This window comes from Marmota monax, unplaced genomic scaffold (assembly GCF_021218885.2).
Source record: "Marmota monax isolate L192 unplaced genomic scaffold, Marmota_monax_Labrador192_F-V1.1 WCK01_AAM20220418_F8-fsc00106, whole genome shotgun sequence".
In the NCBI taxonomy this organism is placed as follows: Eukaryota; Metazoa; Chordata; class Mammalia; order Rodentia; family Sciuridae; genus Marmota; species Marmota monax.
Genome location: NW_026695218.1, coordinates 4,832,836 through 4,977,014, shown reverse-complemented (window position 1 = coordinate 4,977,014; position 144,179 = coordinate 4,832,836). Strand labels below are relative to the sequence as shown.

General features: G+C 41.5%; 3 protein-coding genes across 7 annotated transcripts; all 3 read right to left on the bottom strand.

Moving 5' to 3' along the window:
* Positions 1 to 19,224: 19,224 nt before the first annotated feature.
* On the bottom strand, positions 19,225 to 20,772 carry LOC131423739 (uncharacterized). The gene is made up of 2 exons (XM_058575107.1): positions 20,430 to 20,772; positions 19,225 to 20,391 (listed from the first exon to the last, which is right to left on the bottom strand). The coding sequence occupies exon 2, from the start codon at positions 20,206 to 20,208 to the stop codon at positions 19,348 to 19,350; it is 861 nt and encodes a 286-aa protein (XP_058431090.1). The 5' UTR covers positions 20,209 to 20,391; positions 20,430 to 20,772; the 3' UTR covers positions 19,225 to 19,347.
* Positions 20,773 to 43,650: 22,878 nt separating this feature from the next.
* LOC131423741 (uncharacterized) lies at positions 43,651 to 45,239 on the bottom strand. The gene is made up of 2 exons (XM_058575122.1): positions 44,645 to 45,239; positions 43,651 to 44,236 (listed from the first exon to the last, which is right to left on the bottom strand). The coding sequence occupies exons 1-2, from the start codon at positions 45,237 to 45,239 to the stop codon at positions 44,124 to 44,126; spliced, it is 708 nt and encodes a 235-aa protein (XP_058431105.1). The 3' UTR covers positions 43,651 to 44,123.
* Positions 45,240 to 62,169: 16,930 nt separating this feature from the next.
* Positions 62,170 to 122,790, bottom strand: Eva1a (eva-1 homolog A, regulator of programmed cell death). 5 transcript variants are annotated; one of them, XM_046432314.2, is made up of 5 exons: positions 122,770 to 122,790; positions 97,834 to 97,919; positions 97,317 to 97,379; positions 90,696 to 90,866; positions 62,170 to 63,442 (listed from the first exon to the last, which is right to left on the bottom strand). In XM_046432314.2, the coding sequence occupies exons 4-5, from the start codon at positions 90,793 to 90,795 to the stop codon at positions 63,069 to 63,071; spliced, it is 474 nt and encodes a 157-aa protein (XP_046288270.1). In that variant the 5' UTR covers positions 90,796 to 90,866; positions 97,317 to 97,379; positions 97,834 to 97,919; positions 122,770 to 122,790; the 3' UTR covers positions 62,170 to 63,068. The 5 variants fall into 5 exon arrangements, with proteins under 5 accessions (XP_046288270.1, XP_046288269.1, XP_046288271.1 ...); XM_046432313.2 differs by lacking the exon at positions 122,770 to 122,790 and adding an exon at positions 122,194 to 122,492; XM_046432315.2 differs by lacking the exon at positions 122,770 to 122,790 and adding an exon at positions 122,048 to 122,066.
* Positions 122,791 to 144,179: the final 21,389 nt, after the last annotated feature.

Sequence of the window (144,179 nt, the reverse complement as noted above, 5' to 3'; positions counted from 1 at the left end):
GAAAAACAATCCCAAAAGGTTATATATTCCATGTTTCCATTTATACAACATTATTAAAAAAACAAAATGATAGAAATGAGTAACAAATTAGGGGTCATCCAGAGTTAAAGAGAGACTGTGACTCTTACAGGGCCTCACGAAGGATCCTAGTGGGGATCAGAGTATTTGGTATCTTGATTGTCAACTTCATTATCCTGGTAATGCTAGTGTACCATAGCCTGCATGATATTACCATTGGGGAGAAACCAATTAAAAAATACATGAGATCCCTGTAGTGTTTTTTACAACTGCATGCGAATCTACCATTACCTCTAAATAAAAACTTTAATTAAAAAAAATAAACCTCACTGCATTCATGACATCAAAAAAGGGGTTGGAGCTGGGGTTGTGGCTCAGTGGTAGAGCTTTTGCCTAGCACATGTGAGACCCTGGGTTCGATCCTCAGCATCACATATAAATAAATAAAATAAAGGCATTGTGTCCAACTACAAGTAAAAACTAAATATTTTATTTAAGAAAAGTCTCCAGATGTCTCCAGATTGTCAGATGTCTCCCTGGGAAGCAAAATCTCCCCAGTTAAGAACCACTGTTCTAGACTATAGATGGTATCATTGTTAACATCTTGGCTATTTAGTGCTGGATATTATGCTTTTACAAGGATTTTAAATTCTGTGCTCAATTCAGGTACCTGCCTTTCTTCCACAACAGCATATACGGAATGTCTCTAAAGTTCTTATGGATACATAATAGCTTATTGAGCCATCTGCCACTGTTGGGCACTAAGATTGTCCCCAATTTTTACACCATTAAAAATAATGTCATGATGACCACCTTGTGTATAAATCACTTTCTGGAACTCTGATGGTTTCTGTAGGATAGAGATCTCATAATGGAATTAATGAACCAAACAACACTGAGGTGTCTTTGCCTAAGCAGAAGATGCAAGTTAGACCACATGGGTGAGAACTCCATGTCTGGTAGATGAATCACTACCTCTCAAAATGTGCTCTTCAAGACAAACAGCATTCTTGGAGTTAAATTAAAAAAAAAAGTTTTCTCCCAGTTAATCAAAAATTAAATGGATAGAATTTCTCGATTTAAATTTTTCATCAAGATAATATTTCCTTATCCTAGGCATCTGCCTCTGCTTGCCAACAACGAGCCCTGGCAAATGTCAAATGAACAATTAGGCAGTCAGTATTCATAGGGGGATATACAAACCATGTTTTCAATAAATTTATACACACACATCTTGTGGAACTTGACCTTAAATTGATCAAACCTAGGTATTCTGAAAAGGGCATCATGACTTTCAACTGCTCCTGACATTGGAACAAATTTGAAATTACCCCTACAAATCTTTCTATTTGACATTCATTTCATTGGCATTTTGGTATATCCTCATCCAAGCACAGTTTGGAAAGATACCAATATGAAACAACAGGTCTTGGGGAAGGTCACCACAATGCAAGGAGTCTCTTAAACTGACCGACGGTGGAGCAGTCAAGTGTAGCTGCCACCATCATGCAGTGATCAGCAAGTGCTACCAATGCATGGAAATAACGGCATTTCCAGCATGTGTTTGGTCTTGAATACAATTTTGTGGGTTATAACCAGATTACTCTTTTTTTTTTTTTTTTGGACCAGGGATAGAACTCAGAGGCACTCAAACACTGAGCCACATCCCCAGCTCTATTTTGAATTTTTTTTAGAGTCAGGGTCTCACTGAGTTGCTTTGCACCTTGCCATTGCTGAGAACAATTTTGAACTTGACATCCTCCTGCCTCAGCCTCCCAAGCCTCTGGGATTACAGGTGTGCACCACTGCACACAGCCAGATTACTCTTTTTAAAAAATGATATAGAATAGAATCATGTAGGACCATGTAGTGCATTTAGGAAACATAGTTATTATTTTTGAAAAATTTTCTTAAATATCCATGATGTATATTCACATATAGTTATTCATATATACATATACACACAGATAAACACACACATGTGATTATGCATGTATACACACACACACACGGTGTGACAAGAAGAAAATTTTTTTCTTATCTTGGGCTTCAATCAATGTTTCAAGGCAGGGAAATATAGAGTGATATTGGCCAAGTTATATTGTTATATTCTGTGCATGAATGACTGTGTAACAACACTTCCATCATTATGTACAACTATAATGTATCAAATTTAAAAATGTGGAAAGAAAAGAAAATGTTTCAAGTCACTGACCTAGGAGAGAGCTGAAGTATGTCAGTCAGTTTCTTCAAGAAGCAGAGATTAAGATAGAATTAGACATGCAAGGAATTTACTGGTGAAAAATAAAGAGATGGGGAAGGCAGATTGGGCAGAAAGAGGGTCAGACTGGCTGGGCATGCTAGTGCATGATTTTAATTCCAGCGGCTTTGTGGGTGAGACAGAAGGATGGAAAGTTCAAAGCCATGCTCAGCAAAAGTGAGGCTCTAAGCAATTCATTGAGACTCTGTGTCTAAACAAAATACAAAATAGGGCTGAGAATGTGGCTCAGTGGTCTAGTGCCCCTGAGTTCAATCCCCGACAAAAAAAAGAGGGTCAGACTGTAGTGTAGTTCTGAGTCAGCCTTGACCAGTCTAGTGGGAATACCATAGAAAATTTTGTCCTTTAAAGCAGTTCACTTTTGTCAAGAATAGCCAAGCAAAAATTGACCCCCAGCCTTGGAAGTATGGTGTGACATTGGCATAATATCACAGATCCTAAAGTCTATCTATAACACTTCCTGTGGCAGTTTCTCCCAAGGGAATTTCTTGGCTGCCACACAGGGAAGGGGGAAGTTGTCCTCGTATCTTAGATTCTTCCCTGGAGTGTTTACATGTGCTACAAGAAGAAGTTTGTGCTCCACAGAGACTCCTTGGGTTCAAATAGCAGCTTCAAGGCCAGGATTTAAGTGAAATAAGTGAGTCCCCTAGGAGACCAAATTCAAGAAGACATGTCTCTGATATGCCCTTGCATAACTCTGGGAGTGAGACCTTCTTTAAATTTGGTGGCCCAGGGATTTCCCCCTAATGCCAGCCTTGCCCAGCTGGGCATGTGATTTTTGGATCAGTTACAAAACCAGTTTCTTCATCTGTCAATGGGACTGAGAATAATATACTCCACTCACAAGACCATTGTCAACATTAAGCGAGCCAATGACTACGGACACTTAGGACCATGCCTGCCATACTGCTTATCCAATCATCGGTATTACATTTATATCTAAAGTTCAGATGTGCAGACTCTGTCCCCCCGCCATTTTTGATTCAGCAGGTTGGACATGGGTGGAAGAATCTCTTTATAGCACGTTCCTGTAGTTCCTCCTGTGCATGCCCAAGTATGAGAACCACTGTTCATTCATCCTTTCCTCGCCAAAGCACCTTTCTCACCACACAGCCACTCATTTATTTAAGTATTTTTCCAAGGACCACAACATGGAGAATGAAGTCCAACTTTTCCAGGTGTGCTTTCAGCCCAAACAAACTGGTGGAGGAAAAGCCCGAGAAATCAAGGGTCCAGTCTCATGATGACATGGGCTTGAACAAGTCCGAGTCAGTTCATAGCTGGGTGAGGTGGCCAGGAGAAGTGGATGACCTAAGGTCCCTTCCCAGCAGGCACACCTAAGATGGTAGTATTCTAGTCCCACCGGAACTGGCCTCTTCTGCCTTTTTCTCTTCACATATTTCTCAGCCTCTATCTGACTCTCTGAAACCTCTTGGAGAATGCAATCACTCAGCTATTCACGGTGCTCAGGATCACAACAAAGACCGGTTTTTTGAACAGCACCTTCCTTTCGTGCACAGAGATGCTTCATGAATGTGGCTGTGAAATCTCCAAGCTGACTGGTACCGGGTCCCCAACATGCACTTGCCCACAGCTTTGGAGTCTATTATCCTTGAAACCCAGCCTGTAAGCAGCTCACTGGTGTAATTTCAATAAGGGTTTGTGGGGGAGACAATAGCTTCTGATTGGGATGTGATCCCACCCATATAGGAAATCAGCTATAGCATAATCAACAACTTTGTATTAAATGACAGCACTATTTCACGGTTACTTCATGTTCTGAAGAAATCTATTTAATATTGAAAACACAAGCCACAAAGCCAGAGAAACTGAAATGTTCTGCCTGGTTCTAAAAATGGGGCTGAAGTCAGAATGAAAAAACACTGTTCCACACGTAAGCCAAGGTGAGAGTTGCTGGGGAGGGAACACATCCCAATCTGGCCATCAATTCAAGCTGCCCACCCACATTCGCTGTGTGTGGCCCTGACCATCACCCAGCTCAGTGGGGGCAGTGCTGGACAGGGAAGGCTTTGCTGGTTCCATAAGTAGCCACTGCTATGATTTATTGTGTACTGACCTAATGCCAGGCACAGTGTTTTATAAGCATGTCATCTCATTAAACTCTTATGACCACCATATGGGATGGATATTTGTCTGTGTTCATTTTCTGTTACTGTAACTGAATGCTACAGACTGAATAATTTAGAAAGCAAAGAGGTTTATTGAGCTCATGGTTATAGAAGTCTAACAGCATGGTGCTCCCCTCTTCTTGGCTTCTGGTGAGGGCCTTCCTGCTGGGTAACAATGTGAAGAGAATCACATTGTGAGACAAAGCGGATTTGTTAACTTGAGTCTCTTCCTTTTCAATCTTTGTGGCCCCACCACTATGGCCTTATTTAACCTTCATTACCTCCCAAGGACCCACTTCTAAAAACATAGTGGGATCAACTTCTGTTAGGGTCTGTAAACAAATCAAGATGGCGCCTGGCACTTTGCCAGGAGGAGTGGTTTGAGAAGTAATGCCAGCGAGCCATTAAGATGATAGAGATTCCTTAATGACTGACTGCTGTGTCTAGATTATGTCAATTAAGTTAAGCTGTGTATAATCATTAAGATGATGAGGATTCCTTATTGGTTGGCTGCTGTTTCTAGTTTATGTTAATTAAGATAAGTTGTGTGTAGTTAGTTAAGTATATATACCTCTGCTGTCCTGCAATAAAGCGGCTCCCGCTATATCAATCTTCACAAGTTCCTTGTCACCACCCGGTTACTTTGCCCAGCCAGACTGCGGCAAACTTCCACTTATTAATATCTCAAAATGGGAATTAAGTTTCAATGTGAGACTTGGTGGAGACATGGGTAGGGAGGGGAGCAGCGCTGTGCCAATGCAGTCCTCAGCGTTGGATACACACAGGCCCTTTTCTAGGTACTGCATGCCTTAGCTCATCACACCGGGCCATAACCAGGTGGATTACTGTACAACCTCATTTTATAGGTGAGAAAATTCAGATAAACAGGAACTGACTTGCTCAAAGTCACATAAATATTAAGTGGTCCGAGTAGGAATCACAAATCAAATGATACAATTAGTATTCTCAGATTTTTACTGAATCTTTGGTTATGAATTATTTTGGTGCCTATCCCAGTTGTTAGGAATTTTTTTTTTCTTTCAACGCTTTTTATGGTGGCACCTAATTGGTGAGGTTTGTGTGTTACATATTTGTACATGCACACAATATGACAATATAATTTGGCCAATATCACTCCTCAGCACTAGTCCTTTTCCTCTACTAATCTCCCTTTGACTTTCATGAGACCCATCCTACCTTTCTTTTCCCTTTTCTTCTTTAGCTTCCACATGTGAGAGAAAACATATGACCCTTGACCTTCTGAGTTTGACTTATTTCAATTACCATAATGTTCTCAACTTCCATCCCTTTTCCTACAGATGACATAATTTCCTTTTTCTTTATGACTGAATAAAACTCCATTGTATACATATACCACGTTTTCTTTATTCATTTTCCATTGATGGACACCTAGGCTGTTTCCAGAGTTTGGCTACTGGGAATTGTGCTGCTATAAACATGGGTATGCATGTGTCACTGTAGTATGCTGACTTTATTTCTTTAGGATAAATACTGAGGACTGGTATAATTGGATCATATGGTGATTCCGTTCCTAGTCTTCTGAGGAAACTCCATACCGATTTCCACAGTGGTTACATTAATTTACAACCCATCAACAGTGTAAAAGTGTTCCTTTTTCTCTACAGCCTTACCAGCAGTTTTTATTATTACTTGTATTCTTGACTCCTGCCATTCTAACTGGTATGAGATGAAATCTCAGTGTAGTTTTAATTTGCATCTCTTGGAGAGAGTTTGGACAACTTTTGACCCCAAGCTAGACTTTCTTTAACTACTAACAATCTCAGGTACCCCCCCAAAATGACATATTGCGTGGGAGAATACATTTGGTCTAATCTCACCTAATTTATCTAGATTTTGATCACTTCAACACTCTTTAACCATCTCAACCATAGTTCATCCAGTTCTTCATTTAACCACTATCTTTTGAGTCTTTTCCTAAATTCTAGGTACTATTATAAGCCTTATGGACTCAAAGGTCAATGAGACAGAGAAGCAGGTGTTTAGCTTCAGAACATCATTTAAAGACTTATGTGTATACGAGGGTCAGGGGAGAGGAATGACCCAGACTATTTCATTTAAAAACATTTTAGATGTAGGATCTTGAGATGGGCTCTTGGATCCTCTCACTCCTGCCTTCATCTCATTCTATCTCTGCCTGCTGTCTACCCAGCCTCTCCTTTCATCCTATGAGCCTCACGTTGACTTCAGTTCCGTCCCAGTTTTTGAAATTTCTATGGTCATCCCTCTGACCAGACAATGTTCAAATTCATCAGTATTAGAGGAAAGATCTGCCTCTTCCCCCAAAAGTCAGGTTTGGGACAATATACAGCATGAAAAAAAAAAAAACTTGAGAGGAGTAGGGAGAGAACAATGGAATGAAAATTCTGCATATCTTAAAAGAGGTTAAAAGAGGTGTGTGTGGTTTGCCTCCACAGATAAGAAAGGGAGCTATGAATAGCATGCTGCTAATCATGACTTCAGAAATCCCTTTTCGATGGCCCTTTAAAATGTAGCAATAATCCAAGTCATTTTGCCTTCTTGATAATGAAGATTTGACATACATGTAAGGTCCAATAGCTTATAGTGTCTAAGTGCTGTAATACTTTATAACCCTGATCAGCAGTGACAGCCCTCACTCCCTCTGGTGATCAGTTTAACACTTGGTGAGACTCTATATCCTGGTAACAAAAGCAAATGGATGAGGAAGCTTTGTGCACACATATAATTGAGACAATTCCTAGCAGTGCATCCAACTATAATCAAAGTTAAGTGTGAGCTTCCAGGAAGTTTGGGATAGAGAGATTTCCTCCTTTAATCTGGGGCCTTATTTAAGTATGCACGATCGTTAGGAAATCTGCTCTGCCCTTAAATATCTCCTGAACTTGCTGCTAGAAATTCCATTATTAGAAATGCTTCTCCTTTATAAACTAACCTTTCCATTGTTAAGTTCAAGAATTTGAGTGCATCCGGCAGGAAGTTACAATCAATTCAGTCAATAAACATGTATTGAGTGTCTGCCTCTGCCGTAGGCCTGCCAGGCTTAGGACATGGTGCTGACTCAAACGCATTCCTTGATTTAAGCACTGTGTAGTCTGAGCACAGGATTCGAAATGATGGAAACTAAAGTCCTTATGCAATAAAAACAAAGATCACCAGGCTCCATCCTGAAGCTTCTGACTCAATGGATCTGAGGTACTTCAGGTGATTTTGCTTTGGAGTCCAAGTTAAGATTCAATAAATAGTGTAAGAAAGAGATATTCATAAAATAAATTATTATAATCCATGTTTAAACTTTCTAATAGAATTATCTATGAAGGGCAATAGAGAAGAAATTTATTTTCAATTGAGATGAAATCGGAAGTACATGGGGAAGACCTGGTATTTAAACTAGGCAGTGATGGGTGAGTAGAGTTAATTTGGTACACCAGAAGGGTATCCCAGACAGAGCCAAGAACTTGTACAGCTGCCGAAGAGGGGAAATGGGTTGGCATGCTCGCTGGGCAATTCATCACCTGCTATGATTTAAGCATAAACCAACGGAATATGAGGATACATGGGCAAAGGAGATAAAACTGAGAGAATTTTCCAAAAAGCCACTAAACAATACATTAAGGGAAAATGCCATTAAGCTACTCATTTAAGTGTAAATGTATTCATTTATTTATTCACTCAACAAATATCATTGAGTACCCTGCTGGGCTCACTCAATAATTCCTCAGATAGTTAAAGATCACAGGATGGAAATAGGACAGGATGATGTGTTGGAGCATAGAAGGAAAAACAGGAATGCTCAGAGATGTCCCACTTTGCATTTCAATCTAAATTGTTGAAAATGTTGGGGTTACAGCCCCAAAGCTGGAGATTCCTGACATGAATGTAAATTTGTGTTTGAGTAAGGATCCGGAATGAGATGGAATAATGGGAAGATCATTTGTAACTGTGTATTGCTACACAAATATCCTGTCTGCCGCAGAGTCATAAAACAATGATATGTGAAATGTGAGAGATTCCTGGCCTCCAGACAGGTCATTACAAAAGTCCTATTTCCCTCCTGTCAGGTATCTTCAAACCATAAACTTACAGAAGCAGAAATTGACAGCACATGTCAGAAAAGAAAGAAGTTTGTCTAGCTTTTGCTCCCTCAAGTTACTATCATTAACATCTCCCATCAGGAGCCCCAAAGCAATAGATGCTGATTCTGCTCAGGAAAATCTCATTCTTCTCCAAATGACAGATTTAAGCCAGGCAATGTATGCTGCTAGCCATTTTATCTTTCCTCCTGTCCTTGTGATGTGTTCCATTTTCTGATTTTGAACTGCTTGGGGGACCTCTGGGGCATTTTCTGGTTTTGCTTTTTCTTTATTGTCACTGTTGTTATTTTTCATTTGCTTTTATTTAACTTTTTTCTTTGTGGGAAGATAACAATAAGGAATGTACTGATGTGACTGATGACCGACAAGGAGGCCAACGACGGTGACAATGTTGCTTTCCCGGTGTGAAAAGCAGTGCTCCCTGGGTATTGGTCACCCACATCTGTCGAACCTGACCTTTGCTACTGTGTCTTCAAGATGCAACTGGCAGGACAAAAAAAGTCCTAGCTGACCACCAAGTGGGGAGGCACAACCTGATCCCATGTACTTCATCTCTGCTTTCTCACATTCTCACTGAAGAAACCAAAGAGGATCTGTATTAGCCCTGGAATCCAGGGTGGGAGCCAACCCATGCCAGGCACAGGAGGAATTTCCTAGACACACTGTGCAAAAGGCATCCGTAGAGGTTTGGAGTGAACGTAGAAGGTGGAGGGTAAAGACAGGGCTAATGAGGTCCGCAGGGCCACAGCATGCAGCCCCTGTGGCTCATAGGAGGGGTGTTTTACTTGTCCTTGAAGCCATCCAAAGGTTCTAAATAGGAGCATGAAATGAATTTCTATTTTTCACAGGTTAATCTAGTTACTGTAAAGAGAATAGACTGAAAAGGAACAACAATACAAAAGGGGGACCCATTAAGAAATCTGGATGAAGAGCCAGGCACCGTGGTGCATGCCTCTGATCCCAGCGGCTTGGGAGGCTGAGGCAGGAGGATTGCAGATTCGAATCCATCCCAGCAACTTAGCAAGGCCCTAAGCAACTTAGCAAGAACTTGTCTGAAGAATTAAAAAAAAAATGGCTGGTTATGCACCCCTGGGTTCAAACCCTGGTACCAAAAAGAAAAAGAAAAAAAAAGAGATCTGGACGAGGGTGATAGAAATGGAAATGAAATTAAGCAGAGAGACTTCCCTTGTATTTTGAAGGAACAATGGTCAAATTTGGTGTTTGGTTGGATTTCACAAAGCGTGGTCTCCAGTGGTGTGATTAGTGGATGACTTTTATACACTTTTCCTGTAAGTTTTAAACAATGAACATCGATACTAATTCAACTACTTTTTAGACTTAAAACTTAAAACAACAACAATATTTCTTGAATACACCACAAAGAGGTAATAACCTAGGTCCTATACAAGGCAGATCTTGGAGAAGTCACTTCAAAATAAGAAAAGCTACTGGAAGAAAAACAAAAACAGCCTTTGGGACGAACAAAGGGGTAGGAATGTTTGTATCTCTGTTCGGGTAGCCCAGTGCTTGTCAGCTATTTTTTTTCCCCCCAGCACAAAACTCTTTCTTCAAACAAAACCTACTCAGAGGTCTTGTTAACAGCAGGGATCAGAGGGCGCAGCTCTGGTAGAAGAGAATGGATGCCTCAGCCCCACCTGCTGCACTTCCTCCTGGGGTTACGCCCCCTCCAGTCCTCCTTGCCCAAGAACAAAGGCCTAGGCACATCTTGGGGAGGGATCAACAGTGGTTTTTCTTTTTGTGTTCTGTTTTCTTGGCTTCAGGGATTTCAGCAGAGGCCGCTCTGTTTGATGTGTGGACGAAGACGGTCAAAGCTGAGTGGAAGCCTGACGTGACTCTTTAGAAGGTGAAGCCATTATTATGCACTGGCTAGAACGAGGTTTCATGGAGGCAGCACAGCACTAATTGGAAAGACACCTCCGATGACAAAGCACAGCTTTAGGTGGGAAAACAAGAAAAAAAAATAAAGCCTTTCTCTTTCAAGAATAAAAAAATGAATGAGATGAGAACATGATTTGCAAGTGAGGTGCCAGCGCCCAGTTGGGATTGAACCCTGACTCTGATCTTCCCTCTGAATCCAGGTCATTGATAAGGGACACCTAAGCTTGTCACACCACACTCACTTCCCCTTGTCTGTGACCACGTGAAGAAATGTGATGGTTCCTACCAAATTCAGTGGCAGCATAGCTCCAAACCTTATGAGTGAAGGTGGCTGATTATGAATTTCATTAACCTTAAGAAAAAAAGCAACTAACATACCTTTCAGACTTATCTGTCTGGGGAGAGGTTTGACAAGGATTTGGATACAGGACATTCTTTTTCCACCTCAAGCTCTCTATACTTACAGTTTCCATGGCAACTGCCTCATTCTCACATGACTGCACGCTCCTGGCCACAGATGCTGCAGGAAGCTGTGAACACTCCCAAGTTGGAACAATCCTACCACCTTAGGCCCACAGTCTAGCTTTTCCTCCAATGCAATCTAACCCATATATAGGCCTCTAGTATGTCACCAAAGCTTCTAATCATTGGAAACCATATTTATCAGTTCATCTTTTTCTGGTAACTAAAGAGGTAAGCCTTAGAATTCTGTCTTCTCCTTCAGGAGGTGAAGGGATACACTTGGTATATCTAAATTGTGGAATATCATACAGCTGACAAAAAGACACACATGATTTGCATGTCAGCTTATGTTGTTCCTAAAGACTCTGTGGATGGAAAGAAGCCAAAGGTTATTAACAGGGTGATTCTGTTTGTATAGCAGTCTGAAAAAAAAGACAGACTACAAAGGCCATGGCACATCTTGGGGAGGGATCAACAGTGGTTTTTCTTTTTCTGTTCTGTTTTCTTGGCTTTAGGGATTTCAGCCAGGAGTTATGGTGGGGGGACAGTGTAACTCTAAAGAGACATCCCAAGGCAGTTTGGGGAGCAGGAAAACTGTTCTGTATCCTGATCATTGTGATGGTTAAAGAATCCATACGCATATGAAAATCACTATATTTGTAAATATTTCCAAAGAATCATTTCACTATATGCTTTTTAAAATACAGATTTTAAATTATTTTAAAAATAAAAACTTTCTCACTTCCAAATAAAAAGTAGAGATGGCTTCTAGAGAAAACGAAGAATGCAGAGAGGCAAGGCTCTGAGGGATGAGCCAGAGTCCTATTGGGTCCAATTGTCCGAGGGGCAACTACAGTCTTATTCGTGGATTCTATGAGATGATCTCACACTCTTTATGACGACTTCCCCTTCATGTTAAAAAGAGTGTAACTGGGCTGCCTCCCTGGTGATCCAGAATCCTAACTAATGTGGTAGGAGGTGGCTTGTTCAATTGTGCCTCAGTTACTCCAGTGCGAGGACGTAACTTCACCATGTAGCACAATAGTGATGCGTAGCTCATCACAGATGATGCCACCTCAACCTGCATAGGTTTTACTACATGGAGCACTCATTGGAAAGACACCCTGGATGACAAAACACAGCATTAGGTGGGAAAACAAGAAAAAGAAGCCTTCCCCTTTCAAGAATAAAAAATGAATGAGAGATGAGAACATGATTTGCAAGGGAGGTGCCAGCGCCCAGTTGGGATTGAACCCTGACTCTGATCTTCCCTTTGAATCCAGGTCATTGATAAGGACACCTAAGCGAGTCACAGTGCTGAGGGAGCCCCATGCCCCTCAACATGTATAGGTTTTACTACATGGACTGAAAACCACACTCCTAATGCCTGACCCACTAAGTCCTAACCACTACTAAGAAGTCTTTCTCCCTACAGTTGCTGCATAATGCTATGAATGCTCATTAAATCTAAGAAATTTTTAAGTGGCATTCATACACAGTGTAGCTGACCTTATGGGGAAGTTTCCACAGAGCATGCCAGGAAAAGTTCCATGACACTAGCCTGCTAGTGAAGTTTCCTTCCAGAGTAGAGTTGGCAGTAACGGAGGTCTGATGCAAAACCCCCCTTTTTTTTTTCTTTTCAAAATATTATTTGATTGATAAATTTTAGTGGTACACACTTATGGGGTGTGATATTTTCATATATGTGTACAATGTGGAATGATTTAATCAAACTAATTTTTGTTTGATACCAGGGATTGAACTCATGGGTACTCAACCACTGAGCCGCATCCCCAGCCCTATTTTGTATTTTACTTAGAGTCTCACTGAGTTGCTTAGGACCTTGCTGTTTTTGAGGCTGGCTTTGAACTGGAGATCCTCCTGTCTCAGCCTCCCAAGCCACTGGGATTACAAGTGTGTGCCCCCGTGCCCAGCTAATTAACATTTCTGTCACCTCATTTTTTTAATAGTGAAACATCTGAAACTTACTCTGTTATTTTGAAATAGGTAATACTTTTTTATTGACTAGAGTCGTCCACTTTGAAGTAGATCTCAAAACGTGTTCCTCCTATTTAAAACTGTGTACTCTTTGATCAACTCTCATTCCTCCCTTCCCACATCCCCAGCCTTGGTGACCACCATTCTGCTCTCTCTCTACTTCTATGAGCTCAACTTTTTAGACTTTACACTGAAATGAGATCGTGCAGTATTTGTCTTTCTGCATCTTATTTTTCTTGGCATGACAACCTCCAGATTCATCCATGTTAACACAAATAACAGGATGCCCTCATTTTTTAAAGCTGAATTGTAATCCATTGCATATATGTGGATATATATATGTGTGTGTGTGTGTGTTTGTGTGTGTGTATACACAGACACTTGCGTGCACAGACACATACACATTTTCTTTATCCATTCATCTGTTGATGGACCCTCAGGTTGATCCCATCTTTTGCTATTGTGACTACTGAAGCAATAAACATGGGAATACAAAATCTCTTTGACATTTTAATTTTAGCTCCTGTATCTCGTTCCAGAACTGAGATGACTAAATCAAATGATACTTTTATGCTTAGTTTCTTAAGGAAATGTCAGTTCATCTTTTTCTGACAACTAAAGAGGCAAGCATTAGAACTCTCCTCTGATCAGTGGGTGAATGGATAAACTCTGATATGTTTGTACAACGGAATATCATACAGTTGCAAAAAGGAAGACACCTGTGAGTCACATGAGAGCTTGCATTGTTCCCAAAGACACTGTACTGATGGAGAGAAGCCACCATCAAAAGGTTATAACAAAAATCCCCACCAACAATGTGCAAGAGTTCCCTTTTCTCCACATCTTTGCTAATACTTGTTCTTTTGTTTTTTTTTTATAAACACCATTCTAGCAGGTAGTTTTAATTTGCATTTTCCTAATGATTAGTGATACTGAGCATTCCCCCCACAAATGACAAATATCTGAGGTATCTTATTTATTTTATTCCTCATGAAGATGTATTCCACCCAGGGCCAAATTTTAAGAGCATCTCATTTATTCAGGACTGTACTTCTCCCCACTAGTACACAAGATTAAAGAGGGAACTACCCTAGGGTGTTCATTCATTTGCTTACTAATTTATACACCAAAAATAATAAATTTTAAAATTTTCTTCAGTGCAGCCAACATTTGCTGAGAAACCAATAGAGAGCTACAGGACTTAAGGAGTCCACAGCCACATCAGGGAAACAGATTTTCCAATAAGTACCATAAATTAGAGGCAGATCAATATTAGGAAATGACACCAAGGAAGGAGTGAAGGACAGAGATGGTATGAGGCAGCTTTGTGGAGGAAAAAACTAAAACACGGGTTTTAAAAGATGAGAAGGAGTTTTCCATGTTTCCAACCCGGGACGAGCCATCTAGACTGAGGGGACACACAGAGTGCACAGAGGCATTACAGTGTGCAGCGGATTGGGGGAACCTACGCATTCTGAAGAGGCAAGTAGGGGGAGGTAAGCAGGTTGGGCTCTGCTCTGAAAGGGCCTGAGAAACTGGGTGGAGTTTTAAACAGACAGATGCCACACCTACACAAATCTGTGTTTCAGAAACATCAGTCTGGTGGCAACGGGGATGACTTGATTACATCTGGGTAAAATCTGATGGGAAGGAGGTAAATCAGGAGCCCAAAGCTGGAATCCAGGTGAGACAATTAAGCAGCAGTGAGGGTAAAGTCCAGAAGACACATTTAGAAGGGAAAATTGATTTCTTGGGAGATTTAAAGAAAGAGACCAGGATGCTACTCACATTTGTTGGTATTCCAGATCCATAATAGGATAATGGTGCCAAGAGAAGGAGGAACATGAAGAGAGGAATAGGAGAAATATTGAATTCAACAGGGAAATGGTTTCTTTCTTTTTTTTTTTCTATCAAAAAGACTAAGGAAGTCAGCAGGATTACCTATTCTTGGAACAAGAATTTTATTTTGTCAACATAGCAATGCCCTGATAATCTTGATTTATCTCTTTTAGTTTATGTAAAAGAAATAAGGCTTAGAGAGGCAGGATGAGGAAACCGGAGACTTTTTAGGAGACTGGGAAATAAGACCTCTTCTAAAATACTCATGGTCAGTGTGAGGTGGAGAGGTGAAGCCACATTGATAATGAACAGCCCTCAAAATGAATGAAGACTGCTGAAAGAGGCCCCTGACTCCAAGCTCAAAGCAATGACTTAGGAAGTCAGCAATCCAATCACCATCTCTACATACGAGTAGGTTTGGGAGATTTTCAAAAATTTAAGAAACAATGAAAAAGGCAAAGGTCCTTTTGATTATGAAATTTCTGCTTGACCTACCAAGACTTGGTGTAGCATTAAGATCATCATTGTAATATGGAGTTCTATTTTTTATTTGGAAAATAAGGAAGGCTTATGCCTTACTGCTCCTAAAATAAGCAAAAAGACAAGAATGGCGAATCTGAAAGACTGAGTGGTAGAAATTTTATTTTAAAAGATGATTTTGCAATTTAGAAGTTAAAAGGAAATATTGCTGCATTTATATTCATAAAAATTTCTATTATATAAGCTGTCTTAAACAGTCTCAATTCATCAGCTGATAAATATATATATTTCTCATCCTTTCTATAAAAATTCTGACCTATGCTCTAGATGTTTGATAAATGCCCTGTCCCACTAGTTGAGGTATGTATTTACCAATAATGTTAGTTTCTTATATAAATTTTATTTTATATGCACTATAACTAAATATTAAATAATCTGATAAAATGTGATTGCAAAAAGAAAGAGTTGAATGTTTTAGGAAAACTATAGAGTCAAATTGTTTTAAAAAAGAATTAGAGGAGTGTGGGTGGGCGGGAGGGAGAGTGCACTCTCACCTCCTAGAACCTTGGCACCTGCGCAGTACTCTCTGACTACACTGCTACTCTTCCAGGTTCAGCGTCAGGGCTCTCCTGGATTACCGCCAACAAGCTCCTAATTGATCCCTTCTTACCACAAAGTGACCTTTCTAAAATATGAGATCATGTGAGTCTCTTGGTGAGTTTCTTGATTCAAATTCTGTAGTTTCCCTTTGTGTTAAAATAACATCCAGCAGGGGCTGTGTCAAGGTCCTGCAATCCCAGTGGCTCCAGAGGCTGAGGCCGAAGGATCATGAGTTCAAAGCCAGCCTCAGTGAGACCCTGTCTCTAAATCGAATACAAAATGGGCTGGGGATGTGGCTCAGTGGTTAAGCACCCCTGAGTTCAATCCCCATTACCAAAAATAAATAAAATAACATCCATACTCCTTAATGCAGTTTAAGGGCCCTGCAGGATTACCATCTAATTATAGCTCCAGCCTCATATCCCTACTTTCCTTTTAGGCTGTCAACTCTCATTCCGGGGCCACACTAGGCTAGCTCTTACCTCCTGGGCTTGAGTACACTTTCTTTTTCTTGGTACGTTCCCCTGCCCATTTCCATTTCCTCCTGCCCACCAAAAAGTAGCTTCTTGTGGATTTCGCCCACTTATCCTATGATTCCCAACAGGGACACTGCTTCTACAAATCACCTTCATGAGCCCCGATCCTGCAGGCTTGTCTAGATGCCCTTCTAAGTGTTTACAAAATACCCTATGCCTACCTATCTATGGCACATTTCCATCTTGTGTTGTTATCTTCTTATAAGGGCAAGGGCAATGTCTTCTTCACTGCTGTACCCCCAGTGCCTGATAAAGAGCCATTTCTTAATAAAGATATAGGAAGTGAGTGAATGAAGGAAGGGGTTCCTGCAAGCAGCTTGGGTCTAACAATGGAAGCTTTTACATTATTTATTATTTATTGCCTTCTTTTGTACTAGAGTGTTTAATACTCTGAAGCTTAAACTTTATTCCTGAGGCCTTGCAGAAGTATTGTATCCTGGAACTTCTCAGGATCGATTCCTTCTTCCTACATAAAAATAATGTGCTTCAGCACCCTCACTTGGCTTCTAATTAGGTCAGTCATGAGGTAACTTGTTTTTTATTTTATTGCCCTATCACAAAGCCATCTGTCATCAGTATTGTAGGGCACAGGATTTCATCCAATCTGAAAAGCTGTATTTTCTGAGAGGCAATGAAACATTCTTGCAGTAATTTATTTATCATGTACTAAGCACTTACTGTGTACAGCCATACAAAAGTGAGGTCTGTCGTAAATGCTTTACTTATTTCTAAGGGTTAGGTATGGCATATGGAGGAGATGCTGAACAGTCTTTTGTCAGGCTGGAAACTCAATCTTATTCTCAATTTTTTTTTTCATAAAGAGAGCGAATCAGCTAATCATGACTCCAGTGATAAAACAGCAGAGATTGGTAAGTTTTCATTGACTACACCTTAGTTCAGGTCCCCACCACTTGGCAGCTCCAGTATCTCAGTAACCTATCCCACCAGGTGGTCTAAGCTGAGGTTTATTATTATTATTATTATTATTTGATTAATTGCCAAAATGTAAAAATACAGACTTGCTTGGGAAAAAAGCATTCACATGTGTCGCGACCCCTTGCCCGCAAGGAAGACGCAACTCAGGAATCTTCTTTCAGCAGTTTATTCAGGCCCTTGATATTTCTTCTTCTCCCTCTCTGATGCCCCTCCCAGCCTTAATAAAGCATCCCAAGCCCCAATGCAAAGCTGCCACGTGGAGCTTTCTCACAGGGTGGTGAAAAATCATGTGCCAACTTTCCCAGATAAGGAGTTGTTTGTCACAGACCACAGCGGAGCCAGCGTCATCTTGTAATGGCGACCATAATCTGCAGAAACGGCAGAAGCGGCTCACCACAGTTCCCCCTTTTCTGTTTTCTTAAAACAATACAGGCGAGAGTATAGGTCCTATCCCACTGTGCAGAAGTGGCTGCATAGTATGACTCAGTCCTAAGGAGGCGCCTTCCCCAGATCTGAAGCCATATCAGCCGACGCCTTTTTTCGTGGGGCGGGGCGTGAACGCATCTAACCCGCATGCAATAGGACATGCTCTCCTTGAGGTCCACGTCAAGGATCACTCAAGTGCAGTGCCTTGCCTCGCATCCTGTATCGTGACGATGGTGGACGAAGGGGGATAGCTGAGGCTGAACTGTGGCTGTTTATAATGACAAACAAGTTGACAGCACCCTGAAAGAAAGGCACGAACTTCAAGGCGATAGAAAAGCACTAGTGTGGAAACCCATCTGCGTGCAATGGCAGTAAGACCGGCAGAGTGCAAGGGCTTTCCAACACTAAGAGAATAACAAGGAAAGTCATGCCGATCCCAGTGCAATGTTATAATAACTTGGGGTGTAACGACCATGACAAAGGTTTACTGCTTAAGATGCGCAAGCCAGACTTGAGGCGAGTTGCCATTTTCTAAAGCTGCAAGAGCTTGTATGATCATAGCCTTATCGTGAGCACTGCGGGCCTTAAGGCGACAGAGAAACCACAAACAGAGGAACATACCGAAGCAACACATTGCACCAAAAATGCCTACCCCCACCCACTCTTTGAAGAAGGAAAAAGCAGAAGATATCCAATCGGTGAACTGACCCAAAGTCACGGGATCGACACGGGTACTGTTCAAAACAGCAATCTGAGTTAGTTGAGACTGGATCAAGTTTTCTGCTTCCATGGACCAGGTTCCGGATAGATACTCCCCGATGATGCAGGAGGCATTTCTGGAATCATAAAATCTGACAGAGGTTATACATAAATGTGCACGTTGATCAATACAACCCAAACGTACTAGATCAGACAATTCCTCAACTTGAGCTTGAAGTAGATCTATCCTTTGATTAGCAGCCAGAATCCCAGATAAAATGTGTTGATTAATTCTACTTTGAGATTCAAGTATGGTGGATGTTTGTTGAATAACCTGATTAATAGTGGCAGCAGTTTGTACCTGGCTGGCCATGGCTACTCCAGCTATAACTGCTGCAGCAGCAGATACCGCCACAGCTGTCACTATGGCTGCCGTAATTCCAAAATCTCTACGGGCTCTAATCAGTTCAACAATAGGAAAAGACTCTGTATCTGCAGTAACCGGGATCGAGACAAAAGTTGGAATTTTCATAACCACTGCCATAGGCCAGGATCCATTCCAACACTCAGAGAAGTAACAGGTAATATTAGAGCAATTAAGCATCCCCTGTGATGTAACATTAGCCAAAAGAAACAGGAACGGAGATTGGAGACAGACTGCTGCGGAGGGTAATGTAGCATTAAACAATTGTGAATTATTTGCAGAAATTTTAAGTCTCCTACCTCGCTCCGAGTCTTGGGTACTGCCAGAAACATTAAACAGCCAACTTTGGACTCCTAATATTTCCCTGGGGAAACACAAGCGCGGACTAGACTAGCCCAATCTGAGGGAGTCATGCAAAATCTAGTAAGTCCCTCCACCTGAGTGAGAGTGAAAGCGGCATCTATGCCATAAGTGCGGACAGATTCTGCCAAGGTTTTAATTATCTTAAAGTCTAAAGGCTCATGATATCTTCCCCTGTTATTGTCCTGAAATACAGGGTATGCAAGTCCCATATCTGTATTAACTGTCCTCCAAACTTGTGCATGAAAAGATCTCCCGGAACCTTGGCTCCCCCCACATACGGAGGTGGGGCAATCGGCACCATATCTTCTTCTAGATATTCTACCTCCTCCTCCTCAGAGTTTTGTTGACCGATGTTAACTCCCTTCCCCTTCTTACAGTAGGCCTGCGTGCCCTGTGTCTCCTTTTTCTTCTTTTTCATTTTTATCTTATGTAGTTGTTGTAACAATATATCAAGGTCCTCAGAACTCTCTGAGTCGCTTGTGTTCTCAGGCGTTTTTAATTCGGTCAAGTCTGGGTAGAGCCTTCTCCTATTTTTATCTTCAGGCTCTTTTGCCTTCTCACTACTGTTACTTTTAATACTCTCTGCCACTTCACTACATGATCCTTCAGATTTTTCCTCATGCAGCTGCTCAAGAATAGCTTGACCCTCACTCACAGCTTCCTGGCATTTACCATCTGTTATACATCCTCTAACTAACTTCCAAAGTGGTATAATGCCACCCTGCAAGGTACCTTGCTCATGAGCGAAATCTAGATCTTTCCCTAATTTGTCCCAGCTGGGAACCGTAAGACTCCCTGAAAAAGCAAACCAAGGAGCCACTATATCAGCTTCTCTTAAAAACATCTGCAAAGTACTCTGCTTTATCTTAAGTCCTTTTGAATGTAACAACCCATCTAGGGCCAACAAAATTGGGCTTGAAGAAGCAACGCCCATAATGTTTTTAGAGCTATAAAGAAAGTGAAAGTACAAAAGTCCCCGCTCTCTTCCTTTTACAGGGGAGCGTTCCATTCTATGAATTCCCCGCTCTCTTCCTTTTACAGGGGAGCGTCCCTGTCGTCACAACAACAAAAGAAGCACAAAAAACAAAAGCGAAAGTAGGAGCGAAAGTACACAGTGCAGCTGCAATAAAATGTAAGGCTCTCTCTTTCATTACAGAGGAGCTGCCCCGCTTTGATCGCGGATCCCACTTACCTGGGACTAACCCCGCTTTGATCGCGGATCCCACTTACCTGGGACTAACCGGTGCACCACCCCTGACTGTTGAAAGTTCTGGTTCCCGGGTCTCGGCACCACTTGTCGCTACCCCTTGCCCGCAAGGAAGACGCAACTCAGGAATCTTCTTTCAGCAGTTTATTCAGGCCCTTGATATTTCTTCTTCTCCCTCTCTGATGCCCCTCCCAGCCTTAATAAAGCATCCCAAGCCCCAATGCAAAGCTGCCGCGTGGAGCTTTCTCACAGGGTGGTGAAAAATCATGTGCCAACTTTCCCAGATAAGGAGTTGTTTGTCACAGACCACAGCGGAGCCAGCGTCATCTTGTAATGGCGACCATAATCTGCAGAAACGGCAGAAGCGGCTCACCACACACATGTAGCAGTCACAGCTGAGTAAAACATGGTTGCTCCCTTTGGACAGGTCATATTCTTTCCTGTCCCCAGTCAACTGTTTCAGTCACTTACATACCTCCCTGCACCCTGTTGACTTTCAAGATTATGATCCTTTATGTCATGATAAAGTCTAGACTCTAATAAAAGCCCTATTCCACCTATTCCCAGGTCAGCTTTCCAGCATCTTCTGTATTCCAATATTCTAGTTACTTTGACTTGATGGAAAATGGTCACAATATACCCTACGTGTTCCTATCTCTCAGTCCATATGCTGTTTCACTGTCTGGCCAATGCCTTTAATTAAGGATGTAAAAAAGAGTCACAGTGGAGAGAGAACATGCTGCAGGAAAGCTACAGAGTTTCTCACCTGACAAAGCATTAGAAAGACAACCCTGCATTAGGAAGCCACAGAAATGATCACCCACCTGTGCCAAACCTGTGCTTAGTCTGAATCTGTTATTGAATTTGATTTAGAATAAACTTCTCCATTAGGAAAACAAGTGAAGGGCCCTGTAGTCCTGCCTGGTGGCCCTCATAGGTTTTCACACCACAGCAATGAGAACACCTGGTGTCATGTTGCTCATTACCACAATGGGTCATGGCAACACTTAGCTGACCGCTCTGGCAAAGGAAAGCAGAGAAGGGGCGAGGTTGGCGAAAGTTCATCCTAGGGAAAGATCAACTGTATTGTAAAGCTTTTTTCACTTCAAAGAAGTAAATTATTTTCTTCTTCCAGGTAGAATGTAAAAACTAGTTTTCTTCATCCTAGGGTGGGCAGCAGTTCAGTGTCTGTCCAGTAGAGGGAGTTCTCCTACCTGCTTACAAAGAAAACACTCAATACATAGGAATGCCTAGATTTAGAGAAAAGAATAAGAGCTTGAAAAATGGTTTGAAAATCATGCCAACTAGGGGTGTTAGTGTCTTGAGGCCCACCTAAGATAACAGAAAAGTAGAACATCACCCAACAAGGAAGCTCCTAGAGATCCATCCAAAGTTCACTTTGGACCCAACTGCCTGGGTCACAGAAAGACAGTAACATAGCCAGCCCAGTCTGGGGCAGAATGGCTACAGAAGGACCCAGGATCTCATAAGCAGTCCAAACTAGTGAGACATAGATTTCTACCTACAGGAATGGTAATGGTCAATCACATTATTTTGCTGTAGGATATATCCTGTGCAAACACACACACACACACAGACACACACACAACCCAAAACGATTTATAGTGATAATGTCTTACCAGAACCTGGGTTTCTGAACAGGCACGACCTACAGAACACCACATCCAGTTTAAAGGAGGGACCCAAGTAAATACAGGCTCTTTCTACTCCAACCATAAGATTTCTTTAACACAGTTTCCGGATGAATTAAGCTAACCTCAATGTGTCCCAAGCTAAGGTTTAGAATAAAAGTAGGCTAGTGTTTTCCTAGTCCTTTCCTCCAAAGGGTTTAAGCCCTCATTTCAGCCTTCTAGGTCTTGCTTCTCTGATGCCAAATACAAGTGAGCCATAAAGGAGGATGTTCAAGGAAATCATGCCCCAGAATAGCAAAGAGATCAATGCACCCACAAAGGTGGAACAGAGCTTGTCTACACTGCCGGGGCTACAGACACAGTGCTTGAGGCTTACTGGGCTTTTCAAGGGCTTATGAAGACAAAATAAAAAACTGGATAGGAGGGGATGGGGTTGTAGCTCAGTGGTTGAGTGCTTGCCAAGCATATGTGAGGCACTGGGTTCAATCCTCAGCACCACATAAAAATTCAAAACAAACAGATAAAAAAACCTGTGTAGGCTCCCAATGGCTTAGGAGGCTGAGGCAGGAGGATCATGAGTTCAAAGCCAGCCTCAGCAACTAAGCAAGGACCTAAGCAACACAGCAACACAGGTGTGCCTGGCTCCATCTCCTTGAAATCTGAAGGGGTGAAGACATAAGAACCAGGAGGGAGAAGCCTGAGCGCCACCTAGGGCCGGAAAGTCTACTTTCACTCCTAGAATAATGAGACATTTTGGTAAACTAAATTAACTGGCCTTATGGTTCTTAATCTAGAAGTAAAACACAATTATCCAGGGTAGTTATTAAAAATAAAAATTTTCAGTCTGTACCACCAGAGAGTTGTGATTCAGTCACAGGTTTCGGTGAGGAATCTTTTATTTTAAAAGCTTACCATTCATTGATTCAAGATGTCTTCAAAATGTGACTGGCATACTAGGAAAGTATTAAGTTTTTGTTCTAAAGTTTGAGAAGAAAACAATAGAATTGCTTTTTGCATTATTTTTCCTCAAAAAGAAAGAGCAAAACAGACCAAAACAAGATTATTGGGCTAGGAGGTGTATGTATGTATTCAGTGGCAGAGCGCTTACCTAGCATGCATGAGGTCCTGAGTTTGATTCTTAGAGGGAAGGAGGAGGAAGAGAAATCAGTTTGTCCTATGAACTGATACCAGCTCTCTCCCTTGATCTGTGTGTCAGAGGTGATGGATCACGAGCAATCCTTTAAGTTTCCTGAAAAAAAAGAAAAAGTGGAAATCCTACAATGTGGAGGACCTGATGGAGGCACTTTTGCTTCTGTGTTTATTTTCAGCATGTTGAATAAAGAAGGGGCCACTACCACTAGGAACAGGGGTGCATGCCTGCAATTCCAGCAGCTTGGGAGTCTGAGGCAGGAGAATCACAAGTTCAAGGTCAGCTCTAATTTAACAAGTCTGTAAGCAACTTAGTGAGATCTTTTCTCGAAATTAAAAATTAAAAGGGTTTGGGATGTAGTACAGTGGTAAAGCACCCCTGGGTTCAATCCATGGTATTAAAAAAAAATAAAAGGAAAGAAAAGACCAGTACCAAGAACAACTAAGACAATTTTGAAAAAAAAAAGGAAACTTATTTACCATATTTCAAAGCTCATTGTAAAGCTATCTAATTAAGACTGTGATAATGATGCAAGAATAGACAAATAGGTTAATGGAATAAAAATAAAAGTATAAGCAGCACATAAGGGACACACATGAACCTGGAGAGTGCTACAAAGAAGCCTGGACATTTAATAAATGATCCTGTGACAATCCTAGGGAAAAGTTAAAATTATATCTTTATCTCATTTCATCAACCAGTTCTAAGATGAGTAAAGTATGAAGAACAAAATTTTACAACTTTTAGAAGTAAATATAGAGTAATATCTTCTTGGTTTCAGAGTAGGGTAGGATTTCTTCATTATGACCCAAGAAAGCAGGAACCCTAGGGGAAAGACTGATAAATCTGGCTCCTCCAAAATAAAAAACTTACATTCAACAAGAGATACCATGAACAAAATTAAAATTCAGACCACAGACTGGGAGATTTACAAAGCACATAGCCAACAAAAGATTGTATCCAAAATTTGTAAATAACTACCACAAATCAGTCAGAACAAAACAAATCAATGGGGGGAAAGGGCAAAGAATATGAATGTGTGAAACACAAGATGGCTAATAAATATGTAAAAAGAGGCTCAACTCACTAGTAAACAGGGAAATGCAATTTAAAATAACAATGTGTTATTTCATATACCAGAGTGAGAAGATTAAAATAGCTGATAAAATTAAGTGTTGGCAGGAAACAGGGGAACTAGGGAAAACTTTCTTTTGTGAATGTTGAAAATGTAAACTACAGTCATTTTAGAGAAAGTATAGTAACATTTGGTAAAATTGAAGAGGCAAACACACAACAACCCTGAATTCAATTTATTTTTCTTCCTTTTTTCTTATTTTTTAATTTGTTTTAATTAGTTATACATGACAATAGAATGCATTTATGCACTTTGATATATCATTCATAGATGGGATATAATTTCTCATCTTTCCAAGTGTACATGTTACAGAATCATATTGGTCATGCAGTCACATATATACATACAGTAATAATGTCTGTTTCATTCTACTATCTTTACTATCCCTACATTCCCTCCCCTCCCCTCCCATGACTTCCCTTTACCTAATCTGAGGTAACCCTATCCTTCTCTAGTGCCCCCTGCCTTATTGTGAATTAGCATCGCATATTAGAGAAAACATTCAGCCTTTGGTTTTGTGGGATTGGCTTATTTTGCTTAGCATGATATCCTCCAACTCCATCCATTTACTGGTGAATGCCATAATTTCACTCTTCCTTAAAGATGAGTAATATTCCATTGAGTTTATACACATTTTCTTTATCCATTCATCTATTGAGGGACACCTAGATTGGTTCCATAGTCTAGTTATAGTGAATTGAGCTGCTATAAACATTGATGTGGCTGTGTCCCTGTAGTATGCTGTTTTAAAGTTCTTTGGGTATAGACTGACGAGTGGGTTAGCTGGGTCAAATGGTGGTTCCATTCCAAGTTTTCTGAGGAATGTTGATAGTGCTTTCTATAGTGGTTTAACCAATTTGCAGTCCCATTAGAAATATATGAGTGTACCTTTTTCCCCACATCCTCGCCAACATTTTTTGTTGCTATATTCTTGATGATTGCCATTCTGACAGTAGTGAGATGAAATCTTAGTGTAGTTTTGATTTGCATTTCTCTAGTTGCTAGAGATGTTGAACACTTTTTCATATATTTGTTGATTTATTGTATTTATTCTTCTGTGAAGTCTCTGTTATGTTCCTTAGCCCATTTATTGATTGGCTTATTTTTTTTTTGGTGTTGAGTTTTTTGAGTTCTTTATATATCCTAGAGATTAATGCTTTATTGGAGGTGCATGTGTTAAAGATTTTCTCCAAATCTGTAGGTGCTCTCCTCGTGGTATTGATTGTTTCCTTTGCTGAGAAGAAGTTTTTTAATTTGAATCCATCGCATATATTGATTCTTTGTTTTTATTTCTTGTGCTTTAGAAGTCTTGTTAAGGAAGTCAGATCCTAGGCCAACATGGTGAAGATTAGGGTCTATTTTTTCTTCTATAGGCAGGGTCTCTGTTCTCGTGCCTAAGTCTTTGATCCACTTTGAGTTGATTTTTGTGCAGGGTGAGAGATAGAGGCTTAATTTTATTTTGCTACATATGGATTTCCAGTTTTGCCAGCACCATTTGTTCAATAGGCTATCTTTTTTCCAGTGAATGTTTTTGACACTTTTGTCTAGTGTGACATAACCATAATTATGTGGGTTTGTCTCTGTGTCCTCTATTCTGTACCATTGGTCTATAAGTCTATGTTGGTGCCAATACCATGCCATTTTTGTTACTATAGCTCTGTAGTATAGTTTAAGTTCTGGTATTGTGATGCCTCCTGCTTCACTTTTCTTGCTAAGGATTACTTTAGTTATCTGGGTCTCTTATTTTTCCAAATACATTTTATGATTGCTTTTTCTATTTCTAGGAAGAATGTCATTGGGATTTAAATAGGAATTGCATTAAATCTGTATAATACTTTTAGTAATATGGCCATTTTGACAATATTAATTCTGCCTAGGCAGAAAATAGGAGATCTTTTCATCTTCTGAGGTTTTCTCCAATTTATTTCTTTAGTGTTCTGTAGTTTTCATTGTAGAGGTCTTTCACCTCTTTTGTTAGATTGATTCCCAGGGTTTTTTTTAGGCTATTATGAATGGGGTAGTTTTCCTAATTTCTCTTTCAGTGGATTCATCGCTGATATATAGGAATGCATTTGATTTATGGGTGTTGATTTTATATCCTGCTACTTTGATAAATTCATTTATTAGTTCTAGAAGTTTTCTGGTGGAATTTTTTGGATCTTCTATGTATAGAAGCATGTCATCAGCAAATAGTGATAGTTTGAGTTCTTCTTTACCTATTTGTATCCCTTTAATTTCTTTCATCTGTCTAATCACTCTGGCTAAAGTTTCAAGGATGATGTTGAATAGAAGTAGTGAAAGAGGACATCCTTATCTTGTTCCGATTTTTATAGAGAATGCTTTCAATTTTTCTCCATTTAAAATGATGCCAGCCTTGAGTTTAGCATATATAGCTTTTACAATGTTGAGGTGTGTTCCTACTATTCCTAGTTTTTCTAGTGTTTTGAACATGAAGGCATGCTGTATTTTGTCAAATGCTTTGTCTGCATCTATTGAGATGATCATATGATTCTTGTTTTTAAGTCTATTAGTATGGTGAATTAGGTTTATTGATTTTCCATATGTTGGAAAATCTGCATCCCTGGGATGAACCCCACTTGGTCATGGTGCACTATCTTTTTAATATGTTTTTGTATGTGATCTGACAGAATTTTATTGAGAATTTTTGCATCTATGTTCATCATAGATATTGGCCTGAAGTTTTCTTTTCTTGATGTGTCTTTGTCTGATTTTGGTATCAGGGTGACATTATCCTCATATAATGAGCTTGGAAGGGTTCCCTCCTTTTCTGTTTCATGGAATACTTTGAGGAGTATTGGTGTTAATTCTTCTTTGAGAGTCTTGTAGAACTTGGCTGAGAATCCATCTGGTCCTGGGCTTTTCTTTCTTAAAGATAAAATTATTGATTTTAATATTTAATTCTATAGTTTCCTTATTTAGTTTTTGTTTAGAAGATCGGTCCAGTAGTGAGAGAGGTGTGTTAAAGTCACCCAGTATTATTGCATTGTGGTTTATTTGACTCTTGAAATTGAGAAGGGTTTGTTTGATGTACATAAGATGCTCCATTGTTTGGGACATAAATATTTATAGTTGTTACATCCTGCTTATATATACTTTCCTTAAGAAGTATGAAATGTCCTTCTTTGTCTCTTCTGATTAACTTTGGTTTGAAATCTACTTTATCTGAGATGAGAATGGAAAATCCCTGCTTCTTTACAAGGTTCATATGAGTCATAAGTTTTTCCCATCCTTTCACCCTCAGCCTATGAATGTCTTTGCCCATGAAGTGAATCTCTTGAAGACAGCATATTGTTGGGTCCTGTTTTTTAATCCAATCTGCCTGCCAACCTATGTCTTTTGATTAATGAGTTTAGGCCATTAACATTCAAGGTTATTATTTGCTGATAGTAGGCCCGCCCTGGCCCCTGGGGACTCAACCCCCAGTTCTTTGTTATGCATGTCAATGTGGCCAGCTCACAAGGCCATGACGCGGGCTTGCAGTTCCCTGTTTATCTGCCTGGAGCATACGTGTCTCTCGGGAACATCTTGACCTGTTCGAGCCTCCTGATACGGTAACCCAAGGACGCAGTTATTACTCTCCCCTCCTCACTTTTGAGTAATTTCCCGCAGCTGTTAAAAAGATATATAAGGGGAACAAATTTGGCAATAAAGCGCACACACGCTCCCTCCTGGATGAAGAACCTTGGTGTCCTGTGTATTTTTAACCCCACCATCCCTCGCTGGACTAGGCTCCGTTAGCCGGACGCGGCATCTGGAGGCTCCCACCGAGATCCGGAAAGTAGGGGTAAGCGGACGGGGCTCACCTTCTAAAGGTAGAAGGGGGAGGATTGGTTTAAAGGTAATTTAAAGAGACAGGGTACGTACCATGGGTAACTCAACAGCTAAGGTTCGTCTGGCCAACGAACTAAAAGAGCTGTTAAATACACAAGGAACAGGAATAAAAATTAAGACTGCAACCGAATTCGTTGAAGTTATCGCCCAGGCTTGTCCTTGGTTTCTGACAGGAGGCTTTCTCAATAACAATGATTGGGATTTGGTTTGGCAACAGCTTCGCAGGGCTGTGTTGTCTGGAGGGGATTTTTTGTTGTGGAAAAGTGAAAATCAAGAGAGGTGTCGCGAGCTAGCCCAAGTCAATCAGGACGCCGGCTTCCCACAACGTAACCTCAAAATGTTAACAGGCTCAGGACAATATGCTGTCATAAATCAGCAAATTAATTATGATCCTGGGGGTCTATGCTCAGATAGCCTCAGCTGCGGTCCATGCCTGGAAAGCCTTGCCCGTTTCTAAGACTGAAGCAAAAATTTCCAAGATCTCTCAAGGGCCCTCTGAACTTTATTCGGACTTTATAGCCCGCCTAATGCAGGTGGCTGGAAAAATATTCCCTAATCTGGAACAGGCTATGCCACTTATTAGACAACTGGCATATGAAAACGCTAACACTTACTGCCAAAATGCTATTAAGTCCTCCCGGGCCAAAAGTATAGATGACATGATTCGAGCATGCAAAGATATAGATGGGCCTCATATTACTGGTCAGGTTTTGGCTGCTGCCCTTAAGACTGGAATGCAAAAATCTGATAACAGGGGAACCCGCTCTAAGGGGTGTTTTAAGTGTGGGAAAGAGGGACATATAAGGGGAAACTGCCCGGAAAGGAGCGAGGGTGCTGGCAGAGGGATGCTTGGAATTTGTCCTCTATGTCATAAAGGAAATCATTGGAGTAGTGAGTGCAGGTCAAAATTTGACATCCAGGGTAACCCAATACCGTCGGGAAACGGGAGCAGGGGCCAGCCCCGGGCCCCGGAAGCCAAAGTGTATGGGGCAGTGCAGGGACGAAACAGTGCCCCGGGGAGTGGGCGTCTCTGCCGCCTCCCCCCCCCACCAACCCCTTTCTATCTGGGAACTCCCCAGGGGAACACCGGGAAGTGCAGGATTGGACCTCAGTTCCACCTCCCGAGCAGTACTGACTCCGCAGATGGGTCCCCAGACCCTGCCGACTGGAGCCTTTGGCCTTTTGCCGGAGGGAATTGTGGGACTGATACTGGGAAGAGGCAGCACTCTGCATAAAGGGCTCAGAATTCTTACAGGTGTGGTTGATGGTGATTACCACGGGGAGTTAAAAATTGTTGCCGAGGCTACCCAAGGGATCGTTATTATTCCTCCCGGGGAACGCATAGCACAATTATTGCTGCTGTCGGCGGCGTCTCTACCCAGCCGCGCCCTACAGGCAGCCCGGGGTAATGGCAGTTTTGGTTCCACCAGCTCCCCTCAAACCTTTTGGGTAGCACACTTGGACTCCCGACCACAGTTAACCATTAAAATACAGGATAAAATCTTCAAGGGGATATTAGATTCAGGAGCTGATGTCTCTGTTATCTCTAAGAAACAATGGCCATCTGCTTGGCCTCTCCAAGATCCCTCAGCTGTATTACAGGGGATTGGGCAGACGAGACCAGAAAAAAAGTGCCTCCTTTCTAAAATGGAGAGATGAGGAAGGACACAGTGGTTATTTTCAGCCTTATGTAGTGGCTGGACTCCCCACAAACCTTTGGGGAAGGGACCTACTTCAACAAATGGGAGCTATCCTCACCACTCAGACCCTAAAAGGAAGTAATAAATTTGTTAATGACATGATGTTAGATATGGGATGGCTTCCAGGAAAAGGACTGGGGAAAAGACATGAGGGAAGGGCAACGCCTGTGGACCCTACAGAAGAAATTACCAGAAGTGGAGGAGATCGGAGGGGGCTAGGAAATTTATCCTAGGGGCCACTGAAATGCGGCCACGTCCTCTATCTATTACTTGGTTATCAGATGACCCTGTGTGGATAGAACAGTGGCCCCTAGCTAAGGACAAATTGCAGGCCGCGACCCTTCTGGTTCAGGAACAGCTTAGGGTGGGGCATATAGTGCCTTCCACTTCCCCCTGGAACACTCCTATTTTTGTCATAAGAAAGGGGTCTGGAAAATGGAGGCTTCTCCAAGACCTGCAGGCTATTAATAATACCATGCAGCCCATGGGACCTTTACAGCCAGGACTACCCTTCCCCACGGCTATCCCTAAAGATTGGCATCTTATTATTTTGGACCTAAAAGATTGCTTCTTTTCTATTCCCCTGGCCCCCCAGGATTGTAAACGTTTTGCTTTCTCTTTACCTTCAATAAATTTTAGGGAACCCTATCAGAGGTTTGAATGGACCGTCTTACCTCAAGGAATGGCCAATAGCCCTACTATGTGTCAGTACTTTATAGCAAAAATTCTGCAACCCTTTAGGCAACAATTCCCAAACTTTTACCTCGTCCATTATATGGATGATATATTGTTGGCAGGCCCTGATAGGAAAGCACTTTTCTGGTCTTATGAAGTCCTCCAGTCCCTGTTAAAGGGGGCCGGACTGATTATAGCCCCAGAGAAGGTGCAGATTCAGTATCCTTATAACTACCTAGGATATACTATTAACAAGGTAGGGATCACTCCCCAGAGGCCTCAATTTCAGGTGAACCAGCTCAAAACCCTGCACCAATGGCAGACATTTCTGGGGGAAATCCAATGGCTGCGGCCTTCCCTCCATGTCCCTACTGGTGAACTTAAACCCCTGTATGACCTTTTGAGAGGAGACCCCTCACCCACCTCCCCGCGAAAACCTACTCCAGAAGCCTTGAAGGTGCTTAGATTGATAGAGACAGCCTTACAAGAGATGCAGGTGATGCAGGTGGACTACTCCCAGTCCTTGTTATTCATTGTTCTGCCATCAAAACTCACCCCGACTGGAGTCTTTTGGCAGACTGGTCCTATTTATTGGGTTCACTTACCTGCATCCCCCTCCCGGGTCTTGATACCTTTCCATGATCTGGTAATAAAATTAGTTTGGAAAGCAAAATATCTAGGAGATGCCTTGTTTGGGAAAACCTTTGATGTTCTCATATTACCATATAATCAAGACATTCTTTCTAAATTAAGACAGGAACATGATCTCTGGTGTCTTTTCTTCTGTAGTTTCATGGGACAGGTTGACAATCACTACCCTAAAAGCAGGCTCCTTGAAAGTCTAAAGACATGTCCAATAATTTTCCCAAAGATCCTAAAAAAGGATCCTCTCCCGGGGGCACAAACCGTCTTCACTGACGGGGCCAAAAATGGGTTTGCTGTCGTTTCAGATGGGACCCAAGTCATCCGCAAGAGAGTGGCCGATGTTCGGCCCAAAAAGCGGAGGTTGCAGCCTTAATATTGGCCTTACAGACCTATAGCTCGGTGCCCCTTAATGTTTTCACAGACAGTCTCTATATCGCCAGGCTCGCCTCCGTGATTGAGACGGCACCTTATATTGGAAAACAATCCACTATCATGGATCAACTACAAACAGTGCAGCTTCTTATATGGGCTAGGGCAGACCCCCTCTTCATAGGTCACATTAGAAGTCATTCCGGACTTCCAGGTCCTCTGGCAGCGGGCAACGCCATGGCAGACGCTGCCACACATGCCACTAATTTTACATATGCAATAACTGAGTATGATAAGGCCCTACAACTTCATAATAAATTTCACCTAAACGCACAAACTTTGCGCTTCCGCTCAGGATGTTCCCGGGATCAAGCTTTAAAAATTGTCTCCCTATGTCCTACTTGTGCACCTTTTATCCATTCCCCTTCTCTGGGAGTCAACCCAAGGGGCCTTCAGCCAAACGACATCTGGCAAACTGATGTAACTCATATTCCTAGTTTTGGAAAGCTGTCTTTTGTGCATGTCAGTATAGACACGTTCTCTGGTTTTATCTCCGCTAATTTACATTCAGGAGAGAAGGCTAAGGACATGATACAGCACTATGTTAAAACCTTTTCCTTTATGGGAACCCCTCGATGTATAAAAACAGATAATGGCCCAGCTTATATTAGTCAAACCTTCCAAAAATTTTGCTCACAGTGGGATATTATACACAAAACAGGAATCCCATATAACCCCCAAGGACAGGCCATTGTTGAACGGGCCCATCAACATCTTAAAACCTATTTGCAAAAAACAAAAGAGGGGGAGATATACCAGAATTGTCAGGGACCACAAGCACTCCTAAGCATAACTCTATTCACTTTAAATTTTTTGCTCACTGACGCCGAAGGCCGTACAGCGGCGCAGCGTCACTTTTCCCCTCCCACCATACAAAAAGCACAGATAAGATGGAAGGATCTGGCTACAGGGAAGTGGCAACCCCCTGCTCCACTCTTGGCTAGAGTGAGAGGAGCTGTATGTGTCTTCCCTCCAGGGACGGAAAAACCCATTTGGATCCCGGAGTGCTGCACCAGACCGGTGAATGAAAATTCAAGACAAAATGAAGTTCCCAAGATGGCTGATCCTGCCGCTGTTGTTCTCACCCCTTCAAGTGAGTGCCGAGACACACCTCATGAGCTGGACCCCACTTGTGGCATTCCTTCTGGACAGGTTTGTTGAAGGAGGGCTTGACCCCCCACCTGGGAATATTCATGAATATCTTTTTGGAGCCCCTTGTGAGTGTAAGGGAGGGCCCCGGCACTCGGCCCCCTCTGGTTATACCCAGAGCGTTGATTGTGGAACTAAAGTAGCCTACATGGCTGCTGAACTCAATCAAAACATCGGAGGATTTGAGCAACCAAAATGGGTATGTGTCAATAAGCCCGGACTTAATGTCCCCAGTTCTACCGAGACTCTTGGAAGCTGTTCCGCCACTTGTCATTACACCCCGGCAATGCACATCTCCTGTTATACATCAGCCTCAATTTGTGTTAATAATCAAGGAAAACAGTATTTTGAGGCCATCCTAACTAACACCCGTGGAGAAGGGGGTACTACTTATAATTTTATTCCTTTTCTTGGTGACCGGGGAGGAGAAGGCATCACGACTCGGTTAACGGAGGCAGGATGTGAGGGCGTCATGGGTAAACCCTCCTGCTGGCCCATGCAGGCCCCCATAGGAGTCTCTGATGGAGGGGGACCCACTGATGCTATCAAACACCTTCAGGTGATTAAGCTTTTAAAGCCGGAGATCCCTAAGCCTACATACCACCCCTTGATATTGCCCAAATCCCAGCTTCCTGATTTAGATGCCAATACATTAGTTATCCTAGAAACTACCTTTTCTTTACTTAACAGTTCCAATCCTACCCTTGCTGGTGATTGCTGGCTCTGCATGACGGCAGGTGCAGTCATGCCATTGGCAGTCCCCATTAATTATACCATTGATGATGACAACACATGTCAATCTGGGCTACCCTTTAAGGTGCAGCCTCTAGGTGGTTTTATGTCTTGCCTTCTGGGCATGATGCAAAATAATACCTATGATGTTGATGTTGGAGTCTCTTCCTTTGGGAACTGCTCATTAGTAAAGAATTATTCTTCACCTACTCCGCCCATTTGTCCCCCTAATGGTACAGTTTTTATGTGTGGTGGAAATTTAGCTTTTCCCAGGCTCCCAGCAAATTGGACTGGCGGTTGCGTTCTGGCATTACTGCTTCATGATATCACGATTATTTCAGGAGATGAACCCCTACCCATTCCTAGCCTAGACACCCTAGTTAGAAGACACAAGAGAGCTGTTCAGGCCTTACCACTCCTTGTTGGCCTTGGAATAACCGCTGCTGTGGGCACAGGCACAGCTGGACTGGGTACGGCTATACATTCTTATCGCCGTCTATCTCAACAGCTTATAGATGATGTGCAGACCCTATCTGGCACCATTAAAGACCTACAAGACCAAATTGACTCTTTGGCAGAAGTGGTCCTCCAAAATTGGCGAGGCCTAGACTTACTGACTGCCAATCAGGGGGGAATCTGTTTAGCCTTAGGAGAAAGGTGCTGCTTCTATTCCAATAAACCGGGCATAGTTTGCACTAAAATCAAGGAGCTTCAAGAAGACCTAGAGAAAAGGAGAAAAGAATTATTCGAGAACCCTCTTTGGACTGGGATGAATGGGTTCCTGCCCTACCTTCTTCCCCTCCTGGGGCCCTTACTGGGTCTTCTTTTGATTGCAACCTTGGGACCTTGTGTTGCAAATAGGATAACTCAATTCATTAAGAACCAGATTAACATTTTAACCTCCAAGCCAATACAGGTTCACTACCAACGCCTGGAGATGGATGACTCCGCCCACGAGGTGTACTTACGACCCATCCGGAGATGAGATGTAACTGGACAGGAGCCAATACCCGAGCCCTCCTATGTATGCCTGCTTTTGCCCAGGTCCCTAATTACCCTGCCGACTTGGTGCCATCATCCCAGACCCTTACATTCAGAAAGCTCCCTGGTCATAGCTATCCCACTGGCAAAGATGATGACTGGGATCTGCAGTTGTGTCCTGCTGGCCATGACATCCTAACTGAAAAGTGTCCGTTTACGTAGGACAAGAGCTGATCTTGTAGTACTCAGTGACGGGCAACTTCCACGCTTGCACTGCAACCTAAGCCAGGGGAATGGGGCCTCCCCAGAGACGGGTAAGCAGTGCAGGGGTGGTGGACGACCTAAGACAGGGGCTACTTGATTCCCATTGACATGCAAAAAACAAAAAAGGGGGACTTGCTGATAGTAGGCCCGCCCTGGCCCCTGGGGACTCAACCCCCAGTTCTTTGTTATGCATGTCAATGTGGCCAGCTCACAAGGCCATGACGCGGGCTTGCAGTTCCCTGTTTATCTGCCTGGAGCATACGTGTCTCTCGGGAACATCTTGACCTGTTCGAGCCTCCTGATACGGTAACCCAAGGACGCAGTTATTACTCTCCCCTCCTCACTTTTGAGTAATTTCCCGCAGCTGTTAAAAAGATATATAAGGGGAACAAATTTGGCAATAAAGCGTGCACACGCTCCCTCCTGGATGAAGAACCTTGGTGTCCTGTGTATTTTTAACCCCGCCGTCCCTCGCCGGACTCGGCTCCGTTAGCCGGACGCGGCAATTATTGAGGTATGATTTCTATTCCTTGACATTTTTATTTATTTCTGGTTTTTGATTTGTTTTAATTCCTCATTTGGTTGAATGACCCTTTAATGTAGATCCTCCCTTTGCTGGTTTTCACTTTTTTTTACTTCATCCTCATAGAATATTTTGTTGAGAATGCTTTGTAGTGTAGGCTTTCTAGTGTGAATTCTTTTAATTTTTGTTTATCATGGAAGGTTTTAATTTCATCTTCAAATCCAAAACTTAATTTTGCTGGATATAAAATTCTTGGTTGGCATATGTTTTCTTTCAGAGCTTGAAATATATTATTCCAGGACCTCCTAAATTTGAGGAATCAGTTGAAATCCGAATTGGTTTCCCCTATACATAATTTGATTTTTTCCTCTCACAGCCTTTAAGATTTTATCTTTATTCTATGTGTTAGTCATTCTCATTGTAATGTGTCTTGGTGTGGGTCTGCTGTAATTTTGCACATTTGGGGTCCTGTAAGCCTCTTGTATTTGGTTTTCCATTCCATTCTTTAGGTTTGGGAATTTTCCTGCCATTATATCATTGAAAAGATTGTGCATTCCTTTGGTTTGTATCTCTGCTCCTTCATTTATTCTGATAATTCTTAAATTTGGTCTTTTCATGATATCCCATAATTCTTGGATGTTCTGTTGATGGGTTCTTACCATCTTCTCTGCATGGTCAATTTTATCTTCAAGATTATATGTTTTTGTCTTCATTGTCTGAGGTTCTATTTTTTAGAACTAGTGGTCTAGTCTGTTGGTGATGCTTTCTATTGAATTTTTAATTTGGTTTACTGATTCCTTCATTTCGAGGATTTCTGCTTGTTTGTTTGTTTTTCCCCCAATTTCTTAACTCTTTCTTGAAGTGGTCTTTCACTTCCTATATTTTTTCTTTGATTTCACTTCTTATACTATCCTTTACTTCACATATCAATTTATGTACAATCTGAACTCCTTCTTGGACATTTCTTCTACTGAGTTATCAGTGGCTTCTGTTGAAGCATCTGGTTTGTTTGGGATGCTTTTTTCCCTTGTTTTTTTTCATGTTGTTAGTGTGTTTTCCCATCTAAAAGTATTAATCTAAGGCAGGATAAATTCTACCCTATAGACCTATAGTGTTCCTGAAGGTTTCCAGTGCTTCACCTTTAATGGTGAGACCAATATCAACAACATCCAGTGTACAGAATATGTAGCCTTAATCTAATAGCTCCCACTAAGGCATCTATTGCTTTCTCATATTAAACCAAAATGATGAGTTCTATAGTACAAACAGAAAATTTGTTAAAATGGTTTACCATTTCAAATGGTGGATGAGAGAACAGAGGCAGTGTAGTATGTGATATTCGTGAAGGAGGAAGAGCAAAGCTAGAAGTAAAAATTCACAGGAAAAGTGAAAGAGGAGATGACAGAGATTGGCTGTTGGTTGGAGAAAAGTTGGAAAGAAAATAGACAAGAAAGAGGAAGAATATGAACAAAGAGAAAAAAATTAAAGACATAAGAATATGACAAAAATGCAAAACACCATTCATATGTCATTGTCCTCCATGCACTGATGCATAAAAAAACATCCTGTTCCAAATATGGTAGGGAGATTAGTGAATCAAAAAATAAAATAAATCTTGCTGGAAAGTTGAACTGTCTCTGTCAGTGTTCAACAGATTTTCAGCCCTGTCTCTGACATCTCTCAGGATCACCAAAGCCAGATCAGCCTTCACAAACCAAGTCTCTATCTCACCAATCTGGGCTTCAGATACCTCACGCTCAGCCATGTTGCAGTCCCAAGATCTCAATGCTGCTCCTATTACAGAGAGACCATGCAAAGGAGCAACCCTAAGATGCAGCAGCAGGGCAAGGGCCACCAGCACTCTCAGTAGGAAGACCCCAGGCTCCTCCAAACCCGCAGGCACCCCCAAATTGGACCTGCAGGTCCCAGCTGGAGTCCCTAGACAAGGCTCTTGTGGTGGTAAACCTACTGGCACCTGGTCTTGGCTGGTGTCCCAAAATGGATTCAGCCATGTGCAACCAAACCTGGCGTCTCACCCAAACTAGTCCTCTAGGCCATGGTAGCAGTGGTAGTAGCAGTGGTTGTTGGCAGCAGGTAGCAAGTCAGCATCAGGGGCAGGGGCAGCTGCAGCTGTGGGGGCAGCATCACCAGGTGATCTCCAGGGGTCATCAGCAGTGTAAGCTTCAGTTACATCCAGGACAGCAGTTGTCTTCTGTGGCAGCAGCACCCAGAAAGAAGACTTCTAGGCGACCTCAGGCTGGCAGCAGCAGAATCAGAGGCAGCAGCAATTGTGCTCGTGGTGCAGGTGGGAGTTGATTGACAGGAGATTTCTGGTTCAGCGGCAGATACCACAGAGGTAGTGTCCAAAGTAGTGTCTGAGATCACTGAGGCAACCGAGGCCATGCCCAGAGATGAGATTTCCAGTTGTGCAGCTGCTGCAGTCTGGCTGGGCACAAAATCACGAGCCACTCACAGCCTTGTAGATTCAAACAGCAATTCTTTATTCCCAAACTCTCACCAGCACTCTACACGCACATTCTGGGAAAATCCACACCTCCACCGGGCTCTGCATCCCAAATACTCTCTGAATCCCGCAAGAACTCAACAGGAACTCAAGGAGCGGGTGCCTGAGGCAGCAGGATATGCCCTATTCCCAGCAGAATCCACCTTAAACCTGGAACTGCCCTATTTCCAGCAGGATCCACACCCTAAACCTGGAACCGCCCTAAACCCGGATCTGTCCTGGTCCTTGAGCAGGGTCACCTTTCTCAAACATTCATGCAATGTCACTGCAAATGACCTGGGTCCAAGGCAAGCCCATTTCCACAATGGAGAGTCCTCCCTCTAAGCAACATTGGGTAGGCTGACAAAGAAATTGCCATGCATCATTCCTACTTGGCTATGGCTCTCAGCATGCAGCAGCATCAGCCCCAAATTCAACTTCTAAGAATATACCCCAAAGAACATTTCATTTATATTCCAAAACAAGGTATATAAAAGATGTTCATATCAGCATTGCTAATAACAGCAAAAAGTCAGATAAACATAAATGTTTATGAGTAGAATAGATAACTAAGTTGTCTACTAGAAAGGACTTTTGTGCAGTATGGTAATGAACTAGAATACATGGATACCAGTATGGATAAACTACTGTGGATAAATCTCTAAAAACAATGATAATGAGAAAAGACAAATTCAAAATGATACATACAGTTTTGTTTTATTTTTGTTTTTTGTTTTGTTATCAGGGATTGAACACAGGGGTGCTTAATCACTGAGTTACATCCCCAGCCCTTTTTAATATTTTATTTAGAGACAGGGCCTTGCTAAGTTGCTGAGGGCCTTGCTAAATTGCTGAGACTGGCTTTGAACTCAAGATCCTCTTATCTCAGCCTCCCAAACTGCTGGGACTACAGGCATGTGCCACTGTGCTGAATTATATATACTGTTTTAAAGCAAGAACAACACAAGACATTGATGGATTTATGCATATGTTATGAGTGTAAAAACCTGCAAAGGAATGATAAATTCAGTGTGGTGATTTCTAGTGAGAAAGAGAGATGGAAAGTGGGGAAGAAATACAAGGAGTTCTATCTGCATCTTCTATATATATAATAGGGCCCTTTATTATTTGTAATGTAATTCTGTGTACTTTCAGTGTAAATGAAATAGATTGTAATAAAGAGGATTTAAAAGGAAAACAGAGTTATTTGTATGGTCATAAACCTTCAACCAAAAACCAGAATGGCAAAACTTTTGTAGTGGATGGGAGAGAAGGAAGTTTCAGACAGATTTTGTTACTAATGAACAGATTTCAAGGAAAAGACGGCTGTCGTCTTTTCCTTGGGATCAATATACATCTTGGTTTGCTCACAGACAGTCCCAATTTATTCCTGTTGCCTGCTGTGGTTGTTAATAGTTTCCCCTTTCACTTTCAAAAGTGCCCGAGTTTGCAAGATCAAGGATGAGTTTCCCCAGCCATCACGCACTTTCTTGTGCATAATGAGGCAACCTATGGGTACGGATACAGGGCTTGATCTGAGGAAGCTAGGGGGCTCATTAGAGGAGTGAAGAGCTAGACATGGGAGAAATTCAAAAGAGCAGCAATACTACCATTAAGTGAATGCCTTAACTTAATGATTTTCTAGCCTTATATGCAGCTTGCAGTCAGTCCCTTCTCTTGACTGGGTCAGAGTGGATGGGTATCTGCTACTGAGATTAAAAAACAAAGGTTGGGATCCAGGATTTGGAGCATGCTTTCCAGCATCCCTTTTAGCAGCTTGACAATGAAATGTCTATGTTAGTGAGGAATGCTGGATTAGTGACCTGGCCCAAACTCTCATGTGAAACTATAGCTCTGGTTATTGACTAAACTGGATGCCAGAAAGTTCCTACTCTTTGGATAAGGCATGCCAAAATGCATGTCCCTTCCTGAGACCTCATGTTGGTTTTTACTGGGTGTTTTAGTTAGCTTTTTTGTTGCTGTAACTAAAAGACCCAACAAGAACAATTGTAGAGGAGGAAAGGTTTATTTAGGGCTCATAGTTTCAGAGGTCTCAGTCCATAGAAGGCAGGCTCCATTCCTTGGGCCCAAGGTGAGGCATAACATCATGGTGGAAGAGTATGGCAGCGGGAGCCAGCTCACATGATGAACAGAAAGCAGAAAGAGACAGAGACAGAGACAAGAGACAGAGAGAGACCCCACTCTCCAGAAACAAAGTATATCCCCTGTAGCCACGCCCCTAATGAACTACTTACTTCCAGCCACACCCCACCTGCCACCAGTTACCACTCAGTTAATCTCATCAGAGTTTAATTCATTGATCTGTTTAAGACTATTAAAACCCAATCATTTCTCCTCTGAACTTTTTTGCATTTCCTCATACATGATATTTTGGGAGACAACCCATATCCAAACCATAACACTGGTTTTCTTCCTAAGAGGGTGGACAGAAAATTAGAGAAAACGATCTCAGTCTGCAGTAAAATATATTAAGAAATACTACAGGATGATTTTTTGTGTGTGTGCTGGGGACTGAGCCCAAGGGTACTTTACCACTGAACTACATCCCCAACCCTTTTAATCTTTTAAGACAGACTCTTGCTAAATTGCCCAAACTGTCCTTGAACTTTCAATCCTCTTGCCTCAGCTCCTGAGCCTTTGGGATCACAAGCATGTGCTAACCATGACTGGTAAGAAATTCTAAATAATATTTTTTTGGTTGGGTTTTAAGTTGTTATTTTGTTTTTTATTTTTTTTTCCTCCTTGAAATGCATCCTTGATTTGGGGCCAGGGTTGCTGGATTTACTGTGGCATGTAATTGGGAATGTGACTCTGAGGCCGTGTGCAATAAAGGGTGCAGGTCACTGGGCACCAGCTGAGTCTGGGCAATGCCTCTTCAGTTTGAATTAATCCATTGGCATTGGATTCTTGAGGAACAATAATTGGATAAAATACACAGGCTCTTCGATATTGCTCACATCTCATTGTCTGGGAAACTAAGTGCGACATTAGTGTAACTGTTGATTTTAGAGATTTGATCCAGTTGGATCTTCTCATTTCCTTGTTTGGCTCTTTTTTTTATCTTTTGAGGACTGGAAGAATATTAAACCATAAGTACCTTCATATCTCAAAGGCCTCTGAAAAAACTGGGGTCAGGCCAACAAATTTCACAAAATTATATCTCTTGTCATGTCCTAATAGAATCCTTTTGTCACTGGCCTGATACAAGGTGATTATCTTACAGGGGTGGTTTTCAACTTTCATTGACTATCAGAACCACCTGGAGAGGGCCTTTTAAATGACATTAATGTCCACCCTCACCCAGAACAATGAAAAGATAATGTATGGAGAGGCGCTGTAGACAGGAGGGGATTTGTAATCATTTTTACAAGAGTTCCTAGATGTAAAGTGACTGACTCTTCAGTATGCCTGGCACTGAGGCATGTCAGTAGTAAAACTAGGGAAGTCCTGAGCAAGTCAGGATTACCCTCAGTGGGCAAGAATCCCCGAAAGTTGTTTGCTGGTGTTCTGTCCTACTGCACCTGGAAGGAGCAAACCACGTGCTATCAAAACCTTTCCAGTGGTTCTCACATATGGTATTCAAAACCCTTGTGGATAGAAAAGAGAATTGTTACCTGGAACTTTCTAATGCTCTGGACTATAACTTAACAGAAGGATGTATGTAAGATGTTAGAAGAGGTAATAATCCTAACCCAACAAGATGGGGTCAAGATGAGCCAGACTAGATACTAAACTCAGAGGGAAAACTCATGCAGTAGTTAGTTCATACCTACCCTGAGGTGCAGCCCTCTGCCATTTAGAATGGAGACTCTGTGATGGTTTGACAGGCACATGATCTCTCGTGACTTGAGAGTATTTTCCTAATATTGGTATTTTCTGGGCATTGCAAAAGAAATCTCCTTGTTATGGATAAGTTAGAATCTCCTGTATCTACCTGGTGGAATTCCTAGTGTTGACCCAGTCCCCTAGTGTGCTGGGGACTGAACTATATCCCTAGCCCTTTTAATCGTTTGAGACAGAGTTTTGATAAATTGCCCAAACTGTCCTTGAACTTGCAATCCTCCTGCCTCAGCTCCTGAGCCCCCTAGTTTGTATGACCCAAAGTGCCAAAATTAATCCCCCGAGGGTGAACAGATATAAATCAGGGCAAAGGTTACATTTGTAGACACAGTTCCATTTTTCCTAAAAATGCCTCTTTGACTTGTTAAGGGATCTGAGTTGTTACTATGATGGAAAAGAACCGAACTAGGGGAAAAAATCATGTAAGAATAAACTACATGAAGTTTTATTTAAATTTCCTTTGAACTGGATTTGAGATGCCACGTTGCCTGTTCCCATAATACAGATACTAATAAAGCATCCTGGCATTCAGAAAATATGAGCTATCTCCACCTTCCATCTGGAAGGGTCTGTATTTGGAAGCCTGCACTCCTGGAAAGCAAAAAGCAACATTTCTTGGGTTTGTGTCACATATTACCCTGTTTTTGTTCCTCTGTGCATTAACTCATTTGACCTTCTAGTATAATAGCCTTATAAAGGGTTATCATCTCATTTTACAGCAAGAGGCTGAAGCACAGAGGAAAAAAAAACAAAATTGTCCAGAGCTGCACAGTCAAGAAGTGGAGAAGTCCAAGTTCATAATTCTGGCTGCTCTTGACTTCTGAGCTTTACTGTTTACTGTCTCCTGCTAGTCTGCAGAGCCCTACCTCAACCTCAGACATAGAACATAGACCTGCCAACAGAGAGTGAAGGGAGGAGGCACCGTGACCAGTGTAGTCAATCTAATAAAAGCTTGAAATAATGAGAATGGGGTGGCAAGGAGGGAAGTCAGCTGAGAGAGTCTAGTCAGTCATGGATAAAAAGATTATGGGAGAGCACTGGTGAGCAGGGGTTTGTAGAAGCACCAGTCTGCACACTTGGGGAACTTTTGTTTCAGTTAGCAAAAGGAACAAAGAGGATGTTGAGTTTCTCCAGACCAGTGCATAGCCAGAGAGCAGACACCTAAGACAGAGCTCTTTCACAAGATGGAGAATAGTTTTGAAGTAGCAACAAGGAACTTGGTGAAAGAAGACCCCACCAGGTCCTAAGTGTTGTGTCACTTGGAGGAAGGAGGAGCCCAGAGGGAGAAATGGCACTTTGCAAGATGTCGGATTTCCCTTATAACAGGATGTGGAGGAAACATTCAGGGAAAGGGGGGAATGATTAGTGTTTTTTTCTTATAACAGGGCTTCCAAGGGGCTTGGTAGAAAGCTTCTGTCTTAGCCCGTTTGTATATCCTAAGAGAATCCCCAAGACTGGTAATTTACAAAGAACTGAAACATTTTCCCACAGTTCTGGAGGTTAGGAAGTCCGAGATCAAGGTGCCAGCAGGTTCTGTCCATTGTCTGGTAAGGACTGCATCATCTGGAGGGCTGTGTCCTCATCTGGTGGACTGCAGAAGGGGAAGCCAGCCAAAGTCTCACTGAAGCCTCTTTTATAATGGCCTTAATCCCATAAATGAAGGAGAGTCTCTCATGGCCTCTTATTGGGTCCATCTCCTAATACCACATGGCAATACCTGGAATTTGAAAGTGCCCCATTCAAAGCACAGCACCTTGGAAGTAGAAGAAGAAAGACATTAGAGAGCATGTGGGAGATTGAGAGGCCAGGGAGAAGCCACCAGAAAGCTTGCATTATGAGCATCCCTGTGAGACTCTAGGAACAGGTACTCCCTGGCTGGTTCAGGCAGAGTTCAGGGGTGCTACAATTAGGTCTTTGCATGCCCAGGCAAGGACTGGTTAGGGCCAAGGGTGTCGCGACCCCTTGCCCGCAAGGAAGACGCAACTCAGGAATCTTCTTTCAGCAGTTTATTCAGGCCCTTGATATTTCTTCTTCTCCTTCTCGGATGCCCCTCCCAGCCTTAATAAAGCATCTCAAGCCCCAATGCAAAGCTGCCGCGTGGAGCTTTCTCACAGGGTGGTGTACAGGGTGGTGAAAAATCATGTGCCAACTCTCCCAGATAAGGAGTTGTTTGTCACAGACCACAGCGGAGCCAGCGTCATCTTGTAATGGCGACCATAATCTGCAGAAATGGCAGAAGCGGCTCACCACAGTTCCCCCTTTTCTGTTTTCTTAAAACAATACAGGCGAGAGTAGAGGTCCTATCCCACTGTGCAGAAGTGGCTGCATAGTATGGCTCAGTCCTAAGGAGGGCCCTTCCCCAGATCTGAGGCCATATCAGCCGACGCCTTTTTTCGTGGGGCGGGGCGTGGACGCGTCTAACCCGCATGCAATAGGACATGCTCTCCTTGAGGTCCACGTCAAGGATCACTCAAGTGCAGTGCCTTGCCTCGCATCCTGTATCGTGACGATGGTGGACGAAGGGGGATAGCTGAGGCTGAACTGTGGCTGTTTATAACGACAAACAAGTTGACAGCACCCTGAAAGAAAGGCACGGACTTTCAGGCGATAGAAAAGTACTAGTGTGGAAACCCATCTGCGTGCAATGGCAGTAAGACCAGCAGAGTGCAAGGGCTTTCCAACACTAAGAGAATAACAAGGAAAGTCATGTCGATCCCAGTGCAATGTTATAATAACTTGGGGTGTAACGACCATGACAAAGGTTTACTGTTTAAGATGCGCAAGCCAGACTTGAGGCGAGTTGCCATTTTCTAAAGCTGCAAGAGCTTGTATGATCATAGCCTTATCGTGAGCACTGCGGGCCTTAAGGCGACAGAGAAACCACAAACAGAGGAACATACCGAAGCAACACATTGCACCAAAAATGCCTACCCCCACCCACTCTTTGAAGAAGGAAAAAGCAGAAGATATCCAATCGGTGAATTGACCCAAAGTCACGGGATCGACACGGGTACTGTTCAAGACAGCTATCTGGGTTAGTTGAGACTGGATCATGTTTTCTGCTTCCATGGACCAGGTTCCGGATGGATACTCCCCGATGATGTGGGAGGCATTTCTGGAATCATAAAATCTGACAGAGGTTATACATAAATGTGCACGTTGATCAACACAACCCAAATGTACTAGGTCAGACAATTCCTCAACTTGAGCTTGAAGCAGATCTATCCTTTGATTAGCAGCTAGAATCCCAGATAAAATGTGTTGATTAATTCTACTTTGAGATTCAAGTATGGTGGATGTTTGTTGAATAACCTGATTAATAGTGGCAGCAGTTTGTACCAGGCTGGCCATGACTACTCCAGCTGTAACTGCTGCAGCAGCAGACACTGCCACAGCTGTCACTATAGCTGCCGTAATTCCAAAATCTCTACGGGCTCTAATCAGTTCAACAATAGGAAATGACTCTGGATCTGCAGTAACCGGGATCGGGACAAAAGTTGGAATTTTCATAACCACTGCCATAGGCCAGGATCCATTCCAACACTCAGAGAAGTAACAGGTAATATTAGAACAATTAAGCATCCCCTGTAATGTAACATTAGCCAAAAGAAACAGGAACGGAGATTGGAGACAGACTGCTGCGGAGGGTAATGTAGCATTAGATAATTGTGAATTATTTGCAGAAATTTTAAGCCTCCTACCTCGCTCCGAGTCTTGGGTACTGCCAGAAACATTAAACAGCCAACTTTGGACTCCTAATATTTCCCTGGGGAAACACAAGCGCGGACTAGACTAGCCCAATCTGAGGGAGTCATGCAAAATCTAGTAAGTCCCTCCACCTGAGTGAGAGTGAAAGCGGCATCTATGCCATAAGTGCGGACAGATTCTGCCAAGGTTTTAATTATCTTAAAGTCTAAAGGCTCATGATATCTTCCCCTGTTATTGTCCTGAAATACAGGGTATGCAAGTCCCATATCTGTATTAACTGTCCTCCAAACTTGTGCATGAAAAGATCTCCCGGAACCTTGGCTCCCCCCACATACGGAGGTGGGGCAATCGGCACCATATCTTCTTCTAGATATTCTACCTCCTCCTCCTCAGAGTTTTGTTGACCGATGTTAACTCCCTTCCCCTTCTTACAGTAGGCCTGCGTGCCCTGTGTCTCCTTTTTCTTCTTTTTCATTTTTATCTTATGTAGTTGTTGTAACAATATATCAAGGTCCTCAGAACTCTCTGAGTCGCTTGTGTTCTCAGGCGTTTTTAATTCGGTCAAGTCTGGGTAGAGCCTTCTCCTATTTTTATCTTCAGGCTCTTTTGCCTTCTCACTACTGTTACTTTTAATACTCTCTGCCACTTCACTACATGATCCTTCAGATTTTTCCTCATGCAGCTGCTCAAGAATAGCTTGACCCTCACTCACAGCTTCCTGGCATTTACCATCTGTTATACATCCTCTAACTAACTTCCAAAGTGGTATAATGCCACCCTGCAAGGTACCTTGCTCATGAGCGAAATCTAGATCTTTCCCTAATTTGTCCCAGCTGGGAACCGTAAGACTCCCTGAAAAAGCAAACCAAGGAGCCACTATATCAGCTTCTCTTAAAAACATCTGCAAAGTACTCTGCTTTATCTTAAGTCCTTTTGAATGTAACAACCCATCTAGGGCCAACAAAATTGGGCTTGAAGAAGCAACGCCCATAATGTTTTTAGAGCTATAAAGAAAGTGAAAGTACAAAAGTCCCCGCTCTCTTCCTTTTACAGGGGAGCGTTCCATTCTATGAATTCCCCGCTCTCTTCCTTTTACAGGGGAGCGTCCCTGTCGTCACAACAACAAAAGAAGCACAAAAAACAAAAGCGAAATGACACAACAACAGAAACACAGAAAACAAAAGCGAAAGTACACAGTGCAGCTGCAATAAAATGTAATGCTCTCTCTTTCTTTACAGAGGAGCTGCCCCGCTTTGGTCACGGATCCCACTTACCTGGGACTAACCCCGCTTTGATCGCAGATCCCACTTACCTGGGACTAACCGGTGCACCACCCCTGACTGCTGAAAGTTCTGGTTCCCGGGTTTCGGCACCACTTGTCGCGACCCCTTGCCCGCAAGGAAGACGCAACTCAGGAATCTTCTTTCAGCAGTTTATTCAGGCCCTTGATATTTCTTCTTCTCCTTCTCGGATGCCCCTCCCAGCCTTAATAAAGCATCTCAAGCCCCAATGCAAAGCTGCCGCGTGGAGCTTTCTCACAGGGTGGTGTACGGGGTGGTGAAAAATCATGTGCCAACTCTCCCAGATAAGGAGTTGTTTGTCACAGACCACAGTGGAGCCAGCGTCATCTTGTAATGGCGACCATAATCTGCAGAAACGGCAGAAGCGGCTCACCACACAAGGGAAGTGACTCTATCCTTCATTTCCAACGTGTGTTCTTTTCCAGGGGGATTGAAGGAGAGACAAGGAATTTGTGTGGGGTAGAGAAAGCCTGGAGAAAATGGTGCCTTCAGGCCACCCATCCACACACCTCAAGTTTCAAAAAAATGGGAGCAAGAGGTGAAATAGGTTGTCTTTGTCCCTACTGTCATTCTTGTGAAGACAGAAAGCAAAAGATTTGAACCAGAAACTGGTATGAACCTTGGGCCTCCCCATAAAGTATGGTGCAACCCTCTTCCTTGATCTCTAGAGGCCTGTCTGATATCCAGATATTTATGCCGGCAGGAGTGGGGGGTGTGCTCCAGGTGTTGGCTAATTCCTTGGCACAGGCGTTTCTGTGGTGGTTTAAGGCAAAAGGCAGCCAAAGCCTTTTTCCCTTTTAATAAAAGACAGAGTATGTGCTTTTGTTTTACTTTTTAACTGTTTCACAACTCAATATATTTTTTTTTTTACCTGAACATGAAACCTGACACCATTCATCAATATTTTCCTCCCAAGCTTCCCTCAGCAGGAGCCCAGGTATGGTTTGTTGAAGGGAAGTTTCTCCATGTGTGGTCTGAGGACCACCCACAGGATGGAGACCCTGCCCCATGCCTCATGTTTCCCGACCTCCCTGAAGTGCTCCCGGACACATTCTAGTTTGAGAATCACTTCTGGAATGTCCTGTCCCCTCTCATTCTTCATTGATTGCTCCTTATTTCCTCCGTGATCTTCAGTCATTCACTTTCAAAACCCTTGAGAAAGTAAGGTCTACAAGAACAAAGGAATTTGTCTGTTTTCCTGGATGTATGGTAGTTGCTTAATAGATATTTGTTAAGTAAATAAAATACTTTTTTGGATGCTTACTCTGTGGACTACATGCTGGGGATGCTGCAGCAAAACAGGCAGACACCAGGGGGCCCTCTGGGTATACGGCTTCTGGTACTTGGCAGGCAGGTTGTCAGATTACACAAGCAATTATGACAAAGTATCATGAGAAAATGTGGTGAGAATGATATCAGGATTTGTGGGTGTGACTCAGGAGATCCCTGAAGAAAGGGAGAATTCAGACACCCCTGTCTTTATTGCTCAGGTGCAGATTACTCAGGTGTAGCTCTTTACCCCTACTACAGACATGTGGGAGCCCCCAGTCTCTCAGAGTACAGGAAGGTGAAAGGCAGGCTGAGATCCACTCTTGGGATCGAAGGGGGACAAAATGGTATATAGAAGAGCAATAGACTGCCCATGGAACAGGGAGGTGAGGGTGGAAGTCTGGAATGATTCATGTTTCATCTTAGCACAGGACAAAAATCTTTCACAGTAGGTATAGCCTTTTCCAGTATGTGCAGTAAAAGCCAGAAAGCATGACAAAAGAGGTGTGTACTGAGGTTTACACACCATGGTGCACAGCAGCTATACCAGTGGAAAGAAGACAGACAGACAGTGGGTGAAAAATGTGGCAGCCAGAAATGAGTCAGCTTCAGAAGGAGAAAGAGACCCAGACAGCAGGGTTTGTGTGGCCCAGACACCCCCACCCATCACATTCCCCTTTGAACATATGTTTACAACTACCCTACCAGTGTGGTTCCCCATTTCTTTCTATGGACAGATTCAGTTCTCTTTATTTTTGAATTAAGAAGAAAAGTTGGATTTAATCCTGCTGATTTCCTTCTTTGGACTGCTGGATAACAAAAGTCTCCTCTGTTTTTCTCCATGGCTACTAGGGAGCTAAAGTCGATACCCAGTTAAAAGAACAAGATTTTCCTAGGCATTGAGTCAGTTTGTTTCCTATAACCTTCTTGGTTTAAAAAAAAAGGGAAGAAAAAGAAAAAAGAAAAGAAAAAAAATCTATTTTAATAGCCGCAGTGCAATTGTTTTTATTCTTGAGAACTGCCATAAATTTGAGGGAAGTTTTAAACAGATATAAATTATTATTAAAAAAAACAACCACGTGTCCTCTTTCTCCCACCAATCAATCCTTTGACTCTCCCCCTTTCTGCAGTCCCAATGCCAGAGAGTGGCCTTTCCCCATCCTCCATGATAATCTTTGTTGCTATCCACTGTGGTCACCAACACTCCTATGCAGCCTCTCCATCCCCTTCATCTTCTCCTTGATTTCCACTTGCTAGCCTGCTCCTGCCCTGACCCCTAAAGCTTCATGTTCATTATTCTTCCCTAACTCTGATGTCTCCCAGATCTTAGCATGTCACCATAGCATGTACTTCACCTGAGTAGAATTAGTGTTCCTTTTTTCCCACAACCAATTCCCCAGGAAAGTTGAACATTTGGTTGGTGGGGAACATAGCTCAGAGATTCTGACCCTGCCCCCAAATCTTGAGTACTGAAATCAACTTAGCCAAGGTCTTCCCCTTTGTCTTATTTCTTTTCTGCTCCTTGGTAAAGGCATGCTCACTCATTCACAGCTGTCTCCCAAGCCCAGCATCGCTCATCCTGCTGTTTGACACTTGTGAGTCCCAAACCCTTTGAATCTTAAATTAGTTGTCACCGCAATGTTATGATTCATTGCTCTCACTCTCTCTCAAGATTGTGGCTGTTTCTTTTAAGCAGCTCTTCCATCATGGTGGAAGAGCCAGCTTAGAACACACACAGATGTTGTCCCAAAGCCTTTGCTCTGTGGGTGGTCCCAGCATCTTGTTCCAAATCCAGCCTCTGACCAAGGGAGGAAAGGGGAGGCAGGCTTGTTCCTCTGCTCCTAAAACTTAGTTTTCAATGATTGTCAGTACTTCTACACACAGGTTATAGGGATTCTGCCCTCCTTTCCCCAAACTAAAAGACAGTTCTGGTTTTGTTGATGTCATTGTTTTCCTTTTAAAAACCCTGAGAGACATGTGACTGTCTGTACGCTTGTGATATCTCTGAGTTCTCCAGAAGCAAAGAGGAACTTTAGCTTAGCCTGGTTTATCTAACACACAGCATAAGAGCCATTCATTCGATCCTTCTATAAACGTTTGCTGAGGAAGCTTTGTTCTGGAGCTCGGAATACAACAGTGAATCCCTTGTGGAGCTTACATGCCAGCAAAAGGAGACAGACAATAAAACATGCATACATGATGTAATGTTGGATCATGCGATGTGTTTTGGAGAAAAACTTTTGGAGAAAATAATCTGGGATAAAATGACCAGGAAAGCCCCCTCCAAGGAGACTCAAATGAAATGAGAGATCCTTCCGCCTTTCCTTGCCCACAGCTGATGTCAATAATCAATAATTAAAGAATTGATTCTTTTCCAAAGCCTTCCCATCCTCCACTCAGAGCTCTAGGCCGTCACTTCAAATATTCACCTGATATTAATATGTATGATTACGCTACTTTCCATCCTAATCCTACAATTTCTTTCTTTTCCAAAGCAAAGAGGAAAGTGTAAAATAGAGAATGAATCTAAGGAACAGATTTTATCCATTATTATTTAAGTGCCTCATGATGTACAATTGATTGTCTCTTTCCCTTCTCTTGTCATACATACAAGATTGTTTCCATTCTTTGGTGAAGTTTACTTTGTACATTTTGAGTTTCTAATTCAATTTCTGAACAGTTCATGGGATAGACACAGGGCTCTGCAGCTGCCTAGGTTGATCAGTCAGTCCTAACTACCAGTCTTAAATTGTGTGTAATATTATGACATGCAGGTATTCTGCTTTCAACCTGAAACACACTATATGCAGCAGGTTTGCCTTGATAAAATCCATTGTGATAAGTAAAAACTATGCTCATCCTCCAATTTTCTTTTTCTCCATTTATTTATTGAGTGGGGTGATAGACAGGGTATTAAAGAGTTCCTGGAGTTGAGCCCGAAAGAACAGTGAGGACACTGACGGAGAAGTTAGCAACAGTGCATCCTGTCTGTAGGAAACATCAGAGAGAGCTTCCAGGGTGGACAGTGATTAGTTCCTACCAGCTAGAGACTTGGGGATATTTACAGGTGTGGTGGGAAAGGTATATTGATGCTAATTTCTGGTGGGTTGAGCTTTAAGAATTGGCTAATAAGAGTGGTCATTGATCCTTAAGGCAAGGAAGATTTATGAATCAGAATGTGGTCAGCACTGTGCCTCACAAAAACTCCTCTGGGTTGGAAAGCATAGTGTCTGATGAACCAGGATTTAGGTAGAAGGCTTTTGCAATGGGTTCATTCAAGATCAAATGTTGTTGAGGAACAAGGGAGAGGAGGCTATCACCAAAAATGGCTCTGAAAGTTGAAGTCTGAACTATTTATATTTATGATATCATTAAAATTATAGAAGTAAAACCAGTAACACTTGAAGAATATAGTTTACTTAATGTTTTTAAATTTAAATCTTGTTTAACAGAAACAAATGGGACAATGGGGCTGTTTTGGCGGGGGATGGATTGTTAACATCTGTTGCTTTTGACTATTCTGCACACTATCCCTTTTTGCTCAATTTTTCTATATAGGACTAAGTGTCTCACTCTCAGCTTACTGATTGAAACTTATCCACAGTTTCCAAGGACTTGGGACTTCAATAATCAGCCCTTTCCCCACATTTCAGTCACATCATAAGTTACAGGATAGTCAGTGTCCCACATTAGCCCTGTGAAATGCAACTGTGAGATTTTTATGGAACTACTGGAAAAGACACTTTGTGTCTTCTCTCTAGGTTGACTAAGCCAGTGAAGGCAAGCCTGGTACTTATGGGGGCTATGAAATGGAGACTGAATAGGTCACCATACACACACACACACACATACACACACACACACACACACAATTAAAAGAGACAGGGTGGGGAGAGAAGAAAAAAGAGAGAGAAGGAAAAGGGAGGGAAGGTTTAATTTCATGACAATTAAATTAATATTGAACACTTCAGGGAGATGGAGGCAGCTTTGTGGCTATTTTCTCTAGATGCCAGTTTTCCCTCTATAACTGAAAGTTCTAGTTCTTTGTAGCTCTCAGTCTTTGTCTCATCACATTATACATGCAAAACATCCATTATATATGCTTTCTTATCTCCCTGGAAGACTGTGGTAGGGGTCCTGATCCTATTTGAGTCTTTGGATCTAGCTCAGGCCTCTGCTTATACAGGAAAATATATGCCACTCCCCCTACTTAAGCCAGTTAAAATTGTATTTCTGTCATTTCAATCAAGAAGACTCTGGTAAATACATTGATGATGTGTTTGCCTTTGAACATACATGAGAGTTTCAAGTTCCAGAATGTAATCTCAGTGGACTGGAGCTCAGAAGAGAACTTTTAACTAGGGATACATACGGGAGACTCAACGACATGAAAGAAAGTGATATTAAGTTTCTAGAAGTGACTGAGATTCTCAAGAGAATGAATAGGAGAGAACAAAAAGCAGGATAACGCCTAGTTACAGGTACAGAGACAGGCAACTGGAGAGAGAAAAAGAAATGATCCTCGAGATTAAGTAGAGGTCAAGTAGAGTGAAGACTGACATTGGAGTGGCCGCTGGAAGTCACTGGTGATCTTTGAGGTAGTGATTTGTAGGGTCATGTATCTTAAAACAGTTTTAAGAGGACAAGATAGGACTCTCTGCCTAGATATAGAATTTTAGCTTATCCTCCATTGGCACTGGTATCTGATTTGAATAGGACACTATTGCTCATCTAAAGTTACTGTAAATGTGTATTTACTTAGCCATTTTTGTATCATTGGGTCTTCATTTTTTCCCCCAATATTGAATACTTTCTGGAAATGGAGCAGCTCTGTGGCTATTTTCCCTAGATGCCAGTTTTCTCTTCATCACTGGACGTTCTAGTTCTTTATAGCTCTCAGTCTTTGTCTCATAGTATTATACATTGCAAAATAGCCATTGTATACTTTCTTATCTCCTCTGGAAGATGGAGGTAGGGGTCCTGATCCTTCTGGTACAATGAGCACTCAGTAAATACTTATCAAAGTTATGCCAGTAGAAATTCCAGAATCTATACCAAAGGGTCTTGGAGTGAATAAAAAGAGTGCTTTTTAAACATTTTTTTTCATAGGTTTACTCTCATGTTCAACAATAGAATGTTCAGGTATAACTGCTTACATATTTGCTTATTTTCACCAAAAGAAGACAGTTTTACTCCATTAGCAACTTCAAATAGCCTTTCAAAAAATAATTCAAAACTTTGCAACTGGTATTGCTACTTTCTACAGCAATAACAACACCTCCAAAATTGCCTCCAAATTTCCAAAGAGCTTTTGTAAGCAAAAATTGAACATTAAATCATTCATTCAGCACATGTTTACTGAGCACCTACTCAGGCATGGTACTAGGAATGCTGAGTAAGATAAAGTAATTGATTTCATAGAACTTAGAATACAGTGGAGGAGGTGAGCAATAAAACAAGAAGTTACCAGCCTAAGTCCTTTAAGCATTGAGTGCATGAGAGCACTGAAGCTCAATTAATAAATTGCCTGCCTTTTCATTTGCAAAAGGTCAAGATTGATTCTCAAACTTCTATTTCATATTCAATCAGGGAACACCAACAAACCCGCAACCCTTTACACTTTTACAGCAAAATGATCATTCTGCATATCAAAGAGGACTTTGGCAGCACCCACTGCTTTCCTGGTCCTTAAAGAGGTCGGACTGATGGTTTCCATCATCTAGAAAGATGGTGATGGTGGCTACATACATCTTGGGAAAAGGGACATCTGGGTCACTGTACCCACATGTAATTTGGTGCACAAAGTTCAAAAACTATTTGAGTACTTGGACACAATTTCCAAAAGTAGCTTTGGGTCATTATGCATTTATATACCTTTTGTTCATAAGTAACTTGAAAGCATGTACCAAGAAAACTTCAGGAATTCTATGTGCTGGAATCTCTTTCAAGACTTTAAACACAAGTAGGAACTCACTCCAAATTTCAACTTTTAATGGTTTTGGAAAGCAGTCTCTAAACTTTGTTCTATGGATCTGAGGAGTTCAGGGGATGGTAGATGGTGTTCTGCAGAACAACATTTGAGAAATATTGTCTTAAAAGATCTGTCTTCGTTTAGCGAACAGTTTCTGGAATTAAAGACATAATTTTGAATTCTAAACCCTGTAACTGCAACAAATAACTAGTTGGCAATGACAATGTGTGAAATTATAGAAGATATAATAAGTGGACAGATTCTTGTTTGGAGAGAGGAAAATTCATCTGAACTTAAGAGGTAGGTGGAAATAAACACCCTAGTTGGGAAGAAAATCACATGGTTTATATAGCCAACATAAAAATGCATTTTTATAATTTTTAAAGGCCCTCTTCTCCTATTCTTCTGCAAAAGAAGATGTCATTAGGTTCCCATTAGATACCTAGGTGGAGGTCATTTGGAACCCAAGGCTGGCTAATGCAACCAGGTCCTTTAGTCATCTACTTCCCCTTGACATTTGGCTACTCTCCACTCTGCAGTTCTCCATGCAACTGACTTTACAAGGGAGCTCTTCCTTGGATGTCTTTGCCAAGTGCCTTTTAAAACCACCATTCTGTGATTGGCTTGTATGTTCTACACTCTGAACTTTCTCTCACTTTTATCTCTCCATTCTACCCAGCTTGACTGTAGCAACTCTCTCTTTTGCTTTATTTTACCTCTATCACTTAAGGATGTCTTGAGCACTTTAGTACACAAAGAAGAGAAATCATCCACTGGGAAAAAAACAGTAGGAATAGTCTCCTGGGTCCTGGATATACAGAAGTCTAACCCTATGAAGTGAGAATAAAGTGGAAAAGAGGAAGTGTTTTTGCTTTCACATTCCCTTTCTATCAAAAGTCCTTGATTCACAAATGCACCCTTCTCATTCAAGAAAATTCACTCGAGAATATCCAGATACTGCTGGGCATAGTGGCACACACTTCTAATCCCAGAGGCTGGGGAGACTGAGGCAGCAGGATCACAAGTTAAGGCCAGCCTCAACAATTTAGTGATGCCCTAAGCAACTAAGTGAGACCCTGTCTTAACACTTAAAAACAGAGTTTGAAATGTAGTAAGTGGTGAAGTGCCCCTGCGTTCAATCCCTAATATAAACAAAAACAAATCCAGATACTGCCTTATTGGCCAATATTTTTCCCCAAAACATATGCCAGATTTGATGTCATAATGGACACCAAATATGTACATGGCATCTGAAACTCTTTATGAAAAGACTAGAGACTAAAGCTACAAACGCAAGTTTTTAGCACCAAAAGGAAAAATTTTAATCACATGGTCTTTTTTTTGCTTATATGGAGCTGGCTTTACAATTCTGTGTCTGAATGGGCTCCCTAATATGTGCTCTGGCCTCAGGCCCAGAGAAATCTTTCTTCTTAGAGCCTCAGAGGTACCTTGTGTTTTTCAAATGAGAACTGGAAGCCAAGGTCATTTTTAACTTCACTGTCACCACCGGTAGACCCAAGTCTGGCCTAATACTGAAAGAAAACCAAAACGGAACAGATGGCTAAGGGAAAAAAAAAAGACCTTCATATAATACTTCCTTCTCTCAAGGGCTGAATAATGGTTTGTCCTATAAAAAGGAGAAAAATGTGTCTGGGGGTCAAGTGTCTCAGACCAGATGAATGAGGCCCAAGTGGTCTTGAAAGCAGAAGTAATAAGGGACACAGGATGTGACAATTTTGGAGACACAAGAGGCACTCCCAGGGGTTAAGTTTTAAAAGTTTCATTTTATTTGTTCAACCCTTGAAGGACTTGAAAACTGATCATCAGTGAGGTTAAGAACAGTCAGAGTAGTTCACAAAGAAACATGCGTGGCTTCTAAACCTGCAAGCATTTTTTAAGACTCTCCATATTGAGTTGAAATTCCAAAATGCACTGAAAGCTCCACCCCACAGTCACATCTCAGCTTCTGTAGAGGAAGATGGGAGAGACTCTGAAGTTGAAGGAGATAGAAAGACACATAAGATAGATGTTCATAAATAAGATATCTTGGCCACAATCAAGATTTGGATCTCTATGGAACAGCACACTGCAACAGGCTCTATTTCACATTCTCTAAGACTTTATTCACTGCCTTATTAATTTAAAAAAAAATCTAGCTGGTGCAATGGCACACACGTGTAGTCCCAGCTATTCAGGAGGCTGAGGTAGGAAGATCACATAAGCCCAAGAGTTTGAGGCCAGCCCTGCCTAAACCAAAAACAAAAAGAAATTCATGAAACAGACAAATGAACAAAAATATATTTAAGGAGATGCTATTATGAAACAGGTCCTGTATTCACAATAAGAAAGCAGAGGTGAACAGCATTCAGTACAGTTGTCAGGGGTCAAGAGTCTAGGTCACAAAGACACGTGCAGAGAATCACATATAGAGGGAATATTCAAGAAATGGTGGGGATACAATGGAAACATTTGACTATCTGGATACAAAAGAAATTCATGTCTTTTGAACTTAAAACAATACATAAGTTTTTAAGTCTATAACTAGTGAAAAAGTGAGACCATGAATGCAAAATTTCAAGACCTAGAAATTCCATCTGACACCATGAAGGCTGATCCACTTGGTGCTGGTTTTTAAATGTTAAATCCAATATTTAGATCAAGGAAATAATGAATCCTGATCTATAAAGATTTGGATTTCCTGATTTGGGCTGGAAAACAATTAGAAGATTAACCCCCTTTGACCACAATTTTTAAAAGAAGGCCATTTTTTCAATTTGTGTAATCACAACATAGATTGAGATGAGAAAAGACACTGGAAAAGAGGCTAAGTTTGCTCTGCCCAGAGCAGATTAAGAGAAGCAAGTTTAGCTGCTCAGAACTGCCACTCTGATAAGTGTGATGCTGAAGCTTTTCTGACAGATGTGGTGACAGGAATGGGGGGAGGTACTGCCTGACACACTTTACTTCAACAAAGCAGAATTTAAGATATGCATATGTGTAAACAAATATTATTAGCATAAAAAGGAAGATGCACCTGAGTAACATATAAATGAATTAGAAAATATTTAGCACAAAAAGAGGAAAGACAAAGAGCAAGTCAAACTTTGAATCTACTGTGAATTATTGTAAAGAGAGATGGATGAAAATCCTTCATGGGCACAAGGTAACTGCAACTGAAGTATAAGACCATAAAAGTAGTAAAAGAAAATGATTACAAAAGCAAGAGGGTCATTCTCTGTCTCCCACTCTTCTACCGGTTCTTAAGACTCAGGACTTGTGTTTCCTCTATCAGGAAGCCTCCCAAGACATCTCTGGACCAGGCTAAGTATTAACCATATCCCTGTGGGTTATCCTGATCTGTATAATTCCCTCTGAAGCTTTGGATTCAATTTTACTCATGAGCAATGACTTAGGAGTAAATCTGTTTAAAGATAAGGAGTTGGAAATTGACTTCAAGAGCCCTACCAGTTCTAGATTCAAAGGTTACTCATCAACTTCTCCTCACATTATGTACAATGTGGATGTTCCTAGTCCACAAGTGGCCTTCTGTGTTGTCCCTCAGAAGCCCAGCCTCCCTCTATTTTAATGTATTTTTTGGCTCCATTATCCTCTAGGGCCTCAGAATTCTTTGCCAGATTTTCTGCCTCCAGCAAGCAGAGAGAGAAAGAGAAGGTTGAGGATCCTGTGGAAGATTTTATAAGCCAAGCAATAGAAATGGCAAATGTTAATCAGGTGGGCTACACTCCACTGGGCGAGACTTTGTCATATGGCCACAACTAACCACAGGGGTAAATAGAAAACGGAGTCATCTATGTGCTTTGGAGATTGAGGAAATAGGGTTAGGAGAATACATTACAGTTTTTGCTGCAATTCAGTAAATGATTTTTTAAAGTATATGATGTGATAAGCTCTGTGCATCACTCTGGGGACTCAAGAAGAATAAGACAGATTTCCCACCATGAGGCACAGGTAAACAATTTCACAACAATGTGTGGTAAGAGTAGTAAGGATAAATGCAAGAGATGTGCATGTATCAGTGTGCTCCAAAGGAAAAAAACCAATAATCATACACACAAGTGTATGTATACATGTATGTATATATGTGTGTGTATATACATATATGTATATTTATGTATATGCATATACAAAAGAGGGGATTTATTAGATTGGCTTATAGTATCAGAGGCTGAATAGTCTCACAATGGCTGTCTTCAGGCTGGAGAGGAGGGAAACTGGTAGCTACTCCATCCAAGAAGCTGGAAACTCAGGATGAAAAGAACCAATGATATAGCCCCAGTCTGAGGCTGAAGCCCTAGAAGCTCCCTGGAAAGTTATTGCTGTGAATCTGTATTCAAAGGCTGAAGAATCTGGAGTCTGACGTCCAGAGGTGATAGCCGCAGCAAAAAGCTCACTGCTCCAGAAGAGTCAGTTGTGTGCACAAGATTTCCCCTTCTTTGATTTTTTTGTTTTCTCCAGGCTCACATTAAGAGCACATTCAGAGCAGGTCTTCCCCATTCAGTTTGCTGAACCATGTACCAATCATCTCTGGAAACACTCTCACAGACACACTGAGAAATTGTGCTTTATCAATTTTCTAGGCATCTCTCAATTCAGTCAAGTTGACAATCAAGATTAGTCATCACAATGCATGACTTAAAGATTGGGAATGTTTGCTCTTTACTCATTGGTTTTCTATAAAGACTCAAAGAAATGGAGGTGCCTTGAATGGTCTCAGCCTTCTGACTTGGTCCTGTAACTTGCTTCATCATTAACTGACAGGAATTGTGGGTATAGTTAGTAGGTCCCAGACAAGGTGAATGAGGTTTAGGGATCATCTTAGTTCATTTTCTGCTGTTAATCAGAATAGTGTGCTATTGGTGAAGTATAAACAGAAGTCTATTTGACTTGTGATTCTAAAGGATGGGAAGTCCAAGACTGAGAGTCTGCATCTGGTGAGCATCTTCTTGCCGCATCATAACATGGCAGAAATTTGACCACTTGCAAGAAAGAAAATGTGAGCTGGACTCATTCATTTTATCAAGAACATACTACCAGAATAAGGTTATTAACCCATTCATTGGTACAGAGCCTTCATGACCTCTTCAAGTTCCCACTTCTCAACACTGTTGCAATGACAATTAGATTTCGGCATGAGTTTGTAAGGGGCGTTTAAACCACACTAAGGAGTTTCCCCATAGTTTATTGTGCAACAAACCACCTCCAAACTTTAGTGACATAAAATCACCACCAATTAATTATGTTCATGGATTCTGTGATCTGAGACGTTGGACAGGGCTTCAATTTCTGGGGCTTTGATTGGGAAGAGGATATGGCTGGGGACTGAAGATTTCATCACTCATTTCTGGGACATTGGTGGAAATGACTGGAAGGCTGAATTCTGCATTGCATAATGTTTACTAGCATCCCTTTCTCTAGCCACTAAACTCCTAGCATCCCACCCACCCTGGAGCGAAAACCAGAATGCCTTCCTGACATTACCAAATATCTCCTGTGAGACAAACTGTCACCTGGGGTTGAAGGCCAGTGGACCATTAACCTGAAACTTTGACAAAATAAAAGACACATTTCAAGTCATCAGCATGTAGGTGGTTTGTAGAGTCACTGCAATACATGGGATGCCTCAGGATGTGTGGAGTAAGAAGATCAGTGGTTCAAGGTTAAAAGGATAGTCCCATATTGAAGGGGATGAGAAAGAGAATGCAGAACATAAAGAAAAATTAAATGTAAGTATCAAAAGAGATAGTAGGAAGTGCAAAAAAGTCAGGATAGAGTGGTGTAGTGGCTACTGAGCATCCTCAGTGTCCTGTCTCCACTCTTCTTAGCCAGGCCTATCTTCTTGGCCACCATGACTGGTCCATGGATGGACACTATACATGCTAGTCCTTCCCTGTGATTTCACATTCCACACCATGGAGAAAAGTGTTACTTTCCTCTTGTGTTCTTGCATTGGGATGATATAAATCTGGAAGTGTCTACAGTGTGTCCCCTGCCACATGGCAGTGGTTCAGTTGATGCACCATGAGTTGACAAAGACCACAGTTCAGGAAGAGGGTCCTCAGGGAAGTTGGGGGGTGGGGTGGGGGTCATTTCTCATACCTTAAGAGAATTTCCTAAGCTCTTGAGACAACTTACACTTCCTAAAGTTTTCTCAGACTTTTGTCAGCTAGTGCTTCTCTATGGAATTTTGGAAAAGCAGAGAAATTGCACCAAAAGCATCCTTTCCATACTATCTCTGTCTCTGCTGACTTCTGAGCTTAAAAAAAATGTGAAATTGTACCAAACACTCATACATGCAACCTGTGAGCTGTGTGGAAGCTTGGAGAGTAGCAAACAATTCAAAATGAACTATACTGGTACAAGTGTGGGACAGTTTCATTTGCAGTCGAAGAAAATAAGACCAGCAGGAGAGAGAAAATGAGAGCTGAAAAGAGCAACCTTTGATAGCATCTGAGCCCCTGGACCCAGTCCTCCCTAAAGCCAAATACAATTCTGCTCTTCAAGTTTTGTGAAACAAGTTTGTGGTTCAAGGTTAAAAGAATATGCTCTTAAGTTGGGCATCTTTTGGTTGCAAATCTTATACAGAAACTGGCACCAGGAGTGGAGTGATAAAGCTAAAATGTGAAAGTGGGTGAGTCAAGATAGAGAAGGTTGCTGGTATCCTTGTTATATGGAAGGGAAGCAGCCAGTGACACTGTTACCTAGTGTACTGTGAGCCTTAGATAAATGTCCTCAGCACCCTAAAAATAAGAACATCATAGACTTGGTAGAAAGATATCAGAATAATAGAAAAAGACAAATGCCCCAAAGTTCTTTGCCCCTACTATAGCCCCTGCCTAGCAAAGGTCATAATCCCTCCCTGCAACTGGATGAATCCTGGAGATCAAAGTACCTCCTGACTATTCTACTTTCCTAAGAGGCAGAGACCAAGATAAATGATGTTAGTCAAAAGCCCAAGAAAAGGTGATGATTCCTGTGACTATTGCTAAAGACAAAAAAATGGAAGGGTGAGAATCCTGATCAGAGATACTGACTGAAGATTTTGGGCACTGTTAATGGACAAAATAAGGCCAACCAAAATGCTATTATCAGGTGAGTCCCCCAGGGTTTGAAGCAAACTGTATCATCCTCTTGGCAACCAAAGATTATGACTGTCATTAAGACAGCCCTCCAAGCCCTATAACTGAGAGTGGATTGCTAAAGGAGTAGAGACCCCTTGGGGGAAGTCTCCTGACAATCCTCTTAGGCATGCTGACAGGGGCAGTAGAGATCCTCCCAGTTAGCAAGGCTCTGGAGCATCCAGATAGGCTGACCAAGGAACCTACTCCACAGCAAGAGAAGGGAGCTTACAGACAGACATGGATCCTGTTCATCTGTCTACCAGATATTGCTTCCTTCTCTGTGACCCATTACTAAATATGGTACAGTCTTTCCTCTTCCTTCCCCATCAACTTTCTCTCTCCACCTGGAGCCACAGCCTTATTTCCAACCTTAGATAAGTCTTCTGTTCCTCTAATAATAAACAACTATACGGCAAACCATAATGGTTAATTTGAATTACCTACTTGATTGGATTAAGAGATGCCAAAGATTAAGAAGCTTCAGGTGTGTCAATGAGGGTATGTCTAGGAATGATTGACATGAGGGATAACAAACTGGAGTGGAGACCCTCCCTAAGTGTGGGCAGCACTGTCCAATAGGTTGGAGGCTTGGATGGAATAAAAATTGGAAGAACAAGGAAGCAGCAACAGATGCAAGCTTGCTACTTCTTCAGTGGGTTCTTGATTTCTGCTGTGATTGCCTGAGGAGATCAGACTCGCTTCTTCACTCTTCAAAAGTAGACTCTACCAGTGATTGTCCAGGAAATTTCCAGAAAGTCTCAGACTGGGGTAGCCCTGTTGATCCCTCTTGTTCTGAGACTTCAGCATCTTGAACTGCACAGCTACTGGTACCTCCAGCTCCCCAGCCTGCAGATGATCACTGTGCACTATGCAGCTTCTGGTTGTGTAAGCCAATCTAATGAATCCCCTTTTTATAATCATACCTCCTGTTGGTGCTTTTCCTTTAGAGAACACTAATACACAACCACAACACATAGCCTACAAAAAGTGAAATGTCCATACTCCCACAGGGACAATTTCTCCATTCTAATCCATGTGGGGCCTTGCAAAAGTCCACACCCACCCACATAGAAGGCTGTCATTAAAGCTAAGTGTCACCACAGAGACAGGCATGAATCAAAAGATTTTATGTAACATTTATTTTTTGATCCCATCCTAACTTTGACTTCCATCCTCAGCTCCCATTTCCATTCTTTTCATAGGAATCCAAACATTTTTTAAAACAACATGTTTAAAATCATGCTAAATCTTCTTTCCAAAGGGGGAGGAGGTCACACAACTTTAATCCTTATGCAGCATTTTCAAATATGCATGTCAATATATATTTTTATAAACTATTTAAAATAAAAACCCTTCATCCTTTGAGGTTGGCATTTGCTAGTTCACTGACACACCCCCCATAATACAATAATTCTATTCATTTTCATGAATGAGGTGGGAACTATACTAAAAAATAGGATTTTAATCCCTGAGGTGTCAGTTAAAATGGATAGAGGTTGCCATTGCAACTCAAGATTTTAAAAATTCAGCCTTAAATAATAAGCATGGATCATGCTCTCTGAATCAGAATCACCTCCACAGCATGGAGTCACTTAGAAAACTGCATTTTTGGGGGTTATATGCACCCTGATATCTCCAGCTCTCTTGCTATGAGAATCTTTCCTTTTGTAAAGGAATAACATAGCAATCAAGTCTGTAGAAACTTCTGAGATCCTCAGAAATCAAGAGAAACCATAGTCCTGTTTCTCAAATCTCCATCCACATTGTTGGAGAGGGTGTTTCAGCACCATTCCAAGACCTGGAAATGGATGAGCCAACTTGATTCTTCTGGTTCTCCATAGATAAAGAGTCAAACGGAGAAACCAGTCCTCCTGGCTAGAAAAATGGGCAGGCACATCCGGGCTTTTCTCTGCTGCCAATGGTTAGCAGAGCTGGGTTCAGTTCCCTGTGCCCACCACCATTCCTGTAGACCCCCTCCCTTCCAGGTGGCTTCAAGAGGTTTTGGGGGTCCCGGCTGCTCCCCCTAGTAGTAGCGGTTCAGGCTCCTGGTGCCGGGCACCTCGGGCTGGCCGTTCATCCAAATCTCCCTGATGATGCGCTCGCGTTCCTCCAGCCTCTGGGCACGCTCCAGCTCCTCCGCAGAGGTGAACACGTTCTTGTTCAAAGTCCTCTCAAAGCGGCGGTGTCTCCGCACCGAGAGGTCAGAGGCGGTGTCCGAGCTGCCATCCTCGCTGTCGCTGCTGTCACTGCTGCTCTCTCGGTCTTGCAGGAACTTCCTCTTGGGGCGCAGCTGGCAGTCTGTATGGCAAGAGATCCTCATCACCAAGGCAGCCAGGGTCAGGACCAGCCCGATGCACACGCCAGAGACAAAGTACAGAGCTGCTCGCTCAGGGTTTTCTGGAGGAAGAAGAAGAAAACATTTGAGAAACCACAGCTTCACGTGCAGAGAATAGATGGGACTCCTGCCCCAAACCTCTCACCTGGCCCCAAGCCTTGCTGGTTACCAATACTGCCTTTAAACGTGACAAATCTATTAGTGTAGTCCCAATATTACTATTGACAAATGGTGAATCTAGAAAGGATAAAGGATATATGGGATTATTTTATTCTACTTTCAACTCTGATTTTGAAATTATTTCAGAATAAAAAGTTTTAAAAAGCCTGGCGCAGTGGCGCAAGCCTATAATCCCAGCAGCTGGGGAGGCTGAGACAGGAGGATCTTGGGTCCAAAGCCAGCCTCAGCAAAATCGAGTTGCTAAGCAACTCAGTGAGACCCTGTCTCTAAATAAAGTACAATATAGGACTGGGGATATGGCTCAGTGGTCGAATGACCCTGAGCTCAGTCCCCAGTACAAAAAAAAAAAAGTTAAAAGCAAAACTATTTTAATACCTACTATATACAACAACTGTGCTTAGGTGCCATGTGTTTAAGAGATGTCTCTTTCTAAAAGCTCTTTTTAACTGTACAAAAGTAAATTTTGCTCATGAATTTACTTGTGAAACCTTCTAAATTACCTTTTCATCACTGTGATGGGCAGATTTTGAGATGCCCCACTTCCTGGTACTCATGCCATTGGGTAGCCAGTAGCTGTTCCCTAGGGGCTGGACTCAGTGACTGACTTATAAGAAATAGAATATGGTAAAAGCTGGTTCTAAGATTAGGTTGTATAAGGCTGTGAGCAGAGAAACCCAAGTGTCAAGGAACTAAGGGTGGCCTTCAGCCAATATTTTTCAAGGTACTGAATGGTGCCAACAGCTAGGTGGGTGAACTTGGCAGGGAACCATCCATAGGTCAAGCCTTACAGTGACCACAAGCCTCGCCTTGCAGGAATTTTATAGGAGACGTTGAACCAAAGAATCTAGCTAAGCCATACTCAGGTTCCTGAACCACAGAAACTGAGAGATAAAGTATGTATCATTTTAAGTCACTAAGTTTTAGGTAAGTTAAGTTTGTACATAGCAGTAGATAACGTATGCAGTCAATCACACATTTACAATCAGCTTAGGCATTTAGGAATGATCTCATCAAGTAAATTGAAAAACAAAAAAGAGTAAGAATCTGAGAGCTTCCTTGGTGAGAGAAGAATGTAATTATTCTGTGATGAGCAATACGCTTAGCAGGCCCAGTGGTGACCTCTGTAAGATATGCTCAATAGGAAGACAGCCCTTAGGTAAGCAACTGTCCCTCTGTAGGCACAAGGGAGAACATGGGAACATGCCTGGCCCGTGTCACAGGACAAGCCATGGTCAAGCTGGTAGACTCACACTGGACATCAACAAATTAAATTTCCATATTCCACATTCACTTGTAAGTATGAATCAAAATAGGTTTCCTTTTGTGGTTCTAAATAATACAAGTAGGATCACAGAAGATGCATTTTTGCTTTTTAAATATAATAATATTTCTTAGAATGATTTCCAGATCTGTGTATTTAGGTAAACAAAAGTTTTTAAATTAGAGCTTTATGGTTATTATATATAGCAGTGGGTTCATCCCGACAAATCCATATATGCATGGAAATCGATTTGGTTCATGATACCCTCCCTTTTTCCTCCCCATTTCCCCTCCTGTCCTCCTTTTCCTCTCTTCTTCTCCTTCAACTTCCTTTCATTCATCTATTAATTGGAATTTGGTTGTTCCTTTATGTAGTTTTTCTATTCTATTCTATTCTATTTTCCCTCCCCCTTTCCTTTATTTTACTATAGCTTCTGCATATGAGAGAAAATATTTGACCTTTGAGCTTCTGAGTTTGGCTATTTTCACTTAAAATGATATTCTCCATTTCCACCCATTTACTGACAAATGCCATATTTTCATTCTTTTTAATGGCTGAGTAGAACTACATTTTTTTTGTGTATATATATCTCTCTCTCTGTGTATCTCTGTCTCTCTCTCTCTCTCTCTCTCTCTCTCTCCATGTATGTGTGTGTGTGTGTGTGTGCATATATATGAATGACAGTTTTTTAATCCATTCATCTATTGGTGGCACCTGGGTTAATTCCATAATTTAGCTATTATTAATTGTGCTGCTATAAACATTGATGGGGCTGTCATTGTAGTATGTTGATTTTAGATCTTTTGGGAAAATACCCAGGAGTGGGACAGCTGAGTCATATGGTGGTTACATCCTTAATTTTTTTTAATGTTTATTTTTTTAGGTGTAGATGGACACAACACAATGCCTTTATTTTTATGTGGTGCTGAGGATTGAACCTGGGTCCCAATCCCAGCCCAGCATCCTTAATTTTTTGAGGAATCTCCATACTGCTTTCCAGAGTGGTTGTACTAGTCTGCAGTCCCACCAACAATCTACAAGTGTTCCTTTCTGCCTACAACTCACCTGCATTTACTGCTGTTTGTACTTTTGATAATTACCCTTCTGATTGGAGATGAAATCCTAGTGTAGTTTTGATTTTCATTTCCCTGATTGATAGAGATGTTCAGCATTTTTTCATGTATTTGTTGGCCTGTTGTATTTCTTTCATTGAGAAGTTTCTATTTAGTTCTTTCGCTTGTTTATTGATTGGGTTATTTGGGTTTTGATGTTAATTTTTTTGAGTCCTTTGTATATTCTGGATATTAATCCCCTATCAGAGGGGTAGCTGGCCAAGATTTTCTCTCATTCTGTAGGCTCTTTCTTCATGCTCTCAATCATTCCCTTTGCTGTGCAGAAGCTTTTTATTTCTGGCATCCCACTTATTGATTCCTGGTTTACTTCTTGTGCTTTGGGTGTCATGTTAAGGAAGTCTGTGCCAGTACCTATATGATGGAGGGTTGACTCTATGTTTTCTTTTAGCAATTGTAAGTTTTCTGGTCCAATTTCTAGGTCTTTGATCCATTTTGATTTGAGTTTTGTGCAGGCTGAAAAATTTCATTTTTCTGTATATCCAGTGTTCCCAGGACCATTTGTTTTTTTAAAGGCTGTTTTTTTTCTTCTCCAAGATAAATTTTTGGCACCTTTGTTAAATATCAGAGTTATACATTTATGGATTTATCTCTGTCTTTTATTCTATTCACTGGACTTCATGTTCATCAATAGCTTTTTATTATTATTATTACTACATACTGTTCTGTAGTATAAGCTTATTGAAGTTACTCCTTTTCTTATTGTAGCATATGAATTGTTTCTAATTTTTCACAATTAGGATCAATGCAACAGTCAATGTCTTTATATCCTTATACATATCTCTTTATTGTCAATGCAGAATTATTTCTATAGGTTAGTTATCTAGAAATGGAACAGCTACATCAAAGAGCTTAGGCATTTTGAAGTTTTATGTATTCTAAACTGTATCAAATAAAAAAGTCCAAATACAGCATGTGAACCCATGTGTTAATAATTCCTTACTCCCTCTGAAATCCCCATTGAAATGATGGCAATGTGTATAGATAGAAATAATAAGAACAAAGAGTAGAATGGAGAAGAAAAAAAAAAAAACAAGACTAGTGGATAAAATAATCAACAAATAGGAGAAAAGCATAGTGAAGTAACCTGAAACTGAATTCTACCAGCTAATATAATATCCACAAATGCAGAGAACCCAGTGAGCACCAGCCTTAGGGTACAAACAATGCAGCAGGGATCCAAATCCACCCTGTTCCATTATAAAAATGAAGAACTATAATAGAAATGGGAGGTGGGAGCTCTGGAAACACAGAGGCAGTGGAGAAGCCAAGATGTGATATGGGGGTCCTAGAAAGAAAGTTAGTTACTGAACTGAGAGTTGAAGGCTGAGGTGGGCTAGCCATTTGAAGATGGGGAAAAGTATCCCAGGCAGAGAGAAGAACATGAACAAAGGCACAGAGGTGTGAAAAACCACATATGTGTGGGAAAGTATACAAGGCTTGGAACAAATTATAGAATCTTAAATTCCTCTTTTCTATGGCAACAACTAGCATATAGCTAGGTTTCAAATACCATTGGTTGATATCATTGTCACTCTCTAAACATCATAATATTCCAGCATAGAAAATAAAGAGAACCATAACTCCTCCCTCTATAAATACTGTATTTCCAATTATATAGCCCTGAACTGTAACTTTACTACCAATTGAGATACTCTCACGTACTGTACTTACTGTTGAGTAAACCATGTAAGTCTTGAAAAAAGGTGATGGCATTAAATTTTATTTCTCCATTAAAAAAAATACCTTGCCCATTAGGATTCTTTTTATTCAAATACAAAAACTCCACTTAGTTTCTCTCTGGTTCCAGAGTGTTGAGAGATTTTTTAAAACCAATTTTGATATTGTCATCTAAAATGATCTCTCAAAGCCAACCAGTGGCCTCTGAAATGAATTTGCCTAACTCCCCACCCAAGATAATGCAAAAATACTGGAAAAAGACACTAACTAGCCTGGTGAATGGTGAATGTGAAACTGAAATATATAGGGGGCCTGGTGGTCTTCGGTAGATGTGACTTACCCTACTTATCCTGTGTTTAGCCTCGAGGTCTCCACCTCATCCACAAGCTCACAAAACACCTCACAGACTCCTTCACTTCCTGGGACTAGTCACTCCAACACTGTCTGCCGCCATCACAAATAGCCAACTGCCTAATTTTCCACCAGTTGTTCACATCTGTGTCTCCACTAGAAATGGATGCTTGGCAAAGGCAGGAAATGTTATTTAAGTCTCTGATTTTCTAGAACCTACATAAAGTATCCAAATACGTTCCTATAATTTCATGCAACCCATGACATCATCCCCCCCGCCCCCGGTTTTAAAATAGTCTCTTTTTCTTATTTCATCTCCTTCTTCCTGCCTTTCCCAACCTGCTTTCTTCCTTTTTGGTTGTCTTTGATGAAATAAAAGGAGCAAGAAGAGGTGGTGTGACTTCTAGATGCCTTGTGACAATTAAAAAGAACCAAGCAAACCAATCCAAATCTGTCCAGTTTGGGAGTCTATTATCTTCTCATCATTTCCTGATGCTTTTGTGGAATCGGTATCAATGCTGATGTGGATCTATCACACAGAAGCGTTGGGACAATCAGTGCTTGCAAAACTGACCAGCACATGTTCACTTTGAGACCACAGAGAAGGCACCACTTTTACCCTTAGGTTTATAGTTTCCCTGAGGAAACAGTGACCTGGACAGCCTATGAACTTCACACCAATCTGCATTTATCTATGATTAGCTCATGTCGGCAGGATCCCAATTAACATGCACAAAGTGTAAAACAACGTACTATCTGATGACGGGTCGGAATGGGCCTGAGTCTCCTCTAGATCCTGGAGCAATCTTGGAAATTCTTAAGCCCTTAGAATACACAGGACATGTCTTAGGACAAATAAAAGCCTTGGCCTCCCATAATGGGGTAAGGAGAGAATGACTTGTCTTTCTTTTATAAAGTAAGAGGAGGTCTCTCTCCTTCATTAGTCAAATGACCTTAGTCATCTCCAACCTCATGGGAACCTCCAAGTCTGATAGGAGAAACAGGCACAGGATAAAACATAACTGGAATCAAGTGTGTCTGACTGAAAACCTGTGTGCGTGTGGCACCCTGGGCAGGCTCAGTGAACGCAGAGCAGGTGAAAAGTCAGTGGACACAGGGAATGAAAAACCAAACCAGGAAGAAAAGTTCAGTCCAAGATGGGTTTCCTAAGACCTAGTCCCAGTGAGAATTCAAAAGTAAAATCCACTTGGACAAAGCAAAGTGAAAAAAAAATCTATTTTCTAGAAAAATCAGTTCTGTTGTTTGTTAAGACAAAACCTTCTCCGGGAGCCATTTCTTGGCTTGTCTGAGTTGTTGTCCAAAGTTCTCTTGGAGCCCCTTTGCTCTAAAACAGGCTTGACTCTGCCTCAGAAATCTGCACCCCAACTGCAAACAGAATTGATTTTCTGCCACCAGCTGAGTCAGGCTGGAATAAGGTCATTGTTCCTGTAGCTGGTCAGGGAACCCAGAGTCCTCCCTCTGTCCACGTGTCCACAGCCCCATTAGGCCACTGACCCTGCCTAAGTCTCTGTGAGTCTGAAATGGCCTAAGCTTTACCTCACTGCTCTGGGCTTTTCTCTAGATTAGCAGTTTTCACAGTGCAAACATGTACTAAGAGGCAAACAGGCTGGATGGTTTGGAAGAAATTAATTGTCAGACCTTCACTGGACACTTCCACGGTTCTTTCCTCTACATGACCCACCTGAGAAAGCACTCGTTGAGGAGGGATGTGCTTACCAGTTCCACACCTCCACTGTGCACACCTCCACTGTGGCCCTTCTCCCATCCCACCCTTCTCAATGTGCCCTTCCCCCGTTGCACAAAAGGCAAGACTGGCTCCCACACCCTGAACCTTATCACAGTGTACCACCCCGAAGTACCAAAGTGGCCACCAAGGAAAATAACTCAAAATACTAATGTCAGAGTCAGGAAGGAAGCTGGGCCCGGTGGTACATGCCTGTAATTCCAGTGACCGAGGAAACTGAGGTGGGAGGATCGTTAGTTTGAGGCCAGCCTCAGCAACTTAGTAAGACCCCATCTCAAAATAAAAAGTAATAAGGACCCAGCAGCTTGGGAGGCTGAGACAGAAGGATTGTGGGTCCAAAGCTAGCTCAGCAATAAGCAACTCAGTGAGACCCTGTCTCTAAATAAAATACAAAATAGGGCTGGGTGCGGGGCTCAGTGCTTGAGTGTCCCTGAGTTCAATCCCCAGTACCATAATAATAATAATAATAACAACAACAACAATAAGGGCTGAAGATGTAGCTCAGTGGTAAAGTGCCCCCAGGTTCAATCCCCAATATATTAAAAAAAAAAAAAAAAAAAAAAAAAAACAGGAGGCAAAAGCCTCCAATGACTGGGCAATGCATCCCTTTCCAACTTTGTTTCCTTTCTTACTTTTCAACAAACAGAAGGCCTAATCAAGTTGTCAGCAGATAGCTCATTACAAATAATTTTTGATGACAGATCACTCTGATTTTTGGCATACAACATAAATTTAATTCAAAGACTTGAGTGATGTCATTATAATAAAACTCCTTCTGCTCCTATCTATGTATTTATGTGAACAAACTTTCTCAACAACCATATCAATGAAAAATGAAAACTAGAATAGAATTTTGACTGAATCATGCCTCACTTTTTTAATGAGTGATCTTTACCCACAAATAAATAAACTAATGGGGGACTCATCCATCTCAAGAGATGTACTTCTGATCAATTTTAATTTTTATGTTAAAAACTCCTTTGTAACTTCCAACCTCATACAAAACACATCCCACATGAAATTCCTCTCCTTTTACCTCCAACCATCCAGGTTCTCTTTCCTTCTACCTGTCCTCTGCCCCTTTCTCCTTTCAATTGTTACCTTTCTGCCTGAGGTGTCCCCTCAGTCCACCAGTCACCTATGCCCAAGGCCCGGGATCCTCTTTGACTCCCTCGTTTGCTTCCATTCCCTGAATTAATGAGTCTCACCCAACCCTTCCATTCTCACTGCCATTTCCATGACAGCTGGGTGACTCCAGCAGCTTCCCAGCTTGACAACTGGATTCTAGTTCCTCATTCCTCCATTATATTTTGAAGATAGATATCAATGACACATTTTTAATTGTTCTCCCATTTACATGGCTTACCACCCCCCCATTCCCAAAAATTAATCTTTGTTAAAGCCCTCAAAATTCCAGTCTCCCATGGCCATATCCCAAACTCCTTCATAAAAGCCTTTACTGCAGACAAGCCAAGGGTCTCACTGTCCACTCTTGAACCCCAAACATACCATCTTCAGATTCATTACTGATTCCTTTGTTGGAATGCCAGGATGTGGACCCTCCTGGGTCTTTTTTTTTCCCCACGAATAATTAAGATTCAATAAAATAGAGCCCTCTCTCTTACATTAGCGTAGTTCTGCTCAAAGTGACATGCCTGGAACTCCATGAACACTTAATACCCCTTTTAGCATTACAGAACATTCTACATGAGTTTTCTTAGAATTCTACAAAGAATTATTTCATAATGAGTGTTAAAAAAATTAACAAGATGGGCTGGGGTTGTGGCTCAGTGGTAGAGCACTCGCCTAGCACATGCGAGGCCCTGGGTTCGATCCTCAGCACCACATAAAATAAATAAAAGAAAGGTATTGTGTCCATATACAACTAAATAAAATTAAAATATTTTTTAAAAAATTAACAAGAGTTTATTGAGAAAATTCTCCTCTAGGAAAAGAAGAATTTAAAATAATCCTGAAAGGAGAACGGGAAAGGAGAGGGAGGAGAGGAGGGTAAAGCAGGGGGATCATGAATTAAAATTTATTTCCATGTATGTATAAGTTTACTGGGAGGAACCCAACCACTATGTATAACTATAAAAACCTTTAAATTCTGATTTATTAATTATTTGTTTTTTGCTTTTTGGTGTTAAGTTTTTCAAGTTCTTTATAAATTCTAGACATTAATGCTCTCTCTCAGAAGAGTAGCTAGCAAAGATTTTTCTCCCATTCTGTAAGCTCCCTCATCATATTCTGAATTGTTTTCTTGACATGCAGAAGCTTTTTGATTTGATGCCATCCCATCTATTAACTCTTGGCGTTATTTCCTGAGCCTTAGGGTTCCTATGGAGAAAGTCTTTGCCTGTGCCGGTATGCTTAAGTATTGACCCTATGTTTTCTTCTAAGAGTTGCAAATTTTCTTGTCTAATTCCTAGGTCTTTAGTCCATTTGAATTGATTTTTGTGCAGGATGAGAGATAAGAGTCTAGTTTCATTCTCTTACATATGGATAACCAGTTTTTCCAGCACAACATGTTTAAAAGTTTGTCTTTTCTCCAATGTATGTTTTGGGCACCTTTGTCAAGAATCAGATGACTGTAGATGTGTGGGTTTGTCTTTGGTTATTCCATTCTGTACCATTGATCTATGTGTCTGTTTTATGTCCATACTATGCAGTTTTTGTTACCATAGCTCTGTAGTATAATTTGAAGTCAGGTATTATGATGCCTCCAGCATTGCTTTTTAAACTTAGAATTACTTTGGTTATTCTGGGTCTTTTGTTGTTCCAAATTAACTTTAGGACTGTTTTTTCTACTTCTATGATGAATGTCATTGGTATTCAATGGGAATTGCATTAATCAGCTTTTAGTAGTATGGTCATTTTAACAATATTAATTCTGCCTATCCATGAACATAGTAAGTCTTTCCATCTTCTCATTTCTTCTTCAGTTTCTTTCTTCAATGTTCTATAGTTTTCATTGTAGAGGTCTTTCACCTCCTTAGTTGTATTAATCCTAGGTATTTATTTTTTCTTTTTTGAGGCTATTGTGAATGGAACTGTTTTCCTTCTCAGCATATTGACTGTTGTTATATAGGAAAGCTATTAATTTTTGTATGTTGAATTTGTAACCTGCTTCTTGGCTGAATTTATTAACTCCAGCAGTCTTTTGGTGAAGTTTTCTTGGATCTTCTAAGTATACAATCATTTTATCTGCAAACAGTAATAATTCGGTCTTTCCTGTTCTATTTTTGTCCTTTTTTTCCTTCTCTTGCCTAATTGCTCTGGCTAGAATATCTATCATTAGATATTAAATAGGAGCGGTGGGAGTGGATATCCTTGTCTTGGTCCAGATTTTAAAGAAGTTGTTTTCAGCTTTTCACCATTTACAGTCAGTTCGGCTTTGGGTTTTTCATATATAGCCTTCATGATATTGAGGTAGGTTCCTTCTATCTTAAGTTTCTAAGTGTTTTTATGATGAATGGGTGCTGAATTTTGTCAAAGGCTTTCTCTGGTCACTTGAAGTCACTTGAGATGACTGATTTTTTTTTCTCTAATTCTGTTTATATGATGAACAGAAGAGCTTGGGATACTTCTTTACTTTCCAAATTGCTACCAATGGAATCACTCCTCTTCATGCCCCCTTTCCCAACTTTGGAACCCAAGAATGTTCAAATATGTACAGATATACATATGGCATACATGCATGCACAAAGAGATGGAAATACACAGGAAGGGAGGGGAAGATGAGAAAGGAAGAAAGGAAAGGAAGTGAAGGAAAAGTAAGATAGATGATTGATAGAAACAGAGATAGATAGAACAAAAATAGGGCTACAATCTACTGAATCTTTGCCAAGATGCAGGATAATCCCCTTGTGCTGGTCATCAACTTTCAACCATTACCACAATCGAAAAGAGCAGGTAAGTATTGTTAGTCTTGTTTAAAAGATAAAACTGGGATGAGGTACATCCATGCTTTCACCAGGATAAGCCAAGTATTTTGATACTAAAAATAAAAAAAAAACCACAAATAATTCTTGCTTTCACACCCGGCCCTCACCCCACGTGTTACATAAGCCTGATTTCGGAGAGCATTTCTGAACTCCATTTTGGAAATTGCTATTCTCATTCTAGCTTACCTGTCCCCACAGATCAGAAACATCCTCTACATACAGCATCCCAGACACAGACTCCCAGAGAAGCCCAGTAAAAGCAACCAATCCGGGCAAGGGGCAAGGGAGTTTCCTGGATCTCACTGGGTCCTAAGCTGATGCCTCAGGGCAGATTTTCATAGCTGATAAAATTTACATTGCACTTCTACATCATTTTTCTGCATAAACCAGAACTGTAACTCTCTGGTGATTGTTTTGTTCTTTCCTCCAATACTTGCTGCTCCAGGTCACTTCCTCTTGGCCAATGATCCACCCTGGTATTGACCAGATACAGACAGCTGTTAATTACCCAGGAAGCAGAGTGGGGAGGGCTATTGTCGGTTGTTTTCCCCTAATAAATAAAAATAAATGTATTGCTATATCTTGTTTCCTGCAGGGTCATTGTTTTCATGGACAGGAAGAGGCCCTATGTGGAGGTCCTGGGGCTAATTTCATTTGCACCCTTGGAGGTCACATTATGCCCAGCAGGCTCTGCTGGAGTGGAGAGCAACAGTCAGCCCAGGCTGTGTCCACTGGTATCTGTGCAAGGGTAACCTGGGCTTTCTTGTTGACCCCAAAGTTTCTAATCCTTTGAGTAGAAGAGATTAAGTTTTTAAGTGGGCTTTAAAGAGAATAACAGGGCTTGTGTGGAACCAGGGAGTACTTAGCATAACCTCTTCTCTAAACACTTAAGAGATTATAAGGATGTCTCTATGGAATTCTGACCCACTCCTTAGGAGAGGGAAGATTCCTACTAGAGCTTGTGTCCTCTCTTCCTCCCCTTACTGAATTGTTCCTTCCCAGGAAGAAGTAGTGGAGAATTTCTGTCCCCACAGGCCAGCCGTCCAAATTTCATTTCACCCTCTTCATCTTCTTGTCCTCACTACATAAGCAGTATGTATCCCATGAGGAAGTCTCCATTTCCCTAACCCTCATGCTACCCACTCACTTTTCTCCCCTACACTGGGAAATTCCTGTCATTCAATAGCTATCATGCACTATGCTTTATATGAGTGTCCCCCAAATTCCTATGTGTCAGGGCTTGGTCACCAGTCTGTGGTGCTATTGAGAGGTGGTGGAACTTTAAGAGGTGGGGCCTAATGGGAGGAATTTAGGTCCCTGAGAGGGTGCCCTTGAAGAGAATACTGGAACAGCAGCCCTTTCCTCCCTCTCTCTTTGCTTCCTAACCACCCCTAGGTGAACAGACCTCCTGTGCCATGTGTTCCCACCATGATCTACTGTGCTGCCACAAGCCCAAAGCTACAGGGTCAAGCAATCATGGGCTGAAACCATGAGCTAAAATAAATCTTTCCTCTTTTTAAGTTGATTATCTTAGGTATTTTTGTCACAGTGATGGAAGGCTGACTAACATACTCTGTGACTCTGACATGTTCTCTAATCCAGCTTTGTCACTGCTGAAGTTGACATGCTGTTCTTCCGATGCTTTTCTAGGTCCTTAAGTTTGAAAAGAAAGAAGAGTATGTGATTAATTAGCTCCTTCAATCTAAGCAACACTTTATGTAGTTATATTATAATTGGTTATGTAACTATTATCTTTCCCAAATGATTAAGAGAAAATTGAATCCAAATGAATCACTTTGGATTCTCAGAGCATCCAGTAGAATGCGTTGCTCATGGTATGTATCTCAAAAATATTTATTAAACTAAATAAAGAATATAAAATTTCTAGAAGTTCAGTTAATAAATTTAATACATGTGGATATATGTCTATGTATAGATGTATGTATATTTATATATGTGGATATGTGTGTACATATTTACATATACATATGATATAACATTAAAAAGAAGGGAATGGAAAAAAGTGACAAAATCACCATAATATGCAACTAGATATAACTATATAATATGTAGGACAGTGAAGTGAATTTTCTTTTTTATCCAGAATTGCAGGTAATATTAAGTGAATTTTCTTCTGTTCTTTCCCTGTTATATAAAAATGTACATATTTACTTGGTTATAATCAGGGTATATATATAATTTAGAACTTTTTCTCTGGATATATATTTCATACAATGCACAACATTATTTATATCACTCCGTAGTATTTCTCCAATCACACCAATAATGGCTACATGGTATTCCACTCAGTAAATATACCACAGTTTGAAAAAATGGTTTCCTACCTTTGGATGCTTAAGTTGTTGAAAAAAATATAATGATGTTTAATACTACTTCCTTTTTGCTCATTTGTTGTTTAATACTACTTTTTTTAAAATACTACTTTTTTGGTTTAATACTACTTCCTTTTTTTATGTTTAATACTACTTCCTTTTTGCTCATTTGTTGTTTATTTCCTTATGATGAATTCTCAAAAAGGAATCTCTGTGTCAAACAGGATATACATTATTATAGTTTTTAATACACATTGTCAAAAGTGTGATCCTTCAAAAGTGGTACATTAATATTCCATCAGCCATGTATGACAGCACTACTTTCACCAAACTCTCTTTCACAAAACCATATAACATTTAACATTGGGGATATTCCAATGTTAAAAATTTTTCAAACTGTATATTTAATAAAATATATTTATTCCACAAATTACTGTGAGTCTGCAATGCCTTGGGCACTGTGTAGGGGCTAAGAACACAAAGGTCTTCAAACCTAACATGATTCACAATATAGAGGAAATAAAAGAGAAATGACAGAAATGAGGGTACTTTCTCAAATGTCCAAATTTGAGACTAACATCAATTTTATGATGGAGAGATAGCTAGGCCTCCCTTACACCAAGCTTATAAGAAAAGTGATTTGAATTCTGGCCAGCTCCTATGTGGTGGGCACAGCTATGCTTGCAGTTACACATGCAGAGAATATCAGTTAAATGAAAACAAACAAACAACAAAAATAAATAAATAAACAAATAGTCCTCCAAACTTTTGTATTGAAAAATAATTGTAAAAGCAAATGGCAAATCAGAAAAAAAAATTATAATATATGCCAGAGACAAAATGTTAATAGATAAAAAGAACCTAGAAAGCTGGACATGGTGGTGTACACCTATAATCTTGAGACTTGGGAGGCTAGTGCAGGAGGATTGCAAGTTCAAATCCAGCCTTAGTAACTTAGCAAGGCCCTAAAAAACTTAGTCAGAACCTGTCTCAAAACAAAAAGTAAAAAATGGCTGGGGATGTGGCTCAGTGGTAGAGCACATCTTGGTTCCATCCCTGTACCACACACACACAAAATAAATAAATAAATAACCCACCAAGAAAGAACATTAAGAAAAAGACCATCAATAAAGAAAATACACAAAAGTTATCAACTTTTCAGAGGAAAAAAAATACAAATGATTCTTCAACATATGAAAAGAGGCTCACTTAAAACAGGGACTGTCATGGTATCACTCACAAGCCAAATCTGGCCAACCCACTGTTCTCATTTTACTGCAACACAGTTACATCCAGTCATTAATGCATTATCTGGTCTGCTCTTATGCTACAACAGAGTTGAGTTTAAAAGATTCTGATCCACAAAGCTGAAAATATTTATTCTCTAGGCCTTTACAGGGTAGTATCTCTACTTTTTTGTATTTACTAAGATTTGCTTTGTGGCATAATATATGGTCTATTTTAGAAAAGGATCCATGATCTGCTGAGAAGAAAGTGTATTCACTTGTTGATGGATAATATACTCTGTACAGTCTAAGTTATTGATTATATAATTGAATTCCATAGTTTCTTTGTTTAGCTTTTGTTTGGAAGATCTATCCAGTGGTAAAAGAGATGTGTTAAAGTCACCCAGAATTATTGTGTTGTGGTCTATTTGACTCTTGAACTTGAGAAGAGTTTGATTGATGAATGTAGATGCTCCATTGTTTGGGGCATATATATTTATAACTGTTATGTCTTGATGATGTATGGTTCCCTTAAGCAGTAATGAAATGTCCATCTCTATACCTTCTGATTAACTTTGGCTTGAAGTCTACTTTATTTGATATGAGGATGGAAACTCCTGCTTGTTTATGTAGACAAGCAGGAGTATATTTTAATCCCAACCTAAAATCAGAGCTGAAATCAATGAAATTAAAACAAAAGAAACAATTTAAAAATTGACAAAACCAAAATGTTGGTTCTTTGAAAAAAATAAATAAAATTGATAAACCATTAGCCATGCTAATGAAGAGAAAGAGAGAGAAAACTTATTAACATCCATGATGAAAACAGAAATATTACAATGGAAACTACAGAAATACAGATGATAATTTAGAAATTATCTTGAAAATTTGTACTCCAATAAAATAGAAAATATCGAAGGCATCGACAAATTTCTAGAGACATATGATGTGCCAAAACTAAATCAGGATGATATACATGATTTAAACAGATCAATTTCAAATGAGGAAATAAAAGATGCCATCAGAAGCATACCAACCAAGAAAAGCCCAGGACCATATGGATACACAGCTGAGTTCTACAAGAACTAACACCAATACTTCTCAAACTATTTCATGAAATAGAAAAAGAGGGAACACTTCCAAACACATTCTATGAGGCCAATATCACCCTGATTCTAAAATAAGACAAAGAAATAAAACTTCAGACCAATATCTCTAATGAACATAGATGCAAAAATTCTCAATAAAATTCTGGAAAATCGAATACAAAAACATATCAAAAAGATAGTGCGCCATGATCAAGTAAGATTCATCCCAGGGATGCAAGGTTGGTTCAACATCTGGAAATCAATAAATGTAATTCATCACATCAATAGACTCAAAGATAAAAATTATATGATTATCTCAATAGATGCAGAGAAAGCATTTGATAGAATACAGCATCTCTTCATGTTCAAAACACTAGAAAAACTAGGAATATCAGGACCTCAACATTGTAAAGGCTATCTACGCTAAGCCCCAGGCCAACATTATTCTAAATGGAGAAAATTGAAAACCTTCCCTCTAAAAACTGCAACATGACAGGGATGCCCTCTTTCACCATTTCTATTTAACACAGTTCTTGAAACTCTAGCTAGACCAATCAGACATATGAAAGAAAAAATTAAAAGGATATGGATAGGAAAAGAAGAACTCAAATTATCACTATTTGCAGACAGTATGATTCTATACCTAGAAGACCCAAAACATTCCACCATAAATCTCCTAGAACTAATAAATTAAGTCAGCAAAGTAGCTGGATATAAAATCAACACCCATAAATCAAAGGCATTTCTGTACATCAGTGACAAATCCGTAGAAAGAGAAACTAGGAAAATCACCCTATTTACTATAGCTCAAAAAATAAAATACTTGGGAATAAACTTAATGAAAGAGGTGAAAGATCTCTACAATAAAAATTACAGCACACTAAAGAAAGAAATTAAAGAAGACCTAAGAAGATGGAAAGATCTACCACCTTGTTCTTGGATAGGCAGAATTAATATTGTCAAAATTACCATACTACCAAAAGCACTATACAGATTGAATGCAATTCCAGTCAAAACCCAATGACATTGCTCATACAAATTGAAAAAGCAAGCATGAAACTCATCTGGAAAAATAATAGACCCAGAATAGCCAAAGGAATCCTTAGTAAGAAGAGTGAAGCTGGTGGCATTACTATCCCCAACCTTAAACTATACTACAGAGCAAAAGTAACAAAAACAGCATAGTATTGGCACAAAAAGAGACCTGCAGACTAATGGTACAGAATAGAATACACAAGAGACTAACCCACATAATTACAGTTATTTTATATTAGACAAAGGTGCCAAAAACATACATTGGAGAAAAAAATAGTCTCTTTAACAAATGGTGCTGGGAAAACTGGAAATCCACATGTAACAAAATGAAATTAAACCTCTATCTCTCACCATGCACAAAACTCAATTCAAAGTGGATCAAGACCTAGGAATTAAACCAGAAACCTTGCATCTAATGGAAGAAAAAGTAGGCCCAAATCTCCTTCATGTTGAATTAGGCCCCAACTTCCTTCATAAGACTCCTATAATAGCTCAAGAATTAAAACCAAGAATCAATAAATGGGATGGATTCAAACTAAAAAGCTTCTTCTCAGCAAAAGAAACAATCAGTGAGGTGAATAGAGAGCATACAAAATGGGAGCAAATCTTTACCCCTCACACATCAGATAGAGCACTAATCTCTAGGATATATAAAGCACTCAAAAACCTTAACACCCAAAAAACAAATCACCCAATCAACAAATGGGTCAAGGAACTGAACAGACACTTCTCAGAAGAGGATATACAACAATCAACAAACATATGAAAAAATGTTCAACATCTCTAGCAATTAGAGAAATGCAAATCAAAACCACTCTAAGATGTCATCTCACTCCAGTCAGAATGGCAACTATCAAGAATACAAACAAGGGTAAGTGTTGGTGAGGATGGGGGGGAGGAGCACACTCATACATCGCTGGTAGGACTGCAAATTGGTGCCACCAATCTGGAAACCAGTATGAAGATTCCTTGGAAAACTTGGAATGGAACCACCATCTGACCCAGTTATCCTACTCCTCAGTTTATACCCAAAGGACTTAAAAACAGCATATTGCATGGACACAGCCATATCAATGTGTATAGCAGCACAATTCACAATAGCTAAATTGTGGAACGGACCCAGATGCCCTTCAGTAGATGAATGGCTAGGGAAACTTTGGTATATATACACAATGGGACATTACTCAGCATTAAAAGAGAATAAAATCATGGCATTTGCAGTTAAATGGATGGAGTTGGAGAAGATAATGCTAAGTGAAGTAAGCCAATCCCAAAAAACCAAAGGCCAACTGTTTCTTGGGTATGAGGATGCTGACTCATAATGGTGATGGTAGGGGGAGTATGGGAGGAATGGAGGAACTTTAGATAGGGCAAAGGGAAGGGAGGGGTAGGGAGGGGGCAAATGGGTAGGAATGACGGTGGAATGAGTTAGACATCATTACCCTAAGTACATGTGTGAAGACATGAATGGTGTGAAAACACTTTGTGTACAATCAGTAATTTAAAAAATTGTGCTTTATATGTGTAATATGAAATTAATTGCATTCTGCCATCGTGTATAACAAATCATAATAAATAAATAATTTAATAAAAAAAGAAAAAAGATTCAAAGAAATGTTTATTATTTAAAGGATATATTTATTTTTATTTGTTAAATTCTTGAAAAAATACAGAGTGATAATATATGCTCCTTAAAAAGTACCTTAAAGAAACCAAAATATATTTTTAAAAATCTGTATGTCCATTATAGATGTATATGAAAACAAAAAATGATGAATATCAACTCCTTAACATACACATATGCACATGTACACACACTGAAATATTCTTGTATTAGGATTAAAAAGGAGAGTAAAGAGGGTTTCCTACTTCCTTAAGCAAATATTAATCTATGCAACTTTCTTAACTTTTATTATTATCTTAAAATTAAGAATTTATTATGAACAAATTTTATTGGTTATCTTTCCTTTTATTTATTTTTATTTGTATTGGTTCTTTTTAGTTATACATGACAGTAGAATCCATTTTGATATATTTAATGATGGTGGGATTCACTATGGTGTATTTATATAAGAAAATTATTTTGGATTCATTCTACTATCTTTCCTTTTCCTACCCCCTCCCTTTTCTTCAATCCCCTTTGTCTAATCTACTGAATATCTATTCTTCCCTTCTACCCCCTTATTGTGGGTTAGCTTCCATATTTCAGTGAAAACATTTGACTTTTGTGGCTTCTTTCACTTATCATGATAATCTCCAGATCTATCCATTTACTTGCAAATGTCATCAATCCATTCTTCTTTATAGCTGAGTAATACTCCATTGTATATATTTAACTACAATGTCTTTATCCATTCATCTGTTTAAGAGCATCTAGGTTGGTTTCATATATATCATGTATTCAGCTGCTACAAACATTGATGTGAATGTCTTACTATAGTATGCTGATTTTAAATCTTTTGAATATAAAACAAGGAATGGGATAATTGGGTCAAATGGTGGTTCCATTCCTAGTAGTTTTTAAGCAATCTCCATACTGCTTTCCAGAGTGGTTGCACCAATTTGCAGTCCCACCAGCAATATATACATGTCCTCACATCCTCACTAACATTTATTATTCCTTATATTCTTGATGATTGCCATTCTGACTGCAGTGTGATGAAATCTCAGTGTAGTTTTAGTTTGCATTTCTCTAATTGCTAAAGATGTTGAACATTTTTTCATATATTTGTTGATCATTTGTATTTCTTCTTCTGAGAAGTGTCTGTTTAGTTCCTTTGCCCATTTATTAATTGGGTTATTTTGGTGTTTTGATGCTAACTTGACGTGCACATGGCAAAAATTTTCTCCCATTCTGTAGGCTCTCTCTTTACACTCTTGATTGTTTCCTTTGCTGTAAAGCTTTTTGTTTGATGTCATCCCATTTATTGATTATTGATTTTACTTCTTGAGTTTTAGGAGTCTTATTAAGGAAGTTGACTCCTAAGCCGATATTTTATGTCGTTGACATTGTTGAAGTGTTGGGCCTACATTTTCTTCTAGTAGGAGCAGGGTCTGTTCCTGCGCCTAAGTTTTTGATCCACTTTTACTTGAGTTTTGTGCAGGGTGAGTGATAGAGGTTCAATTTCATTCTACTACATATGGATTTCCAGTTTTCCCAGCACCCTTTGTTGAAGAGGAAATCTTTTTTCCAGTGTATTACAATGCCTCTATCAAATACGAGGTAACTATTTTTATGGGGTTGTCTCTGTGTCTTCTACTCTGTTCCATTGTTCGTCTGTTTTGGTGTCAATACCATGCTGTTTTTGTTACTATAGCTCTGTACAATAATTTAAAGTCTGGGATTGTGATGCCTCTTGCTTCACTTTTCTTGCTAAGGATTGCTTTGGCCTCTTATTTACCAGATGAATTTCATGACTGCTTTTTCTATTTCTATGAAGAATGTTTCTGAAATCTTGATGGGAATTGCATTGAATCTGTATAGCACTTTTAGTAGTATGGCCATTTTGATAATATTAATTCTGCCTATCAAAGAACAAGGGAGATCTTTAATCTTCTAAGATTTTTTTATATATCTTTCTTTAGCACTCTGTAGTTTCATCATAGAGGTCTTTCACATATTTTATTAGATTGATTCCCAAATTTTTTTTTGAGGCTATTGTGAATGGGAAGGTTTTCCTGATATCTCTTTCAGCTGATTCATCTTTGGAGTATAGGAACACAATTGATTTTGTATCCTGCTACTTTGCTGAATTCATTTATAAATTCTAGAAGTTTTCTGTTGGAGGTTTTTTGTTGTTGTTGTTGTTGTTGTTTTTTTGATCTTCTAAATATAGGTTCATGCCAGCAAACAGAGACAGTTTGAGCTCTTCTTTTCCTATTTGTATCCCTTTAATTTCTTTCTTTTGACTAGTTGTTCTGGCTAGAATTCCAAGGACTATAGAAGTGGTGAAAGTGAGCATCCTTGTCTTTTTCCTGTTTTTAGAGGGAATGCTGTCAATTTTTCTCTGTTTAGAATGATGTTGATCTTGGATTTAACCTACATAGTTTTTACAACATTGAGGTATATTCCTACTATCCCTATTATTTTCTTGTGTTCAGAACATGAATGGGTGCTTTTTGTCAAATGCTTTTTCCATATCTATTGAGATAATCATATGGTTCTTGTCTTTAAATCTATTTATGTGGGGAATTACATTTATTGATTTCTGTATGTTGAACCAACCTTGCATCCCTGAGATAAAACCTACTTGATCATGGTGCACTTTCTTTTCAATGTGTTTTTGTATGTGATTTGACAGTATTTCATTAAGAATTTTTGCATCTATGTTCAGCAAGGTTATTGATCTGAAGTTTTCTTTCTTTGATAGTCTTGTCTGGTTTTGGTATCAGGGTGATACTAGCTTCCCAAAAGAAAGAGACAAAAAAACTCAAATTTTTTAAATCTGTGATGAAAAAGGAAATATTACCATAGACACAACTGAAATATACAGGACAATCAGAAACTATTTTGAAAGTTTATACTCCAATAAGCTAGAAAATCTTGAAGACACTGACAAATTTGTAGAGACTTACTACCTTCCCAAATTGAACCAGGAGGATAATTTTAAGTAAGGAAACTAAAGCAGCCATCAAAAGCTTACCAAAAAAGAAAAGCCCAGGACCAGATGGATTCTCAGAATTCTACCAGATCTTTAATGAAAAACTAATACCAATCCTCAACAAATTATCGCTTGAAATATAAAAGGAAGAAACTTCTCCAAATTTGGTGATATTTTTGTTAACAATTTACACATATTTTAATCCAGCAATTGTATTTTTGGAAACTTATTCTGCAGATCCACTTGAACATACAAGTCATGGTATTTATTATATCTTTGTTTGTTGTACAGATTTGAACCACTTGCTCCTAGCCATGGTAAAAAGGCCTGGATAAAGGATGGATGGCCCATCTATACAATGGAATAGTATGTAGCTGGCCAAAAGAATGAGGAAGGCCCCTCTCTGAAATAGCTCCAGTGTGTTTGATATGTTACCTGTGCACAAGTTAGGGAAGGAGGTCACTGTGTGCTTATATTTTCCTAGATCTGCATAAATAACTGAAAGGATCTGGATGCAGTGGCACATGCCTTTAATCCCAGCAGCTCGGGAGGCTGTGGCAGGAAGATGGTGAGTCCAAAGCCAGCCTTAGCAACTTAGCAAGGCCCTAAGCAACACAGCAAGACCCTGTCTCTATTGTCTCTATATGAAATATTTTTTAAAAGGGCTGGGGATGTGGGTCAGTGGTTAAGCAACCCTGAGTTCAATCCCTGGTACCAAAAAGAAAAAAGAAAAGAAAAGAAAGAATGGGGTGGCGGGGAAGAGCTCTAGAAGAATACATAGAAGCCAAGGAAGAACTCAAGATTAGAAATTGGATGGAGGGGGCCACTCTGAGATGTCTTTTTCTATTGTGGTTGTTGATACATGTTTGCTCACTGATTTATTGAGCATCTGATGGCTTACAGGAACTATTTTACATTCTGAGGCTATAGAACAGGTAACAAACAAACAAAAAAAGAAAAAGAAAAAAAATCTCTCTTATCATAGGATTTTATATTTTAGTAGGGAAGATTAATAATAAATAAAATATGTAGTATATTAAATGATAATAAGGTGAAAACAGAAAAAGTAGAAAGGTAAACATGAAGTGTTGAATGTGTGCTGGCAGAGGGAGGGAAGTAGAGTAACAAAGGCCAAACTCATTACAAGGTGACTTTTAAGGAAAAACCTAAAAAATGGAAGATTGAGCCAGGCAAATGTAGTATCAAATATAATTAAATTAAAATGAATAATTATTCCATTTATTCTTTCTAATAACTATACTTGAAGTTATTGATGAGGTTATTATTGCTAATAAGATTATTATCCTCATTATAAGGTATTATATTCTGGCTCCAATGGGTTTCTTTGCAAATAGTTAGGAAATGTGAACTCCTCTAATCCAAGTGTTGAGAGGGAAGGAAATAAAATACATGTGGGGAGAGCATGAGTGGGTAAGATACCTCCTATGTGCTTAGGCCAACAAATTGAGGTTTTTCTACTGTTTGTAGCTTAAAAAAAATAATCCTATCAGTTAAACCCCACAAATGTGTTTGGATTTTGTTCCAGAGGTAATGAAGATCCACCAAGGAATTCAAAAAGTGAAAAGCACTGCATCATCACATCTGCAGTTTAGAAAGACTGCTTTGTTAGAAAATATGGACTAAGAAGCAGAATAGGAGTCAGGAGGGCCATGGGTGCCATTATGCAATGCAGGCAAAAGAAGGATGGGGCTTGAACCAAATCAGTGATGATGGGAATAAAGGAGGAGATGTGGGACCATGAGGGGTGAATGAAATGACCCTTAATGAATTGATATGGACAGTGAATAAGACACATTAAAAGTTAAAAATCATATTTCTGGATTAGGTGATGTCCTCGATAGGTACATGTTTTAGTCAGCTATTTTGCTATGACCAAAGGACCCGATCAGAACAACTGCAGAGGGGGAAAACTTTATTTGAGGGCTCACAGTGTCAGAGGTCTTAGTCCATGGACAGCAGGTTCCATTCCTCTGGGTTCAAGGTGAGGCAGGACATCATAGAGAAAGAATGTGGCGGAGGGAAGCAGCTCATGTGATGACCAAGAAGCAGAGAAAGAGACTCCACTTGCCAGACACAAACATATACCCTAAAGCCAAATACCAAGTCCCACCTCCTCTAGCCACACCCTACCACTTCAGTTATCACTCAGTCAATCGCTATCATGGGTATTAATTCACTGATTAGGTTAAGGCTATAACCCAATCACTTTCCCTGGAAACCTTCTTGTATTATCTCACACATGAGTTTTGGGGAAACACCTCACATCCAAACCATAAGAGTACACAAAAAGAAAAGCATATTTAGAGAAGGAAAATATTCCATTCTAGGCCAGGTTGAATTTGAAATGCTTACAGTATATCCAAGTGGTAATTTTTGAGACATTTAAAATTGAGCTCAAGACATCAGAAAATAAAAGTGAATGTTAGTTGTTTAATGTAGGTGTAATATAAGTAAAAATATCCTAATAAAATACATTACTTATTGTAAAGTAATATCAATGAGTTATAGACTACTTTAAAAATACAGCTAAGCAAAGGAAAATTAAAAATATACAGAGACATAACCATACAATCTTATATCTAGCACCCAGATATAAATTATAATACAATGTGGTTACATTTATATAAGGATATACACAAATAATGGGATTATTTAAATGGGATATTTATATAGAGCATATGCTCTGTGGTAACAGGTTTTATCCATTCAACAGCACATCATAAAACATCTTTCTAGTTCAGCCAGACTCAGTAAGGCACGTCTGTAATCCCAGTGACTCAGGAGGCTGAGGCAGGAAGATCACGAGTTCAAGACCAGATTCAGCAACTTACAGAGGCCCTAAGCAGCTAGCAACTTTGAGACCCTGTCTCAAAATAAAAAATAAAAAGGGATGAGGATGTGGCTCAGTGATTTGTCCTCATGGTAATATTTCTGCCTGATTATTTCCTTGGAAGAAAAAATTCCTAATAGTGGGACTGCTGACTAAAATGTAATATTTTATATATATAGGTGTGTATAAAAAATATATGTCATATATATGTAAATGTACATTTGCATATTTAAGGCTTTTGATAGATATTGCCAAATCTTTCTCTAGAAAAGAGAAAGATTTTAGAGAAAATCTCTAAAATCTCTAAAGAGATTATAGCAATTTACATTTCCATAAGCACTATATTCAAGTACTCATTTTCCCACACTTTCTCCAAACTGTTAATATACTTAATCATGCAGATCTTTAAGAACTGTATAAATAAAAATGTAAATTGCATTTTTTAACATTTTCCATTTATTTGCTAGAATTTAAACGGTTTACATTTTATTCCCAATTTGTCTTTTTCCAGTTTTCCTTTTGCAAACTGCTAATTGTTGTCCTTCGCCACCTTTTCTTTAGTAACACTGTTACCAATTTGTAAGAGCTCCTTATATGTTATGGACTTTAACCTTTAATCATTAATGCTACATTTTTTCTTAAATATAAAAAAAAAGTTTGTCACTTGTCATTTATCTTAAGTGAGCATTTTGGTAAGCAGAAAAGTTTAATTATTGGAATAGCCATGATTTGAAATGACTGTTTCGAGGAACAAGGGTAAGAGGTATCCAGAATCAATGGAAAAACTAAAGCACTATGTGAAAGGCTCTGCTGAGATGGGAGAACATGCATTTCTACTGGCGTTCACCTACAAACAGCAGCAGTGCTTGGTAACTTGGTTGCAGAGGGAGAATGGGTATCCACATATCAACCCTGCATAGAGATTTAGAAAGTAAAACTAGCCCTTCCCCAAAGGAAATCTAATCAGAACCTAGTCCCTTCCTTTCCAAACAACATTCAGAAACATCAGGAAAAACAAAACAAGAGCCATCCATCAAAAATTTGAAACTCAAGTAGCACAGGAGTAGTTTGCTCTTGCAAATCATGCAGCATTTCCATGTATTTTTTGATGTCTCCTTTAATATAAAGAGTATCAATCTCCAGAAATGGTCTTGAGGAGAAAGTCAGCCATCTTCCTAAACAGTCAACTTTAGAAGGGACAAACATCAGACCCTTCCAGACTCACATACCTTCAGTGTTCCTGTCTCCCAGAAGACTACCGACCCCTCAGACAGTGGCCCCAAACACAGAATGAACACACACACACACACACACACACACATAGAGAGAGAAAGTGATCAGGATTCACTCAGGGTTTCATCTACTGGTTTAATTAGAAGCTGGACAAAGGAATGAGGTAGTCATGTGTATTAGCTAGTGTTTTGTTAAAGTAACAGACCACATGAATAGGACAAGAAGCAACTTGCAGTAGGATTCTCCAGAGGAATAAAACCAGCAGAAAATGCATGTGTGTGTGTGTGTAATTATAAGAGGGAATTTATTAGATTGGCTTACACTGTCAGAGCTGAATAGTTCCCCAGTGGCTGTCTGCAGGCAAGAGAATCAGGGAAAGCAGCTCTTTCTCAATCCAAGAAGCTAGAAGCTTCAGAAAAAGAGATGCCAATCATGTGTCCCCATTCTGAGGCTAAAGTCCTGGAAGCCCCCTGGGGAGTGGCTGGTGCAAGTCTGCATTCAAAGGCTGGTGAATCTGGAGTCTGATGTCCACAACCAATGGCAACATTAAGAAATGTACCTGCTCAAGAAGAGTGGAGCGTGCCTGTCTGAGAGCTTCCCTTTATGCAACTCTTTTGTTCCTTCCAGGCCCCCATCCTATTGGATGGTGCTGTTCATATTCAGGGCTGGTCTCCCCACTCACTTCTCTAACCCACATGCCAACCCTCTCTGGAAGAACCCTCCACAGACACATCTAGAACTGTGCTTTACTCATTTTCTAGGCATCTCTCAATCCAGTCAAGTTGACAGTCAAGTATATTTACTGGATCTAACAAATTTCATTTTAGACATTCTACTTTCCATTTTCTTGCATTCTCTTTATTTTTTAAAAAATATTAGTATACTAAAATTATATGTAATAGAGGGGTTTGTTGTTGCATATTCTAAAGTTTCAGACTATTTTTTTCTTTTTTCTCTTTGTGTCGCTGGGAATTGAACCCAGGACTTTGTATATGCTAGGCAAGGGCTCTGTCCCTGAGCTATATCCCCAGGCCTCCCTGCATTCTCTTTATTTAATCTTAACCTACACTTAAAAGCAGCACTGTCTTCTTGCATCACAAATAGCATTTCATTCCAGAATATGGGATGTAAAGACAGAAAGTTAGAGGGAATAGAAAAACAGTACCATGTACCCTTTCATCCTTGACAAAAATCACAAGATACACAGTAAACACCAGACCATTCAATGAGTTACCACATTCAATGGTCACAACTCAGGGTCATGCTGACCAAAATGGAAAAGTGCCAAGTACCTCCTGTGCTGAACTGAACTCCAAAGTCCAGTAGTCTGTTTGCTCTCACCAGAGACATTTTTTTTTTTTTTTTTTTTTTGCAACAGCTAACTTGGGACCTTAGAAAATCCAGGCCCTCTTTCTAACACACCGCTACTTCATTTAGAGGACATCTTCACTGCAGAGTCAGGAGATTACCTTCCAATTGCTTATGAAAACATGATGTCAGAATTTTAAACATCTCTATTCTATCTCCAGTGTCCTCTCTCCCCAATAAATCCTTGAAGAAAGAGAAAAAGTGAAATTCCTCTTATGTGTGGGTGACCAGGGAAGGAGACAGCAGTCTTCTGTAAGTAGGGTTAGGAGGTGACCAATGGCCTGGGCTTCACTGAGCCAAGAACACAAAACCCTGGATGTGAGTCACATGCAAACTCCATATTTCATCTTGCCAAACACAAAGGAGCCAGCTAGGTAAACTCTGAGAAGTCCCCCTTTCTGTAGTCAGGTTCCACGTCATCCACAATCCTCTCACAAAGAGAAGCCATGGACTTCCTTTACCAAATTTCCTTTGGTTCAGATTTGCCACTGTAAATAGAAATGTCAGGTCTTACACTTTAACTCAGGTCACCATGTGTGAACTCTGGCTAGAGAATCAGAAAGTAAAACCCAAAGGAAATTTCCCAAAGGAAATTTTATCAGTACCCCAGTCCCTTCCTTTTCATACAACATCCAGAAATGTCAGGAAAAACAAAACAAAGGCAGACTCGTAAAAAAATTAGAAACTCATTCCTTGTATATGAACAGTATCAGGTGTCCAGAAATGATCTGGAGGAGATGGCCATCTTCCTAAGGAGTGAATTTTGCACCAAGAAAGAGGAAATATTGGATGCTTCTGGACTTACCTTCTGTCTCCCTCTCTCCCAAACACCTCAGGCAGCCCCCAAATATGAAACACACACACACACACACACACACACACACACACCTCTGTATGGCTGAGAACTGCATAGAAATCACCAGGCTAAGTTACTCAAAGCCTCTTTCCTCATCAGAGTTGATGCACAATGACAGGAGCCAACAATAGGCCCCAGGCTACTTCACTCGCTTCTGCTGAAAGGAAATTAAATATTTCCAGCAAAATAAAGCTCCTAGAACCAACCTTCATCCACCAAATTAGAAAATGCCAATCTTCACTTCTAACAGGAAGACCTTTCATTTCAAAACTCAGCAGAGGCAGAGCCTTTGCTACATACAGTTCCATCGCATTTTTCTCCTAGTATAAGATCAGAGATGGTCACCCAGGAAATAGCCCTGGACCAGGACCTAGGCCTCAGCCCTGACCCCGTAGAGAACAGGCACCCACCTGAGACAAAGGAATAGGCTGCCAGGATGTTGCTGAGCAGAGCCATCTCCATGTGCTCCGCGATCACGGGCTCAGTGCTGTGGCTGAAGGGGAGCTTCATGCTGCATCCAGCAGAGACTTCCCGGAGATGCTGCAGCTGAATCAACGGGGCCACACTCTTTCTCTTCTCTTCTGTTTAGAAACATAAAGTGAGGGATGAGGTACATTCGGCTTTCTAGGGACTGTGTTCCAAGTAGCTTAGGCTCAAGAACAAAGAGCCATCTCCTCAATGCAGCCAACTTTCCCAGCCAGGGAGCCACAATGACCCAGGGTTTTGTCCTCTTTGTTCAAGCGAGCTTCTTGGTTTTCAAGGATGCAGTAATTCTTTATATCTGTTTTCCCCAGCCTTTCTCCTCTCTCTTCCCCATCTCATTACTTCCCACTTTAGCACATCTCTCTTACCTGTCCGAGTACTCTTTATTGTATTCTCCCTGGTTCACCTTTGAGGAACTGTCCATTGGGTTCAAATCTCCATCACCTTAATCCCTGCACTATAACCCCAAGCCACAGTTTGCTCTACTCCTCTTCTTCCCCTGCTGGAGCCTGCACTGACACTTGTGTACCTTGATCAGTTTGCCTTATCCCTCAGGTCAAAAACTGTGTACCCTTGGCAGTGGGCCAGAGCTGGCTATCCCAGAGCTGCAAAAGTCATTTGAGTTCTAAAATATTCCTGAGAATTTAAGAGCTCAGCCCGCTCCCTGACCCCAACTCCATGATTCCGCCTGTGCCTGTGTTGGGCCATCCACAGACATGCACAGACCATCCACTGACAGAACTTTCCCTCTAGGAGTCAGAACCAGGACAGAGATCTCAGGGTCCAGTGATGCTGCCTCTGGCTTCAGGAGCACATCCCTTCCCCACTATGGTCCTCAGACCCAGCATAGTCATTACCTAGTTCACTAGGCAAACACATCCAGAAAAGCCCCTAAAGATGGAGGGAGAGAAATGGTAAGGACCATGGTACTTGCATTTAAGGCTGCTGTGAGCTGAGGCCAGGGAACTGAGTTACAGGGTGAGCAGAGGAACAGAGAGGCCAGGGAAGAAACTTGGGCTCTCAGTGGATCACAGGGGTCAGTAACTTGGGCCACACTGAAATGGCCTGGAAAGCTGAAATTCCACAGATGGATGGAGTAGGTTACAACAGAAAAGACAACTGTCACTCTGGTAAGTGCCAGCAGGCTTCAGGGAAAAATAAAACAAAACTCAGATCAACAGAAACAACCACAAAAATCTGGGAGCCCCTGAGTGGCAGGATGAAGAATGGGAGCTTCAAGGACTCTGAGAAGGGTCTGGCTACTGTTGAGAGACCTCCTGAGCCCGGGAGGCAGCGTAGGGTCTCCTTCAACAGCCTTCTGAATTCCTAAGAGGTGGTAATCGGATGGTACAGGTGGAGGGTTAGAAATACCAGCCTGAGTTCAGCAGGTGTGAGGTCCCCAGGATCCAGGAAGAGAATGAAGTGACTACACTCTGTCTCCAGGTGCAGTGAGACAAGGCTGTTTCAGATCCAGTCCCTCCTGCCTGTCCCCCCACCCCCACCCCCCAATGGTACATAGTGCAGATATCACCTGTTCATGCCTGGAAGTGTTCAGCAGTCTCCTACCTTGTCTTTGTTTTGCTGATGCCTTCTTCCTGCTCAATCTCACACCCACTCTCACCATGAGTGTCATCTTTCCACAGTACAAATGTGATCACATCATTCCAGAGCACAACTTTCCAACTCATCTCCACTAAGCTTCTTAACATAATATCCACTTCCATAATATCTGACACCGCCTTAGCTCCTAATTTATCTCCTACCCAACTCAGACACATGTAGACACAGAGAAACTAGCTTGCTTAAAGCTCAGAAAATTCCAGGTGATTTTCAATTTCCCATCTGCACCAAGCTTTTTTTTTTAATCTCTCATGTGTTCAATCATATTCTTCCTTTTGCCTAAAATGCCCCTCTTCCCCTCATCTGTCTAGCAAATGTTTCCTTCAAGAGAGAATTCAAACATTCTATGGAAACCTCAAAATCCCACTGATTTTTTGGCAGAAACAGAAAACTTCACATTAAAATTCATCTAAATCTCAAGGAACCCCAAAGAGCCAAAACAATCTTGAAAAATCTTCTTAATAAAACAAAAGAACAAAGTTGAAAGTCTCACTCTTCCTGATTTCAAAATTTATTGCAAAGTACAGTAATCAAAACAGTGTGGGGTTGGTACAAAACAGACATGGAGACCAATGGAACAGAATTGCACAAATAAACCTTTACATGTATGTTCAAATGATTTTCAACAAGAGTACCAAGACCATTCAATGGGGAAAGACCAGGTTTTCAGCAGTGTTAGGAAAACTGGATAGCCATATGCAAAAGAATGAATTTGAACTCTTAACCTCACACCACAATAAAAAAAAATGAACTAAAAATGGATCAAAGAGCTTAATGTAGCAGCTAAAACTTTCATAAAACTCTTTGAAGAAAATAGGGAGGAAGCCATGGAATGATATGATCATATTTGTACTGTGGAAAGATGACGCTCATGGTGAGAGTGGGTGTGAGATTGAGCAAGAAGTGAATTTCAAAATGATTTCTTGGATATGACACCCAAACACAGGCAACAAAAGTAAACATAGGTAAATTGTACTCCATTAAAATTAAAAACTTGTGTGCAGCAAGCTGGGCACAGTGGCTTGGGAGGCTGAGATAGGAGAATTGCAAGTTTGAGGCCAACCTCAGTAATTTAGTGAGAACCTAAGCAACTTAGCAAGATCTTGTCTCAAAATAAAAAAAAAAATTAAAAAGGGCTGGGGGTGTAACTCAGTGGCAAAGTTTCCCCGGATTCAATCCCAGGACAAAAAAATAAAATTAAAAAAAAAAAAAAATTCTGTGCATCAAATGACAAAATAGCATGAAAGGCAACCCATGCTATATATTATATTATATATAATATATAATATATACCCATTATATATTTTTAAAAACTCCTATAACTTTACAACCAAAAAAAACTCTATTAAATAATTGGCAAAGGACTTGAACAGAAAATTTTGCATAAATATATAAATAGTCAATAAGCACATGAAAAGATGTTCAACATTACTAACCATGTAGAGAAATGGTAGGTATAGAGAAATGGAAACTCTTGTATACTTTTGCTGGGAGGGGAGGGGAGTAAAATTGGGTAGCTATTATGGAAAATAAAGTGGTGATTCTTCAAAAAGTTTAAAATAGAATTATCATATAACTCAGTAATTCCATTTCTGTGTATATACCCAAAAGAAATGAAAACAGAGATGTGAATAGAATTTGTAAACAATGTCCAGAGTCGTATTACTCACAATAGCCCAAAGATGGAAGCATTCAAGTGTCCATTTACAGAGGAATAGATAAACCAAATGTGGGGCATACATATAATGCAGTATTCACAGCCTTAAGTGGGAAAGAAAGTCATGCTACATCAGAGATGAACTTTGAAAACATTATGCTGAGTGAAATAAGCCAGTCACAAAAAGAAAAGTACTTCATGATTCCACACATATGAGTAATCTGCAGTAGCCAAATTCATAAGGATAGAAAGTGAAATAGTGGTTGTCAGGGAGCAGGGGAAGTGGGCAAAAAGAGTTATTATTATGGGGGTACAGGGTACAAAGTGAAAAAAGTTCTAGAGCCAGGAATGGTGGTGCATACCTGTAATCCCAACAACTCCAAAGGCTGAGGCAGGAGGATCATAAGTTCAAGACCAGCCTCAACAATTTAATAAAGCCCTAAGCAACTTAGCAAGATCCTCTCTCAAAATAAAAAAAATATTTTTTATTTTAAGTAAAGCACCCCTGGGTTCAATCCCAATACCAAGAAGAAGAAGAATGGGGAAAAACAAAGAGTTGGAGTGGTGGTGATGGTTGTAAAATAATCTGAATAAACTTACTTCACTGAACTATACACATAAAAGCAAGGTAAGATGGCAAATTTTATATAAATCCTCTCACAATTTTAAATTAGTAATTATTAATAATTAATAATTTTAACTTAATAATTATTAATAATTACTATAATAAGGTGTTAGGTATGACAGTGAATTTTGAAGATTACTTCTTGTAGTGAATCCTACAGTCAAGTTTTGGTTTCCAGTTAATAGGAATGACAGCAGAATTATTTTTTAGTGGTATTAAAGTTGAAGTACATAAAATTCTAACTCACATCACATTATGAATATGGTTTCATTCTAAGTAAAAATCTTACATTAAGAAATTGGGTAGTAAGTAAGAGTAACCCATCACTTTTATAGATTAGCCGAAAAAAAAAAAATCATATTAATAGGTGGAAAAACGTATTTGTGTAAAATGTACTACAAATTCATGATCCAAAAAAGGTCTACCACAATGAAGCTCTCTCTGAGCTCCCTAAATGCCTCTCTTTGGCTATCAAGTATCCAAATATTCTTCTCCTATCGTATCTATAATAGTACAATTGGAACTGCCAATTGACATGTTTGTCACTTAAGCTGAAGAGGTGACACATACCAAGTACCTAATATGATGCCTGATGAAAAGAGGGTCTCAAGAAATGCTGGCTGGCAGGACGAAAGGACAGATGAATAAAAAGAGCAGTTAGGCACGAGGTCTGTATGCCTAAATCTTTGAGGGCAGGTCTGACAGATCTGATTCTGTGTGGGCCACCAAGCAGCACTCTCAGGACTATGAGAGGACCACATGTAAGCTAGACCCTCACTGTGGTGCACAGAGTTTCCCCCCAAGTCTCCAAGCCTCAGATACCAATGTAGAGAGTTGCAGGAACCAGGGGCAAGAGGAAGAGGGGCCACAAAGGCAGATCAAGGCTAAGGAAAGACCACTTCAGGATGACCCATCCTAAAGGGCAGCCTCCTTGGAAGAGCCACCATGGTCCACATGGTTCAAGACAGCCGAAAGCAGAAGTCAGCACCTCTTTTCCATAAAGGGCTGAGGGCAACTAGTTAGGCTTTGAAGGTCCTTGAAGTCTCTGTCACAATTACTCAATTTTGCCAAGCAGTAGAGAAGCAATGATGTCAATGAATGAGTGTGACTATCCAATAAAACCTTATTTACAAAATAGACAGTGGTCTCATTTTGGCCCACAGCATAATTTGCAGATGCCTGGCCTGGATTCTTACTGCTCAAAATATGATCCAAGGATCAGCAGTATCCATGTTACTTGGTCATTTGTTCAATCTGCATAATCCTGGGCAGCATCCCAGACTCACTGGATCAAAAATCTCCTAAGAGGCCCAGGAGAGTTTGGGAAGTACTGCTCTATAAGACCTTTGTGACCCCTTCAGCCTGAGCACTATGATGCCACACAGTAGCAGAAATCCCAGCGAGTTTCACTTAGTGCCTTCTTTATCATTCTCATCAGAGATGGGAGGGCTTGTCCTTACTAACCTGGCATATAGCTCAGCTCTCAGCATTTACAGAGTACCCTAGTGAGACCAGGAGCCAGAGGAAAGGACACGCAGCAGAGGGCAGTTTTAAGGGCAGCTGCGTATGAGACAGGTTTGTGGTGCTACAGAAGTGATGAACCCTAGAGCCAAATTCTACTCCCAAATCCTTCTCTCTGAGCCCTCCCTCAATAGAGAGGGACCTGCTCCAGGTAGCTCTAGACACTTCCCGTTGGCAATTTACCCTGTAATTAAAACATCTCTGCATCTCCTACCAACATAAAGGTAAGGAGCGCGAAGCACACACATACTGCCAAGTCCAACGTTATCCTCAGTTCCTCCAGGAAGCTTCTGGTCACTGGTTGGCTCTAGAACAGTAGTTCTCAACTCTGGGGCTGTTTTGCCTCCCAGAGGACATTTGACAGTACCTGGAGATCTTTTAGGTTGTCACAGCTACTGTGTGTCTGAGTGGGAGATTGATCCACAGAATAGGAGTTAGGGATGCTACTAAATATCCCACAATACACAGAACAGGCCCCTGATCCAAAGCGTTCATAGCACCAATGATGAGAAACCTGCTCTAGAAGAAATATCCCTACTTTACTGACCAGCCTAAGTAATTTTCAGGGCTTATGTTTCTTATGTGCATCACCAACACAGTGAAAAGGGTGGCCAACAGGGGCTGCTTAGCAACTCCTACTGCCTGGACCAGAGTAGTACAGCTCCAAACTCTGGATCAGCAATGTTCCCAGTGACCAAAAGTGAGCAGGCTCTGGGTCACAATAGCAAAGTCCTCCAAAGAATGCATCATCAACCAACACTGGCTCATTTTATTTGTTTATTTTTGTGTGGTGCTGAGGATCGAACCCAGTGCCTCATGCATGCTAGGTAAGCGCTCTACCACTGAGCTACAGCCCCAGCCCAACACTGGCTCATTAATTAAACTGGAAGGCCACCTGGCACAAGATCTGATTAGGTCCTCCTCAGGACATGTCAATGCTGGGGACTATGTTGGCAGGAGTAGAATTATAACTAAGCCATATATTTTCAAAGCGAAGGCTTTCTCCCAGTAATAACCCATTGTATTATTCCCACACCATTCTAGAGAAAAAAAAAACATTTCTAATGAACACTCTAGGAACCAGCATCACAGTGCACTCTCTAGACAGCAGCGACCAAGACTTACCTTATTCTACAACAGGTTTCCTTCATCCATGGCCCAAAGCTTCTTCACCTCCTTACTGATGAACTGCAGCACAATTGAAAGAAACAGCTTCTTTCTATCACTTACATCCAAGAATCTTATCTTCCTGACCACATGCTGCTCTCTTGATGAAGATGCAATAAACTTTGTCTTGTAAACACTTCCCCTTAGATTGAATGGCTAATTGGATGCATGGTGTGTTGTTCTTACTGGCTTTCATTTTAAAGGTAACCTCATTCCCATTGCTGCAGATTTATATTCTCTGCAGCCTTGAGTCCACCCGTCTATACTGAATGTAATGTCTAAATGGCCAAGTATAAAATGAAATGTACCTGGAGACAGTATATTTCATCTTATGTTTCAGTAGCAGCAGTGAGCATCCCCTGGTGTGTGAGCCCCATGCAGGTGACTATCTCACTACATAGCACTCAGTGGGTAGTAATCTCATTATTGCTTTAACTACCAGGGGAATGATGTGCTGTCAGGAACAAAGAAGTACCTGGTAGGAGCAGATCATCCCTGTTGATGTTAGTTTCAGCCAGTAAAGGATCTAAATGTGGATGGTACCAGTTGACTTCTCAGACTCTGTAAGAAAAAAGAGGTGACACAAAGCCATCACATATCTAGAAGATCACATCATACTGTAAACCAGCTGTTGACATGAACCCAAGAGAGAAGTTTTGGTGGTGTGTGTCTTAATCCCTGGAGAGATGGGCAGCATTTCCTCAAAGGAGAAAGGCCATTGCCAAAGTTTAATCTGGAATGTGGATTAGACGCCCAGGGAAGCCAACCTCCCAAGGTCACTGCAGAAAGGAAACAAGAGGTAGAAGATCAAAGACATGTGCTTCCTCTTCCCTCTCATCAGCCAAAAGCCATTCAACAGCTAAAGAAGAATGCTTCTGGCCCTTCATCAGCAAAATCTGGAGGTTGATCTCTCTGGAACAGGAAGGGAGGGAATTTGGTTCCCAAACAGAATGCCCAGGTGAACCATGAAATGCAGACCCCTGCAGCTCTGTGAGTACTGGAAACCTATAAATGCTGATGTGTGTATTCCCACAGCCCGTTGCTTCTATCCTGAAGGCCTCCATTCAGTCCAGCTTGGGAAGCTTCTTTTTGTCACCAGCTTCATTTAGGAGTGTGTAGGGGGAATGAATCAGTCACAGAGCTCAGGAGCATGAACACTCCCTGCTCCACTTACACAACATATTCATCACCACCACATTCTACCAGCTTTGGCAGCATCTGACTCCTGCCTGTTTATGTCTCTTCAGATACTAATCTCAGCTGCTTGGGCTCCACCGAGAATTTGTCGTGCCCTCCTAAGGCAAGAAATTAAAAGCAAGCAAGAAACGGAAACTGGAGGCAGAAGATTGGTAGTTCTTTACAACTCATGCACCTAAGTGCAGAAGCAGGCTCTGAGGGCCTTGACATGTGATTCTTCACTGATGAAAACCATCAAGGGCAGTCACTGAGAGTCTGAGGGCAAAGACTCCAAAGGAAAAACAGCTCCCACATACAGGCTGGGGAGGGGATACACATGACCCCAGAGAAATGGCTGAGCAGAAAGAAACTCCAATTTTCTCTCTAGTACTGATAAGCACCTGAAGATGATATATCCACCATGGTAGCCTGCCAGTCACTGGGGCTTCCTTTGTTCCCACAATTTGTCCTTCGACGCACCACAGCACATCAATTCCAGGGACATATTCTGGACCCTGACATCACCTAGAAAGGTTTTTAGCTCTGAGGCTGGAGCTGGGAACCCTTTAAGGGCAGGGACCATGTCTTAATTTCTCTCTGCTCCCAGAGCTTCCCACAGTAACTGTGCTGAGCTAATGCTCAGTGAAGGCTGGATGAATGACTCACACTCAGAAATCCCACTTTTCAATCAGCACCTTTATCCTTCTTCTCCACGCGCTGAATCAAGGTCAGTGCTCTGCAACTTCTCCGAAGTTTCTTCTTTATGCTCATCCAGTTTATCATCCTCATCTTGGGCTCACCTGTCGTCCACACAGCCTGGCTACTCAACTGTACTATGCTCTGTACTCGCCAGGACCCTTCTGCTGCCCTCCCTACCTACAAGGTCTAATTCGCAAACCACTCCAGTCCTCACCTGCCTGCTCTCCTGCCTACCACCTAGGTGCTTCTGAAAAAAAATCATTTGTCCTTGTATCACAGCAAAGGTTGAGATTATGAAATCCACCATTCAAAGGCCTGGATGTTGCTAAGACAACCTACATGTATTCCTGAATCTCACTTTCAGTGTTCCCATTCCCCAGAGAAAAAGGTCCAAATGCCTCCTCTTTTTGCAAACTCATTTCTCCATCCTCCCCTCTCTCCGTCTTCCAAGCATATATACAACATATGTACATATGTGAGTACACACATGTATACATGTGTATGTGTATTTGTATGGGTGTATGCATATTTTTCACTCTCAAATACTTTCTTGTTCTTTCCCAGTCACTCTCTCAATCTTTCAATCTGACATTATCTACTATAAACTCATTTAATTGCCTCCACCCTTACATAATCTTCCCTTTGTTCACCTCCCCTATAGTTCCTTGTCACTCACTCTCCTTCCCTTCAAAGCCAAACATCTAGAAAAGCCAAACATGTAGAAACTCACACTTCTTCATTTCATTGCTTCTATCATTCAGTTCTCGGCCTGCAAAAGTTGGCTTCATAACCAGCCTATCTACCAAAGTATCATTGATAAAGTGGCCGTAGTAAAGGAATCAAGGCTATACCTCTAACGACTGCTCCAGGATGGAGACCATGACCTCCTGCTGTGTGGGATCTTGTGTCTCATCCTTCCCCATTCATGGTGGCTAGCACAGTACCTGGCACATAACTGCTTTGAAAGAAATTGTATCACATGATGGGAGTCAAAATATGTGGGGTTTATACTGCCAGAAACAGGCTTTAAAACAGAACCAACAGTTTCTGAACCATCAGTGGCATTTTTATAAGACACCAACAAGACCTTTGTCTTGATTCGAGCCTAACAGCTGAATTACAGAACCAGGGTTTGGACCTACTTTGGCCCAGACAAAACACACATGAAGATCACAGACCATGGGAGTCCCAATGCCTGGAAACTTCACAAAGGATTGGGCAGAGGTCAGTATTAGGAATAAGTCACCCAATGTTAGGAATGGCTCGCCTACCCTATCATGCCTTTTATCCTGCAGATAGATACCATCATATCCAAGGCCAACACTGCTTGTAAATAAATATTTACTAAGCCCTACTGAAAACCGTTTATTTATCTCTGATATGAAGATGCTGGTATAAGGATGCTGATTCATAATGGGGATTCAGGGGAGCATGGGAGGAATAGGGGAACTTTAGATAGGGCAAAGGGGAGGGAGAGGAAGGGAGGAGGCATGGGGGTAGGAAAGATGGTGGAATGAATTAGACATCATCACCCTAATAACATGTATGAACACACACACTCACAAAAAAAAAAAGCTATGCTAGAACATCTGAGAGTTCAAAAAAAAAAAAAGAAAGAAAAAACACATTTGTTTAGATGCTACCAACAGATTTAGAATATCCTTTGAATGAATCTAGAAGAGAATAAATGTGACCAGCAATAGAGATTTGCAATCTAGCTACATACAATGGAAACAAAATAAAACATAAAAGCAATGTAAGTTAACTTATATAGGGAAGGTTTGGAAAGAGTAATGAAATACAATAATGAGTAGCAATGGGAAAAATCCATAAAGACTCCATAGAGAGGTTAACTAGTCCAGGTAAAGAATAATGAGCACCAAAAACCAAGGGTATAGAGTAACTAAAGAAGCTAGCAACCCAGAAAGTAAACCCAACAGTTACAGATAAGCCAAAAGATACCCAACAAATACCTGCTCTCTTTAGCCAAAAGACCAGGAAAGGAGCAGTCTAACATGACAGGAAGCTTTTAGACAACTACTTTGCTCTAGCCAAACACCACAGGAAAAAAAAACTGTGACAACACCCACACCAGCAAAGTCTGAGTGAGGAGTCTAGACTTCTACCCTTAAGAAACTATATAAAAAGAATCCCCCACATCTCTGCCATATTGATGTCAGAGAAGACCAAGTTGGGAGATGAGCCTTTCATCCACGACAGTTGTTAATGAGCCACCCTTGCTGGTAGTACCAATGGAGACCAGATGGAAAGCTCAGACCCCCATCCTGTCTTTGTCCATTTTGTGTACCTATAACAGAATACCACAGATCATCTAATTTATAATGAATAAATTTAGTTGTCTCACAGTTCTTGATGCTAAAAAGAGCAATATCAAGGTGCCAGCATCTGGTGAGGGACTTTCTGCTGTTTTCATCCCATGGCAGAAGCCAAAAGGGCAAGAGAGGGTGAGAGTGAGAGCAAGGGGCAGACTAAACTTGCTCTTATAGCAAGTCCACTCACTCAGGTACTAACCCATTCATGCAGTAACAACCATCCATTCATGAGGGCGGAGCCCTCACAACCTAATCACCTCTTATTAAGCCCTATCTCCCAAAATTGCTGCATTGGGGAATCAAGTTTCCAATACACAGACATTGGAGTACACATTTAAACCACAGTACACCCCAACTCAGAAATAACTAGGTGCCCCTCCCCTTCCTGGGTATCAGAGGAGGCCTTGTGGAGACTCAGTATTCTCATCACCATCAGTGTGGTCACAAGCCCCACATCAGAGGAGACCACTAGGATACAGAATTCCTATCCTCATCAAGCAATAATAAGGAGCCACTTAATAGAAGCCAACACCAAGACAACAGAAGATAAAATTATCTGACAAAGATTTTTAAATGCCCATTAATAAAAATGCTTCACTGATCAATTGTGAAGATCTTTGAAACAGATGAAAAAAAAATTGAAAGCCTCAACAAAGAAAGAAAAAGTCTCAGACAAGAAATAGAAGATATAAAGAAAAAATAAAATTATAGAATTGAAAATATAGTAACCAAAATAAAACACTCAGTAGACAAACTCCATGGCATAATGGAGAAGTCAGAGAAGAGAATCAGTGATCTGAAAGACAACATTACTCAATTGAGCAATGGAGAGAAAACAGACTAGGAAAAAAAATTAACAAAATCTTAGAGACCTACAGAATCAGGACAAAAGATCTGAAATTTGTGTTATCAGTTTTCTAAATTGTATTGAACAGTCAAAGAAAAACTTTGATGCTCCTGATATGATTCTAAATGAATATAAAGAAAATACCTAAGATAATATAAGTTATAAATGGAGGAGGGCAGAGAGACATAGATGGGGTAAGGTTTCTCATATTTCACTCAGACTGGTGAAATGACACCAGAAGACTGTGCTACACACATATATTGAAATACCTAGAGCAACCACCAAGAAAACTAGACAAAGACACACATTGGAAATCACTATAGATAAATAAAAAAGAAATTCTAAAACAAATGTTAAGTGATACAGGTAAGAAAAGATGGAAAAGAGAAAACAGAGAAAGACTAAAACCAAAACTAAAAAAAAAAAATCCCACAGAGGAAAAAAAGAAAATGACAAACTTAAGCCTGAATAAATAATAATTACATTAAATGTAAATGATCTAAATATACCAATTAAAGATAACTATTGGCAAAGTAGATCAAAAAACATGACCCAACTATACGTAATCTTTAAGGAACTAACTTCAAATATAATAATATGGGCAAAATGAAAATGTTATATTATGTAAAAATTAATAACAGATAAAATAGATGTCATAACAGAAAACTACTAGATTCAATTCATAAACCTCTAGCAAGACTGACAAAAACAGGAATAAAAACAAAATTACCAATAACAGGAATAAAACAGGGACATCACTTATAGACCCTGAAGATATCAAAAGGATAAAAAAGAAATACAAGAAAAACTCTACACACTATATTTGATAATTTAAACAAAATGAACCAGTTCCTTAAGAAACACACTACCACAATTTACCCATGATGGCAGAGATAATTTAAATAGCACTTTAACTGTTAAGTAATAAACATAATTTGAAACTTAAAAATTTACCATTTTCCCCCCTCCAAAAAAAAAAAAAAATCTCCAGACCTGGATCATTTCACTGGAAAATTTTATCAAATGCTTAAAGACTTAATACAAATACTACACAATGTCTTCCAGAAAATCAAAGAGAAGGGAATACTTACCCATTCATTTCATGAAGCTGGTATGACCCTGATACTAATCCCAGGCAAGGATAGTACACAAACGGGCTGGGGTGAAGCTCAGTGCTTATCTAGCATGTATAAGGCCCCAATACAGCAACAAAACAAAACAAAAAACAGAAGACTTAAAATCCTCAAGAATATAGATATAAAAAGTTCTTAGACAGGTGCAGTGGCACATACCAGTAATCCCAGCAGCTCAGGAGGCCCAGGCAGGAGGACCACAAGTTCAAAGCCAGCCTCAGCAAATTAGCAAGGCCCTTAGCCATTTAGTGAGACCCTGAATCTAAATAAAATATTTTTTAAAAGGCTGGGGATGTGGTTCAGTGGTTAAGCACCCCTAAGTTCAATACTTGGTACCAAAAAAAAAAAATCATTAACATAGGATCAGCAAATAGACTTCAATAATCAATAAAAAATTATTTTTTTTCTTCTGACATTTTAGAAGATGACTATGTGAGCCTTATTCTCTGGATGCAAGACTTGTTCAGTATTCAAAAATAAGTTGATATAATTTGTCATATTAATAAGACTAAAGAAGAAAAATCATAGTAACTGATGTTCACAGTTTTGGAGACTGAAATTCCAAACAGCATGGCACCAACCCTGGCAAAGGCCTCCTTGGCTGCACCACCTCATGGTAGATGGCACAAGAAAGACTGGGCAATGTGCAAGAGGGAGAGTTCACGTGGGCAGACAGGAAGACAAGAAGCCAAAGGGCAGCTGGGGACAAACTGAAGTCCCAAGAGAACCATGTGAATCCTTTCCAAGGGCCCACCCCCAATGACCCAAGGCCTTCCCATGAATCCCCACCTCTTCAAGGTTCCATGACCTCCCACATCGCCACACTGAAGACCAAGCCTCCACCACACGAACCCTTGGGGACAAACCACATCCAAGCCAAAGCAATTCTTAATACAGGGTAATTATAATTTTTATGTGCCAGTGTTATGTGATTGCACTTAGAACCGCATTTTCTCATCATTTTATATCTGAACAGATAGAAACACAAGCTGGGGCTCATGCCACATGGACTTTGCCAAGAGTGCTTACTTTTTCCAAATGAGCAGCATATCCAAAAAAATGTAAAAAGCAGCCCTGTCCTAAAGTTTCATTGTACAAAGCAAATGTTGAGTTTCCACAGCTGCTGGCTTCAGCCTACCCAGAGGGATGGTTTTAGTGAAATATTAATCTCTGAGAAAGCCACACAGGGATAAGATTGCACCGTAATTCAAGCAGCATGTGCAAAATTTATTTAGTGTTTGGCTGGGAATGATTTTAATTATGTGAAGTTTTCAGAATAAGAAGAAAGTGATTGAAGCTGTTTGAATAAATCAGTGGTGGAGGCCCTGGATGCTCCCAGCCCTCACTCCAGTTTTAGTTCATTTCTGAAGTCCCCAAACCATAAATTCAAAGGAAGCTCCCATGGAACTGAATGCTGACACTGTCGAAATCAAACTACAACTAGCAGCCAAAACAACCAACATGGGAGACACCAATACCAGCAACCCAAAGACTTCCAGTGTGCATGCAGGTCAAGTGTCCAGTCATGGGTCTCTACAACCAGGATATGACAGAGGGATGAGAATCCAGAGAGATGAGAATCCAAAGGAATGTTCAAAACCTGAAAGGCAGGATGCAAGATGCATTCATCCAAGGACCCAAAGAATGGAAGGTATAGGGAGTGTTGAACCCCTGCAGGACACCTCACACTTCCCAGGAGCCACTGGTGGGTGTGAGGAGAGGGCCAAGGCTCAACCCTGAGAACAAGACAGGAACTGGGCACTAGGCCTTGCAGACAGAAGAGTTGAGCCAACCCTATGGGACTTGAAAATGATCAATGACCACAAGTTACAAAGTGTCCCCTAGGTTGATGAAGCAGATAGTTAACCCAGGAAGTTATTTTAAAGACAAGCTTCCAGCCTCTGGGGTCTGTCCATGGACATTAGGGACATAATACCAGCCTGGGGGAAGGAGTTTCTGTCCCCAGAAGGCCTACATAAGGCGGAACCTCAGAAAAGGAACATGTCTCCAAAAACAATCAAAAACTGGTCCTGTGAGTGGACCACATGGATTTAAGATAGGCAGCAAGGTCCTGCAATCAGCCCTCAGTGGGCTCATTAGGACTGATGTCCTAAGATCTATGCCCATGACAGGGGACCCACTGAAGTATTTACTGCCTCAAGTCAATAAGCCTGGGCACTAAGGGGGGCTGGACCTACTGGGAAAGGTGGGGAGAAAAGACCTATGAATGGAACTTTGAGAGCACCATGCAAGTGTCTGTTGGAGAACAAAGAAACCATGGTGGAGACTGGCAGGCAATAACTGCATGAAGTGGAAGACCATCACAACATTTTTACTACACTGAATGCGAAAAGAATTACAGTCACCCCAAATATGAGCCTGAATAATCCTGACCAAGCCCCCCATGACATTTCCCTCTAGAATTGCACAGTAGAGCAGGACATGATGGCAGATATATGGATCCTTAATTTAGGACATTCAAAAAGATGTCCCACCAGATGCCATTTTATCCCTAACCATCATCCTTGAGCAAAGGCGTCAGTCTGCTCTCCTGGGCCTTCTAGGTCCAGTATACCTGAGGCTCCTGCAGATGTGGAGAACTCACAGAAAAAAAAATGCTCAATAAAGAAAATGAAAATGGAAACAAGAAACATTCCTGGTCATCTGATTCTTTTCTATGCAGTACCAAAAGTGACTTGTAAGGCCATTACCATAACGAAAGCCAGAGCATAAGCCCAGGAGTAACTAGGAAGTCAACAGGGGGCTCAAAAAGATGGACTACAGGGAGTCTGGAAGCCCAGACAGCTCCCCCTCCACGGGAGCTGGAGGAAAGGGATGACTAGGCAGGGGCTGTGCTAACCTCCCTGGCAGGAGGGAACTGTGTGGATTCTTGGGTAGACATGCAGCTTGCACCTGAGACCTTCCTGATCCTTCCTCACCAGAGGGAGTTATACCCACAGCCCCTCAGGACCTGATCTGTGCCAATTTCAAGTCAATTCAGACCTGACAAGCTGCTGAGCACCTGGGAAGTGGTGAAAAGCCCTGAGCTAGACAGACAGATTCATCCCATGGCAACAGGCAGGCCATTCCAAACCAGCCCGGCCAAATGTCCCACTTGAGACCACAACTGTCTTATAGCTTTCTCCAATACAATGAGATCCACCTATTTCTTTCAAAGGTTCTGCAAACATTAGACTCAAATTACACTTCAAAAATATTTGGAAACTGTAAATAGATACACTCAAGTATGATATACCAAATGTGCATAATAAAGGGCTGGAGTAGCTTAGTATTAGAGTGTGCAGTTAGAATGCACAGTGCTCTTGGTTCAATCCCCAGCCACAGAAAAGAAACAAATGAACAAACACACAAACAAAATGTGAACAATTATAGATTCCATTGATTTACAAGCCTCAGGTGAATATGCTTACGCCCACTTCAGAATCGAGGTGCTTCTGCCAAAACCATGAATACGTTTGAACACATATAGACATGTCATTAATTAGGAAATCCATAATTCCAAAATGTCTTTTAACAATGTAGATCCATGCAAGCCTTTTCATGCTGTAAAACTGTACAAGCAAGAACCCTGGCTTCCAGGTGTCACGTTCAGTTAAAATGTCTGGCAATGCCCAGTGACTTCCACTGAGTGCACAGTCTTATAAAGACATAATGGTAAACCATATTGTAATAAGTGACCACATAATTGGCTACATCATTATAAATATGATTGGTAGGTTCAATGCCTGTTGTAATCTGCTTGGCAGACCTTTACAAAGCTAAACAAGACCAACTCAGCAATGTAAGGCTACTCTGTTATTAGGTCTTCTCCTGTGACCAATGAAGTGTCTGTCAATGATAAAAACTGAACAACCAAAGTTTAGGTTCAACATGCCAAATTAAGCATTTTTGTCATGTTAAAAGGCTTTAAGTGACTACTGTAGAGCAACAGGCACTGAAGTTTCTGGAAACAAAAACTTCATGCCATAATAACATCTCATAATGACATAACTTTGGGAAGTATTTTCTGTCAAATGGAAGACACCAATTAGTGGAAGAACCTGTTCATCTATTTCTTCAAGTTAGATCCTTAAAATTAAGGAATGCAAACAACTGTTACATAGTGTTAGTGAGTCAAGATGAAAACCAAATTTTCCTATATTTCTCTTTCAAGTTTCTGTGGTTCATTGAAATCAGAATAGCCTGAATCTGCAAGATAACATGCTTAAAAATATTGTCACTTCCAATGTCTAGTTGTCACAACCTTGCCCAGGTGATACAGCCAATAGAATACCCAGAGGTGCATTTGAGAATGAAATGCTAAGAGATTGCAGTGATCATCCCAGATCCTTGATTTCAAATTTTCATATTTATCATAACATTCTCATTAATGAGCTGTAAGCTAACGAGCGCTCATGAAAAAAAATGGATCCAAATATTTTTTTCTTATTCACATGATTTAAATGGTTTAATTTAAATTGGGTAAACAGGTGTTGAGGATTGTTTTAACATGTGAACAAAAAAGGAGGTTAACAGATCTTTTAGTGCCTGCTGGAATGTTACATAATTTTTTCTTTAGCCATTATTGCCAGAATTCCTATCTTCATCCCAGTGCCAGTGAAGACAAAGATAAAACCAATCTACAGCTTCTGCAATAGCTATCACTGAACTGCTTGCAGAACTTGTCTCGACTATGTATCACTTGTATGCATTGTGAACTATCTGTTGGTGCAGCGACTTGTGGTAGTGTTGGGGTATTTTTGCTGATGGTGTCATCGGTGGTACAATTTTTCCAAAAGGAGCCATCAATTGGCTTGGTGTATCCTCCTCCCTTCTGCTTGTGATGGTCGTTCAGCTAAAATTTGGGGGCCCACAGAGGTGAGGCAAAGAACCTCACCCCCCCACTGGTACAAAGAACTATCCACAGGTGTGGCTGTATGCTGGACCAGTAGTCAATGATGGGTAAGATCCAATTGCAAATGGTACCAACCTAAGACAGGAGGCTGATGCCTTGAGGTCAGCTCATCCAATGATGGGTAAGGACCATATGTACTATTGGACAACCTAAGACAGGCATGGTCCCTAAGCCACATGCTTGTTGTTTAATTAAACAGAGAAGGGGAGATGTTGAGAGCCACAGCCAAGTGGCCCCAGCAAACTTCCAGCTGATTGGCTCCTCTGCGGTGTTGCTCATTGGGCTGTTTCCCCGTCCTTTCAGACCACGGAGCTGCTCATTGGGGGACTCTTTTGGCTCCGTCCACGCGACCCAGGCAATTGGCCTCAAGAGCGGGAGGAGTTGGGGTTGAGAGGCTCCCCAGAAGAGCTGGTGGTGGCAGTTGGGCTCTGAGGGAATTCCTGGAGAGCTCAAGTGGTGCAGCGTGCGTTCTAAAAATAAAGTTCGTTCCTGCTTGACAAGTGGCTCGTGAATTGTGCCCAGCCAGACTGCGGCATTATGTAACCAGAATTATCAAATAAACTATATAGATAATAAAAATGTGTCTTCTCTCTACTCACTAATATTCCATATGATAATTCATTTAAAGAGTTTTAATGATAAAAAACATTTGAAAATCACTGTACCGTTTACTATATGGGAGAAACCCAATACACTAAGCAAGAGAGGGTAAAAGAAACAGATCATCTGAGCTAAAAGGTAGAAACTAGATAAGAGTGATGTGCTCAGGCTAAAAGAAATGCTTGTTGAACTCTACACCATGTTTAGCCAGAGGAAGGAGAAGTTGTGCTCCATTTTTGTGCAACGTGTCAAAATGCATTCTACTATCATGTATAAATAATTAGAACAAATTCAAAAAGAAAAAAAATGCTTATTGAATTCATCAGTGAAGCAGAAATAGTGTGTCCCTTGCTTTTGGAAATGGGACAGGGGGAAATTTCGGGAGTGGAGAAACAGGGAAGGCCATTGAAGAAGATTGGCCTTCCTAGGAGAACCATCTTCCTACAGACAAGCAAGCAGAACAAGGAGAAGATAGTCAGGGTAGCCAAACGTGGCTGCTGACCACTAGGGCCAGCACAGCTGAAAGGTAGGCACGATGGAAAGAATGTAATGAGCAGCGACGTCTCTGGACTTGGGGCAGAGTAAAAGTGGTGACCAGACATGATGGTGGGGGTGGGAGACAAAGGAAAAGTTCTGCGTGGAAAGCAGTAGCAGAGCTAGGAGCACAGAACTCATTCACCCAGCCATTCTCTGAGGAGGCAGCTAGGTATCTTGTTAGGGGATGGAGGTTGTTACCAAAGGGGAACACAACTTCACATTCCTAAGAAATGTTAAAAATTATGCCAAACAATGAGAAAATCCAGGTAATGACCAAGCACAATGTCTGGTGACCATCAGGTGACCTCACAGGAGGTGTGCGTTTTTCTGAGTCCCATGCCCACGATGTCCATAATATTTTTCCTTCACTGGAAGGATCAGTTCTTGGAGCATGTTACAAACCATTTCTCCCCACTGTCCCCTGCCTCAGCTGCTCTGAATTAAAGCACTAGCTCCTAATTGTCCTCCCTACCTCCATGTTCTCCCTGCCTTCTAATCCAACTTTCACCAAGTCACCAGAATTGTCATTCTAGAGCAGGGGATGGTCAACTACAGCTCATGGGTAAATCCAGCCCACTGCTTATTTCGGTATAAATTTTCTGTTGGAATATAGCCAGGTTTACTCATTTACATATTGTCTAAGGCATTTTGGACACTGTAGTGACAGAGCTGAGTAGTTGTGACAAAAACTGCATTTTGACCTACAAAGCTTAGAATATGTACTTTCTGGTCCCTTCCAGAAAACCATTTGCTGGCCCCTTAGTAACTTGTCACTCCCTCCAGTGACTTGCTTCTAAAAGAAAACCTATTAACTGTGTTAGCTGGCCTGGCTCAACTACTGTCACTCATCCTTTGTCCTCTTTAAATACACCATGTTCCCTTGACTGAAAATATCACTACTTTCTTTTCCACACAGAAAAAGTCTACCTATTCTTCAAGTTTGTTTTTAAATGTCCCTTTCTTTCTAAAGCCTTCCAGAACTGCTTTCTCAGCCCTATCCCAGGGCCACTTCCTCTTTTTAGCTCTCTTAAAACAATGCAATACCCCACCAATAAACAGCATATATTGTATAGAACGCTAGGGGTCCACATATCTATCCCCTTCCCAAGTCACACCAAATCAAAACTGTCTTCTCTCATTCCCTCCTAGACCACCCTGTTCTTACCTACCATAGCACTTACCAAAGTATGTTTCTATGTATTTATCTGTGTACTTATTTCTCTAATGTCTGTCCTCTAATAATGGTGAGTTTCAAGAAAGCAAGAACTAAGACAATCAGAATCACTATTACTTTACCATTGCCCAGCCTAGAACCAGCCACACAGCCGTTGTTCAAATTGTTAGAATGAATAATTCACTGAATGACAAAAAAAAAAAAAAAAAATTTTTCTTAAGAAATCAAATTTCTCGGCACACTGCCTACTATCTCGTAGACTCTTCTGGCATCCTGCAGTCCAAAAGATTGGATTGGCACAAGCATCATTGATAGCTTAAATAAGGATTTTTGAAATATGGAGACAGCCAGCTGACTCTTTCTTGTAATCAGTGTGGAACATGTACATAGACCTTAACCATGACAGGAAACCCATACCTGGTAGAATTGGAATAGTCACACACAGGATCATATATCTTCATGGAGTACACATTTGTGCTGAGCCATAGGGTATCTCAGATAATCTACTTGTCTACCTTCAGCTCCCTCTCTCTGTCCATAAGGAGAAAGCCTTGTCTGTCCATCACATGCACACTCAGCCAAAGGCACTCTGAGCACGCCCACATCTCAGTAATCAACCTGGCTGGGAAGGGGTGGGGAGAGGCTTGGCAAGGAATGTCCTTCCTTGCCTCCCACAGTGTCCTCCAAGATCCAGGGAACCGCCAAGCTTAAAATGTGACTCTTGAAAGATGGTCTGTTACTTTTCCTGATACCTGAAGGCTCAAGATTTAGCAATAACTCATCTAAATTGTTGCTACATATGAAAACTGTGTGTGTGTGTACCTGCGTGCATATGCATACACGCATGTATGCACACACACACACACACACACACAAATATCCTGAGGCCATTTCCTGTGTGGCCTTTCTGATTCAGGACAGTGGCTCTTTGGGAGAGCATCACCATAAAAGGCCCTCTGTGAAGGTGTTTGCATTTCACTGAGATGTTTCCAAGAAGAGCAAAGATGCCATTTCAATCAAGGCAACTTTATGAAGTTGGCAGCCAAACCCTAAATCTAGCCCCAAGCCTCAGGGATGTCGGTGCCACGAACCACCACAAAGCTGAATTTCTTAAGTCAAGCTATTAACCCTCTGTGGTATCTGCCTGTGTCTGAATTAAAAAATCCTAGATATTCAAAAACACAGAGATTGTCTTTGCTCCTAGATAAATATATTGTCTCAGAGCCTGTTAGATCTGCATTCTCTAAACCTGGTTTCAAAGCATTCAAAAGAGAATGCCAGTCTTTCCCATCAGTAAGAATTTAAATGGCAGCAGTCAAATCATCCAGGGTCGTTTCAATCAAAACTCCTTATAATATATCTTCCATTTCCTACAAGATAAACCACCCTGTTTCCTCCCACAGATTTGCCTTTGTCTTCAACCACCTTTCTGTTTGCTCAAAGGATTAGTCATCCTGTGTCCAGTCCAAAGCTGGTGTCCCCTCCCCACACCCTCACTGTGCTTTGGGTCCTCTTCCCCCCCGCCACGGCCTCCCACCATCAGTCTATCATTCTTACCTTCCCACTGTCTTCAGAGCAGACACCAATTCCCCAGCGGGACATGGAGCCCCAGCACACTGTTGTCTCAGATACTCTTTCAAAGGCAAATTCAGTGAATGACAGGCTATACATGAATTTGATCATATCTGGATTGAACAAGTAATGATTCACCACTGGGCATTGCGAAAGACAGTTCCTCTGCACCACCTATATGTGGCCAAAGATCTGAAATGCTGTCCAGGTCTTCTTCAGTGATATCCAACTCTCAACACGGTAGCCATCCAGATCATAGGAAGAAATATTAAAAATGTGGAAAGGAAAGGTGAACATGGAGATACTTTTCCCAGTGTGAATAGAGCATTTGTGGCCACTCTGCAGGGCCTCCTCAGGCTGGTCCCTCTCCGTGTCAACTTGTGCAGATATCCTCTAAAAACCTGCCTCTACCTAACACATCTAGCCATTGTCTTCTCTCTCTTCTAACTTCTATAGCGGAGCTCTGGAAATAATTGCCTAAGATTAGTATCTCCACTGTCTCACCTTACACTTATTTGTCTGTGAGCCCAATTCATCTCTCAAATTCCCCTTACCAAGTCATCAAGAACTTCCTAATTCCCAGATCTATGGACGTTCCAGTTCATAGGGACAGCGCATGACATGATGCTGTTAACCTCTCCCTCCTGAGTACTCTTCTTCCACACTCCAATCTCCCATTTCCCCCTGCCTCTCTCCATGTCCCCTTCATGCTTTCATTAGGTCCTCTCCTTTCCAGAGAACAGCATAGGACCCCAGGACCCTCAGCTCTCAAAGGAGGCCAGCACAGACTCTAGATCCTGACCTCCTGACAATAATTCTAGGTCCAATGTTGGTAGCTGTGTATCATAGGCAAGTTACCATCTCTGTGCCTTAGTTCATTCAGCTGTAAAATAACAGTAGTCCTCCCTGGCAATTACTGGTGAGAGATGGTTGTACATAAAGTATTCAGAACACTTAATAAGCATTAGCCATTATAATTCCTCTAACCACACTCCATGACTCTCCTTCATAGACTGATCTACATCATGACACCCCTACCTCTTTGTTAAGTTTGCTCACGAATCTTCTTCATGACTACTCCTTGGAACATCAAAATCTACAAAACCATCTGTCCATAGACATCTCTCCCTGGCTCTCCTGAATGCTTCAAACTCAGCATGTCTGAGACTGAGCTCATCATCCTCTCCTACAAACGCTTCCTTCTCCTCCCCCACCTCCTCCTCCATCACCTCTCCTAATGAATAGCTCCACTATCCTAACTGTGAGCTGCACAGGCCAAAATACCATAGTCATCTTAGATTCCTGCCCCTCCCTTACTCCCCCAGCCAATTAGTCACCAAATTGAGTGACTTTATTGCCCAAGTATTTCTTGAGTGGGTGCCCGATTCTCCACCCTGATTGCCAGTGTCTATTATTTAGAACTTCATTGTTTCTCACCTGGATGATAGTAAGTAACGTTTTAATTACTAAAAATAATGCTGGCCACTAATATCATGGGCCATTATGGATATGTCATAGACATTTCACATCTTACACCCAGTATGACCCTGACCAACAGCCAAACCATCCATAAGAAAAGAATTAGAGACCCTGTTCTCAGAGAAGACAGAGGCTCAGAGAAGCGTACTACACAGCAAGTTGTAAAGAGATACTAAGGGGCAGAGAAGTAGACTGAGGCATGTCTGGCTCCAGACCCCAGGCTGCTTCTGCCACCTATGCCACCGTGGTATCCTGATTGTCGTTTTTCTTCGTCGGTGTCTACTCTATTGCCAGATAGGCCTATTATTACAATGAAATTCTGACCCAGTCTCTCCTCTGTGTGAAATCCTGCAGTAGCTCCCCACGGCCTCCAGAGTAGAGTCTGTAGCAAGGCCCCTCCTGCTGGGCTTAATTTGCCCCTTTATGGATTCACCTACCTTATGTCCAACCACTCCTACCTACTTCCTTTCTTGAAGTATACTCTGTCCACTCACCTGGCCACCCAATCTCCCCAGTCCCTCTGCCTACTTTCCTTCCCTCTCATCAGCCTGGATGTCAGCATCTCCTCAATTCATGTCCTCTTACACCCACCTGCTGTCCATGAGTTTAGGGGTCCCTCTTTGGAACACTCAATGGCATTCTGGGATTGCCTCTAGTACTGCATTTTAGGGCAGATCAACTGCAATGATTTGGGTATGTCCCCAGAATTCATGTGTTGGAAACTAAATCCCTAAAGTCACAAGTTAAAAGTATTTGCAGGTGTTGGGGGTTGATAATAAGGATTAGATGAGTCATTAGTGGCTTTATAAGAAAGGGAAGGGAGACCTGAATTGGCAAGCTTGCTGTCTCCCCCATGCTCTCTCTATCATGTCCTGATCCAGCAGAAGACCATCACGAGAGGCCAAGCTGGGGGCTTTTAGAACCATCAACTAAATAAACCTCTTTTCTTTATAAAATACCCAGCCTCTGGTATTCAGTCATAGCAACAGAAGATGGACTAGGATAGTGTTCTTTGGTTGGGCACCTATTATATGTCAGAGTTCACGGTAGACTGTGGTATTTCGGGAATCATTAAGATACACGCTATCCTTTCAAATAAATTATTTTGGTGAGAAAGATGAGCAGAAAAACATTGTTGAAGCACCATCTCCAATCCCTTTGTCCTTCTGCACTGAATCGCTAAACTCCTTGGGTAAAAAAACTCCTTGTTCATCTTTGTGTCCCCAAGGGCCTAGAACTATGCCTGGCAGCTGGGGGTGTTAGCAAACATTGAGCTGAGAGTACAAAGGGTCCCCTCAGGGACACTCCTCACCCTGAACTTTCCTAAGGCTCTGAGTGTGGAATGCTGGGGAATGCACAGGCCAACCACTCCTGCCCCTTGTGGCAGACTTAGTGAGAGATTGAGGGATCAAGTCCTCACAGCCGGCAAGTGGCAGTGCAGACTCCCTCCCGATGTTCCTTGCACCCATCCACAGGTTCACCGTCACATCTCAGGGATCAGCAAAGGAGCCACTGTCAGAGGTTGGTCAGCCAGAGAGCATGCCCAATAGGGGACCTCAGGAAAGTAATCCGTGTGTCTGCCAGTAAGAGACCCCACCCACCCCTTCTTTGGGCTGCTGTGGGGAGCTCTGTCCTCATGAGATGAGCCAGCAAAGGGACAGAGAGCCATGCTGTGTAGTATTTGCAAGTGGAGCTTTGGGAAGGTAATAAGGATTAGATGAGGTCATGAGGTCATGTGTGTGCCCAGGAAAGACGGTGGTGTAGGAAGCCCTCGTGATCCCAGGTGTCCATGCAAGAATCAGCTCCCCTGAAGTCTGTTCCCTGTAGCCACTGTCCTTCTTAGTGACAAGCACGAAGGTACAGGGCGGGAGGGGGGCACTTTGCCCACAGCAGGTGTTCTGAAAAACCCTGTTTCCTGGCAAGTTTATGGCAGCTTCTCTTCTGAGCATTTCCTCCTCCTCTCAACGTGGAGGACAAAGTGCAGGCCGCCCTGGTGATCAAAGACGGGGTGAGTGGAGGAAGAGAAGCCACAGAGCCCCAGAGTGGAGAGCTTCTAAGTGCCCCTAGACATCAGGTAGGGGAGAGAATAAAGGAGGAAGTGGCTGCCCCTGCCCTGACCCCAGCAGCCCAGACTCCTCGACCTGGGTGTCTAGAAAACAGCTTTTCTAAAAGCATCTTTGATGATCATACCTTACCCCAAGACTGCCCAGGGCAGTGGTGAAGGACTCAGAATCAGTGACTGGTTCTGCTTCTGGGTCTGCCTTTCAGCTGTGGGTCTGTCCCTCTTTCCTTCTTAAAGGATCAATCCAACAAAGGCACCGGAAGCCCTTGGCATCCACCTCAAGTGCCACTGTTATAATTGACCACCAGGAACTACCCATTAGATCACATTCTCTGGGGGAGTTGGTCCCCAGAAGACAGCACCCTTCTCTCTGCCTCCATTCCCTGATCCCTGGCTGGACTAGGCCTTCTTCTGCACCCATCTGAATCTTCTCCCCATGGCCCTAGGGCGCTGTGCTGTACTGTCTGTCTGTCTCTCTTGTCTATCTCCACACACAGGCTGTATCTTGAAGGTGGTGACTGGGACTTCCATGCTAACACATTCATTCACTCATCTATCACAAAGCATCTCCTATGTGCCTGAGGATCACTGTGAACAGAGTGATGTCACATCAATTATCCAATCAACAACCCCAGATACCTGTCATCTGTGGGGAATTCATGTAATGAAAGTGCCCGCAAAAGGTTTTAAGTTCAAAGAAGAACTGCAATGCGAACACAATTCCTAGGAAATATGTCAGTCCTGATAGCATCTGATCTGCTGGATCACAGGCTGAATTTTATGTAAAACAGAATCTCTCTTCCTCCTCTCCCTCTACCTCTCCCTGTCTTTCTTTCTCTCCCCCCCCCACTTCTTTTCTCCCTCCCTGTTGGCCTCTCTTCCTCTCTAAATCTGGAGAAAGTCAGCAATTTCTTAGCAATTTATACAGGCTTTTCCATGCTCCAAACGTCATTGTTCCAAAGCCTGCTCCCTGGAGGGGCTATCCGCATAGTTTATCAGCCAGGGCTTTGAAAAGGAAACAAAACCACCACCCACAACCACAGTTTTGTTTTGACTGTGGCTTCTCTGCTTACTGAAGACAGTGTCCCTCCCCGGCCCCTGGACTCTGGCCCCACAGCCCTATGAGGAAACAAGACCAGCAGAGACCGGAGGCAGAGGCGCGACGCAGAGAGCTCAACACACCTGAGCTGTAAATGTCCCCTCCACTGTCTCCCAACAGGGCAAGAACAGACTCTTGAACTACTGAATGGTCGAAGTCACCTCCCCAGACACACCTCCAGCCTTCCAGTCCCCAATATACCTAAACCTCTGCCAGTCCCTTTCTGGACTTTTCTCCTCCACGCATACTATTTCTTGTCTGTTACACCCTTTGACCACCAGCCATTCAAAACCCAGCAAGCTCCTACTTATGCATTAAGGCCCAGCTCAAACAGCCTCTTGCGATGGCATTCTGGATTCCTCCAGCAGACTGATAGCTGGTTCCTTTGTGCTCCCAGGTCTCTGCTGAGGTCTGTCACTCTACTGAAGACCTTCTGATAACTGTTCACATGCCCATTGAATGTCATGGACTGTGACCTTGATGACATGGACCAGGTAGGTCTTCATGGTCGCAGGCATCCAGCGCAGAGCTATTGTTTGTACTGTATATCAAGTCATGCTAACACCTCAAGATTCTACCAGCACTCTAGCCTGAGACCAAAATACCCCTTCCTGTACCAAATAGGATTTCACATCAAGTCAAACAGCAGATATGTTTCACAGAGAACATAGCTCAAGACCTAAAAAAGGGCCAAAGGTATCTCCCTGGAACCAGGAGTCAGCTTTCATCAGAAATGTGCCTACTGGTCAGTTAAATGGAGCCACTCAAGTTGGCAGCCAACAAGGTGTGACATCAGAGGCCTGCAGACCAGGCACCAAGCCTGATACTCCCACCCTGTCACCTGTGACCAGTTCATTTTCTGAGCTACACTGTAAAAAAATCTCAGTGTATAGACAAGTGATGCCCAAAGGTTTTGGATCTTTCACTCCAGTCACTACCATCCTGGGGGAATTTGTTTTTCAGATTGGCCAGCTGGTGACCAAGGGGAGGGGATAATTCCAGGAGACAGTGAGTATGAGGCCTGAAGGGAAAGGCAATGCTACACCGGGCATCTGCAGAACCTCAGATGTATCCGTGGACAAGTTTTCACCCTTTTCCACCCTTCAAAGTGGCCCTGCCAGTGCCGTAGTGCACGCCTGCAAACTCAGCAACTCAGGAGGCTGAGGCAGGACTCCAAATTCGAGGCCAGCCTCAGCAACTTAGTGAGGCCCTCAGCAATTTACTGAGATCCTGTCTCAAAATAAAAAATAAAAAGGGAGGTAACTCAGTGTTTAAGTGCTCCTAGGTTCATTCACCAGTGCATGCGCCCATGTGCGCGCACACACACATATTCACACACAAAGTCCTTACTAGAGTCTTTCCACTGTCTATAACAAAACTGTGAGTCCTTGCATATACCAGGTGACCTCATCCCACTGAAGTGTGGGGGGAAAATCTGCAAAAGCAAGAAAATTCAGAGGAATTACAGCTGTGTGAGACAGCTGCAGAGAAAGAGTGCACAGATGTGCAGGTATCTGTGCAAGGCAGCCTAGTCTACAGAGCAAGTGGCCCAGGGAATAGCAAGGAGGGGGCTCAGCTTTCAAAGCCAAGACTGCTTTTAGGAAAATAAGATTAAGTTAGTGAAGTGATCAGCTGTAACCTAGTATCCAGTGTCACATATAACTCACTCAGGGTCCAAACCTGGTTCTCCAATACCCCATATGGGTCATTAAATCCCTTGAACAAGTTTTACCTTGAATAGATCAACATTCCTCCTAATACTTGGTGAAAAGCTGTTCTCTTGCATCTAATTAAGCACAAGATGAGACAGCTGGGGGGCTTATTCATCCACCCCCACTCACTGATTGGCTTCACCATCTTTAATTGATGTACACTGTAAAGGACACATGCTTGGTAAAGACAAAATCGGGGTCATGAAGTTCCTGACCCATGTCCACACCTCTCTCCTCCAAGCAGGGGTGTTGACTCCACCTCTACCCCCAAAGAGATAATGCTGTTCTAGCTCTGACTAAGCACACTTAGGCTTCATTTAGCATTGAGGTCAGTGGTGCTGGCCCAGCCTGTGACAGACTACCTCAATGTCCTGCCCCTCTGTGGCTGTGGGGAAGGCAAGGAGAGGAAAGGAACAGGAGTTACATATGTAACGGCACAGCCTTAGATCACAAGTGTGATATAGATGAAAACCCAGCGAACTTAGGCTCTCATTAATGCACTCAACAAACCTCAGCTCACATGTACCAAATGCTTACTATACTCCCAGCACTGGGTTAAGTCCTTTACCTAAACAATGTTAAGAGTGAGTGTTCTATAATCCAGGTGTCTATGCAAATCCTGACCCCACCATTAATGAATTGTATGATGGTGGACAAGCTACTTAGCTTCTCAGTGTCTCCATTTCTTTTCCAATAGGACAATATCAATACTAATTTTAAAGAGACATTTAAGGATTGAGTAAAAACTCATAAAATGCTAAACTTAAACCACAGAGTAGGCACTTAGTACCAACATGAGCAATTATGATCCCATTAGTTAGTTAAAGTAGTCTACAGAGAAGGCAGAATATTTCTTCAAATTTTACCAATAAACCTTTGAAAGACCGAGTTAACTTGCTCAAGGTCACAGAGTTAACAAGTGACAGAGCTGGGAAATGAATGCAGGCAAATGGACCCCAAAGCCTGAAAGTGTGCTCCCTGCCCCCCAACAGGGAACACAGCACTATGCAAGGTTCAAGGTATATAAAGACCAGTTGAGAGCTAAGCAAGAGATCTCTACATGGTGGAGTACACACGATAAGAGAGTTATTGAATGATATGGTGGAATGGGTGGAGCAGCAGGGAGCAACAGAATTGTCTTAGAAAGCATCATCCAGAAGGAGACTTGAGTTCTAGTCTCAAAGAATGGTAAAGAATTTGCCAATCAAGGAGAAAAAGGAACAGTCCAGAAAGTAAGGCCAAAAGAGCAGTGAGTTAGGAGATATGGCAGAAGCTCAGAGAAAGTGGCAGAAGTGAGGGTGGGAGGGCTGGCTAATTTCAAAGAGCCATGTACAAAGTCAAAGGTTATATTTTATTTTGTAAAGACGATGATTTTCAAACCTGGACAGAGGAGTCACCTTTAATGCTTGAAAAACACCTGCCAATCCATGTTCTTTCTGACCAACAAGAATATAAGCCAGTACAAAGAAGAATGAAATTATGTCATTTGCAAGAAAATGAAGGGAACTTGAGAGCATTAGTTTAGACAAAATAAGCCAAACTCAGAAAGTCAAGGATTGTATATTTTCTCTTCTATGCAGAAGCTAGAGAGGAAAAAAGAAAGGTGGGGGATCTCATAAAAATTAAAGGGAGACTAGTAAAGGATAGGGGGAGAGATATAAGAAGGGAAAAGAAAATACTGAGGAAAGATATTGACCAAATTATATTGTTACATTGTGTGCATGTATGAATATGTAATAATGAATTCCACTACTGTGTACGATTATAATGCATCAATAAAAATATTGAAAATTTTCTTAAAGTAAATAAAGCAAAACAAATGAACAGAAAAAAGTATGAGGCAATAGAGTAGTATGTTCTGATTTGGCTTAGCAACAAATTCTGGTTCTGGAATGAGGGGAGACAGGAGGACAGAGACTGGTATGATCAGACCAACAGGAACAGATGAAAGGATGAGAGCTGGAAATAATGGCACTCTGTGACCTAATACATTAAGCTAGGGTTTCTCAACCCACACTATTAATATTTTGGAACAGACAGTTCTTCCTTGAGGGGTGATGGGCTGTCCTTTGCAACATGGAATACTTAGCAACATCCCCTGATCTCTCCCCACCCCATGTGAATAGCATCCTCCCCACTTTATGGTTAAAATGGTCTCCAGACATTCATTACCAGATGTCTCTTGAGGGGCAAATCAAAACCCTAGTTGAAACAATTGCTTTAAACCCTATCATCCCAACTTTACCGATGAGAAAATCCAGTTACAAAAAGTACAGGAAGGAAGGCATCAGCATCCGCTGGGATTCAAAGGCTGGTGGTCTGGCTCCAGGACCTGTCCTGAGCCAGCCTTCTGTGGCAGAATTATAGATTTGGTGACAGGCTGGATGGCAGGGAAGGAAGGGATGAGACAGTGAGATTCAGCTGGCCACTCAATTGCAAGGATGTCTGAGTTTGAACAAAAAAACATCAAGACATACTTGCTCAAAAAGGGAAAAGCCTGGTCCCCCGTGGTCTGAGCAAGCAGGAGGCCGCTCAGACGGTACAGAGGAACCCTCTACCGCTGGACTAGGTTTTGTGTACAGCACAGACGATCTGGGATCCAAATCCTGGCTGGGCCCTTTCCAAACTGTGTGGCCCTGGGCGATTACTTAATCTCACTGCATTTCATTTCGCCTATTTGTAAATAGGAATAGGAGACCCTATTCATAGGCTTGATGTGAGAGCTCAGGCAGTTAGAGCAAAATGGAAAGTTAGAGCTACATGATCGATCCTGTCCCCTCCTTCTGAACCTTTCCTTTACCTCCGCGTTCCATAGAGCCCCATATCGAGGGCACCCCCGAGTCGGTGAGACCCCCTCACCCGCAGATTAGCGGTGTGGAGCTGACTGCACCCCTTTCCACTAGCAGAGCATCCCATTGAGGCTTTAGGGGGCGCCAACAGCCTTTTTACTCCGCAATCCACTCTGATTTCAGGGTCGGTGGGTAGGGGTGCGCCCAATGCGCGCCAGGAGCTGGGTGCCTCCAAAACAAGCCAGGTAAATAGTTCAACTTGGCGACACTTAAATTTCATGCAGGTAAACCCCGGGCAGGCCCGAGGTCAAAGCCAGTCACTGTCGCGGAGCGGGTGGCTCAGCCTTGCTCCTGGAGGCGGAGGAGAGAGGCGCCCAGATTTGGAAAGGACCAGGAGTCCGAAGCCAGGCTGCAGAGATGGGGAGCAAAGAGTTGTTTGATATCGAAAAAGAAACGTATGGAGCAAAGGGAGCAACAGGGTAATCGTAGGAAGAGGAGGAAAAAGAAAAAGAAAATGCTAGGAAGCAAGTGATCCCTGGGGGACTCAGCCTACATACAACACCTGGGCAGGGGTTCGAGAACAAAGCAGCAGTTTCAGGTCCTAAGTGTTCTGGGTGTTTCCGAAGAGGGGGCGCTCGGGAGAAGCCGGGGCCCGCTGGGAAAGCCCAGCACCCCTGCGCCCTGGGCGCGCTCTGGGGCGCCGCTTACCTTCGCCAGGACCGCAGGCGCGCACTTCCGGGGGCTGCACTCCCGGCGCTCGGGGGCTGAGCCGGGGCACCCGGAGCCGAACACCGAGGAAAGGACGCGCGACAAAGCGCCGCTCGGGTTTGGGTTGGCACCCGAGCCTCGGAGAGAAATCCCGGCCACCCGCACGGGTCGGGCCTGAGCTGGGCACACGGAGTCCCGGCCTCCGGGCTCACGGACAACTGTGCTGAGCCCCGCAAACGCTGCAGGAGCCCGAGTCCGTGGGAGGAAAAGGTTGTCTCATTTCCTTCGATCTCTCCCCTCCTCCATCCCCTCGGCTCTGGACCTGCCCTCCCTCTCCCCCGCCCCCTTCCCCAAGCCAGCGGCCCATGTGGGATCTCGCAAGACAAGAAACCTGAACGGCAGCGGCGCGCGGCGCCTCCCTCCGCGCCAAGTTAGTTTGCGTTCCCAACTCCTGCCTGCTTCCCCGCGCTTCCGACAGTCTCCAAAGCCAAGAGACTCCCCAGCGGCTGTCCCCACCCTGTCCCGAACTTCCCAGCCGTTCCCCCTTCTGTAACAAGCCCAGTTTTGGAAGCAGACCTCCAAGCTCTTGCCAGCATCCATCCTCCCATTTCTGTCCTGTCGCCTGCTTTGAACCGTATTAAAATACCCAAGGAAATAGCCACTTACTTTGTTAAATTTGATCAACTGTATTTTTTCCCCGAGTGAAGAGTTTAAAGCCTGATGCATAATCTCGAAGGAATGCTCATTTTTATGGGAAAGAGAGCAGCTGAAGCCTTTGGCCTTGCTCACTCAGGTTTGAGGTTTTATTCGTTAAATTCGACAAGTATTTATTAAGAATCTGATGGGGCCGAGCTCCGGTGTTGGAAATGCAGAACCGAAACCAGAGGGAGGGCATCCTGTTCCTAGACAATCATCACAGGTCACAAATGCAGGGAAGATGAGATCCCCACGGATGCTGTCATGGGTCGGGGAGTGGGTGAGCTTTCTGCTGAGTGAAAATAGACTGGTCAGAGGCAAGAGGGAAAGAGCCCCATCAGGAGGCAGTCCAGCAAAGGACAGAGCCAAGGTAGTGAGTGATCTTGAGGAACAGGGAAAAATACTGTAGGACGAGTCCATCAAGAAAGGATAGGAGCTAAGGAGGGCAGTACAGTAGAATCCCATATCTGATGAAGAAGGACTGTATGGGGTGGAGATGTGGAGAGATTGAAAGAGAGCAGGAGAGAAGTGACTCCCAGGACCCTGGGTGGAGTAACAAGTCCCAAGTGGTTGACCAAAATCTCAGCACCAACTGGACCTGCTACTGGAAGTGTGGTCCAGGAACAGACAGTATTAATAGAACACTGAAAACTTACTAGAAATGGAGATTCTCAGGACTTCCTTGATCTACTGAATCAGAATCTGCATTCTAACAAAATTTCCAAGTGATTCAAGGATTCAAGTATGCCTTACAATTTGGAAACATTTTTCTCTAGACCACTGACTATAGACCTTCATTCCCTGGCTTTATATTAAAAACACCTGGGAAACTTTTAAAACCACTAAGAACCCCCAGCTCCACCCACACAAATACTTAATTAGTCTGGAGTGGGGCTCCCATATCAGTATTTTGGAAATGTTCTTCAGGTGATCTAATACAGAGTTGAGAAGCAACTAGACTACTCAAGAGCTACTCCATTTAACTTGACACCTTGACTTGAAAGGAAAACAGTACCCGTTTAAATGAAAGCGAAAATACAAGTTATCCTGCTCTCATGAAGAGACAGACAAATCAAGGAACCAGGTTCTAGCCTCAGACAATCACTAAATTACTATCATGAACTTGGGTAAGCCCTTCTCCCTCAGATGCCCTTTCCTTATCTGTAAAAAGAACACACACTTGACTGACCCCAAATTCCATAGCCCGGCATGCAAAGTGCCATCAGCAGAGCACTCCCTAACTCACCAACTTTATCAGCAGGCAGCTGGAGAGGCAGCGGCCAGAGTCAGGTTTCCTGACATAATGCTATGTTTGCCAGCCCAGGACACAACAAGCACCAGTATCAGAGTTTAGAGATCTGTGCACTGAGCATAGGGCCACACACAACTGGTGCTCAGTAAATGTATGATGAATGAATGAATGAATGAATGAATATGGCAAAGTTGCCAGTGGGTGAATATAGAATTGCTAGGGGGCCATTGGGCTCTAGACTAAGTTCTAGTGACCACTGGTTCTGTTCATTTCCTCCCCACAAGCTGGAGAAAGGATCCTGGAAGCACTCAGACCCAGTCTAGCTTTAGATGTAAAATTACTCTGACTTCTAAGAACTGGCAATATATGTTAAACAGTACACATCAGCCATTGGGCTCAGTATTGTTTGTTTATTTATTTATTTATTTTAGCAGTGCTGGGATTTGAACCCAGGGCCCTGTGCATGCTAGGCAAGCATTATACCACTGAGCCAAACCCCCAGCCCCTGAGCATCCTACTTTATAAACATTGCCTTATTTTGTTAAAATGAAGCAAATGCTGTTGAACTTCTGAACTTCAGCACCTTTTAGGAATAACAGGTATGAAAGAACTAGAGCTTCCATATAGGGTAGCCCCTGCCTCTGTTGTGGAGCAGAACATCGGTGCATCTGTTGCTGACCAGAGAGCCTCCTTATGGCTCCTACACATCATTCTCCAGAGCAGGCATGGAAACAAATCTTGAAAGGAGTGACTGCTCCAGGATCCTACACAGGCAGATGCTTGCAGAAGCTAAGTCAGAGGACCTGTGGGCTATGACTGAGTCTTGGAGGAAGATCCCCTCAGGAACTGGGGATGTAGCTTGGTGGTAAAGTGTTTGTCAGGCATGCATGAGGCTCTGGGTCTGATCTCCAGCATCACAAAAATAAATACATAAAAATTGAAAAACACTAGTCAAAGAGGAAATCATAATGGAAATTTAAAAATATATTTTTTTTAAAAAAGAAAACTCCTCAAAGCTACCCACTTCCGGGGGGGGGGGGGGGGGGTGCGCGCGTGCATGTACCTCTGCCTTTATGGAGAGTCTCAATTACCAAGCCCTGTACTAGACCTTTTCATATATATATATATGAAAGATATATATATATATATATATATATATCTTTTCATTTTCACAAAGCATCTTTTTGGGTAATTACTCTTGTTCTCTCTCATTTTATAAATAACACTGAAACATGAGGTGAACCTTTCTTCCTAAAGCCCAAGTTTCTTAAGTACAGTCTGCTGCCACCATTGACTTCATTCACCACCACCCTTCCCACCTCCTTCCAGGGAGGAAGAATCCTCATTGAAATTCACTTATTATGGTTATAGGTCATTAGAACTCTCAGTAACCTATTTCCTCACCGGTAAAAGAAAGCTCCCTTGATTGCTTTTTTTATTAAGCTGGTGTGGCAGCTCCATATCATGTTGTCTGAGAAAAGATCAGAGGAGATAACCCACAGACTAAGAAAAACTGAAAACACTGGTGATCTATCCCAAGATAATAGGTGTGGTACTTCCATGATAGCACAACTGTCATAAAGAAGCAGCCACCTAATTTCCATCCCTAGAGGAATGACATTAGAGAATTAAATACCGATTAAGACTCCCAGTTAAACCAGGTATGGAGGCACACACCTGTAATTCTAGATATTCAGGAGGCTGAGGCAGGAGGATCACAAGTTGGAGGCCAGCCTGGGCAACTTAATGAGACCCTGTCTCAAAATAAAGAATAAAAGGGACTGAAAATGTAGCTCAGCAATAAAGCATAGTGAGTTCAATCCTCAGAATTACAAAAAATAAAAAAATAAATAGATAAGACTTCAGATTAGACAGGAGGAAGGGACACTAAGCCCCTATGCTAGAACAGGGCAGATGCTTAGTGGCTGCCTTATGAAGCCACTCAACCAGGCCTTGCAGGGTTTGCTGGGATGGCCTTAAGGGCAGAGGCAGTCAGGGAACAGAAGATGAGTAGGAATGCACAGGACAATACAGGCAGAGCAGAGAAGGGGTCCGTGTGCACAGTGTGCAGCTATGGTTCTAACCAGAAGTGGGGAACTGAAAGGGGTTCATGGCAGGAAACCAGGATCCACAGCTCAGGATCCATGCCTGGGTCCAGGCTCAGGGCTGTGATCTGGGCTCTCAGAGTGAGCAGCAGCCTTGCTGATGTGGAAAGTTGGTGCCAATAGGCTGGACTTCCCTGCAGAGTCCATAGGGCTCTCAAGTCACTGGTGATCAGAGCAGGGAACCACCATCCGTCATACAGGCCAACCCATGGAGAACATCTAGACCCATGGGCCCCTTAAGTTCATACAGAGAAAGCATGGTAGTTCAAAACTCAGTGAGAGTAGGCTGTGACTTTCCCTCAGAGGCTCAAATATCATGAAGATAAGAGCTAATGGGAGGATCACTACGTCCATGTCATCATGGGCCCTGTTGATTAGCTACTGTTAGACATGACCCCAGCCACAATTCTGCTGCTTCTATTTCCAAACTTCCATCTGTGTTTCCATGACAGCAATTTGATGATTTGACATCAGCTCACCGGGGCAAATTTTTGCTAGTTTTTGCTTTAAACAAAAGCACAACCCCAGACTTTATCATCATTTTACTGATGAGCAAACTGTGGTCTAAAATCCAAAGGTGAATCACACACACACACACACACACACACACACACAAAAGAGCAGAGCTCCAGCTGAATTAGGGTGAGACCTTTAGACCATCATGAATCACCCAAAAATGATGAGCTGCTGCAGGGACCCCAAGATGCCTACACTGAGATATGTCCAGAAATGTCCTCACCCCAGAACCGTGTAGCACATTTATTTATCAGTGCAATTCAACTGTCACTTCCTGGAAACTGCCTGCCCTTCACAGAGAACTGTCCTAGATACCGTAGGTAACCTTGCTGCATATTACACCCGATCTCACCTGGGAAGTGTACTCAGATTGCAGGATGAGTTCCAGACCAGAACAACTGAGTCAGAATCTCTAGGGTAGAACTTTTTTATTTTTATATTTATTTTTTTAATGCTTTACAGGTAATTCATGCATGTAGTCAGGATGCAGAACCACTTTTGTAGGAAATGCAGAGAAAAAACCTGAGTCCTCACAGATAGAGGAGATTATAAACCAGTAAGGAGTTCAGTCTAGGAATGGGTTGTTTCCAAAAATCATCAGGAAAAGGAAAACACCAAAATCACTCCCCTATCCAAGGCATATTAAGCAATGCCAGCAGGGTGTGGTGGAGCATCCCTGTAATCACAGCTACTAGGGAAGCTGAGGCAGGAGGATCGCTAGTTCCAGGCCAGCCTCAGCTACTTGGTGAGACCCTGTCTCAAAGTAAAAAATCCGAAGGACTGAGGAAATGTAGCTTAGTGGTAAAGCACCCTTGGATTCAATCCCCAATCCAAAAAAGAAACAATGCCAAATGGACAAAAATCCCTAGACTTAACCTCTGCTTTAAAGTCAGAGTAAAGTCACCCCCACATAGTCAAGGGTAGGAAATCTGGTTCCACCCTAGGAAAGTACAAATGATTGAAACCAGAATCCATGCCTGCTTCTACTATGGCACTGCTATTTACAAGAAACCTTCAAACTTCCAGCTCTTATTAGTTCCAGAAGTAGTAAATGATCTCCTGGAGTGCAGGAGCAAGGCAGTCATGTAAACTAAATAATGAGGGACAAAGGAAATTGCCTCATGGCCCAATGAGAAGCTAATGGATGTGCAGACAGAGACACCAATGTGTCACCATTAATGATGTCACTTTAGGAAAAATCAAGAGGCCAAGAATTTTTTTTTAATGCTTTGCCCTACGGTAGTTTCATATCTATTCATCTTAGCCAAAGTGATCTTGAAAAGAAAATGTACACTTGTTTAAAATGTTAGTTTGAGGACAGCAGAACAACTGACCTTTCTCACCTCCTTCCTTTCTCTCTCTTTCTCCACCTCTTTCATTTTTAACCAATTGATTCATTTATGTCATTACATCCCCGGCAAAGGATTGGGATTTCTGTTAAGGTCCCTGGATGGTCATTAGCTAGTGGCCTTTAAATTCATTCCCATGACAGTGTTCTGAGTTAAAGCTGGTCATTTGATAGTGTTGGTTACTAACACCTCCCAGACACCAGAGGTCAAAGAACACAGCACCCCTTATTTACATCCAAACTTCCACCAAATTTTCATAAAGTCTGATGCCTTTAATCACCAAATAAATCAACATTTACAGTTGTACCTTCTCTGAGGTGGAGATAACCAAATTATAAAAACTACATCCTCTAAACTTCATCTTTCTTTCCAGGAACATCATTCAGTTGTCAAAGACAACTTTTAATAGGACTAAAAGTTCCCGGGAATACAGACTTCATGGCTACACCCCCACAGTGCCCTAATCACATTCCCTACCGTTCTTAAAAAGTAATCTTCCTCCAGGCGAAGTGGCACATGCTTGTAATCCCAGCAGCTTGGTAGGCTGAGGCAGAAGGATTGCAAGTTCAAAGCCAGCCTCAGCAACGGCAAGCTGCTAAGCCACTCAGTGAGACCCTGTCTCTAAATAAAATACAAAATAGGGCTGGGGATGTGGCTCAGTGGTTGAGTGCCTTGAATTCAATCCCTGGTACCCACCCCCCAAAAAAAAATCTTGCCCAAAAGGATGAAATTGTGAGAAGAAAGCATGAATTAAGCATTGACTTTATCTGCTCTATTACAAAGTGCAGGCTTATCTCATTGAATTATTTGCCAATCAGAGGAGGACAGATCTGAATACTCTTGGTTCAATCACTTTATCTTCTTGCTTGGAGTAATAGAGTAGAAATCAAAATATTTCTCTATCCAGTTGCTGCCCAGTACAACATTATTTCTGATTAATGATAGGTTTTAAATCAAAACATTTCACCAGTTAAACCATAAACCTAGCTTAATATAAATTTTTCTTCTTTTCTTTCCCTCCATGTTTTTTATAAGGAAATTCTAGTGCCCAGGGTTGACAGCCCCTCTACTTTCTTCATCTTGGCTAACAAGGCTAAATAAGCAGAAACTTAACATTAATAAATCATCTTTGTAAAGCAGTCCCTTCCTAACCAACAGGAAGCTACCATAAAAAAGAGAGGTTTCAATTACAAAAAAATGAGACAATGAAACTATTTAGCATGCCTAGAGAAATTGCTAATACTTCTTCTTTAAGAACATGCAAGCTAGATCCCTAGTCATAATATACATGGTCCATAAAGTTGTCAATAAGATAAATATCTATGTCTATTTTAAGTTGGAAATACCATTGACTCATAAAATTGAGATACCCTGCTACACTTTAGCCCCGTGCCCTATCAAAAAGCTGCCCATCTTATACAGAGAGCTATGCATTTAGAACAAAAGGAGGTGCTAGAGTTTGGAATAAAGTATAAATTTGAATCAAAGCAGCTCAACCTGACAGCATAACTGATCTGAAAACTGAGCTCTATTTCAGTTTTGCATGATAAGATTACTTGCAATTCTCCCAAATTCCTCAGAATTAGTTCCCATAACTCTGCAAAATCTTGGTCTGAAAGATAAATGGGCATACACAGCTCAAGACAAATCATCCCAAACCTCTTGATATCCTGTAGGAGTGCAGACTTACCAGAACAGATGACTGTGTGGGATTCTGAAAACCCCACAGCGCATACATTTCAGATTCATAAAATTTGCAGTAGCAAGTGCTAGAGCAGACTGTCCCTAGGCACAGGTGTGCAAGATCTAATCAAACTAACTGGTTAGCAGTGTCCAAATTGGGGTGATTTCCATTCCTAAAGGAGCACCTGCAATCCGTAGCTGGTGAGCCTCCTCTGTGGATGCATCAGACCAACTTAGGGACCTACTGACGATGTAAACAAGGAATCTGAGATTTTGATCCTAAGATCATTTTTTTTATTGGTTGTTCAAAGCTCTTGACATATCATATTTCATACATTAGATTCAAATGGGTTATGAACTCCCATTTTTACCCCAAAGATCAGATAATAAATAAAAGGCTGATTCATTTACTTCACCAAAGCGTCCCTCCTAGGAATCCTTTAAATTATCAAATCTGATTAATATGTCTATAGTATATAATTGGTGAGTCATTGATTTATTTTTAATGGTTTACTCCCTGGCAGCACAGGATCTACTTGTAATGAGCTGTGCACGGATGAGTGACTTCAAGTCCCCTGGGCACATGGGATTCAGGTTAGGGTCTTCTCTGTGCTTCAAGTCCCTGCTTGCCAGACCTTTCTTCCTCAGCTTCACTTCCTCCTTCCTCATCTTTAATCATCCCACTGTCTCCTTGCCCTCAGCTTTGAACATGCCTGAACCCCTCATCCCCCATCATTTAAAACATGTTAAATGTCACTACAGCCAACTGCATGGAAGTTCCTGGAAAAAAAAAAAAAAAAAACTACAAATAGAATTACCATATGCTCCAGCAATCCTCCTTCTGGGTATTTACCCAAAAGATTTGAAACCAATTTGTCAAAAGATGTCTTCCCTCCCATGTAGACTGCAGCATTGTGCACAATAGCCATGATACAGAATCAACCTAAGTGTCCACCAGCAGATGAATGGATAAAGAAAAGCTGGACCACAGAATACTATTCAGCCTTAAAAAAAGAAATAAATTCTGTTATTACTAAGAACATGAAGGAAATTAGAGAATCATAAGCTAAGTGGAAAAAGCCATACAGAGAAAGACAAGAACTGCACAGCCTGTCTTACGTGTGAAATCTAAAACAGCGAAGAGCACCAAGTCAGATATTAGAATGGTGGCTACAGAGTCCTGTGCGGGGAGAATGGGGTACAAACTCTCAGGAGGAATAAGGAGTTTTTTCCACTTCTATTGCTCATCATGGTGAATATAGTTAATAACAGTGTGTTGTATACTCGAAATTGCTAAGAGTAAATTTCAAGTGTTTTCATCATGAAAAATGATAAGCATTTGAAGTGATGGATATGTTAATTAGCTTAACTATCCCACATCATGCTCATTAACCACAAGGTCTCCATCTATACAGTTATAAATTGTCTATATAATAAAAATCAAACAAATAAAATATGTTAATAAATTATTGCATTGACTTTTCATATTTTTATATATTTTTTGCTTTATTTTTTTTTCCATAACAAAACTTCTCAGACAAATAGATGTCTTCCCTATCCACCACCACTTTCTGAATCCTCATTGGATCCTTAGCTCATGGTAGTCTAATTTTTGTCCCGCCTGGAACTGCCTTCATTAAGTCATCAGTGGCTGTCTCTGTGTCTGTGTTTCCATTTGTCTGCATTTATCTGTGGTGCTCTCAGCCTTCTTCACGCTCTCCTCCCTTCACGTCTGCATTTCCCCATTTCTGAGATCCCCTCCCACCTCTGAGATCATTCCTCCTTTGCAACCTTCTTGCACTGACTTTGACTCATAACAAATGCATCTGTTTGATCATTAAAATATCTCCAGGGTCAAGTGAAGACTCCTTAGCATAGAATGCAGAGGGCTGGCTCCTACCTGCCTCTGTATCCACTCAGTAACAACCTGTCTTATGCTTCAGCCACATCAGCTTCTGTACAGTTTCCCCAACACGTAATGCCATTTCACACTCTGTACCTTGGTACAGTATGTTCTCGACTCCACCCCACCCCCCTGCCCCCGTACTTCTCTGAAGAATTCCAGATCATCTCAGAACAAGGTGAACAATTCCAGGAAGTCTTCTCTGCCCCCCAATAGAGGCAGCCGCAGGGATCCTTTCTAGGTCTTCAGTGGCTGATATCCATCGTAGAGCTCTGTGCTATGTCGCCTCACCCAGATCTGAGCTCTGTGCTTCTTCATCTTTCTGTCCCCAGAGTTTAGTACAGCACCTGCTACATAATCAGGGTGCAAGAAACATCACATTTGTTTCTCTAAATTGAATTTAATTTGCTCAGGGCGCTCTACTCGCTGTAATTTCAGTCTTTATTGGAGCATATCCCCTCCCCAGGGTCAAGTGGAGGCCCCTGGTGACTGGCAGGATATAGAACATGCACAGAAAGCTCTCCAGATTCATGTCTACATGGACACCACATCCAGCTTATTGTCCAAGCCTGCATGGAACCACGAGGCAGGGGTCCTCAAGGCCACAGTCCTTCATGTTTAGTTTGTTCTACCCCACCTCTACCTCTCATCTCTCCCAGCAGCCCCCGGGGCGGGTGCCATGGGAAGGCAGAGTCCAGGTAGTCACACTTCATGGACACTGTCATTGATGCCACACTTCCATTTTTAGGGAACTTTCCTAGTCTCTCCTCAGGCTGTGCATCCTTAGAAATGCAAAGCCTCCCTCCCACCTCAGCCCAGAGCAGCAGAATTCCCCTCAATGAATGCAGCCAGCCAAAACACAGATAGGAAGAGGAATCCTTCTCCTACTAGAAAGTCTGTTTTCAGCCCTTCAACAAAAACTCTCACAGAAAGATGAGGAACACAAAGTACTTGCTACCTCCTGGAGAAAGAAGAAAAACTATAGCCAAGAGAACAAAACTCAAATATCTCAGAAAATTATTCTGCCATACAACCATCCATGAATTTAACTATTTATTTAAAAGCAGAAATGCCCATAAAGAACCTATGTAGAATTGTTTTTCTAAATACACCTCTAGGACGCTGGGAGTAGTGGCACAATCCTGGTCTCCCCCAACTACTCAGGAGGCTGAGGGAGGAGGATCACAAGTTGGAGGCCAGCCTAGGCAACCTAGTGAGACCCTATCACAAAATAGAAAAATTAAAAGGGTTGGGGATTTAGCTCAGTGGTAAAGTGCCCCTGGGTTCCATCCCCAGACCAAAGGAAAAAAAAAAGAGAGAGAGAGAAAGAAAAAAAGATATCTCCACCGGGCATCCTTCCTCACTCAGCCCCGCCCTCCTCATGTCTTGCTCAGAGAGAGGCTGAAAGGCCCAGGAGGCCCAATCTATGGCACAGGAAGGCGGCTCACATGGCCGAGTTTATCCGAGCTGCTGACCTGGGTTGCTGACGCAGGGCATTCACAGCAGCTGCGCTAACCCACTTTCTCCCATGGGTGATTTTAATCTCTTTAATTTTTGCCCAGCCTATGAGAAAACTGAAAGCATGGTTGGGAGAGGGCGGGAGATGGGAGTTACAGGTCATGAGCTGAGTGGCAGCTAAATCCCGAGGGAGGAAGCGAACGCAAGTGTAATCCTTTCAGGAAAACAAGTATTACTGGAGAGGAGAAGGCTGCCAATGTAACTTTGTTCCAAGAATAAATAGCACATTTTTCCTCCGTGTTTGCTTTTCTCTCTTTGATCCCCTCGAAACCCTCTGGAAATGCCTGGGCAGCGATTTCTGTCCCCTCTGAGGCTGGGGAGAAAGAGCCACAAGCACTCGCTTGAGATTCCTCAAATAAAGGCCTAAGTGGGGGCTCCCGGGTGGTGCTGGAGCCACCAGGCCTGTGGAAGCCGGGAATCCAGATGTTTCAGTGAAGTTTAATCACCACAAATATGCCACAGTGTTTCCAAACATGCTGTCATGATGCCCGGAAGCTGTTTAAGATGGAATAATAATGGATAGCGTCTATTTGACCAAAGCCACCGGGAGTCATGGGAGTTGGAAAATAAGAAAGAAAAGGCAAAGTTTGAGCGAGTTAATGTTTAGCTTTGGTCCCAGGCGAAGTCCATGCCTGCACGCAGCGGGGGCTCACGAGAGGATGCCCTTGCCAGGAGGCTTTATGGTTCAAGTGCTTTAGAAACCACAGTCTGCAGTTACTAACACAGTTTCTTCTTTTCCCAGAGAGTGTCATCTCCAGGGAGCTGTGGGCAGGGCAATGCAAGGAAAGATATAAGGGCCTTGACATCAGACAGACCTGAATTCGATTCCGGTCCTCCACTGAGTGGTAGTTCTCAGTAAGGCAAGTTAAGTACTCGGCTTCCTCATCTGTCATCTGGGAATAATAATAACACCAATTTTATAGGATGATCATGAAGAACACATGAGATGATGGAGGCCTAAACACTTGGCATCACGCTTGACCCCAAGTGTTCAATAAATGTCAGTTCCCTTCCACCACTACCTCCCCCCACGGCATATCATTCAGCTCAGAGAATACCCAGCAGTGATTAAGGGAAAAACTTATACCAAGCTTAGGCATGAAGCCACGAAGTATAAAACCCACTCCGTGGGAAATGATGTTCAAAAGGAAGATTCAAACCTGGAAAGGGCCAAATGACAGGCACATGTGATGTCATAAAACTACACATGAGACTTTGATGGATGATGGCCAGTTCTGACAGTCAGTTTGGGGATCACCCAGAGGATAGGGGCATCTGAGGAAAAGCTTTATGAGGGTTGGGCATTCTCTGGGACAGAGAGAAGAGGAACAACTAGGTATATTTGGGGAGAGCTCATAGAATTATCTGACTTAAATAGAAACCCCTTAGAGGATGGGGGGGGGGGGAGATTCTAGAAAGGAAATTGGAAAATGGGGTGGGTTTAAAGATGGTGGTAAATTTTTTGTCACCCCTTCTTCATTGTGAGATAGAGTGTGCTTCTATCCTTGAATCCATCCAAGGCAAATAAAATGCAGCAGATGTGATACTATGTCAATGTCTTAGCCCATTTTCTTTTGTAGAACTAAATACTAAAGGTTGGGTCATTTATAAAGAATAGTTAAGGCGCCAGAAATAGTAGAACATGCCTGCAATCCCAACTACTCAAGAGACGGAGGCTGGAGGACAGCAAGTTCCAAGACAGCCTCACAACCTAGTGAGACCCTGTCTCAAAAGAAAAATTTAAAAGGTTCCCTCACCCTGTCTTAATCTGTGTCTCTCCCTTTTCTCTCCCCCAACCCTGCACTGCAAGGAAAAAAAAGGGGGGGAAATTAAAGGAATGGGGATGTAGCTTATTTGGAGAACACTAGCCTAGCATGTTTGAGGTTCCATGTTCAATCCCTAGTGTTGCAATTAAAAAAGAAAGAAGAAGAATCATTCATGGTGAAAGGTATCATATGATAAGACAGAATCAAACTGGCTTTTGTAACAGAACCAGTTCCATGAAAACCCAACAATTCATTAATATATTGCTCTATTAATGAATTAATCCATTCATTAGAACAGAGCCCTTATGACCCAGTCACCTCCCTAAGATCCCTCCTCCAAATACCATTAACATATGAATGTTCCTAACACATAAATTTCGGGGACACACTCAAACCATAGCATTCCAGCCCTGGCCCCCAAAGTTAATGTCCTCACATGCAAAAGGCATTTATTCCATGCCAATAGTCTCAAAAGTTGGAACTTGTTTCAGCACCAATTTAAAACTCCAAAGTCCGGTCTCATCTGAATTAGATCTGAGTGCCACTCAAAGTATGCCTTCAGCAAATGCACTCCAACCATGAGACTGTAAAATCAAACAAGTTAGCTACTTCCAAAACCCATGGGATAGACATTCCAGTTCCAGAAAGGAAAAATAAGCAAAAAGAAAGGAGTGACAGGCCCCACATAAGTCCAAAACCCAACAGAGGAAACCATGTTAATCCTTAAAGCTCCAGAATAATCTTTCTTGACTCTGTGTCCTGCTTCCTGGACACACTGGTATGGGGATCAGGGGCCCCAAAGCTTTGGCAGTCCCACCCTTATGGCTGTGCAAGGCTCAGCCCACACTTCAGCTCTCTCCATTCAGAGTCTCGTGACAGCTGTCCCCACTGGTATTGCATGCTGGTTGCTCTATACTGCTGGGAACTCAGTGTTTGTCCTGCCCCTAATGTTCCATTAAACACTTTCCTGGTGGGGACATTCAGCAGCAACTTGGACCCTCTTTTCACATGGGCATTTCCCTAGTAGAGGCTGTCTCTGATGACTTCACCTCTATGGAAGTTTTCTGCCTGGCCCCCCCAGGCTGTTCAGGACATCCTTTGAAATCACAGTGGAAGCTGCCGTGACCCCACAGCCCGTGTGTCCTGCATGCCTGCAGGATTAGCACCATGTGGACATTGCCAAGGCTCATTGCTTGTGCCCTCTGGAGCAGAGGCATGAACCACACATGGACCTGCTTGAACCACGGTGTGGTGCGATCCTGCCAAGGTTTACAGCTTGTACTTTCCAGAGCAGTGAGTTGAGCTGCACCTGGGTCTACTTTAGCCACAGCTGGAACATGGGTGGGGAGCAGACACTCAAGGCAGTTCAGAGCAGCAAGACCTTTTTGTCCCTAAGATCTTAACATTTTCTGAATCTGTGATGGAAGGGGCAGCTTCGGAGATGTCCAAGATACCCTGGGGGCCTTTTGCTCATTGTGTTAAGAAATGCCACCTGGCCCCCTTTATCTGTGCTCATCTCTTTGGCAAATAAGTCTCTGGGCCATACCTCATTTTCTCTCCCAATCTCTGCCCATCAAAGCCACTTCCACATTTTCAGGTACCCTGATTGCAATGGTCTACTCCAGGTTCCAATTTTCTGTTTTCCTTTGTTTTTAACTGAATTTCACAGACTGGATAATTTATAAATAATAGAGGTTTATTTAGCTCATGGTTCTGCATGCTGGGAAATCCAAGAGCAAGGCACGACATCTGCTCAGCATCTGGTGAGGGCCTTCCTACTGGGTCACAGCGCAGAGAATATATCACGGTGGTGAAAGACCGAGACAAACTGACTTTTGTAACAAAGCCACACCACTGATAACCCATTAATCCACTAATCCAGGAATGGATTAATCCACTCTTGAGAGTATAGCCTATGTCCCATAAATCTCACAATTACTTTCTAAAGGCCCCTCCTCTGAATACCATTAACATATGAATTTAGAGATTAAGTTTCCAGTATATGAATTTGGGGGACACACTCAAACCAGAGAGGCCAGTTTCAGATCTAGCCTTTTTAAGGGAATCAGTACCTTTTACTTCCCACTTTTTGGAACTTTTGTTGTTTAGGTGCTGCCTCTTAGAACCTAGTCACCATGCTGTGAGAGACCCAAGCCACATAGAAAAGCCATCTCTAGACCCTCGGTTCAAAAGCCCACGCGAACTAGCCAGATGCAGTGGTGCAAGCCTATAGTCCCAGATACTGGGGGTGCTAAGGTGGGAGGATCACTTCAGCTCAGGAGTTCAAGACCTGAATGGACCACACAGAGAAGCCCCATTTAAAAAAAATAAATTAATTAAATCCACCGGGCACAGTGGCACATGCCTTTAATTCCAGTGGCTCAGGAGGCTGAGGTAGGAGAATGGCGAGTTCAAAGCCAGCCTCAGCAAAATCAAGGTGCTAAGCAACTCAGGGAGACCCTGTCTCTAAATAAAATACAAAATAAGGTTGGGGTTATGGCTCAGTGGTTGAGTGCTCCTGAGTTCAATCCCAGGAACCAAATAAATAAATAAACAAATGCCAGCCCCCAACTGAGCTCCCAGTCAACAGATAGTAATCAGACCAGTCCTTGCAACATGTAACCATGTCTTGCAGATCCCAACCCAGTCAAGTCCCCAGATAACACAGGCCGATTTGACACCATGTGAAGCAGAACACCCAACTGATCATGGTGAACTCACAGAATTGGGAGAGATAATAAAAAAGGCCCTTGCTGTTTGATACAAATTTGGGGAGTGGTATTTAATATAATAGGTATTTAAAGCAGGAAAGGATTTGTCAAAGGCACTGAAAGCCAAGTTCTGTATTTATTATCATCCTAATCATCATAGAAGACATTAATAAGTGATGACTTATGTGCCAGACACAAGGTTGTAAGTTTTTACATACTTTTAAATCTTCACCTGCTTATAAACCTGTGAGGTAGATACTATTATTCACATTTAATAGGCAAGAAAACTAAATTCTAGAAAAGTTTTAGAAATTTGGTCAAGATTATACAGCCAGAAAAAGAGTACAAAGGGGAATCAAACCGAGTACATTCTGACCACTCTTTAACCTGCCATCTTCTTTGTGTAAGAACAAGGAAAGGGGCATGCTGATAATCATAGGAGATCCAAATAACTCTTCCAGTTGGAAATTGGCAATCGGCTTGAAAAACCACGCTGCCTGGGCTTGTCAGATAATTCCAGGTGAGTAAATGTCAATGGGTTTAATTCTCACTGTTCGGTGACTATATGGGTCCATAAATAAAACAACTTGGGGCAAATAAGAAGGGAAAATTTATCTGTGAATGTAAAAATGTATTAATCATCCATTTCTGCACAACCTCTCCCTGCCCGCCAGATTTAGTGGCTTATAACAATAATCATTTATTATCTGTCATGGTTTCTGTGGATCAGTAATTTGGGAGAGGCTCAACTAGCTTGGGACCTCTCAGGAGGCTGTAGTCAGATGTTGGCTGGGTCTTAAGTCATCTGAAGACTTGCCTAGAATTGCAGGTCCGCTCCAAGGTAGCTCACTCACATGGCTAGCGATTGGTGCTAGTTGGTGGGAGCCGCCAGTCTTCATCAGGTGTGCCTCTCCTGCGGGCCATCTCAGTGTTCTTATGGCTTAACAACTGGCTTCCCCCAAAGCAAGCATTCTGAAAAAGGCAGAAGCCACAGTGCCTTTTAAAAGATAGCCTCAGAAATCACACACCAAACCTTCCACTTCATTTCATGGGTTATACAGGCCCACCCCATATGTGGAAGGGAACTCCACAGTCATATGCATGAGGAGAAAACAATATTGGGGATTGAACCCAGGGCCTTGCACATGCTAGGCAAATGCTCCACCACTGAGCTACATTCCCAGTCCTGATTGAGACCACCCTGGAGGTTTTTAAATCTACTCCAAGTATTGTAGACGTGAAAGTAGGATATTTGACTATTTTATATGTGTCTGTAAGGGTAGGGAACAAAGGTCAAAGAGGCCATTTGTGAGGATCCCAGCCTGCATCACCAACAAAAGAAGTTTTGTAGCACTTACTTAAAAGCTGTTTCAAGTATCAGAAACTTTTAGAAACTCCTACCCTCCTACTTTAGCCAGCTGCTCTGGAGTAAGAGATTCTCAAGAGGCCACTGTTGGCTATCTCAGCTGCCTGCAGTACCAAAGAGGGTCATTCACATGAGAGTACATACCCCAAAGTGCTAAGAGCCTTGTATCCGTCTGCCTTCTGCCTCTGACAGCAAATGCTCTCAGACAGTGTGGCCTCTTGCACTCTCCTCTGCTTTCCACACTCAGGCAAATACCTCTCATAGAAATGCTAATCTGGGATCACAGAGATAAGAAGGTTCTGAAAATATCATTCCTGACCTCTGCTTGGTGATGCAGGAAGCCAATGGAAGCAGGTGGTGGTGATGGTGAGCTGAGCCTGGGTAATCCAGCTCAGATTTGAGGAAGTTTTCAATGAAACTCCCTCCAATGAAACATGCATTGTACTATGCATTTTGGCTTGAAATTCTCCCTTCTTCAAAGACAGTAAAAAAAAAAAAAAACTGTAGAAAAAATATGAATAAGATACAGCATAATCCCAGACAAAATAAACACTTCCATGAGTGAGAAAGTAATGAACAGGGGTTGAAGCTATGAAGCTATGGTTCCAGAAATGAGCAGATGGAATTCTGTTCCTTTAGGGATTTCAAGTCCTGGAGGGTGATGGTATACAGAAGCACCTCTTACAGACAGGAGGTTAGATCTGTGCTCTCTCCTGGAAAGAAGACTACTAAAAGCTGAAACTATTGGTTAGGGCTATTGTTATCAAAAGGGTGTCCCTACCCTATGCCCTGTCCAAGTAATTGTCACCCATTCCCAGCCTAGAGAAGATAAAGGTTGTACAGGTATTATCTCCTCACTAAAATCTACCATTTTCTTACATTAGTTTCATTTTTAAAACTCCTTCCCTAAATTGTTTCATTAGATTTGCCAACATATTTTACTGATATTTTGCTCCTTGTTTCTTACGTCCCATTCCTTCCTTGTGGATTTACGTCCCTTCTTACTAAGGCACATCCTTTAGTAACACTTTTTTCTATAAAAGCCAGGCGCTGTGGCCCCAGCTTGAAATCACAGCGGCTCAGGAGGCTGAGGCAGGGCGATCACTAGTTCAAAGCCAGCCTCAGCAACTTAGCAAGGCTCTAAGCAACTCAGCAAGACCCTGTCTCTAAGTAAAATATTAAAAAGAGCTGAGGATGTGGTTCTCAGTGGTTTGCGCCCCTGGGTTAAAACCCTGGTACCAAAAAAAAAAAAAAAAAGAGTCTATAAAACATGAACTCTTGAATTTTTTTTTATTTCACAAATTATTTTATCCCCACCCTTGCATTGAAAATTTGGGCATAGAATTCTAGGTTTACAATGATATTCCTTCTTAACTTCAAAGATATTATTCTATGTCTTCTGGCATCTATAGCTATTAATTAAATATATTTTGCCAGTCTAATTGTTCTATTTTCTATCGACTTTTAAGAATCTCTTTCAGGTTCCACAGATTCCATTAGTATGTCTATTTCTGAGTTCATTTCATCCTACTCGACATTCTGTATGTTCTGAAGTCATAACACTCACGTTTTCCTTTAGTTCTGACATTTTGTTATGATTGCTTTATTATCTTGTTGTTGTTGTTATTGTTGTATGTTGTTTCCTTATTTTTTTTAACTTCATATTCCCTATTCAATTTGTATTGGAACATTTTTGTTTGCCTTCCATGTTATCTCATCCATATTGTTCTCTTTAATTCTTGCATTAATTGAGTTTCTCCAGAAAGACAGAACAACAGGAGACAGAGAGAAAGACAGATAAGACAAGATTTATTAAGGGAATTGGCTCCCAGAATTATGGGGGCTGAGAAGTTCCATGCAAGGCCTTCTGTAGGAGGGAGTGGGGTGGGCAGGGGGGTCGATTCACCTTCCCTTTTCTATTTTTGTTCTTGGAGGGGCAGCTGATTGGATAGTGCCCACCCACATTAAAGGCAGATCTTCCCCACTCAGTCCACCAACTTACATGCCAATCTTCTCTGGAAACATCCTAACAGATAACACTAGAAGTGATAATTTACCAGTTCTCTAGTATTCCTTAAATCCAGCCAAGGTGACACCTAAAATTAACCATCAGAGCTTTTTAGAGCTTTCTGTGATTCCTACCATGCTACAGTATATCCCAACTCACCAATTATCCCTGAAGAATTTCCGATGCACAGTGTATGTCATATATTGATTTGTATTTTAAATTTCAGAAAACATATTGACATTTCCAATATTTATGATACTCTTCTCCATGTCAAGATTTTTTGCATGTTCAGGATTCACATTTAAAATATTTTGTTTCACAATTCCTTGTGATGGTATGACCAATGTGATTCTGCAACCGGTACACTCAGAAAAATGAAAAATTATACCCCATCTGATTCAAATGCAAATTTAAAAAAGACTTTATCTCATGAGACTTCCTTCAGGTTCAGGGGAGAGGCAGCAGTCTGGTAGTTTCATATGATGATTTCTCAGTCATACTGCACAGAGTTCAAACCCTGCATCCACCTCTCAACAATTGCATATCCTTGTGCAAATCACTGAGTCATTCTGGGCCTATTTTCCTTATCTGTACAAATGGGATAAGTGAAGTATCTGGCCTCAAATTGCTCAAGCAAGGATTAACTGAAATTGCGTGTACCCAGAATCTTGCAAGGAGTGGGATACATAATTAGCTGTCAATGTATGCAGCATTTATTATTAAATTTAAATAGGTTTTGAAAAAAAATCTCTTTAATATGATTACACATTTACATTTACTCAGCTTCTGCATGTAGAACCGTGGGGAGAGTCAAGACCAGGGCAGCTGTGATCAGGACAGTGCCAGCCAGCCCTGACAGGCAGGGAAGACACTCTCATTCCCCACTCTCCTGATGATTACCAATCTGCTTTTCTATGCCCACAAGGTCTAGTCATGGGGTGGGGCGGGGGAGGGGGGTATTGGTCAAACTGCTCTGACCCCTTGGCCCCAGCTGGAAAGTAGAGATTAAATAAGCTGCTAAGACTCAAAAAAAAAAAAAAAAATCAATCAAATCAAATAAAAAATAAAATATTTTGTTTCACAATTCCTTGTACTTTTTTTGTGTGTGTATTGGGGATTTAACCAAGGGGCATGTAACCACGAAGCCACATCTCCAGCTCTTTTTTTTTATTATTTTTTTTATTGCGTCTGATAGAAGAAAAAGTTGGCTCCGATCTACATATTGTGGGGTCGGGCTCCAAATTCCTTAATAGGACACCCATAGCACAAGAGTTAATAACAAGAATCAACAAATGGGACTTACTTAAACTAAAAAGTTTTTTCTCAGCAAGAGAAACAATAAGAGAGGTAAATAGGGAGCCTACATCATGGGAACAAATTTTTACTCCTCACACTTCAGATAGAGCCCTAATATCCAGAGTATACAAAGAACTCAAAAAATTAAACAATAAGATAACAAATAAGCCAATCAACAAATGGGCCAAGGACCTGAACAGACACTTCTCAGAGGAGGACATACAATCAATCAACAAGTACATGAAAAAATGCTCACCATCTCTAGCAGTCAGAGAAATGCAAATCAAAACCACCCTAAGATACCATTTTTTTTTAATTGAGACAGGGTTTCACTAAGTTACTTAATTAAGTCCTTACTAAATTTCTGAGATTGACTTTGAACTTGCAATCCTCCTGCCTCAGCCTCCTGAGCTGCTGGGATTATAGGCATATTCCCCCTCATCCAGCCAATTCCCTATACTTTTAATAGATATCATTTTGAGCCTGTTAGATACTGTATTCACTTATTTAATAGCCTATTACATAGGATTTACTATGTGCTCAGTATATGAATTCCTCATAACAATTCTGTGATGGTACTCTTGCACTCTTCGTGTTATAGATCAGGAAACTGAGGTGTAGAAAAATAACTGAGTGAAGGTCAGTTGTCCAGAGAAGAGATTAAAATAGAGAAGGAGAGTTTGAAGGAGGAAATGGAAGATATTTGGCACAATATTCTTATCAAATTAACCTATACATTATATGTTATTCTAATCAAAATTCCAAGAGGCACTTTTTTGAAATAGACGAATGGATTTAAGTTGTTTAAGGGAAAACAAAAGTTGTAATCAAGACAATTCTGAAAAAGAACAAAAACAAGGAATTTGAAGTAAAAGTGATACAGTCTTACTATAAAGTAAAATAGGAAGACAGTAAGCAAGTACAACAGCAACAACCCAGAGATGGATGAACAAATGGATGGAATAAAGAAACCAAATGCAGCTCAAGTATGGAAGAGTCGTTGGTATAAAGCAGATAAGACAATATAAATTATTAGGATAAAGACAGAGTATTTAATAAATGGAACTAAAGCTACTTGATTCCCATATGCAAGTTCCCACAGATGAAAAATACCACTAGATCATCATCTCACTCCATTTTAAAGAAATATTTTAATTTTAAAATTTAATCTTTTTAAAAGATTAAATTTTAAAATTAAAATTTTATTGGGGGGGATACTGAGGATTGAACCCAGAAGCACTTTACTACTGAGCAACATCCCTAGCCCTTTATATGATTTATTTTTTTATTTTGAGTTGCTTCGTTGCTGAGGCTGGCCTCAAACTTTTATTTCTCCTGACTCAGTTTCCTGAGTTATTGGGATTACAGGGCCACAGTGTCACTGTGGCCAGCTAATTTTTCAAATTTTTGTTTGCTTTTACAGTACTGAAATTTGAATCCATGGGTGCTCTACTACTGAGCTTTGTCTCCCAGCACTTTTCTATTTTTCACTTTGACGTGGGATCTCCCTAAATTGCAAAGACTGCCCTCAAACTTGCGATCCTCCTGTCTCAGCCTCCTGAGTTCCTGGGATAACTGGTGTGCACTATTGCACCCAGCTAAGTCATTTTTTAAAAATAAGTATCTATATGACTTTGGAAAAGAAAGGAACTCCTAAACAAGACACAAAAAACAGACATTATAATACTTAGTTTGTCTATATTAAAACTAAAATTCTGTATAACAAAGGCCACTATTTAAAACCTTTGTGTTTTTTTAAAGGATAAAAAAAAACTAGGAAGACAGTTTCAACATATTTAAACAATAAAGGATTTATA

Excerpts from the sequence above, each read along its gene's own strand:
- LOC131423739 (XM_058575107.1), bottom strand. The coding sequence starts at position 20,208 with ATGGAACGCTCCCCTGTAAAAGGAAGAGAGCGGGGACTTTTGTACTTT.
- LOC131423741 (XM_058575122.1), bottom strand. The coding sequence starts at position 45,239 with ATGCTTAATTGTTCTAATATTACCTGTTACTTCTCTGAGTGTTGGAAT. Across the intron at positions 44,237-44,644 it reads TGTCGATCCCGTGACTTTGG|GGTGCTGTCAACTTGTTTGT; the intron begins GTCAATTCACCG and ends CCTTTCTTTCAG.
- Eva1a (XM_046432314.2), bottom strand. The coding sequence starts at position 90,795 with ATGAAGCTCCCCTTCAGCCACAGCACTGAGCCCGTGATCGCGGAGCAC. Across the intron at positions 63,443-90,695 it reads AGCCTATTCCTTTGTCTCAG|AAAACCCTGAGCGAGCAGCT; the intron begins GTGGGTGCCTGT and ends TTCTTCCTCCAG.